Genomic DNA, 143,305 nt, shown 5'->3' on the forward strand with positions numbered 1-143,305 from the left:
CCCCCCTTCCTGATACCAGGGCCCCCCAGGCCAGGGGCTCTGTGTGCTCCCCATTCCCCCAGCACAAGGGCTCTGCGTGCCCCCCTCCCCCACTTTCCCCTGACCCCCTCAATATTACTATTTATCTTCTTTCTGTCTGGGAAATAAGTCTTGCAGGGTGCCAACATTTTAAACTCCATTGGGAGGATAAGCAGAGATGAGATATGGGTGTTATATTGGATGTTGTTAATGGGTACCATCAACTTGATTTTTGAACAGTAGACAATTACAAAGGTGTCTGAAGCTATGACTCTGCTAAGCAGATGACGGGAACTCTGCATCCCCCGCTATTTCATCCCTTCTGGTTTTCAGATTTCCCCAAAAAAACATCAATAGGGTTCTACCTGTTGATGCCTAGAACATTCCCTGGAATTCTGGAACTGATTGTATGTAGCATTCAAAAGTTATTGCATTACACCACGCAGAGAAATGCCATCAGACTGAGTGAAAAGCCTTGCAAGCTCAGTCAAATAATATAGCCAGCGTAACTGCTGTCTTTAACGTTCAGTTGTTCTCTCGATACATTACTTAGGTCAGCAGCAATGAGGTAATGTTCCATGTAGGGCCAGTTCTGTGACAAGTCCGCAGAATTGAGCCAATAATTACCTAGAGGAACATAGGGAGATTCATAGTTTTATTTCAGAATATTTTCCCTTTATTTCAATTTATAATAATGCATCCATCCACTGCTTTGGCCTCGTGCACATTCAATATGAAATAACAATCAGACCCAGTGTCCAACAAACTGAACCCTTCCAAATGCAAAACAAAACTTTCCCACTACCCTCAACTGACCCCTCCTGCCCAGAAAAAGCCTGGAGAAAAAGTGAGACTTGTAGCTTGACCTGAAGGTCAACAAGTTTCTATCAGCTAAGCAGCATTTGAAACACCTGCCTGAACATCAGATGCTGAGCCTCTGGAGGGATCCATCTGAATATTAAAATAACCAGCTTCAGAATTAAACATGGCCTCCCCACATTTGGGCATTTATAAAGTATATTTCTTAAATCTGAGTTTTCATATATTAGTAATAATATTCTGCATTTGTCAAGCATCTCTCACCCAAGAATTTCAAAGTACAGCAGAAACATTACCTGATTAAGCCTCACAACACTCTTTTGACGTATTTAGGTTACATAATCCAACAATTAAAAACAACACACTGGGATACCTTATACAAGATGTACGATGGCAGCAGCTGAATAGGAAGATCAGACAATTACACTATCAATGCACCTGGAAAAAAATTGTGCTTCAAAAGCATCCCATGTTACAAATATTCCAGGAGGAGAAAAAATATTCCTGGCTACAGTTTTCCCTGGAGTGTTCAGTTCCTAATGCTTTCACTTTATTTAAGTCGAATTCCCAATCTGTATTACATCTACAAAGAAGACGGAGAGAGTCTGAACATCTCATTGCCAGAAATGAATCCCACAAGAAGAGAATTCTGATATATCACCTAGCATAGAAACATTGGGAAAACACATAAGAGAAAAAACAGCTGCGCCTTAGAACGAACACTTTTTTTTTGTATATTAGCAATGCCATAGGGTCTTCCTGTTCACCCGTATTTAGCATCTAACAGATAATTTGTAACACTCGGTGTTTACTGATAGCTGGGCTTCATGGAGTGCTTAAAAGTGGCATTGTTAATTTTGTTAATGCCCAGCAAGTGTGTACAGTAATTAGAGCAGATGAACTGGCAGTCGGACTATCGGATTCTATTTCTGCCCCTAATTCACTGTTGGATCTTGGACAAACCATAACATCTCTACCTTAGGGTCCCTACTTTATAGATCAGGCTAATACTTACCTACTTCACAGGTGAGCTGTGTGGTATAGTTCATTAACATCTCTAAGGTTGGGGAGATCCTCTGAAAGAAGTTACCATCTAAACGTGAAGTAGTGTTGCTTAAAAACTGACAACAGAAGAGTATTCAAGAAATATTCCCTTGGTATTTCCACTGTTCTGTGGCTGTAGATGAGTCTCGGACTTGTCTACAAGGGATGTTACTGTGGGGCAACCAGAGTATGAATCTACAGTGTGCTAGAGTGGCACACAGAAAGGACCTATGTGGATATACCTATAGGTCTGTAGCATGCTTTGACATGTAACATGAAATTTTAGTGCACTGTAGCAATGTCCACACAGGATGTTACCAGGCTGTAAACCAGTGTGCAGTAGATTCAGACATTGGCTTTCTGTGCAATAACATCTCATGTAGACAAGCCCTCAGCTTATTCCATGGAAGTTCACTTTTCTTGCTAACAGAAGAAGAGACTCATTCTGCCTTGAAATCAGTGAGGAAAGCACTGGATTTTGAAACTCAAGGTATGTCTACACTACAGTGGCACAGCTACAGCACCACAGCTGTGCTGTGGTAGTTCTATAGTGTAGATGCTTCCTACATTGACAGAAGGGGTTTTTCCATCAATATAGTTAATTGGAAGAATTCTTCCATCAGTCTTGCTGTGGCTACAGCAGGGGCTAGGTCAACCTAACTACAGTGTTCATGGCATGAAAATTTTCACAGCCCTGACCAATGTGACTATGTCAATCTAATTTGTAAGTGTAAACCTGGCCCCAATTTGAAATTAATTTCAATACACATTTTTAAACATTTGCTACTAAAATTAGTTCTTTCCATTTAACTTGTATTTCTTTCTTATTTTCAGAGGGTTTCCTAACAAGAAATGCTCATCTGACCCCTTCCTTTCTGGTTCAGCACAATAGTCTCAGACCAGAACATTGCCCCCAAAGGATTGGGGGCGGGGGGAGTCTAAGGCAGGAGTCAAGCAGCAAGGATAGAGAACGTGAATCTGGGAGAGAGCTCTGGCCTGGAAGCTCCCTCAAGTAAACGGTCCTTAATCATACAAGTGATGGGATTACTTCCAAGACATAGGTTTAGCAGGAGCAGGCCCTATGCATTTGAAAAAAAAATACACCTTTCATTTTAATTTTTTCCCAGTTAGTGAAGTAGTAATTGCCAGATGGATCAGGCCAGTGGTCTACCTAGTCTGATCCAGTATCCTGCCTGGCAGGATCAGCTGCTTCAGAGGAAGGTACAATAGGTCTGAACTAAGCAATTACAGACTAACCTGCCCATAAAGGGAGATTCTTCCTAACACCTGTAATTTACAGATTGGCTCATGCCTTGATACAGGAGGATTTACATCCCTTCCAAAAAATGTTTTAAATGACAACTTTAACATAAAGATGGCCAATCTTTATTAAATACTAGTAAGCTCTTGATGGGTGAAAGTTGTCTTACAGTTTATATTATTTAAAATGTGTCAGCTGGAGCATGGAAGTCTTGCCACTGACTTGAATGGACTCTGTATGAGGTCCCTGATTGCTTATTTAGGTGAGGCCTAACAATAGGCAATAGGTTATAATACATTAGTAGTAGTTTTATCAACAAAGTCAACCAGAGGCTTAAGCAATGGGTGCATGCTTTTATAAATACAAAAACTAAAGATATCAGGTACAGATGAATAAATTCAATCTAATTGTCAGGGATGCAGCAACCATACTAGGGTTATTATACTGAAAACAACTATTTCCCGTCTTGCTAAAATATAAGATTTAAAACAATAATAAAATGTTTCAGAAGGAAAAAGTCTATTACTTTCATTCCTTTGGCAAAGAAAATTAAAAAGCTAGATTTTTGGAGGTTTCCTTTGTCTACTCTATTCCAGGTGCTTATACACCCCCCTGAGCCCACATATAGGGAAGTAGCATGTCCTAGTATTCAGTCTGAGACAAAGTAAAAAAAACAACCTAATATTTACAGCAATGTGGGGCCCAGTTCTGAAAAGTGATGAGAGCGCTCGTCCCATCGGCTTCAACAGTAGCAGTGAGTCTTCAGCAGCTTCCTAGGATGATGCCCCAAAAGAGCAAACATAATACTAAAACATTTCACAGTATATGTATACAAGGATGGATAGTACCAAAGAAGTGAAAGACGATATCCAACATCATGATGCTCAGATGCTATGGTAATGGGGACCTTATAAGTCCCTCAATAGATAAACACTGGGGGAAGGGGAAGTGGAGATAAGATTGCAAGTGGGGATTGCAAGCTGTATTCACAGGTTCTTTTGTCAAATTCATCTTGCTTGCCTAGACTGGCCCCACTGATATAAGATCAGCTCACGCTCTTTAGTACCAGCCAAGGGTACTGCATGCATAACAACATTTTGTTACTGTGTGTAACCACACAGACACAGACCAATTCTCCTTGCAATAGTTACCACCTGCAGGTATTTAACAACTGCAATGTCTGTGGGATTTTGTTCTCCAAGAGTTCCCCAGAAGCAAACATCAAAGGAACACCACCAACAAACTCAAGTTTCTCATAAGTTCAAAACAAAGTATAGCCCTTCTGTGCGAAGGACTGAATGGTGCTGGTCAATCCAATCACTTGGACATTATTGCAACAAGTTTGCATGCGGGATCTACAGTCTAGATCAGTGGTCTCCAAAGTGGGGTGTGTGCACCCCAGGGGGTGCGCAAGAGGATCCTTGGGGGTGCGCGGCAGTTCGGGCGGGAGTCCGAGCGGCTTTTTTTTTTTTTGCTTCAGCAAAAATGGTAGAGCCGGTGCGGCGGGGGTGCGTGCTCAAAAATTTTTTACTGATAGGGGTGCACGATCAAAAAAGTTTGGAGACCACTGGTCTAGATTCTCACGCTACAAATTGGCAAAGATGGGCAAAGTTACAGGGCTGACTCATTGTAGTGTGTGGAGAGGAGATAGTAATGCATGCCACACCTTCTCATGACCCATCTACCCCAGCTCACCTTGAAAGACATCCTCCCCCATTCACACAGGAGTATTCTGGACAAAGAGCCAAGATTCCACATTTACTGGACAAGTAATCATCGCCACCCAGCGCTAACAAATCCCTGGGCATGTGCTTCTTACATGTCTGGATACTGCGTGAGAACATTATACAGCCCAGACCAAAATCTCAGCTAAACAGAAAAGAAAAAACAAACAGTAATGCTGTCTAGAGATTACAGTGAGGAGAGTCTGGACTCCTTGGTTCTATTCCCAGCTCTGCCATTGACCTGCTGCGTGACCTATGCCAAGACAATTAACCTGTCTGTTTCCTCATTTGTAAAAATGGGAATAATACCTACCCCAAAAGGGGTGCTGTGAGGCTTGTGCGTCTGTAAAGTGGTTTGATATGAAACAGACTAAAGACATGTGAAGCATTCACGTACAGAACACAAAGCATTTTATAGAAAAATAAGTATGCCAACTATGAATACTTGGCTGATATCACTAATTAGAACACAGTCAATGCAGTAATGCAACAAGTGAGTCAGATGAAGGCTACTGTACTTTGGCAGGCACTATAGTTCAAGGAAGTTCAGCAGCTATTAAGGAATAATGTATGTTATTTTAAATAAATGTTAAAACGTCCATCTTGAAGGAGCCCAAAGTGTTTTATAAACTATATACACAACACCTGTCTGTGAAATTCAGCCACATGGGGGATGGAGGGTGTCAGAAATCCTACAGACAGCACCCTGTACAACTGCATAGGGGCTAAAAGAAAGAATTTTGAACAAGCACACCAGGGCAATTTCCTACTCTTACTAAAAGTATCATGCAAATGTAATGCCATGCAGAACAGGCATCTCCCTTGGAAAGATGAATCAATGAGTTTCTATGATTCAAACCTACAGCCACCTTTCCATGGACAAATCTTTGCCGTTTGGAGAGAGGTTCTCATTTTAGTGCAGGTGATCGTAAAGCAGTTATTTATAAGCTCTCCCTGCTAGGAAGCATTTTATAGTGAGTTTTAATGAGATATTTAAAGCCTACAACATGTTTTTTAAATCTCCTCTGATGCTTGTATATATTATCGCTTCCCTCCAGCCCTCTCTGGTCTATTTAGATTATAAACTCTTCAGGGCAGGGGGCTCTCTCATTCTATATTTGAACAATGCCCAACATAGTGCTCTGATCGCTGTTGGGTCCATTGATGCTATAATAAATAATACGAAATTAAATTTCCTCAGTTGGAAGAAAGCCTCTGCAGGGAGTTTATTTCAATAACACAATGGACGCAACATGCAGCCTCAGAACTAGAAAGATCAAATCCTTTAAAAGAATGGAAATTCAATGCAGTTAAACAGTGGAAATGAACTGCAAGATGATGCAAAACAAGAAAGGGCTGCATGAGTGTAGGAGAGCTAACCTGGGGCAAATAGCAACTGAGACACAGTGCAGACCCTCTTCCCCATTAGGGTTTACTGGAACACCAGGGCAAGCTGGATAAGGGAGTATCTATACTTTGAGCCAATCCCTAATAGCTTTGTCCACAGCTGAGAATTGCACCACTGCAACATGCAATAATGTAAATGAAGCAGTACAAGTTGCCAAAGTGCACCATACATGCTAGCTATCCTCTTTCAGGTCCACTGTGTCCCTGCAGCACTTCCTGCACTCCTGCAGTAACACTGCATTGATACCCATCCCAGAGTTCCAAGCACAGCTTCCCATCCAGTTTTCTGTCAAAAGAGAAATATCACTTCTCTTCCAAGTCCTGGAGAACAGAGCCTTGATTAGAGAGTTCAGTGAAGACACTACAGGCCTGTGCTAAGAGGACTAATTGCACCAGGGCAGCTGAAATGGCAGTGCTTTCAGTCTGTTGCAACAGAGCAGAAGAACCCAGGCGAGCTGCAACTGCAGAGGCTTTGCTCAAAACAAGTGCAGCTGAAACAGTGCTGGAAAAATTGTGCAGCATTGGAAGAAAGCTCATGTGTGGATGCAAAATGTGGTACAAGTATTGAAGGTGCTTGCAAAGGTAAAGTTCTCTAGTGTAATCATGTGTCACGAAACACCACTGCAGTAGTGCCAAACCTAAGCATTGAAAAATAATTTGTAAGGCTCACACACACACACACACACACGCACAAAAAGAGAGAGACTTTTAAAAATAACAATATATGTTGAGGGTTCTCTCTCATTTTCATTTTTCTGGTTTTTGAAACTTTATGGTATACCTGGGTAACATTTTTCAACCATACCAGCAAAAAAATTTACTCTTTTAACTAAAGCAGGGGTTCTCAAACTGGGGGTTGGGACCCCTCAGGGGCTTGCAAGGTTATTACATGGGAGGTGGCGAGCTGTCAACCTCCAGCCCAAACCCTGCTTTGCATCCAGCATTTATAATGATGTTAAATATACAAAAACATGTTTTTAATTTATAAGGGGGGGGCACTCAGAGGCTTGCTGCGTGAAAGGGGTCACCAGTGCAAAAGTTTGATAATGACTGCATTAAAGCAAGACTTGATGACTCCAGAAGCTGGGGATTTAAGAAAAATACCAAATAGTAGGGACTTGCAATAACAGAGTGAAATAGGGTGGTGATGCTGCACGCTGCCAGTCCTGCAAACCACCTCAATGAGGAGAGACGCTCACAGCTCTATAGATAAAACCTCCAGGTCTCGGGGCTGGGGGATAAAGATGGGGGAGGGAAATACAGGCAAACTATGGCTAATCCCCACAATGTGACACCCAGGCAGCTCCCAACCTGGCAACCCCTTCTCCAGTCCCCTAGGTCACAGGGAGCCCAGTAAGGTAGCGAGAAATGAACACAGCCAAACTGGAACTAGCCCCCCAGCCCCCGGGGAGAGCAGCTCCCAGGGAGTCCAGTGGGGAGGGAAGGGGAATCTCCTCTGTGCTGCTCCCTGGCCAGGACACTGCTCAGCTGGTCATTCCGCTGCCTGCACGGTACTTACCAGCCTTCCCTGAACTCTTCCCTGTCCCCCCTCGGGCGCGCTGAGCAGCTCCTCAGGGCGCCCCGCCAGCGCCTCACACCACCTACTCCAACAGCGCTAGAACCGCCATCTTTGTTACTGGCAAATACACCTTTTTTTTTCAAGGTACCAGGCGTGGGACTTCAGGCACGTCTCAAGATGCCGTCGTCTGGTTGGTCAGATCCCGCCCGGGCTGCGGTATGCCGCACTGTGATAGGTCTGATGCGGATGAAGCAAGACGATGTACATCCGCCCTTTCTTCAAGCTGGTCTGTGCTGAAGCTGTCTGGTGCTGGTAAAGCTTTGGGCTGCTGCCCATGGATTGCAACTGGAGCAGCTCGTTGAGCATCGCATAGGGGGTTGTGCGTGCTCTGGAGAACTGCAGGGCAGAGCCCCGGCCCCTAAAGGCTGCCACCTCCTGCGCTTATTGCAAGGGGCAGCATTGCTGCTGCCGCCAATGTGCAGGAGGCACTATAATGCCACAACACCGTGACAGGGCCAGGACAATATCCCATGGGGAGTGAACACCCCACAAACGGGTTCTTCATAGCGGGGAGCGTGTCCTGCGCCTTGCACAGCGCTGAGCATATTGTCAACTCGTAGCAAGTTAAAGTAGCAAGCACCACTTTGAGGGTCATTCGCACAGGGTCATCAAATCGTTGCATATGGAGGGTGACACCTACAGATGTGCCTAAATAACAGGAGTACTTGTGGCACCTTAGAGACTAACAAATTTATTAGAGCATAAGCTTTCGTGGGCTACAACCCACTTCTTCGGATGCATATAGAGTGAACCATATATTGAGGAGATATATATACACACACATACAGAGAGCATGAACAGGTGGGAGTTGTCTTACCAACTCTGAGAGGCCAATTAAGTAAGAGAAAAAAAGAGAAAAAGTTTTTTCTCTTACTTAATTGGCCTCTCAGAGTTGGTAAGACAACTCCCACCTGTTCATGCTCTCTGTATGTGTGTGTATATATATCTCCTCAATATATGGTTCACTCTATATGCATCCAAAGAAGTGGGTTGTAGCCCACGAAAGCTTATGCTCTAATAAATTTGTTAGTCTCTAAAGTGCCACAAGTACTCCTGTTATTTTTGCGGATACAGACTAACACGGCTGCTACTCTGAAACCTGACAGATGTGCCTCTGCAACATCCTCATTGCTGAGTTTAGAGAGCAAAGGAGGTCCCTCCTAAGAGGACTGCAAAGGGAGATGAATCTAGAGGCGAAAGAATAAAGGGGGAGAGTGGGGCACAGAGAAGAAACGAGAAAACACTGCAGGTTTAAAAAACAAGGGAAATCAAGCCAAGTCAGAAAAAAAAAATCAAGTCCATCTAAATGGAAACCTAAAGAATGAGGATTTTTAAAAGGAAATGGAGGAAGTGAGGGGCAGGGAGAAAGACAGTATATTTTATTTAGCTATAGAAAGCTTTACACATAATTTTGAATTTGTGATGGGTTGGCTGTTTTTAAAACAAACACTCTCTCTCTCTCTCTCTCTCTCTCATTTTAAATGTTCTCAGCCGCCATTATCCCCTCTTTTGATTCCACTTCATGTTTTTGAAAGGCTAATGGGGATGTTCTCAAGTCTGAAAATAAAATTGGAACAATCCTGCAAATATCAAAGCCAGGTTGATGTGGTGATTTATAGTATTATTTATTACAGTAGAATCCTGATTTACTGAACCTTCATAATTGAAGCCTTCTTTCTGAACTACAAATGTGTTGGCCATTAAGCAAGGAGTTTGAGACAGGAATATGGTAAATTATAAGCGGCCAAACTTCAGTTCTGCGGAACACCTAACTTCTATAGTGTTGGAGTTAAATACCTGCCGATCTTAAGAGTTCCATAGAAATTTAACTTCAGCACACTTGAGTTTAGGCACCTGGCTGTAAATTGGAAGGCTGATGAGTGAGGCCCGTAAAGTCAAATTTTTCTGAACCCCTAGTTACCCAAACCAATTTGGTGGAGCCCAAGCAGTTAGGAAAACAATCAGGATTCTACTGTACTTACATGGCACCATAAATGCACGTGGTGCTTTAGATGCAAATAAAATTCAGATTTCTGATTATTTTACAATGTAGATTATACATAACATCAGGAAATTACAAGCAAAGGGAAGCGAAGAGGGTATAGGAGGACAAGAGCTGTAACAGTGTAAGATAATGAGATGTACTTAATGCTACATGTGCATCTTTTTAGTTCCTCTTTGGATTTTTTTAAATAAATTAAGTACATTTAAATTGTAGATATTTTCTAAATAAAGGTCAGGTTGAAAGTAGATACTGAGCAGGGGACCAGGGTCAGGGCTTTGGGGTTCTAATCCTGGCTCAGAGACTGATTCACTGTGTGATCTTGGACAAATCACTAATAGGCCTTATCCCACAAACACTCCATATATGGAATTTCTATTGATGTCAACAGGAATTCTGCACTCAGAGGGGTTAATGGATTGGACTGTTAACTTCTCTGTGCCTCAGTTTCCCCATATATAAAATAAGTCTAATAATATCCACCACTTGGGGTTGTTTGGAGACTGAACTGAATAATGTTTTTAAAGCATTTTGAGATTCTTAGATGAACGGCATTATGGAAATACAATATTATGATTATAAAGATGGTCTGAAGAGCAGGAGCCCACAGGAATTAAACCCTCTTGTAATTTCTGAAGGATTAAGAAAGAAATTCAAAGAAAGGGCACTTCATTCCTACCTATTCCTGGGTTGGGATAGAGAAGGAAAACTGAATAGAAAATACCTAATCAAGAATCATTATCAACTGAGATTAAAAGAAAATCATGCCAATTGTTTAGAGTACTTGAAAACCCACAGAACACAGACCTGCTCTGCAATGGGATACACTGATTTATTTGTGGCTTAGCTTTAAAACTATTTCCTGATTTTTATCTTTATTTTGTAAAAATACTATAATATTCTAGAATAGTGGTCTCAAATTTTATGGCTTATAATAGTGGTTTTGGATGATTGCTCTGGAACATTGCAATATTTATATAGGGGTATAGAACAGGATGGCTAAGCAAGTTACTGTAACTTTCCAAATTAGCTGCTAAAACTATTTACAAAATGCTTTTTCTTTTCTTTTTGTTATTGACTCACTTCATACAGGCCTGCAGCGCCATTGTGGTAGGAAAGATGTGCATGTAATAGGAATTAGTGGTAATTGTTTCATTATTGCAAGCCGATATGCACAGTCTGAAAATATTGTATTCATGCTCCTAGTGCCTTTGGTGTAGGGATATACTATCTCCTCTTGGGATGATAACATATGTGCTGATAGAGCTACAGCTCAATTTGCAGTAAGCTTCCGCCTTCTGAATGGTTTGCAATAGGCGACAGTTCCAAGGGAACTATTTGACCTCTCTGCATGTGCCTTTCAGTCAGCCCCAGTCAGAATGTGCTGCTGCTGGTAGTGCTGAAATGAGAATTTGAGTGGGAGCACTTTAAAGCAGGTACTGTATGCAAAATGTCCTTTCCTTTTCTCTTTTACTGTATCTGGAGCTCTGTAGCAAGGCATTGAAGAGGTTTTTAATCAAATGTTTGATTGTGTAGCATGTATAAGCAATAAGGCAAAATAATTTAAAATAACTTAAAACTGGTAGAGGGGAATTCTTACATTCAAAAAATAATTAATTGCTCTGGCTAATTTTTTCTATATGTTTTATGTCAGATGTTAGAAAATGACAATATTTTGAAGTTTGTATGATGATGAGAGAAATTAAATGAAAAAGTGATTGGAAAGGGTTTACTTAAAAAAAATATACAAGAGTTGACTAATACCATCTAAGGGTGATGGTGGGCAGCACTTGGAATGTTCATTTCATCTGGGCAACACTGATTATAGGGTGTTGTGTTTTTTTCCCAATTATATTTAACTTAATGTATATTTATATAGAAGGTACATATACATATTACATGCTCCATATTAGATGTGTATTCTGCTTTTTTATGGCTTTACTAAAAAACAGAATCTGCTTTGTTTTTCTCATGAAAGGAAATTGAACTGACTATTCCAAGCTGAACTGAAAGTGACAGATGATTAAACTGGGTAAAAGGAGGAAAGCAGAGGCCCTTTTGTACTAAAGAAAGGGAGATGGCACACTCTAGCTATACCCAATTCCCCTTTACAGGTTCTTCCAGAGTTATAAATAGATCCTTTAGGGGCTAGCCAACTCTTGTTTCATTGTTTTGTTTCCTAACGTCAGCAATGGCTAACTCTTATTGTGCATTCTGGGTCCCAGGTATAGTAATACTGGCCACAAGGTTCTCATTTTTACAGCAATCATGTCCTTTCTTCTCTTTGTGACCATAGAAACACACGTAGTAAGGCAGACAATCTGCCTTTATTACATTCTTCCCAGCTCTCACGGCTTCATTGCAAGGCTCCTGATTTATTGATTGATTTATTTTCTGATTTAGAGGCCTGTCTGAGTTTTGTTTTCTGGCCTGTAAAAGTCAGAACAATCCCTGTTTATTGCAGGTGATGTTTAAGCTGCTTTACAAGCACTCTTGACATCTGTAACTGTTACATTTGAGGAGCATAATCTTGGCAGATTGGCTGCTCTGTCTGGTTCACAAGCACCAACATTTGTTTACTACACTTGGATGGACCCATTAAAAAAACAGACTGTGGTAATGACTTAGATTTCCTAAGGGAGAGAGTAGTCTAATGGTTAGAACAATGAACTAGAAGTCAGGAATTTTGGATTCTATTGCCAGTTTGGACACTGGCTTAGTGTAAGACATTGGGCAAGTCCCTTACCCTTTCTTTGCTTCAATTTCCCATTTGTAGAATAATAATACTTGCAGGGACAATATCAGGTTAAATCTCTCTCTCTCTCACACAGACAGACACACACTCTCTCTCTCTCTGCCCTTATATGTGTTACTACTAACTTAGATTACTAAAAACTGAAAGAATTTTAAACATCTCATTTGTAGGTCATCAATTGTGCTATTTGTTTATTACTTTGCTTTTCTCCGCATGGACAGTGGAAACAGACTAGTCACTTTCTTTTTTCTGTCTAGCAGTTTCCATTGTCTGGTTCTCTTGCATTAGCATAATCCTGCAATGCCTAGGCTGCAAATACTGCAGGGGAATGTTTAAATCCAGACCCAAAAATCTGTTTTAATTTAATTTAAAAAAAATCATGGTAATATCTTTATTAATATTAGGTTTTGTAAAATGTTATTTGTACAAAAACTAAGCTTGGGGCCTAAATTACTCGACGGTGACCTTTCATTAATTATTGTCTTTTAAAATCCATGGGGCTACAGAAGGGCAACATATTGGTGCTACATAACGCATGTGTTCTATTATAAAAACAGCATCCCCAAGTTTGCACATGGCCTCATCCTGAGAGACACTGAGAACATACAATTTACATAGATTTCAGTGGGAAATAGGGGTACTTAGTGACTCTCGGAACTAGGCTGAAAGTGTACAGGAAATATGCAGTATTTTCTATGGCATGAGGGATATTTTATGAGACACCTGCAGCTCTGGACAATTTTTAAAAAGTAGATTCTCATTTAAGGACCAAATGAGCCATTAATAGAAGGGTTTCAGATTGGGACATGTAGGCTGTAAGAGCTTGATTTTCATGCTGATGCTAGCTCAGGGATTGAAGTGGGAGGGAAGAGGCAAAAAAGATGATGTTCTTGCAACAAGAATCTCTGCTATCTCATTCCCAGCATTCCCTATTTGCTGTGCCTACATTCCCAGCATTCCCATATTTGCCTCACCCAGTTTATGACTTCTTCTCCTGTAGACACAGAGGTATAAGGAGGGTCACAGCTTCTCCTATAGCTGCCAGAATAATGTTATGGCATGAAACTTTTAGCTTACTAGAAAAATCATCTGGGGTATGTCGAAGGATTATCCACACCCACTCTACTTTCTGCACAGTAGTGTGCCTGAATCAATTTCTTGGGAAAAATACATCTTTCTTCTTCAGTTTCTTCAGAGAGTTTATTACATGCAAATACTGGTTATCAGAAACCAGTCTATATATGATTTGGATGATCTGATATATGGAAATATTCTCCCCAAACTCAGAATGTCGTTTAAAAAAATGGTTTTGAAATCTGGAAGTGTCTTCTGAGCCAGATAATTGGCATTTACATGTATTTTATAATTTGTATAGCACCAGATGCATGCTGGGTGCTTTTAAGAGACTCCACTCTAGCTGACTCAAGGCCACAGTCTCTGCTTTAAGGAGCCTTACCCATTAAGTCACTCGTGCTACAATTTCTGTGGGTGAACGGTTTTGACTTGTGAGGAGACTGGCAGCAATATTATGGATGAGGGTGAAGATTATAGAAAGGAGATTTTGGAGGGCTCTAGCAGAGGAGTAAAGTGCTTCCCTCCTCTGTCTGTGGGAGGACATTTTATAGATTAAAACACTTGTGAGATAGATATTACCCCCATTTTACAGATGAGATGAGGAAACTAAAGCAGAAAATTCAAGTGACTTACCCAGGGCCACAGAGGGTATGTCTGTACTGCAATTAAACACCCTCAATTGGCCCATGTCAGCTAACTCAGGCTCACGGCTATAGAGCTATTTAATGCAGTGTAGACATTTGGGCTCGGTTTGAAGCTTGGGCTCTGGGGCCCTTCCCCCTCATGGAGTCCAGGCTCCAGCTCAAGCCCAAATGTTTATGCTGCAATTAAACAACCTTGTAGCCCAAGTCCAACGCAGCTGACACAGGCCAACCATGGCTGATTAACTGCAGTATAGAGAGAGAATTTAGTGTTGGAGCTGAATTAGAAATCACAAGTTCCTAGCAGCCATTCCGGTGTTTAGCTTCATAAGACCTCTCCCTAGCTCATTTTAGAGATATGAAATATACATACCTCTCAACTAACATATACTTCATTCTATAGGAAGATCCAAGATGATGCAGAGCTTAGTTCCCCATACCTACTGAGATTTAATATGTTGCCACACAATAAGAGCAGTAATTTTAAACATATAAACCACAGAAGCCCAAGGTAGAAAAGACTATTTAGATAATCCAAACCATTCCCCTTCCAAAGTAGAATATAGTCCCCTGATGAAGGTTGCATCAGACATTGAACTATTCCTGTACTTTAAATATATATCAATGGTAGAAGATTAAAAACTACTTTTCATCAGCCATTTTCTTCCTCCTCTCTCTAATTGCAGTCTAGGTAGAAAACTAAATTTTGCTCTCATCTCCCATTCTTGTAACTTCCTCTAGGGAAGTTTTCATTGAGCCCGTATGGTGCAGAACAGAATTAATTAATTTAACAGTTCTGTGGGCCACTGAGTTCCTGTCCATGTTATGACTGAAACAATCTAGTTTAGGGTTTCAACAAGTTTTATTTTACATAAACCATGTCAGAAAGCCATGCTATAGACAGCTTAGAGGGGGAAGTCTAGTTGGCTAGTAATTCTCAGGGGAAATCGCTGCACTGGCCAAGTAAACTAGGCTAGCACCCTTTCATCTTTGATATAATCTGTGGCTAAAGGACCCTGGAAGATGCTGGAGGTACTCTCTCAAGAGATCAGAAGCCTTCAAGACAATTCACCTGTGACATAAATGGTGATGTGAGTTACATGTCAATGTAAGTTGCAAAGCAGTATAATTTGCATGTTAGCATTTAGGAGGAGAGTGGTGTGCAAAAACAAGTGTAACTTGTACCAGCTTGGTATCCTATGGAGGCCAAATACAGCCCCTGACATAAGCATGTAAACTTCCATTGTAATCAGTGAGATTTCTAACTGCTTACATCAAGTCTGAATTTGGCTCCAGGAGCATTGAGTATGGTCTGGGCATAGTTAAAGTGCAGGAGTACAAATACAAATGCAGGTGCACATGTGGGGTGCTGTTTTATGATACATGCCCGTTAGCTGCTTTTCTTGTTACAACTCCTTTCATTACCTGGGCCCTCATTTTGAAAATCTGCTGAATGCCAAGTCAATGCATTCACCACTTACACATTTTTTCTGATAGACTTACTTGCAGTCACATCAGTTACTTGTGAGCATCCACATTGACTTGTTATATTCATAATTGCAATTAATGGAATGATTGGGCTGCAGATGTGTAACTTGCACCACTGCTTCTGACAGTGCTGATTTTGGCCCAGAGATTTCCCCGGGAGCTTCACCTGTTTATTCCTTGCTATATCCCTATCCTCTCCTGGGTAGTATTAAAGCAAGTAACAGTAACCCTCACCATAACTAAGGCAGAAAAACAGTTTCCCTTATATTCACACTTGTCCTGAACATTTGTCCTTTGGGATGTAGTATTCAGTGTATGGGCTCTGCCTAAAGTTGTTGGTTTTTTGTTTTGTTTTTTGAAAGCTTGATTAAAATCCCTTCAGCTGTTTTCAAGTTACACGTGTGGGGGGGGGGGGGGGTGAGAATTACAATAGTAAAAAATATTTTAACCACCATTTCATTTTAAATGTGGTTATAGTAAAAATGGCTGAGGCTTGAAACTGGTATGGATGTAGGGATCATTGAGGACTGGTGCCTTTGCCGAGATAAGGAAAAATGTGTTCAAAATTTAAAAAGCAACAAGCAACTAAAAATCATTTTTGAGCATAGTCTTTTGATATTTGTGAAGATAGTTGTAGCAGCGCTAAATGTAGAGGCAACAGGAAGGAACTGTAGGGCAACCACTCAAAGTTTTGTCCTAGAACTACAGTAAATGGCAATAGAATAAATGTTCTCTCTCCCAGAGTTCTTCCCAGTTAAATCTGTTTTTGATTATTGCTGATAGTTCCTACCACCTATAGCCAATAGCCTGCTTCCCATAATTATTTGTATTAGAGTAGCACCTAGAGGCCCCAACTAAAATCAGTTGCACACGAACTATACAAACATGAGATAGTCCCTGCCTTCAAGAGCTTACAATTTAAATAGACAAGACAAAGAATGGGAGAAGAAACAGATGTACAGAGCAGTGAAGTGACTTGCCCAAGTTCACACAACAAGTCACTGGCAGAGATAGGAGTAGAATCCAGCTCTCTTACTCCCAAGTCCAATGCCCTATCCAGACAGAGCAAGTTTTTCCCTAACTACTTCTCATTTTACAGTGCCAGTTTGCAGACAGCTGATCTTGCTCCAGACAATGCTAGTGATCTCCTTTTCCATCTTACCAAGCAGCAAGAATCAGGGTTCCACATTCAACCTTAAATGACTTTTCCAGGTCAGTTTTGTGTATTTATCTGTCTGCAGCCCTGCTACTCCACTTGGTGATCTGACAACCCCAATGGGATGTTGCTTCTTGCAACATCACCACTGCAAGATTCTACAACCATAACCTTGTTAATAATTTTTTTTGCTGATAATGCATGAGGTAGAACACATTCTAGCTTCCTCTTTCAGAGATGTATCAGTTCCATAGGTCTAAAGGCCTATGTTTGGTAGTAGATGGAACAGACATATCCGTTCCTTAGGTCTAAAAGTCTATGTTTGTCATTAGATGGAACAGATAGGAGTAAAAGACACACAGACAGCAAATATGTGGGTTATAAAGTTGTTGTTTTTTTTAAGAAGCACATTTATATTTCTGACTACACCTCCCCTTTAATTTCAATGCTTTCCCCACTGCTGTGGCAGACAAAGACTCCCAGCTGCTGCCTTATTTGAGGCTGAGGCCTCTGGGCTCCAATTCAAGCTATGCCACTTTTGAGCTAGCTTCTAACACTGGCTTGGAAATTTAATGAGTCGGTCTCTCTCAGCAAGATGGAGTAACAGGCCATTTTCCCACTAATTTAAAACAAAACAAAGAAAGCGGGTCTAGAATATCTTGCTAGTTAGTTTTAGCCAGTCACATTAGCATTCCACAGAAGAAGTATGTTTAGTGTGCTCAGCAGCACTGATGTAGTAGCGAAACTCAGGACCATGAACAGTACATCTTCTGTAGTACACTATGGAGATACTTACTGAGGGAACCGGTATATTAAGAAAGGCCCTAGGCTAAATTCATGAATTTACTGCAACTCTAGAGAAAGTTAACCTTTGAATGACATGTAGCATGAGTTCCAACTTCTAGTAGTTTAGGAAAAGTTGCATCCCAGTCATCCCTACATCCAGAATCATTACATTATATAGTAGTGAACCTGGCAGCTCTGGGTCTAAAAGCATAAGCCTCTATCTCTGGAGAGAAAGGACCACTTCAAAGGCAGAAGCAGACTCAAAAACCACAATCTGTGGTCTAGGCCTACAGAGGGACAAAGCCACACTGTGTTAGGTTGGGTTACAATTGTGTCTTCTGAAATCCTGAAGTGTAGTAGTAACCAATAGGTAGGGTCCTACCAAATTCACGGCCATAAAAAACACATCACGGACCATGAAATCTGCCCCCTCTCCCCCGTGAAATCTGATCTTTTGTGTGCTTTTACCCTATACTATACAGATTTCACAGGGGAGACCAGCATTTCTCAAATTGGAGGTCCTGACCCAAAGGGGAGTTGCAGGGGGGTCGCAAGGTTATTTTAGGGGGATCATGGTATTGCCACCTTACTTCTGTGTTGCCTTCAGAGCTGGGCGGCCGGAGAGTGGCGGCTGTTGGCCAGGCGCCCAGCGCTGAAGGCAGTGCCCCACAAGCAGCAGCACAGAAGTCAGGGCAGCAATACCATACCATGCTTGCTTCTGCGCTGCTGCTGGTGGCAGCTCTGCCTTCAAAGCTGGGCTCCCGGCCAGCAGCCACCGCTCTCCAGTTGCTCAGCTCTGAAGACAACACTGGCGCCCGCAGCAGTGCAGAAGTAAAGATAGCAGTACCACAACCCTCCCTATAATAACCTTGCGACACCCCCCACACACACACACACACACTCACTCCTTTTTGGGTCAGGACCCCTATAATGACAACACCCTGAAATTTCAAATTTTAATAACTGAAATAATGAAATTTACAATTTTTCAAACCCTATGTTTGTGAAATTGACCAAAATGAACCATGAATTTGGTAGAGCCCTAGCAATAGGTCTCATATATTAACAGACTTAGGACAAACACATTGTGTCAAAAGAACACTAATGCTATCTTTATGACTTGTGTCTACAGTAACAATGTATCAACATATCACCTATGCTACCATTATACCGTATGTCATCAGTAACAATGTTGACCTGGATCAGTAACATTGTGTCAACATTCCAAATAGTAATTTTAAGCCTGAAATAACTGTTTATACCAAAATATGTTTCACCTTTCAACAAACATTCTTCCAAGCTATTCATAGCAAAGAATCACACATTTAATTTTATACCCCCGACTGTTCTAGGACATTTTAAAAAGGGACCCAAAGGAAATGTCAGACATTAGACAAATTTTACTCAGATGGCAGTTCTTAAAATAGTCATAACTAATTGAGATTACACTTTATCATGACAAACTACCATAGAATATTCAAGCAATTCATAAACTACAATAACATTCTGAAAACTGATCCTTTAGACACAGTCACAGATTCTCCTTTTTACTCATGAAGGTTGGGCCAGGATTTCCAGTTTAACTATAGCAGCACTCTCTCTCTTCCCCACTGTAGTTATAAGAGAATACTACACTACCTAAAGCCAAAACAAAAAACACCACTATCCATTGACTAGTATGTATACTGTTAGTACCTACTCAGTTAATCAGTATATGATAAACAAATACCAAAGCAATTCCTTTATCAACAGCACCTTCCTTACAATCCTCTGACTTCCTACTAACTCTTCTTACTACAGGTTTGCCCTCTTATAAGATCCCTCCCCCCCCCCAATGTCTTTTTGGAGCAAAGGCAAGCAGCTGCAGCCCTAAAGCAACCATTTTACAACTGACAGCTGTTGGCTATATCTACCTCTTTTTCCAGCTAGTTAATACCTGCTATATTTTTTCAGTTTATATAACTGATATGGCATCTTCTCACAAGATTCCCAAATTGCCACTTTGAGATCACACATGAAACCAGAGACTTTATAGTGTGCTCTAGTGCCTAATGTTGGGGACTGAGAACTAGGGCTCTTGGATTCTATTCCCTGATTGTGGCACTGACTCATTATATGATCTTGGATGTCACTTAACCTCTAGGACTACTTTATATGTAAAATGCAGGATAATAATTACAACAACATTTGGAATACCCTCAACCTCCATAACATTCATTCCACTCACTTCTCCAGTCCAGCGTTTGAATAATTCACAATTAAAAGACTGTGTGTGGTAAGGGGAAGGTGTGAGTCCAACCTAGACCAAGAGGAAATTAAAGCCCTTGAAGGATAGTGTTGTTCTGAGGGGGAAGTTGTCTTTCCATTGATTTAAGGCACAAACCTTCATCTCCAAATAATCCCAGAATTTGTCTCCAACTGCTCAAACATTTAGAATTGACACATTAGCAGACTGGATCTTTGCAGAAGCACAACTGAGGAGGAAAACATCCATGATCCATTTTAGGAGGCATATTTTGATATGCTAGCCTACTCTTTCGTGTATGGATCTGTAATCTTTCCAGTATATTCACAGGGAGACCAACAGACCTACAGGTGTAAAAAGGCCAATGCTGTCCAGCCTCATTGTAAACTCAGAATATGTGACTTTCTGTGATACATAATCATTAAAAATACAAATTAAAACATTCGATATCTATTCCAACACTAGAGAGAGAGACTTGAATGAAAAACTTGCACCCAGGGCACCCTGAAATTTGGGTAAACCTAGGTCTGAATGCTGCAACATAGGCTCATCTCTAGTTAATACCATGTATGCCACACCTAGAACCCACATTCACAGACCTGGAATCCTGAAAAAAGTCCTCTCTATTTGGTCTCTAGTTAATAACTACCTCCAAAAACTGATTGATAAGGACTTGAGGGCTACCTCCATGCACCAGGGCCATGGGAGTAGGAGTACAGCTGTAGAAAAGCTTCTGTTTTTAAAAGGAGCCTTCTCATTTGACAGCAAGAGAAAAACTAACTCTTCTAAAAAGGGTTGGCTTTGTCAAGGACTCCAAGCCAGACTTTTACCTAGGCAACTGCTTCAGGGTATACTGTAATTAAATTTTTAAAAATTACATTACCAAAAAAAAAAAAAAAAACAACAAGCAGAGAGAGAAAGAATTCTGCCCTCTTGTGCATATGCATCATGAAGCACTCTTTAATTACATGATCACATTCTATTTTTCCATGAGACCCCTGCTTCACTAAGTGCACAAGATGGATGGTACTCACTGAATGGATAGCTATACAATGTTTCTTTTTGTCCTCATAATTCAATGTGTTGCTCATATCTTATTTACTACACACCATCCCACCTCTGCTGTGAATATGATATTATTAATGTTCTCATTGGCTTGTCTGTAGTTTCTAAATGCTTCACCAATTGTAATGAATTTATCTTCACAACTCCATGGTGAGAGAAATATTACCCCCATTTTATAGATATGGAACTGAGGCACAGAGGGATTAAGGCCAACATTTGCAAAAGTCCCCACTAATGCTGTATGCCCCATTTGAAACAGCTAGAGCCTTATTATTCAGAGTACTTAGCATTTTTGTTGTGTTTTATAATAAACATTCATTGTTCAAAACACTGTACAGACATTAACTATTAAATCTTCAGAACACCCCTGGAAGATGTGTGGATAAATATTATTAAACCCCTTTACAGATGGGGACACTAGGACAGAAGGGTGAGGTGACTTGACCACACCAGTCTCTGAATCACACCCCTGGTTTCTTCTGCTTCACCAAATAAAATTCAGGCTCCTTGTCCTCAACAAGGCCATTTACAGCTCTGACCCCCTCTACCTGCCAGCTTGTCTCTTCCCAACTTGTATCCTCCTCACGCTTCTGCCAAGGACACCAGCTTTATTCACCGGTTTGTCAGCTTCTCATGGGAAGTCTCTGTGCCTTTTTCCATGCTGCCCCTTCTGCCTGGAGAGTGCTGCCACTGCCCTCTGTACGGCCCCTGCTTTTTTCCCCCTCCTTCAAATCTCTCCTCACAACCCATTTCTGCTGTGATGCCTGTGAGAAATCTACCAGTAGATGATGGCTGAGATGAGGGTCCGATAGGGAGAACTGGCATTTAATCTGTAATAAAAATGCAAATACATATATCTATTAAACCTGCCTGACTGTATCCCTCTCGCCACCCTTCGTGGGCCACTTGTCTTGAGCCTGTCAGCTCCTCAGAGTAGGGACCAACTGTGTCTGTACCATGTCCAGCACACTAAGGCCCTGCCTCACTGGGGACTCTATAGCCTACTGCACTGGCACGGGCAAGGTCCTGCGCAGGCGTACTGGTATCAGCAGCGTCAGTAACGCAGCAGGTGTTGCGCTTGCGCACTGACATGTACAGCGCTAGTACCACACACCTCAAGGCTTGCAGGGCTAGACCAGCAAAGCAGCGCGCATGCGGGCTTGTGGACAAGTGCCCTCCCGCCGAGGATGTCGAGCAAGGCTGCGCATGCGTTGTGGCCCTGACAGCGCTAGGCCCTGCCGGGGCTGGGGGCAGTCTCGCGAGAGCTCCTGGGAGGGCTGTAGCGGAAGCTGGAGGGGCTCTCGGGCGAAGCTGGGATCGGCGGGGCCGCTCGGAGCGGAGCCCCAGCGCCACACGGTGAGTGGGACGGGGAGGCCCTGCCGGGGGGTGCCGGCACGCGGGGCTCGGACGGGCAGTGGCGCCCCCTTCAGAGCCACCCGCCTGGCCGTGGACTCCGGATCGGGGGCAGAGGCGTTTCCCAGGGCCTCCGCCCCAGGGGTCCGCCCCCCACCGGGTGTGGGAGGTCAAGGCCCCGGGCCCCAAGGACCCTGCCGCTGCCCCGTGGCCCCCAGGGACCCTGCCGCTGCCCCCCGGCTCCTAGGGCCGTTGCCTCACGCATATGACCGCCCTGTCACTGGTCCGCTGAAACCCTTAGCTCTTTGGGAAACGGACACTTCTTCTCCAGGAGTTGACTCATTCCCAGTGCCATGCCCGGCGGGGGCAGGGGGGAGGCTGACATCATAGGGCCATGCCTCTGGGCATTTCCGCCGTGGCTCACCTCCTTAGTCCCAGAGCTGCGGGCCTTATGCCTCTGCAGCTCCTGTCATTTCTTAATTGCAGCTAGAAGCTTCTCATTGGAGCAGGGATTTAATTGAAAGCAGCAAGGTTGGTCCAACCCAAGTAATAGATGCAAATACTGTCCTGGGTTTTTTTTTTTTTACCTCCTAGTTCCAGGTGAATTACCGGAAAGATGAACCCTACTGCCAGTTCAGTACTCTTCTGAGGGTGGAACTGGTTTGAGAGGGAAATCATTGGCCAGTTTCCCTATAGCAATTTGTAGGCTTGCTAAGTGTTGTAGTTTGCCTTATCTTATGTTGGGTGCATGGGCATATTTTTGATGTTCAGTTGGGACTCCATGTGATTTCAGGCCAGTTCTGAGGATAAAATGTTATGGGAAGGTTTTGGGGCTGGAAGGTGTGAATGTTTACCACTTCTGATAGAGTCCATAAACTCATGCTTCACATATGGTCTTTGGGGTGGAGGTAGGGAGAGGTATTTCAGATTTTTCTCTCTTTGTCCATGTGGTATTGTTTTGGGGGGAGCGGGGGGAGGGAGCGGTGTTGTGGTGTTTTGTCACTTCCTGGTTGAGGTCTGTGGGTGTGTTTTTTTCATACAGTTTTAATAAACAGGTCATACACCTTGTCTTAAGTAAATTGTTTGTGAAACTCCTAGAAGTGGAGGAAGTCACACAGAGGTTTCAATTATGGAGTAAGGTAAATAACGTAACATACTCAGGAAATAAAAGAGCAAAATATAGAGAAGGGGAATTCATCCCCTGTTTGGGAAATGATTGACAGCCAGGGAGCAAAGATTGGGAGTGAGGAACATCTTAGCTTTCTCCTACAAACAAATTGCTACCTGTATTCACTCATTTCTAAGCAAACCTCTTGGCATTCAAAATTTTGCACAAAACAGATGGTTATTGAATCACTTTAATTTTGTCTCTTAAGATGACATCATCTTGTATTAAAGCATTTTAGAATACCTGGTGATTTTTAAATTGTTATTTTGCACTTGATTTAAGAAGTAATGTCAATGGGGGGAAAATGAGGAAGCTATAGAAAAAAGAGGATCTGTCACAAGTGCCCTCCCGCTGAGGATGACAGGAAAGGCTGTGTATGCGTTGTGGCCCTGACAGCACTAGTCCCTGCTAGTGCTGGGGGCAGTCTTGCAAGAGCTGCTGTTAGGGCTGTAGCGGAAGCCAGAGGAGCTCTCAGGAGAAGCCGGGATCACTAGGGCTGCTTGGAGTGGAGGCCCCCCCCCCCCCGGTGAGCAGGAGGGGAGACAGGGAGGATCACCTGTTGAGGTGAACACATGTGTGATGGGGTCTATTGAAAAAGCAATCTAAGAGCATATAAATGGCCATACTGGGTCAGACCAATGGTCCATCTAACATGATATCCTGTCTTCTGACAGTGGCCCATGCCAGGTACTTCAGAGGGAATGAAGAGAATAAGGCAATTTATCGAGTGATCCCAGCTTCTAGCAGTCAGTGAAAAACAGGAAGCTTATTTAAGGCTGAAAATTTGGTGGTGATCAGTTCTCTGACAAAGCATCCTTGGGACAACTGAAATACCAAGGAAGAGAGTTAGGGAATGATTGATAGATAGAGGTCTATAAAATCATGACTGGTGTGGAGAAAGTACATAAGGAAGTGTTATTTACTCCTTCTCATAACACAAGAATTGGGGGTCACCAAATGAAATTAACAGGCAGCAGGCTTAAAACAAACAAAAGGAACTATTTTTTCACACAACACACAGTCAACCTGTGGAACTCCTTGTCAGAGGATATTGTGAAGGCCAAGACTATAACAGGGTTCAAAAAAGAACTAGATAAATTCATGGAGGATAGGTCCATCAATGGCTACTAGCTAGGATGGGCAGGGATGGTGTCCCTAGCCTCTGTTTGCCAGAAGCTGGGAATGAGTGACAGGAGATGGATCACTTAATGATTACCTGTTCGGTTCATTCCCTCTGTGCACCTGGCATTGGCCACTGTCAGAAGACAGGATACTGGACTAGATGGACCTTTGGTCTGACCCAGTGTGGCCATTCTTCTGTTCTTATAGATTGGGGTATCATCTCTACCTGTGAACGTCTTTGCATTTTTAGGTTTAAAATTGAACTTACACACTACCTTGCTATACTTAGCTCATACTGTTATACCCACTTATTTAATAAAAAGCGACAAAGAGTCCTGTGGCACCTTATAGACTAACAGACGTATTGGAGCATTACAGATCCAGACTAACACGGCTACCCCTCTGATACTTGCCACTTATTTGGGCAACTCAGATGAATGCACAGCCTCACCCCTTTCACCTGTTTCATTCTACCCCTGTTGTTTGAGGTGTGTGTGTGTGTCTGTCTTCCAAGATGACACAACCTCCCCCACCACTCACACTTTCCTTCCCTGGAAGTAGACTTCCTCTACTGTTTATCAGAATATGGGGCCAAATCCAGTTCACAATTATTAGGTGCTCCCACTAGACTTCATTTCTCCCCCCCCTTTCTCTCCCACTCTCCTAAGCTATCTATGTTTCTGTTCCTGCCCTTGCTTCTTCCTAGGACAGCAAGAATGGGGAGTAAAACCAAGGAAGCTCTCTTAGAACTATTTGCTGCTGCAGGAGCAGCATAAAAAATCCTACCTTCCCTTGTGGTATTTCAAAAGTGCAGCAGAGGGACTAATAGGAGTTTTGATTGCTGCTAAGATACCGTGGGCTTGGTGCATTGTAAATACTTACATTCCAACCCAGATTTAAACTTCATATTCCTAATAAGAAGTTACCTTTATTTCTATTCTCTGCCTTCCTCCCTGCCCCCCAAACATTCTGGCTTTAATTGAGAGAGTGAGTGAAATCTCTTGCCCTACCCTAAAATAAGGTGAGATATAAGAAACATTTTAGTGGTATAAATCTTTGGTAAAATTTTAGTCGCTTTTCCGATTAGGCCATCTGTAAATTTTAGTAACATGTATTCTTGTGTTGGTTGTACTTTTATCTCTCTCTGCTGATGGAGTTAAAGTAAACTCTAGTCTTTGCAAAATGTCTGTCATCTCTGCTGGTGCCAGTACCTGGTCTATAGCAAATACCCACAACCACACTTAGTTGGTGGTGTGGCAAAGACTATCACAAGCCACTTTCTAAGCAAGTCTGGCTTTTATCTGCATTGGGTTTATATATATATAATATAATTTGTTTGGAGGGGTGTGTGTGTGTGGTTTTTTTATTCATGAATTATTTTCCTGGTTCAACTTGATTGTTACTGACAGATGATTTCACTCAGTTTAGTTGTTTTCTGGGGTTCCTGATGCCGTGATACATTGTCTGTTGGGCAAAATACATAATTACACTACCTTACTTGATAGTAATGGTGAGGAGCAAAGGTTTCTTGAGTGACTTTGACATACGATGCATGTTCTAATTTCTCTCTCTGGTGACGTTCACTACATAGTCATCTTTATACAAATTTATAAAAAAAAAACCTTCTCTAATTTCCTTGTAGCTGTTATGCCTGATATTCAGATAAATCTCACCCACAGTCATGAATGCTAGGTAGCAAAAACTTGTTCTAGGTAGCAACTAGCAATTGCTAATTAGTGTGGCTGCCTAGAGACCTCTTTCATTTGAGTTCTGTCATTCAAAATAAAGGTGGTGTCACCTTGCAACAGTCAACATGTATGTTATATGCAGTGTAGTTGTAGCTGTGTCAGTCCCAGGGTATAGGCAAGGTGGGTGAGATAATATCTTCTATTGGACCAACTTCTGTTGATGAGAGAGACAAGCTTTCAAGCCATACAGAGCTATTTTTCAGGTCTGGGAAAGGTACTCCAAGAGTGTCAGCTACATGCAAGATGGAACAGATTGTTTAGCATAAGAAGTTAGCACATATTTTAAGGCAGTGGTTCTGAACCAGGGGAACGCATACCCCTGGTGGGTACGTAGAGGTCTTCCGGGAGTACATCAACTCATCTAGATATTTGCTTAGTTTTACATCAGGCTACATAAAAAGCACTAGTGAAGTCAGTAGAAACAGTAGACAATGACTTGTTTATACTGCTCTATATACTATACACTGAAATGTAAGCACAATATTTATATTCCAATTGATTTATTTTAAATTATATAGTAGCAATGAGAAAGTAAGCAATTTTTCAGTAATAGTGTGCTGACACACTTTTGGTATTTTTATGTCTGGTTTTTAAGCAAGTAGTTTTTAAGTGAGGTGAAACTTAGGGATACGCAAGACAAATCAGACTTCTGAAATGGGCACAGTAGTCTGGAATGGTTGAGAGCCACTGCCTTAGAATAATGGTTCTCAACTTTTTCCTTTTCAGGCAAATATCTAGATGAGTTGATGTACCTCCTGGAAGACCTCTGTGTACCCCCAGGGGTATGGATACCTCTGGTTGAGAACCGCTGCCTTTGAATAGGTACTAACTACTTACGCTAAATAATCTGTTCCATCTTGCATTTAGCTGTGATGCTAAGGCAGCATTTCTCAAATGTGGCTACCAGGGGCTTTTCTTGTGGCCACAGCCTCCTGGACAGTGATTGGGGCAGGGGCGGGCAAAGCAGCAGCCCCTCCCCTGGGACCGCTAGGAGGGGTTGGGCCCTGCCCCCCTTTGGAGCCACAAACACTGGTGGAGCAGACAGTCAGTGTGAGTTCCCCACCTTCCCAGAGGCGGTGGGGCTCAGACTTCTGGCTTTCGCCCTGGGATGGCAGGTGGCAAGCTCCAGCCGTGTGGCGGCGGGCTCTGGCCATAGGTTCTGTCTGCGGGGCTTTGTCTGCACAGTGGCGTGCTCCATCCCCCGGCTGCTGGGCTTTGGGGTCTGGCGCCGGCACCAGGCTCACCACCCTCCTCATCGCCCCTGGCTCCCGCTACCTCCCTACCCACTTCCTCATCCAAGGCTTAATTTGTGCCCCCACTTACCAGGGCTGAGTAAGTCTGCTGTGAAAAATGATATTTGTATGTTTAATATCACTTTTCACTGCCTCCCAGCTAGTTAACAAATTTGCTGCTGTGAAAAGTGATATTAACAAACATACAAATATCACTTTTCACAGAAGCAGACTTACTAGCTAGCAAGTCTAAAAAAAATGCAACCAAAAAAAAGCAAAAGAAACAACAACAAAAAGACAAAAACATGCAAAGCACCTTATTTGTGTTTCTACTCTGTTTAGGTCCAGTAAAGAATAGAGATGACTGTATGTTATTTTTATTACTGAGTCTGCAAAAAAACCAAACGCCTACATAAACATATTATTTATGATTTATTATTATGATTCTGAGGCTACCAAAAAAATTGTTGTGAGAACCCCTGCGCTAAGGGACCATAGAATTATAGAACTGGAAGGGACCTCGAGAGGTCATCTAGTCCAGTCCCCTGCACTCAAGGCAGGACTAAGTATTATCTAGACCATCCCTGATAGGTGTGTTTGTCCAACCTGCTCTTAAAAATCACCAATTATGGAGATTCCACAACCTCCCTAGGCAATTTATTCCAGTGCTTAACCACTCCGACAGGAAGTTTTTCCTAATGTCCACTCAAAGTAGAGCGGCCTGTTAACACCTCTGTAGTCATAGGATAAAAAAGGGGGGTTAGTGGGTTATAGATTGTTTTAATAAGCCATAAATCCAGTGTCTCTGTTCAGTCCATGTTTTTTAATGTCTAGCAAAGTTATGACTTTAACCTCCCTGGCTTGTCTTTTGTAAGTGTTGTGCAGGTTTCCATTGAGAATGAGGACTGATAGATCAGATACAGACTGATCGCTTTTTGAGAAGTGTTCACCCACAGGTGATAGGATGTTTTTGTCTTTCCTGTGAGTTCATTTGAGAATGTAGTTATTGTCTGGTTTCACCCAGATAATTGTTGGGCATTCAGTGCACTGAATGAGATATACCACATATTGTGGTAGGCATGTATAGGATCCATGCATCTTGAAAGATTTGTGGGGGTGGAGCGTGATGATCGTTGTACTAGTGGGGATATGTCTGCAGCTTTTGTATCTGTCGTTCTGGCGGGGGCTGGTGCCACTTTGAGTTGGTGTGGTTTGCCTGTGGGGAGCTTGCTTCTGATGATGAGCTTGGAGAAGTTAGGGGGGGCGGGTGTATTTGAAGGCCAGAAGTGAGGGTTCAGGAAATATTTTTGTTCAGGTTGGGGTTCCCATCAATTATGGCTTGTAGTTTGATACCACATATGGGTTCCATCGTGGGGTGGTAGGTTGACAACTAGGGGTGAGCAGTCAAATGGGATTTAATTTCTTATTGAACCAGGTTCTCTTGGGGTATTTGGGAATGGGCCAGAGACCAAGAAAAAGGTGTGCACATTTTAAGGGGTGTCAGTCCATTTGATTTGCTTTTTGATGGGTTGGTGTGTCAAAAGGTCTTAGGCCAGGTGTGCACTAGAAACTTTTGCTGATATAGAAAATGTTGCTTAGGCATGTAATCTTGCTGTTTGTGGGGGTTTTCTAATGACACTTCTAAATGGCAAACTTTTTGTAGGGTGGAGTAGGCTAATTTGCTTTGATTCTGCCCTGTGATAGGAAAATTATTATGCCCTTGGGTGTAGGGATGTAAATAGTGGTTTTAAAAAAAAGTAACCATGTAACCATTTTATGCGGGGTCCTGCTGCTGGGGCGCAGGCACAGGGATGCTGGCCGCCGCGCCCCAGGGCGGCAACAGAGTCCTGGGCTCCGGCCGGCAGCAGAGTTTAATTGTTAAGCATCCGTCTTAACGGTTTCAGTTATCAGTTAACCGGTTAAACTTTTACATCCTTACTTGGGTGTAGTCCCAGCTATATATACACTGGTCACTCATGTCTGTCTGTTCTTCTATGTTTTCACAGAATGCATAGACACTGGCTTCCTTCAGACCCGGGGCGAGGGGTGTTCAACCCCCCCGCTCCGTCCCCACCCCATCCCTTCTCTCAAGTGCCTGTCCCCACCCCACCTCTTCCTGCCCAGTTCCGCCCCCTCCCCTGAGCGTGCCCAGTCCCCGCTCCTCTCCCTTCCTCCCAGTGCCTCCTGGACACTGTGAAATAGCTGATTGTGGTGGGCAGGAGGCACTGGGGAGTAGGTGGGGATCTGGCTGCCAATGGGTGCTAAGCACCTGATAACTTTTTCCCCTCAAATGAACTTGCACAGGAAAATGGTAAAAGACAAAAAACACCATACCACCGATGGGTGAACAGTTCATAAAGCGATCACTCTCTATCTTATCTCACAGTCCTCATCCTCAAAGGAAACCTACACAACACCTTCAAAAGATGAGCCTGGGAGTGTAAATTCATAACTTTGCTAGATACTAAAAATCATGGACTGAACAGAAACACTGAATCTATGGCTCGTTACAACAATCTGTAACCCACTAAACCCTCCACCCCAGCCTCTTTTTTTTTTTTCCTTCACCCCATGACTAGAGAAGTGTTAACCGGGCACTTCTCCTTGAATGGTCCCTTGAAATACATTAATTGCTTATGCTAAACTATCTTTTTGAGCTTGTATGGAGAGTGTACAGATAAATACCTTTCCCAGACCTGAAGAAGAGCTCAGTGTAACTCACAAGCTTGTCTCTCTCACCAACAAAAGTCAGGAGCGCTGGAACAATTTTTATAATGGGGGTGCTGAGACCATTGAACCAAACTATAAATCCTGTATATAATGGAAACCACTTAAAGCCAGGGGGTGCAGCAGCAACCCTAGTTTCAGCACCTATGACAAAAGTTGATCCAATATAAGATACTACCTCACCCACCTTATCTCTAATATCCTGGGGCCAACATGGCTACAACCCTGCATCCATCTCATCTGAGCAGAGAAGGTTCTGCTCTCTGTAAGAGTGATGCCTGAAAAGGGGTGTGTGCGCGGGCTGCTCTTAAGGGGGAGCATTAGTGTCCCCTGCGGGATAAGAGCATCAAGGCAGGGTGCCCCCCGCCCGTGTGCTATCTGTGGGTTTTCCCCCCAGCAGCCTCCCCACAGCCTGAGGTGCAGCCGGAGTATGGAGCCGCATGTCAGGAAGGGCGCTGTGGGAAGTGCCTGCTCTTGCTGTGGCTTGGTGTAGTGGGACTTGCTGGGGGCTTAAGGGCTGGGTTAGTTCCCCGTCCTCCCCGCACGTTGGAGGGGGGGGGGGGGAGCCTGCGCTGTGCCCTCTGCTCTGCAGACATCGCTGCTGCTATTGGCCACAGCATGTGTCACTCGGTGCTTCCTGGCTGAGCCCCGAACTGAGAAGGAAGCGGCCGAAAGAGGAAGCGGCAGCCGGGTCTGGGTCGGGAGGAGGGAGAGGCGCAGGGCGCGGCCCCTGCCATCCATCCGTGCCACGGTTCCCCTAATGATCAGTCTCTTCCTCCTCCTCCAATAGGGCAGATCGTCCCTGGCTCTCCCTTGCATGTGGTAGACTGAGCCAGAGTCCCTGCAGCAGCCGGGCAGAGGGAGGGCTGAGCCGGGAGCCCCCGGAGGAGGAGAGGAGGCTTCAGGGAGAGCTCCCTTCCCACCCACCCCCCGCACTGCTGTACGCTGAGCAGACCCAGCATGGAAGCCATCGCCAAATACGATTTCAAAGCCACTGCAGACGATGAGCTGAGCTTCAAACGGGGGGATGTCCTCAAGGTAAGTGCAGGGGAAGGGATCAGCGATACCTCCTCCTTTCCACTCTTTTCCCGAGATAGTCGGTCCCCAGCATCCTTTGAGTCTCCACCCCTTCCCCCCATTCGCCCCCATATCCTCTCCTGTCTCTCTCTCTCCCCCCCCCCCCCGCCACTCTGACCCCTTTGATTGCAAAGGACACAGTTTACAATTTTTGTGTTTATTCAGTTTATAATCAACAGCATCTTCCATCTTTTCAGACTGTTTAACAGTTGAGAGCTAGCTATACCATAGACAGTATCAAGTAAATATGAAGTACTGAACATATATTATTAATTGAATTATTTTCTACAAGATAAACATTTAAAGTAATTGACACCAATGTAGTGTTTCTTTCCTTTGCCTCCTGCTGGAAATTCTTGCGTTAAAGAATAATTAGATAATCTTTTGTCACCACACTTGTCAAATATTGATACTGAATTTTATCTTCTGTGTTGATAAACTTCAGTGATAAATGTGCAACACTGAGTATTTAATGGAACTCTGGAGCTGTAAGTGAATGCCTTGGGTGGATTAGATAGGTTTTGTGTGTAGATTTCTCAATCTACCAAAGACCTTTGAGTCCCCTCCAGCTTGGCAGCATAAAGTTATCTGTTCGCTTTTTAAAAATATTTATATGCCTAAAACTGAAAAAGGATCCAAAAATAACAAATGAAGAATGTATCCAACAAAAACAGAAAATGTGTATTTTATAACAGATTATAGTGCATGGTTTTTATAAAGATTCTAAACTACACTTTCTTCAAAATAACTAAAAAAATGTCTAGTGTTGTATTGTTCGCATAAGTTATTTTTTCTGTAGTTAATATCTCCATGTTTGTTATCAATATAAAACAAGATGGATCTTTTTTCTTCCAAGCAATTGAGCCTTTAGCAGTTTAGCTTTAAAAAGTTTACATCCAGATCTTTACTCTCCAAAATGACCTTCAGGTAGAAGGTTGATAATTAAAAAACACACTCATTAAAGCCCCAATCCCACAAAGATTTAAGCACATAAGTAACTTTGTGCATGTGAATATTCTTCACTGGGACTGTTTACCTGCATAAAGTTACAAACATGTTTAATTTTTTCTGAGCTGGGGCCTAAGAAATAGCAGCTCATTCAAGGAGTGGTGAAGAGTAGGCTCTTTTACAGGCCGACTTTAGTGTGATTCTTTTGCAAAACTGGAAGTTGAATACTTAATTGATAGACATGCAAGAAATGCATGGATTGTGCAGTCACCTTAGTATTTTTATCATAAACCATGCTTTCTCGAGTGTATTAGAGAAATGGACTGAAATTTAGTTTAGTGTCCTAGAAAACCAGTTTCTTACATATTTTAGGTGGGAGGGCAATAAATTCAATTAAATGTATGGTGGTTACAAAAAAATCCATTTGGGGGTGGTTCTCTTGCAGTTATGTAAACCAAAATGGCTTTGACTTGAATATATCTGCTCCTGCACATTCACATGTCTCTTACCCACAAATTGCATTAGAATTTATGCACCTTAATTACATTATTTACAACATGTTACTGCAATAGCTGCATCCATTGTTGCTGCAACTGTGTGCTCAGAATAGTGTCCGCTTTAACCTTTTTAGATATTAAATTTTAGACCCATTGTGGAAGTGTAAGCATCAGATTTTTAAATGTTTACACTGAGCCTAATTTTTAAATCTGCTAACCTGAGCTATAGTCTGTTGGTTTGTGTTTAGTATCTTGCCTTGGCTTTGTGTACTATATTTGAAACAGCACAATTCAGGTTAAAAAATGTAGAAAAATCTGTAAGACTTGTAGAAAATGCTGACCAGGAAGGAAAACTGAAGTGCACATGGACCGTACTTAAATATTTTTTTAGTTTGAAATGTACTTTTGGTTATTTTAATCTGGTCCAGTCTAGATGTTTGGGGTTGGTTAAGAGTATGAAAAAATGGCTGACATAGAGAGAACTACCACATGTTCAAAAGGTGCTTCCTTCTGTAACAACAGCACCATAGTGAAGAGATGAAGCAGGATATTTTTAGAGAGGTTTTTTTGTCTAAACTAGAAAAATTAGTACCTATATTACAACTGCTGATATTGGTACTATACTAATGTATACAGGACTCAGGCACTCTTACTACCATCTCATGATTATTATTTTTGTCAGATTGTGGCAAAAATCTGAGCCTTATGTACACTCTTGCTACCACATATTCTGGCAATAACCCAGCTGCATATGGGTACTAATTTTTCTAGCATAAGCAAGGCTGACATTGAGAGAGTCCTTGCAACCCTCAAACTATATCTCTGGTTCCAGCTCAGATACCTTTTTATATTAAGACGTGACCTTAATGATTCTGTTACTGGAAAGGTGATACTGACTAAACTTTAAGGAAGTGTTTGCCTGTAGTTTCCTGGTCTTAAGTTCATTTCTTTATACAACACTTGAATGGAAATGTGAACCTGAACAATACTCGGCACTACTATAATAAATAATTTAGCCTTGCAGTGCTTTTGTATAGGGGAGAAAACTATTTTCATTCACAGAGAGGAAACTGAGGCTGAGAGAAGTTGACTTGCTCATGGTACACAAAAACCCAGGAATAGAACCCAAGAGCCCTGGCTTCCAGTCAGTTATTCTGACGAGATGCACCTCGATGCACCACAGTTAGAGCAGTTCTGGTGTTCAGAACTATTGTTCAGAAAAAAAACTCCCAGGTGCCAGCAGCAGTGTGAGATTGTACAAGTCACTTCACTCAGAACAGTGTTTGTGGCACATCTGGAGTGAGGACATTCAGAGTGACTAGTACATCTGGGCTGTGGAAGTAACTTGTGCTAAGCACACTAAATCCGTTAGCACATCTCTCTTGATTGAGAGATCTCTGATAATCTCACCAGATCCTGGCTGAACTCCCCCTTTCCCCATTGTCATGGCTAGTAGCGATCTATCCTGAAACCAGGTCAATCTTAAGTGCATATAAATGAGTAAGACCTTCTGAGGGGAATAAACAGTAATACATGGTGCAAATCTAATGCACTCCCAGAAGAAGGTATTTCTCACTCTTCACATGTCTCTGTTTTACAAACTTGGGATTGTTGAGAAAAATTACATATTCTGCAAGCAAATACATACCTCTTTTCTTACATCTTTCCGTGACTTGCCATAATTAGATACCTACTTTGAAACAGTGGTGAACATCACCCTCTGATGGCATGTGTGACTTAGAATGCTGTAGAGAGAACTGTGAAAGCTTTGTACCATGTTAAGGAATGAAGCTAAATCTAAAATACTTAATTAACGCTGCTCATACTTTCATTATGCTCTCTGTGAGGAGGGAAGGGAAAGATGCATATTGTCTAACTTCATCTGATTTCAGCAGATAACTTGCCTATGATGTCATGGTACCATTACTGCAGTATACCCACATATTCTGGACTTGATTGAATAGCATTTGAACTGTAGCCATTAAGCTGCTCGTTAGTAATCTTGTGGCTATGCTCCAAAAGTGAGTGAAGATAATTGACTTTTGACTTGCAACTCTGTAAAACAGCTGAGTAAAGAGGAAAAGTGCTTGGCCTTTTCCTATGTGGGCACTGTATGATAAAAATCTTGTGTGATTTTGTAACTGTGGCAGTTCACTGGATTCTCAGTCTTTTGTCAGATGATTCTACAGCAGTGCATGGTATTACCGTGCAGGAGATTCAAGTTGACATCTATCTCTAGACTTGATCTTTGGGCAAATGGAGCTTGGAATTTATTCAGTCTGCCCCAGAAAAAGGAAGGGGTGCTATTTCCACACTGTGTCCATCCAGTGTCCCTTATGATTTGCTTCTCAGTCATTGACTGTGGCTCTATGCAAGACCACCTTTCTGTCCAGATTTTGGATATTGCTGTATGAAAAAGGGTGTTGGTAAATGGCATTCTCTGAAAAAAGTGAAGAAAACTGGAAGGTTCATGATTCTTCCCCTCCCCCTCAAAAAGCCCACATTCTGATCCAAGAGGGTCCCAGTTCTAAATGCACTGATCTGGCTATTTTATGCTTTGTGTCTGGATGTGCATCATGATGCATAGATTTCTCTGCTTTCTCTTCACATGCTCTCTGGTGTCATTAGGACCAGTTACTCTCAATCTGTGCCTATGTTCACTGAGTCTAGGTCTTAAATTCCTGAGAAACTGTAATGTATTTCTGGTGGCTTCTGGTTTTGTTGGCCTGTGTGCCAGCTGGCAAGTATCCAGACCTAAAGTGTGCTGATACTTGCTTTTGGTTTGGCAGTAGGGTGGGGAGAGGAGAAGAAATTGTCCAAAGATTCCACTAGCCAAAGCTAGGCTCTTTTCTTCTCCTCACCCTGTTTAAAATGTACAGCTACTGCAATAATTATGTTTTATTTCAAATGTATAAAAATCTCCATAGGCATCAATCCTATACTGTTCCATATATTAAAAACACTCAAAATAACACAAAAGCACTGATCATCCTGATCCATTTCCTCTCCTGAATCCAGAAAGAACCCACCCCCACCCCCACCCCCAAAAAAAGAGAGAGAAAAAAGATGAGGTTTGTGGCATGCCTGGGAGGTTAACAAGTCTGGAGATCCTTCAGAAGATCAGTGTTCTGTTCCCTGTAGATGTCAGTGTAGTTCATGGGCAGCTTATTGCAAGAATTTTAAAAGTATGGGATGTAAATACCCCCGACAGTATATGCAAGAGTCCTCTACTTTTGAGTTGCACTTTGCTGTTTTTCTTGAGTCCTCAACGGGCGATTACATTTTTCAATAACTTCTTTGTTGCACCTAAATCAACTTAACTACGGTTAGTGTTTTCTCATTTCTGCAGTGTTTAGACTTGGGTTATTTTAACTGAGTTATCAAGGCTTCTTCCTATTCTGAACAGTGATATCAGTCCATCGTTTGGGCTCCACCACTGCCTACTCTTCATGTGATTTTTTTTTTCCCCCTCCCTCCCCCCCGATTCATTCTCTTTCCCTTCAGACTTCAACAGGATTGAGTGTTTCCAAATTGTAGTGCTGAGACTGCATTTTCAGTTCCTGCATGAAAACCATTTTTGGGCCTGACTACAGAGCAACGTGTTTGTGTACAGGAGGGGTGAGATGAGCAAGGGTGGCAGGTCCTCCATCTATACTTCCTTCTCCCACACCTTCAGTGACCTCACCTGTGTTTGCCTTTATGTAGTGGTGTTTGTACTGGCAAGCAGAAACAGATGGCTTGCTAGGGGGAGTTTTAAGGACAATGGTCCCATGTTTTATTTGAAATTTTTTGTTTTTGATTATTGAGAGAACTATATCCTGCCCTTGTAGGGGGGTGAACTCAATGATCTAGTGAGTCTTTCCTCTCTCTCTATCTTCTGTGGTACTGTATAATTTTAGCTCAGAAAACTGCTTTCTTAGTCAACAGAATAGGACATTAGCTGTAAGTAGTGGGGTTTGGAGTGAATCAGATACAACTGATGTCTGCATTAAGTGTGTGAAAGTCCATTGTGTAGGTGTACTTGAGGTATGTTGCTTGATTGTTGTGGGAGAAAATTGGGGTTTGACTTAAACACCTTAGATAGCTGCTGTCGTTGAAGTAGGGAGACCAAATAGGCCAATATTGTGGTCTGATATGAGGAAGCAAAGCTGTTAGCAAGCCACTGAAAACCTGTAAAGATGTTAACTGAGAACTGTAGTAATTGATTGGGGGGGGGAAGGGGGGTTGAGATGGTGACATTTGAAGGAATATCTTCTGAAGACACAGAATGTTTTTATTGTAATAGACTGGTAGATCAATATTTTAAAGTTAGCCTGATGTCTTGTACTGCATTGAATACTAAATAGTTATTTTTAGTATGGACTTATTCCCAAAGATTGTTACCTACACCTCCCTAAGGGCACATACTAGAAAAAGTAGTTAGCGAACATACTCTTAAGTTTCTGGCCCTGTACAGGACCACTTGCATTAGTAAAGGCGGCTTTTTAAACTTGAGTGACTTTACAAAAAAGTTTAACGTACAAAAACTGGAGTATATGATCTTGTTGGGGACAGTCTCAGAAGAGGTGGCATTATTTATTTAATGTTGCTTCCCTCAGAAACCTTCGTAGCAAGGATGAAATTAAAGTATGGTATATTCCAGGTTGAAGGTGTAAAGCAGTGGTCCCCAACCTTTTTCGTCTGGCAGGCGCCAGACGACGAGCCACGGAGGACCATGGTGGCGGACGAGCATCCGCCAAAATGCTGCCGACAAGCGGCAATGTCAATAGGTGTCGCCGCCGAAATGCCGCCGAGCAGCAGCGTCATCCAGAGGCATCACCGCTGAAATGCCGCCAAAAATCGACAGCATTTCGGCGGCGACACCTCTGGATGACGCTGCTTCTCGGCGGCATTTCGGCGGATGCTCATCCGATGGTCAGTACGCAGGTGCACTTAGACGCCCCAGCGGGCGCCATGGCGCCCGCCGGCACCACGTTGGGGACCCCTGGTGTAAAGCAATCTTTGCCAGCATCCAGAGCAGGAGGAATAAATACATTCCTCCTTGAAAATGGCTTCTTTGTTTCTTTATTTGGTAGCCGGCTGTGGTCTCCTTCCAGGACTGTCACTGAAAGCAGAACAGATAAACTTCCTTCTGTGCTGGTCTGTACCCAAAACACAGGAGATTTAAATCTGTGTAATTCAGGATGGCAGTTATCTCTCTTTGGCTAGATGGTGCCAGATGAGCTATTGATGAAAACTAGTGACAATCAGCTTTTAACTTCATAATATGCAGAACTGTGTACACTGCTAAAATTTATACCAATGATCATTCCTGGACTGTAATCAGGGCCGGCTCCAGGCACTAGCCCACCAAGCATGTGCTTGGGGCGGCACCTGGAGGGGGGCGGCGCGGCGCTCCGGCCCAAGAGCGGGGCTGCGACTGGGCTCGCCGCCCTCCCCCCAGCACTCTGGCCGCCGGGGAGAATGGAGCCCCGGCCGGGCTCGCCGCCCTCCTCCCGGCGCTCCGGCTGGTCGGGGAGAGCGGGGCCCCGGCCGGGCTCTCTGCCCTCCTCCTGGCGCTCCAGCCGCCAGTGGAGCCGCGGTGGGCTCGCCGCCCTCCCCCCGGCGCTCCGGCCGGTCGGGGAGAGCGGGCCCGCCGCCGGGCTCGGCGCCCTCCCCTGCCGCGCTCCCTGCCGCGCTCCCCACCGGGGGGGGCGGGGGGCGGCGGGAGGCTTTTTTGCCTGGGGTGGCAAAAAAGCCAGAGCTGGCCCTGACTGTAATCTATCAGCCAAATCTAGCAGGAGCCATATGGCTATGTCTGCTGGCTTGGTCACAAGGCCCAACCTGATCCAATAGCTGTTTGTCATCTCAACTTCTTAAATTGATCTTTCAGTACAAAAATAAGCACCCACAAAACAGCTTTTGCCTCTTTCAATGATCTGATATTCCTTATTCAACATATGTGTCAAGCTGCTACAAAGGGTGGTGTGTCTGTGTGATTTTATTAATTGGCCAAGTGAGGTTCTGCACTCTACACTGTGGCAATTCTCCATTTTGTTATGCAATAACCTCTGAAAATCCAAAATTTCAAGGAATGTTCTAGGCATCAGTTTAAGTGAAAACTAAAATCACCATTTGGTCACTCGTGATAAAGGAGTGAGCCAGTGACCGCTCAGATAGATGCCTGTGGAAGGAAAGCAGTCACTCTATATAGGGGTGAGGCAGTCATCTGAGGGTGAGGGATAGCTGGGCCCTATGTACCCATATCTCTGCTCAAAACCCTCTTGACTGTGGTGAAAAACAGAAAAGCCTAATTTCTCCAATTTTTCTGATTTTTTTCCCCCCACCGAAATCAAGAGGGTTTTGAGCCGAGTGGGAGGTGTAAGTAGCCTGTCAAAACAAGCCTTTGCAAAAGAGTCTGACTTAAAAAATAAATAAAAAAAATAAATAAATGGAGATATCCCATCTCCTAGAACTGGAAGGGACCTTGAAAGGTCATCGAGTCCAGCCCCCTGCTTTCACTAGCAGGACCAAGTACTGATTTTGCCTCAGATCCCTAAGTGGCCCCCTCAAGGATTGAACTCACAACCCTGGGTTTAGCAGGCCAATGCTCAAACCACTGAGCTATCCCTCCCCCTAAGCACTTCTGACAAGTGCTTTTCAGAGTAGCATCTTCATTATACCACCAGTGTCTGCTCATCACTGACAGTTGCATTATATCTCTAGCAGTAATCATCTTTACTCTCTTTGCTCTCTGGGATTGGAGATTTATTATAAGCACTGCATCAGACTAGCAGGTGGAAGTCTTGCCCAGTGGTCAGGTTCATCTCAATGACTTAGGTTCGTGTGAAGTTCTTGCAGCTTTCGTTGTGTAGAGTGAAACCTTCTGTGTTTTTTAGTCAGTACTGCATGCAGCAGAGGTGCAGAATATTGGGTACTGTTGCAGCATTTGTATCAGGTCATCTATTGGAAGTATCAAAGGAGGTGTGCTAAAAGAGAATAGGACAAGATGAGTGGGTGCTACTTGAGGCCACCCACAATCTCACCTTCAGTACAGAGCAGTTCTGGTGTAAGGAAGCCACTCCTAGTCAAAGGAAGAGAAATGGCAGCCATAACAGGTCAAACAAAGGAGGCTTCTCAGGACTCCCATGTGAACTGAGCTTGGAAAGACTTGGTACAGAGAATCCCTTTCAAAGCGTGAACAGCCAGCTCTTCATTGACACGCTGATGTTTGAATATGTTGATATAACAACTGTGCACTGAGATCTGGACAGGACATTTGCATATTGGCTCCATGTGTGGCATTTTTACTAACTGGCAGTTCAGCTGCTAGCCAGTAAAGACTAGTCATGGTTTGTGACCCCCCCCCCCACATAAATAAATAAATAGATAAAATAATAAAGTGACCCGGCAACCAGATCTGTGTTTTCCCTGATAGATTTATTTTTAACTGTAAAATTAAATCTCAGGTAGTAATCCTCTCTTGTGGTGTCTGAAAGGCCCAGAATTCTTGTGAATTGTCTGGGATTTTATATTAAGATAACTGACTTACTGCTCTTTACATTTTATATTCAGTTTGTTCTGTTGATTTAGCAGTGCACAAGACTGGGTGAATTGCATGCCTTCTGCATTTCTTCACAGATCAACAAACTGATACTGCATTAAATGTGGTGCACAAGTTCTTATCTACAGCTTTAGCCCACAACCGTTTTTGCTCTTTAGTTTCCCCTGCTGGCTCTGCAGTAGTGGTTAACATTATCGCCAAAGTTGGGCTAACATCAGTGAGTGGTGTACACATGAGGAAGTAAATAAAGCCATGTTCATTTGAAGTTTCATTATAAACTTGGGAAAGAGGGAATCAAACTGAGAGAAGAGGAACTTTTTCTTGGGGGGCGTGGGAAGAAGAGAGGAAAAAGGAAGTTGCACTTTCAAGATTTTTTTTATCTGGAGAGTAAAGAAATAACTAGTTTCACATTTTATTTTAAATGCTGCTATTCCACTTAAAATGAGTATTGACCATCCCAATATAGTGTTCCAAGCTTCAACCTCCCTTTTTGTCAGGCTGTATTTAAGCATTTCTGCTTCAGTCCCAGGCCCTGTTACATGTTTAATGGCTTGATCATTGCCGTGGTCTACACTGGGGGGGTGGGAAATCAATCTAAGTTAAGCAACTTCAGCTATGTGAATAACGTAGCTGAAGTCGACGTGCTTAGATCGATTTACCGTGGTGTCTTCACCACGGTGAGTCGACTGCTGCTGCTCCCCCGTTGACTCCGCCTGCACCTCTCACAGCTAGACTAGATGCGATAAATTGATCCCCGCTGTATCAATTGCTGCCCGCCAATCCGGCGGGTAGTGTAGGCATACCCTTACAAACTGCTGAGTTCCTTCAACTTCTGTTGAAGCAGTCTTGTCACATCTTGCAAGATCACGTCTTAAGTGGGGAAGAGAGTGGGTGCTCAATAGACTAACGCTTGATGTAGCATGACCTCGTTACCATGTTGGTGGTGGAGCTGCCCAACTAGATAAGACAATTCCAGTGAATTATTTGAAATAAACTCTCCACTGATTTTTGTATGGGACATAATCTAAACACATGGAAAGGTACAATTGACCTCTTTCAATAGGGCACAAGAAGTGTACTGAGTCTTCAAAACTGTATGTAATAGGAATATAAAGCCTTTAAAAAATCTTAAATCAAGAAGCTAGCCTGTAATACTCTGATTTAGTTTGTAGATACATCTGACACTTGCATTTTAATTTCAGAGTTCATAATTTTCCTCTGCTTGGAGATGTTTTTTCCCATTTCAAAGGCAGAACCAATCAGTTCATCTTTAGACCTAGTTGGGGAGGAGGTTAAGGTGACAGCTGGAATAAGTACAAAGTTTTAGGGTCTCCCTCTATGGCTAGAAAACAGACTATCAACCCCTCCCTAGCAATAATTTTATAAATAATCCTGAAGTTCAGTGCTAACCTGTATAAATAAAATATGGAAGGGAACATATATGCTGGTACCTGCTGAATTTGGTTTGCTTCTGTGTATTCAGGTCAGCACGCACACAGTGTCATTGTGAACTGCATGTTCATATAGCAGCAGCAGCTAGAGCTCTGTGCAGAGAGCAGAAAGCATTTCTTTCAGTTCAGCTGAACTATAATTATATTGTTATTCTCTAAAATCCTCTTCTTTTAAATCATTTGTCTCTGGAATTTACATTTTCTTCAGTTTTCTGAACTAGGTCTTGCTCTAACTTGTACCAAAACTTTACAGGTTTAAATGTGAGGGGAAAACAAGCTGCTCAGTTATGCAAAAGTTCCCCTGGGGGTTTGGGGAGAGGGGGAATACTTCATGAGCTATGTAAGACCCAGCAGGTTCCACTAATCATAGCAGCTAGGTTCATGCAGATGACTTGTGGTCTGAGCTAGTCAGCTCTTTGGTTTGCATGATCAGCACCAAATTCTAGCCATGCCACTCTAGCTGAGGTTGAGTAGGTTTTTCCATTATCCTTCTGTACAGTCAGATTTCAGATATGATATGCTTATGGGAGCTCTACTTCTTGGACATGATAAATACGAAACTGGCATTTTAACAACTTCAGTCTGCTTTTCAGTTATTGCTGTTTACCTGTGGATTATGGTCTAGTTGAGTAAAATAATTATTGATTAGAGATGCTGAAAATAGCTGTTCAGATCTGATTAACTGAGTAGTTAAATTTCAGACGTATGCCTTGATACTGGAAATCAATTCACTTATCAGAAAGGAGATAAAATTGGTTTTATTGAATTGTGGAAATCCTATATGTCATCTTCCTCCCACCCCCATAGCTTCTCTGGAAAAATCTCACAAAATGACTTGTGGGATTGTACCTTTGTTTCCATGCATCACTGATATTGTACAGTTCTAGTCGGTTTCATCTGGTCTTAATAGTGCTGCTGGAGAAAACACTGTCTAAGCACATCCTGACGGCACTCTGTGAAAGACTAACAGATGGACGGTAGAGAGTGACAAGCATATACCAAAGCTATGGATAGGGAAGAAAGAGCCAGAGAAGTACAGAGAGGGAAATGGGAAGGAAGTGCTCTCGGTAATGGGGCCTGATAGCTGAAACTCACTTTTAAGTACTCTCTGATACCTTCCCTAACCTAACATCCAAATACTCACCTTGCAAAAAATCAAATGTGTATCAGCTTTCCTTGTTTGGTCAGAGTATCTGAACATCTCTGTGTAAATTTTATATAGCTGAAACTTTTCCTTTGTCTTTTAAATATTGTTTTTTAGTGCTTATGAAAAATGCCACACTGAGCTGGAAACTTACAGTCACAGAACAGGTACAGCACAGATCACCAGTGCAGGCTTCCCTTTGCCCTCTTCATCTACACATACTTTGCTCCACTCAGGCCCCTACTCTATTGGTAGTAAAATTGTGTTTTTCCAGAACATGATTTAGCCAAGCATAGTGATCAGGGGTCAAATAATGTTTAAGCTGATAATTGTTTTTAAATTCAGTGTAAATGCAGTGGCCCTCTCTATTTTGACCAACTGACCTGGGTTTAAACAGTCTGAAGCAATTCTAAACTGTTTTGAAAAACAGTTTTACTCCCATTGCAAAGGAAAGCCAGTATGCCTTAAGCCTCATCCTGGAGAAGACCACTTCTAGGCTTGAGGGGATAACTTACTCACCCAGCCCATTCAGTCCTTATTGCCTACCGAGACTGCCAAGGAGGATGCAAATTGTGATTTATAATTAGGCTTGGCAGAATTCATTTTTTTTATTATAATTTCAGCAGGTATCAATGTTTGTGTTTAAGCTTTTTTCAATTTTTATTGATTTTTTTTTTAATTAATTTTCATAGTAGCAGGCAGTTATGGGAGAGCAGGGGTCAGACAACTATTTAAGGACTGACATTGAGAATCCAAAAGCTAAGCTTTATGAATGCCACATAGTTGTCTGCAGCTCTAGCTCAGCTAATGCCAGAGCTGGCTGTTTCAGCAGAGCTGTAAATACATGCTTTATACAGCATTCATTATATACATTATTAAGATGGGACTCTTCTCTAGCAGCATTTTTCTTACTTTGCCTATCTGTACATTTCTATTATCGATGGAAATATTTTTTTCATCTGTTTGCATGGGTATGGTGAAATCAACATTTAGAGATTATAAATAGGTTTGGAAGGATTAGATTTTTATGTCTTCTAGGAACTGGAGGACTGAGACCCTCAACTCTCTCCAAGTAGGCCCCCACAAGAAAACAAGAAAGGTTATTAGGTTTGATCTTCCTGACCTGGGCTTTATTTATACCAGAGATCTAGAAGGGAAATGCACTATCTACCATTACTGATCCTTTGAGCCTTCCAATCTCTTCAGTTATGTTATATTCCAAATTTTGTTTGAAAAATTTTGAACACTGCCAAGCATGCCCCTCACAAACTCACCACACTTTGTGTCCTGGAGTGGACATTCCCTCAGAGCCCACTCTTTTCCCTAATCTTTCCAGCAATTGCTTTCACTCAACCTATTACAATAAAAGTAATATTAAAAAAAAGAACCAGCACACACAATGTAACACCATAACTTTACTTCCTTCTCTCCCCTTTGCCATCCTTCATTCTTGCATTGTGTCATGCCAAACCTCTTTTGTGTTGGGATCATGTTTCCAATCACTGTACAGCACCATACACAACTGTGGTGCTATTTAAATTATAAATAATAATAAGACATCCTGCAAAGTTAAGGGATATTAACACTTATATGATTCGACTCGTTGTCTGTGTTGAGAGTAGTTGAATTGTCTTTCCCTCCCTCAAAGCTGAAAGGCCTTAAATGACAGAGGGCACACACATTAATCTACAGCTCCTAAAGTCTTCAGTATAATAGCTACTACTACAGATTTTTTTCTGTCTGCTAGCACTGAAGAACTGGATTCCAATCTTTTCGCTCTTTAACATACTGTCCAGTTTTGTAGGTCATTCTAGGAACAGTTTACACCTGAATGTGCAACCTACGGTGAAATGAATTTATGTGCAGTTTTCGTGATGAAGAGTAAAAAAGAGCTCTTCACATTTTGTTTATAATAATTGTTGTTGCTACATTGTTTTTTAACTAGTGCATTTGTAGAGGTGAGTAGCCCAGGAATCTGAGGAGATCCATAGCCAAATAACCCACATGAAACCTAGATGGTTGAAACTTGCTGGAAACCACTCTGGGTTGTCTCACTAGTTAGGGGAATAATCTGCCCTCTGCATAGGGCTTGACTCTTTGTTCTGTTTCATCACTGTGATTAAATGGCGGTCTGAGGTGAAGACTGCTCTTCTTCCTTTTATAGCCTTCCCAGAAGAGCTCAGCTTCCAAACAGCTGTTTGAAACTCAGCTTAATTGGATAGCTGTATTTCCAAGGAGGTTTATGGCTGCATATTAGCAATATTGCTATAAACCACCTGGGACCAGCTGGCATTCTGTTGTCGTGTCATATGGATCTCTAATGTCTCTAATGCCAGATCCCTATGTTAGTGAGTTAGTGGCATGAATTTGTGCTTGTTGGAATTTTGAGAGCTCAGTCTTTGTGAATATAACCCCACCACAGATTTGGAGAATGATTTGTAAAAGTATCCATGTGACACTTGGTCTACATCTTCTATTTTGTTGTGCAGGAGCTATTAATTATGAAGCCCTATCCCCAAGGCCTAGAGAGGGTCACAGGTCAGACCATTGATCTCCTGATTAGAATCTGCCAATAGGGAAGAGTTTAGTGTTGCTGAGACTTACAATGGAAATACTGTGCTCCTATAAAGTGTTTGGGAGCTTAAAATTAGTCTGTGATCAAAAACTATGCCCTAGGGTGTCAGTGACCTGCATTATGATATCCCTTCCAGGCTATTGCACTGCAGCCATAAAAAGTTCTATTCTTGTGTTTAATTTGTTCTTGACCTGGAACAGTTCTGCTAATTTGGGAAACTAATTAGAAGTTGGGTTTTAGTTAGCCCTGACCTTTTTTTCTCCATAAAAATTTGTTTCCTCAACTGTCTGACTTAAGGTTCTGGGGCTTGTTGCTGCTCTCCTGCATTTAGTGCCTACATATCTGCATTGTTCGTGTAAGGACATTCTGATTTTGCCCACACACTTCAGTGAGTTTAGGGACCAAGAAAGAAATTCCTTTTCTTTTAAAAGTTTATGGTACTATCAGTAACGTGAGACTTAAAATAATTCATTTTTAATTGTTGAGGTACAGTATAATTAACTACATGTGTGAAACCAGAATAGACAATCAGTCTTCTCTGTCTCTTTGTGGAAAGAATGCTCTTCTTAATTTAAAAATACGCTATGGTATGCCATATCCTTCTATATCCATTTCTAATGGTGTGACATCTAAATACAAGCATTTTATTTTTTATCTTCCTCCAACCCCCATAACAGTGAGCTGTAATGATTGCTATTGGCTCCATCAGTTGGATGCTCTGAATGTTAATTGCCTGATTTAATATTAACTTAGTGTAATAAAATTCCATATAAACGTTTTCTTTTTTATAGAGAATTTGTTCACATCCAGTTCTATTTATTACCCTTAGAAGTGAAAGAGGAACTCTAGCCTAGCGGAAACTTTCAGTGGCATCTGCTTTAACATGTAGGTGTCACCAGTTTCAGCCCGCCTCACCTCCCCCCACATTGCATAATTCAGAAGATCCTTTACTGTAAACCTCCGCCATTGTGAATTAAAAAAAAAAAAAATCAAGCTTGGTTCATATGTGGAAATTTTAGCCCTTGCTGCTTCCTGGTAAGGACAGGGACTGGGAAAACTATTCTGACACTGGAGGTAGCACACACCTGAATATTGCTGTATGGGCAGAGTTATTACTATGTAATGGGATCATGTCTCCTCCAGCAGCGGTCCCACAATGCCCAGCGGTGATCACTTTGGGTACAATTGTGAACTCTACTGCTTAGGCATCACAAAGACTGGCAGCCACCCCTTCCTCCTCAAAATATCCTGCCTATTTTTGAAATGCCTTTCCCTGACTGCCCAGGTTGGCGAACACACCTAGTGGCTCTCTTGTTGTGTGCAGCTGCCCAGCCAACCATGCCAGCTACCTGTTGCAGACATGCTCCTGCCTGGAGTGGAGAGTCCTAGGTTTATATGGGTACAGATATGGACCAGTCATAGAAACGTGGACATCTACAAAGGGGTATGATGGGGATCAGCAGCAGTGACGCAAGAAAGTGAAGGAGCTGTGACAAGCATACTGCAAGGCCAGGTAGGCCAACAGTTGAACTGGTGCAAAGCTACAGACCTGCCTCTTTTACGATGAGCTGCATGCCATACATGGCAGAGAGTCCACCAGCACCCTGCAGACCACTGTGGATATCTCAGGTGGAGCCAGAGACTCAGACCCCTACCGTGAACAGTGAGGAAGAGGAGAGAGGCCTTGGGCGGGTGCCTGGCTATGCCATGAGCCAGGACCTCTTTGAGACTCTACGTCAATCTAGCCAATACCACCAGGCAAGCCCAACACAGGGGAGGGGACCTCTAGTAAGTGTGTGCATGCGTTTTCCCTTACAATGTTTAAATGTAAAGATGGCACCAGGGCCATCCCAAGTTACCAAAGATACAGGTATCAACTTTTTTCATTGTTTTACACATACGAGAAGAGGTAGTGATACCACAAACAGAGGTAGCTATCTGCTTTTTTTGTTCCTCTGTATGATTCTGTTGGGATGAGGGGAGGTTACATAGGGATACCCTTTGTATCCTCCTGAGAGATCTCAATGAAACTGTCATGGAGATACTCTGCAATCCTCTCCCAAGAGTTTCTACAGATGGCCATCTTATTTCTTCCTCTATGGCAGGACACTTTCCCATGCCACTCTGCGATGAGTTTGGCTGGCACTATTGTAGTAAACAGGAGAGTGGCGTATGGACCTAGGTGGCTTTGGAACGCCAGCCGCAGCTGTGCCCTCTGTGCCTTTTGTGACCCTCAGGAGTGAGAGAGCAGCTAAAATCACCACCACCTCTGGAACATAGTGCCAGTACTCTGTATTGTTGCGCTATACTTGTACCAATGGAAATAGGGACGGAATTGTTTCATGCAATTGAAAATGTTAATACCCTCTTTTATCTCCCCCACACCCTTTGGCATGTGATACTCACCATGACTGGGGCTGGAGAGCAGTGCTGTGCAGAGGCGCTCCACAGCTGAAGTGACAATAAGCCTATCTTATTTAAAAAAATTATATATATGGGAATAAAGGAATGGAGTTTTTGAAACTTTCACTTTCCATTGTAACTGTAAGTACGATACAACTGTCTGTTTTATGTGTAGCTGCTGACATTGAGGCCTTGAGGGATGCCCCCTCCACACCTGCAGAACACCTGAGCCTGATGCGAAGGAGAAGGGAGCATACTAAGGAGAATATGTTCAAGTAGATCCTGCAAGGCACTGATGCATCAGACCACAAACAAAGGGCCTGCCAGGCCCACATAGCAGACAGCATGGAGAGGGATAGAGATGATGGGAGAAAAAGAGAGAGACCCAAGAATCCCATCAGGAAAAGGAAAGGGAGATGCACCAGGACACAATGGGGCTTCTCTGGCAGCAAACAGAAATGCTGCAGGTTCTTATTGATCTATAGGTCCATGGACTCGCCACCCTGTGCAGTCCCCGGAGAACTCCGTGGTGGCAGCTCCCTCCCCCCCTCTCCCCCAATGATCCATGTGGCATCATGGGTCACATACCTACTGTAATCACTGCACACCGAAGAACAGTAAGGACAACTACAACTTCACATATGCTGACCTACAAGAGATGGTTGGTGTATATGTAGCCAAAATGGGCTGCATTTGTGCACTGAGATGGACAGAACTGTTTGCGGTCTTTCTGCATTTAATGTTTGGTTCAGTTAATTTGTTAAAAGTTTGTATTGTATTTTCCTTTTTTATTTGAAAATTGGTTTGTTTACTGCTTTTGTCCATCAATAAAATTATATTTTTTGAAAATAAATTAGTTCACCACACATACTGGATAGCAGTATGCAAACCACCCAGTACTTGTAAGTGTACAGAGCTCATAGATTCAAGAAAACACCCAGTCATGTGTAAATGTACAGCAAGCACTGCATATGCATAGTTTCACTGTAAGACCGTGTAATAGTTATAAATGTACAGCAAAACAGGATAATTCATAGGTTCATTATAAGACAGTGTTATATGTATAAATGTACACCGAGCACTACAAAATTACTAACAGCCCACAAACCTTCAGGATAGGAGCACAGAAAAGACCGCACATTTCTCGGGCCCAGAAGCAGTGCTTCATCATCTGAAGCTGCTCTGTGAATGTCACCAACAACCTTGAATAGTTTTTCACGATGTCCCTTAACAATGTGTCCTCCAAAGAAATCCTTATGTCCCCCATTCTTCTGATTCTTCCTGCAACTCTGATGATACTGGAGAATTTGTGTGTCCTGTATTTGCAACGTTCATGAGAATAGTACAGAGCTATGTGGGTTCCATGCGTCTGTAAGAGATGGTGTAGACTGAACATTGCCTCGTGGGTTTGTGAGATTTAAAAAAAAGTGTTGGGATATGGATGTCATTGTGGGATGGAGAAAGCTGCATGTTGGGAACTTGAATCCTAGTTCCTAGAGATCCCTGAGTGAGTTATTTCTATCCCACTATATGTTACAAAAACTTCCCAGGTGGCAGCATGGTGCACCGCCCTTTGCATTAACACAAGCACTACTAGTGTGTACACACACCGCTAACACAAGCAGCCAACTATGCACATACATCAGTGATACACTCACTTTGGCAGCTGTACGCCGATGTAACTTGCGTCAACCAAGGTTTGTACTGTAGACATGGCTTTACTGTTGACATAAATGCAGTATTTAAACTTGCACTGTGTTTGACCTCTGTAGGTCGACCATGTTCATCGCTGTTTGGGGAGGTGGTTTTACTGCGTCGCCATAACCGGACACTTACATCAGCGGGAGAGAAACTTGAGTGTAGACCTGTGCATCAATAGGTTGATGTAAGGTGGCTTATGCTGACCCAACTTCATAGTATAAACCAGGCCTAAATCTCTAGAGCGGGAGGACAGCAGCATAAGAAGCATCTCGTTCCCTGAGGTCCAAGGTCCTTCCTTTCCTTCTCCCGTGGCACCTTTAAAATCATTACTAGTTTCTTCCCTGGAGTGTGTCTAGGCCAGTTAGCTTTCATAACTTTCTTTGTTTTAAAGGGAATAATCTAAAATCTTAAGTATCCTTGTTGGACATCCAGTTTCTTTTTTATGGTTGTGCCATCTCTCCTTTTCCCCCTCTTCTTGCCTTGGTCGAAAATCCAGATCCAAGTGTATTGTTCTCTAGGCTGCAGAGAAAGGTGCATGTTTTACAGGTTGGGTCCTCCTGTGTTTGCTTGGAAGCTGTGGAGTTTTTGCTGTTCATAGTGAGGTGGCTGTTACCCCATGTTTTCCTTATCTTTTACTCTTGTATGCACAGAAGCATGTCTGCTTCGCAGTACACGCTATTGGTTCTCCAGCAGGAATGGAATCACAGCCCACTGACGGGAGTGATTTCTTACGATTTTACATGTGTGTTCTGCTTCCTGAATAATTATTTTATGTAGATTAGATTGATTCCCTACTTCTGAGGCCCTGTATAGTTTATAGCAAGCTAGACCTAAATTCTGCTGCAAGATCTCAGGGTTTTCCAGCAGATTCTTGTAGCAAACTAGAAACTTCTGTTGAAGCTTCATTTAAATTTAAAATGGAAACTTTCTTATGAACTATTAAAAATGAATATTACAGTAACCCTGTTTGTTTTTGTTCTTTACAATTTATGCTGTACCCCCCACTCACAAATGCCTTTAGCATATCAAAATCTGAATCGACAACATAACTGCATCATGGAAGCCATGTGGGGAGGAAAGCTGGAGGTTGTGGCAATTGGAGAAGCATGTGAGGCAGTTACATCTGTACATACAGCTGAATTCACACCCCAGCCCTCTGGGCATATGTTTAAGCTCTAGAGAGTAGGATACAGGTAGTCACCAATATCAAACAATTCATAAACTCTGCATAGATTCCCTAAACCATAAGAATAAATACGTTGGCTTGATTTTTGTTACCAATATTGAAATTTAAATTGTCCTCTTTAGGTTGAGAGTTAAGAATCCCATTGAAATGAAATGAGCAGTTCATGTCTCAGAGTTTGTGTTTCAGGCTCTCTGCAGACTCATGAAGATAACTGCTTCATCAGCATATGCTCAGTTTGTGTTTTCAAGCTTTTCTTTGAATTCATAAGGGCTAGAAACATTTCTTACACCAAAGATTTAGATTCTGGAGCACAGTTCTGTGGTAAGAGGTAGATTTTTGCAGTAAGTTCTTTAGCTGCAAAATACATAGAGGCCTGGCTTCTGACCAGCATCCTTAATTGTGCCCTTTGTTGGTCTCATCCCTTGACTTTGCTGACATTTTCCAACACTTAAGAATTCTTCCTGGAGTGTGTTTGGAACTTAAGAATTGGGAGGTAAAGAATTACATTTTAGAGTCTGTATTCCTCATGCTGGGTCTTGTTCTGTTAGCAGAATGTTGCCAGTGAAAATGGCTGAATGTGCTAAGTAAAATGAAGCACATGCTGTGTATCTCTTATGACACCCTCTAACGGTGGCTTGAGATGTGTGGAAGAATGGACTGTATGTGAACCTTCATTGAACTTCAGACTGTTACCATGTCCCCAGCATCATCCTGTAAATAAGTGTGACTAACTGGCTTGCTGCTTTGTAGCTCCACCCATCTGTTAAAGCCCTGGCACAAGAATATAGCAACATGCCATCTGATTCCTTTAAAAATATTTCCCCATTGGAACACTTGTTTATTCCCTTTGTTGCTCCCTCATGCAGTATAACGTTGGCAGAAAAGCCACTGATACTAATTTAGGTCGTGTACAGTTAACCTTCTAACTTCTTCCTGGTTGTAGCCACTTTCACATTTCATAGAATATGCAACCCATGCTCCATCTGTGGAGCCAGTGTTCTATAGCTGGTTATGAATGCATACCCCTTGAGCTCCCCAGCAGAGACCTGTAGTCCCCTCTTGTTTTGTTAGTTGCATACAGCGATCATTAGTTACGTTTGTAATCTAAGGATGAGATAAATGGATTGTCATCTTAGAACTCTGGTTCTACAGGGCCAATATTTGTAGGGGGTTCTAAACAACCCTAGCTTTGCTTGCAAAGATTTGTGAAATCTCTTGTGCTGTGTCTGCATCATGCAGATGTGGCATTGGACTTAAAAGATACTTGGTGATCTATGACTTGATCCCACTTGTAAGTGTCTTCATGTTTGAGTGTATGCCTTGGTGAAGAGTTAAGTGCAAATAGCTGGACAGTTACTAGGTAACACAGACAGGAACTTTGCTTTAACTGTTGTGCATATTCTGAACAACAGTCAGAAAAAGTGGTTATACATTTCCTTTTCTCCAACTTGAGACATTGCTAGTCCCAAGTCAGCAAATAACTACTTTAATTGAAATATTTCTGTTTCAGGCAACTCCTATGAACAGTTACCTTACAGAATGGAAACAAAACAAGAAGCTCTGATTTGATAAGTATAACTGAAGTTTCTCATTGGCACATCTACTTTCAGTATGTCTCAAATGGATTACACACAAGCACACACTGGAAAGCTGAGTTCTTATGTCACACGGAGAGGGAGCTGTGTTAGTAATACGAATGAACTTGTCCTACTTCAGGAGGACTCTGGCTACCCAAAGGAAGTGTTTCATGAATTTTATTCCTGAGCCTTGTCCACACTACATCATGTAACTCCCTTTGTGGTCTGAAGGAGAGAAGACTGAGGTGGGACATAACTGTCTTCAATTACGTAAAAGATGGTTATAAAGAAGAGGGTGATAAATCGTTCTCTTTAACTTCTAAGCCTGTTAATTCTTGTCCTGTCCTCAAATTGCAGCAAGGAAGAGTTAGGTTAGACATTAGGAAAAACTTCCTAATTGTAAGCGTAGTTAAGTAGTGGAACAAATTACCTAGGGAAGTTGTGGAATCTCCGTCATTTGGAGGTTTTTAAGAACAGGTTAGACAAACCCCTATCAGGGATGGTCTAGATACTTAGTCCTGCCTTAGCGCAGGGGACTGTACTGGATAACCTAATGAGGTCCCTTCCAGTCCTACATTTCTATGATTCTATGGCTGGCTCTAAATGTGGGTTTGTTCACGCATGGCATCGTTAAAACTCTGTTGGAAATAACAACAGCAAGCAATGGGTTGCCTCTGCCAGATGCCTAACTTGGTACATGGCTATCTTCCTCCAGTCAGTTTAGCAAAGTATGTGGACAGGATCTTCTGACCAAGACTGTGAAACTGGTTTGACCAGTCCTTATTCCTCCCAGCAGTCCTTGTGGTAGAACATCCCAAAGTGCATTGCCTCATGAGCAGTACTTACTGCTCTGCACGTCTTCCGCTACTGAGGGAGTGGGGGATAACTGCCTAGGACAGTGCTCCTCAGACTGAGGCTCCGGAGCCGCAAGTGGCTCTTTGCAACACATGATATTAAAGCGCTGTGTGATTTTAATTAACCAATTAAAGTTAGTAAAAACATCCTGAATGGTTAATACGTTAACCATTTGTAGAATACTCGGTCAGTCATTCTGCTGTGAGAATAATATGTATAAAAATAGTAAATGAAACAATTCACACTACGGTGGCTCTTTTGGGTAATGTTGATTCCTAATGTGGCTCCTGAGGTGTGAGCATCACTGGCCTAGAATGCAGAAGCAAACACGTTGAGGCCGTGGAGTAGGTATGGCCATGCAAATTTGGTTATGATGGCAGAAAAGCTGCTATATGGATACAAACCAAATTGTATTACTTGTGGCTGTGCCTGCAATCAGTTAAAAAATCATGGTTATGGCTATAGAGTGAACAGGCTTTGTCAGCCAAGATAGTTTTGTGACATACTGTGCAGTTACTTGCTAAGAGCATATCTATATTAATCGCTAATATGTTTTAAATTGTGGTGACAGCAATGTTCATTTACCGGTCCAATCAGAAAGATTACATCTTGTGGGGCTCTTTGAATTCTGTAGAACTAGTTTAAAATGTTGATAAAATTTATAGTGAACTACAAAGGTCACCTACATCACAAGTTGTGATTGAAAGTGGGCTGGCTATAGCTCTCTTGCTGACCTACATATTACGTGGTTTTTCATAGAAGCAGCTATGGCTTGTTAACTCATTGTTAAAAACTTTTTCCAATAGTGTTATTCAACCATTGGTCCCATTTGTTTTAAGTCCATAAGCAATGAATGAGCTTAAGTACTTATTTACCACTGGTTTCTCTGAACAATTTTGTTTAGTCTTATGCCATCCTAGTGATTATACCTAGAGCTTTAATATGATCTTTTCTTCTCCTTCCTCTATTATAACGTACTCTATAACTGACAGCCAGATCTATTCCATTGTGGGAGTTGTCTGGCTACCTTCAGTGATCACTCAGCTAACTCTTTATCCTGAGGTCATTCTATACGAGATTTTTGCTGAAAAAACTTTCAGCCTTTTCCATGTGGAAAAGGCTGAGTTTGTTACGTACCACTTTATCTTTATTTTGCTGCCTTGAGCAAAGACCCTAAAAATGGCTCATTCATGCAAGAAAACCAATTGATACCTGCTCTATCTGGCTGTTTTACATCATTGCTGGCCACGGATACAAATTCACTAGTGATCACCAGTAATCTATTACTACATGTCTACTTTGTAGTGAAAATGATAAGCAGATAATTTCTAATTTTGTAAAGTCATGTCTGTCTTTCTCCTATTGATTGTTTCCAATTAAAGCATCAGGAAGAGGTCTAGTAGAGCTGCAGTAGAATACAATCTCTACCTATGCCCCTGGCATTCTCCAATATTTGAAATTGCCAATTCTGCTGTGACACAACTAACAAGAAATGTATCGTGTGGTGCTGGTGATACCTGCTTCCACCAGCCTGTTGAAAGTGGTCAGAATAGGCAAGGATCTAGCAAAATATTGATTTACTCTGAAGTAAACCTTGAAAAGCTGCCTATTCTAGGAAATTGGCCTCCTGTTATCTCTGATTTCATGCTTTCCATCTGTCTTGAAATGAAGAGATTAGGATTGATCCTAGCTGTGTGTGCGAGGCAGATTGGGATAATCTCATTTTTCTGATCTCATTATAGTTAGTCTTCTGGATTTGAAAATTCCCTCTATTTAACCCTTTCTTCAACAGCAACAAAAATGGTGTAAAATAGTAATTATGGGGCATGGTGTGCTGTTTTCTCCTGGAGTGAGCAGTTACTTCCCCTCTTCAATTTCCAAACAAACTCATATTTAGATGTGAAAAACCTGTTCAAATTCTAGTTATCCAGCAGGCCGTGTAAGGGTGATTCACAGTTTACTCATTTGAGTTCTAAAAGATGAATTGTCACCCAAAATGGTGCAGCAAACAGCTAAGGGATGTTAAAGGGATAGATTAACATTTCAACATACTAACACTTTTCTATAATTTTAATTTCTATGTTCAGAATATTTATATCAAATATGACCCCTTCTGAAAATCAGATCCCTGTGGAACAATATTAAATTTAGATCTAAAATAAGTGATGTACCTAGAGATTTATAGTTTGGAGAGATGCCAGTACTAGTTCATGGTAGACCAGAAATTTCAGATTAGCTTTTTGGGTAGAATGGTAACTTAATTTGCCAATCCTCGTCCAAATCATTGAGGAAAATTCTGAGGCCCTGTAGACTTCAAAGTGGAGCGGCCTGTGGTTTCGTTTCAATATGACCTGATCCACTGACTTGTCAATTCCTGACATGTTTCCTGCTAGCACTTAAGATATGTAGGTACACGTTCTATGCTCTGGAAAAATTGGCTGAAGTTTGAGCATGCAGTCCCTATTTTTCCATTCCTGGTGCAAAAGTGCATTGACATTACTGGGAGGTTTGCTTTAGCTGACTGCAGAAGGTTAAATTATGGTGCTTGTATTTGTGACCGAACAAAAGGATTAGTGTATGCCTTGGACTAGCATGTCTTACTGTAAATACTCTCTAGTGCAAACTTTGTCAGGTGGACTCAGGTTTACAAGAGGCCTTTGTCTCTAACCTGTGAAGGAAGCGCTGTTCTTCCTGGACAATCCCAGACATAGGTTATGAAACAAACTCTTTCACTTGATTGGACCTGTGTACGTAAGGAAGGTAATATGATAAAATGAGGATTAGCTGGCAGCTGCTACACTTGGTAGTTGTGGGTAGAAGTAAGAGTCTGGTTCCTTGATGGCTTTAAAAGTGCGTTTCACTGTAACTTATATTGGAACACGTGCATGGGGCATTTGAGATTATATTGTACCATAATGCTAGACTTCCAGATCAATGAATGTTGGGCATGTCTTTTGAGAGAGTTTAAACAGTGCCTTTGTCTTTTTCATGGTAACTTATTGCAGTATGAGGGCAGCCAACACAAGGCATATAATCTGAAATATTAAATACTGTTGAGTTTTAGGACAACCCTCCCAACCTTGTGGCATTTAACACACAGGCTTGGCAGGAGGGATGAGAACAAGGTTTTTTTCCCCTTCCTTTTTTTTTTTCCTGGTTCTCTCCTTACTTCTCATAGGCCATGCCCATGGTAGTGAAGGCAAGACTATAGTATGGTCTTGCCTAGGTTGATCCCACATCATTATCTGCCTGGAGCACATTGATTGCAGGACTCTTTAATTAGGATTTGTTGCCATTCATCAACACAGCTGAGTAGACTGCCCTCACTACATTCCTGTTGCTGCTGGCCTAGGGAGCAAGAGAGTAGGAATTTAATTGGGTTTTCCCCACAGCAGAACAGGGTTCTCCTGTAGTCACTGGGACAGCCCATTACTTAAATTATTTTTCTCACTGTTTAGAATAATCCCTTAGAAACACAAAACTGGTGTTTGTTTCCTTAGCAAAAAACATTGCCTCAATTGTGCATTCACACTAGGTGGTGATGGTTGTTTTGCTTGTGAGAGCTGCGTGGCAGTCAATGTTGTTTTAATATATACTTTTTTTAGATAAGTGAAGTATTTGTTTAATGAGTGGTAGGAAATTGCAAAGACTAAAGAATTGCATTGTCTGGTCTGGTCTAGTGATAGCATATCTGTTCCATCTTGGGGGTTCCTGGAGGGTGGGGGTGAAATGGGATGGAGCGAAGGGGAGTTTACAGGAGACACTTCTCCAACAATTTTTTTTTTTTTTTTGGGTCTGCAAGCAGTTATAAAGGATGGCTGAGACTAACAAATTCAGGGGTTTCATTGTCTTTGGTGTTATCAAAGTTCAAGGCAGCTACACCAGTGTTTCTCCCTCCATGGTCCACAAGGGCACCCACTTTTAGGCTCCTGGCTCCTCATCTGTCGCCCCTCTTGGATGGAGACCCATGTGTATGTCTCTCCTTACTGGGGGTTTTTCAGGCTGCAAAGTTCCCTGCCTACACTGTGATATCCCAACAAATCAGATGGCCTAAAAGGCTCATGTCTGAACTGTTGCTTACTCTTTGAAAGCTATGAACTACATAATTGCCAGCAATTATGAGTTACCACACAGGTCTTTCTAAGCAAGCACATTTATTAAGGTGAAATGAAAGCATTAGATAAAACATATTAAAAAAAAATTAAGGTCACCCCCATCTCCAGCAGGGGGCTTCTGGCAGGTGTCAGTCTTTTCAATCCTTCCCTAAGGATTGGGGGCCCCCCGCTCTTGGCCAAAGATTCTGTCCGTTTGCTGGATCAGAAACGAGGCCCTGATTTTAGGACTGTTGGATAAATAATCTGACTTTAAACTTTTTTTGTCTGTTGGTTTCTGGAGAATCCAGTTTGAACTAGTATATGCAAGCCTCTCCAAGTGGTTCTCTGGAAGTGTTACAACCTGAGTGAATTTGTCTAATCACTCCCAACTCTTCTTAGTTCTGGAGGGCTGTGGTCACCCTCTCCCATGAAATTACATACAATCCCTGGCCCACAATGGTACATAGACTTAATACAGCAAGCTCTCCCAAAGACATTTCAGGTCATTACCATATCTGTGACAGGTGTTACTAAAAATCAGTGGGTCAAAATCATGCCTCTCAAAAAGAGAAAATAATCTAAACAAGCATGATAAACCCATGCTGTAGTCAATACAAAACTGCAGAAGAGTTTTTAATCAGGTGTCTTGCCTTGCTTCCAGAGGTAGGAGATGATTTGCAATCAGTCTGGATAGGGAGCTGTCCCTGCAGATGATGGATTTAGTAATCCATCAAATTCTAGTAAAAGGAGGTTTGGAGGTTCATTTTACAAGAAGCAGGAGGCAAGTAATGACTGATTTGCAGAATTGCTTGTTTTTAAAGCAGTCAGGACAAATTTTGCAGCCAGAAGATCCACGTCATTTATTCAGAAATTTATTTTGCATAAAACAGACAGAGGTTTTTTTCTGCAGTATGTTAATTGTGGTTTAAAGTCTAATTCTCGTTACTTCCGGTCTCTGCTGCCAGTGCATTAGGTCAGATTAATAAAGATCTGCCCCCTTCCCAGTGCTCATCTGTGTCCTGTTACTCTCCATTAGTTTTCCTGTTAATCTTCTGGCTGAATGCCCAAGCTATTCCTGTGGTCCCAAAGGGTGCAGATACAGTTGCTTCTGTACTTCTTGACAGCAATAGTGAATCATGGGTTCTCTGTCCAAAGTGTTAATTCTTGTTTTAGGAACTTCTTACCTGTTCAGTGCATGGATCTCACTCAGCAGGGATCTCAAGTAAAATCCCCTTTTGATTATTTAAGAAAAATAAGAGATTATTTGCCATCCTCGCCTCAGTCAAAAACGGAGATGTCAGCCAGTTTTTACTTTCCTTAATTGGGAAGGGGATGAAAATGCATGGGGGGGGGGGGATTTTAGAGAGAGACTGCAGTTCGGGGAATATAGCTGAAATTGTGATAACTGTTCTCAGAGTGGAAGCCGTGTTAGTCTGTATCAGCAAAAAGAATGAGGAGTACTTGTGGCACCTTAGAGACTAACAAATGTATTTGACCATAAGCTTTTGTGGGCTAAACCCCACTTCATCGGATGTAACGAGAGGTGCCACTGTTATAACTGTGTTCATGGAGTGCTAAAGCTGTAAATCCTGTTTGGTGTTTACAAAAAATGGCAGTCTTCCAATTCATTGGTCAGAATTATTGGAGTTCTCAGCTGGGGTAATTTGATTAGTGACAACACTTGGGGCAGCTGTCTCTAGGTAATGAAATGTGGGCTTTTCCTTACTTTCATATGTAATCATGCATACAGTGTGCTCTAGGGACTGACAAAAAATACACGTAAATGTATAAGAAATTCAAAAAGATCTAGTGTATATAAATGTTACCTGAAAGGATATGGCAGTCCGTCATTATATGACTATATCAAAACCCTCTTCTCTGATTGACTGGAGTCTCACTATTTATGCATTGGTATTAATAAAGTCTAGTTTTTACCACTTCAACATATAGCCCTGGTTTTCTCCATCTGTGTGGGTCTGTAATGCATGATCAAGTGGATTGGCCTTATTTACTGTGCCTGCCAATGAGGAGGTGATTAGAGAAACAAACCTACCTAAGGACTTGAGGGCAGGCATGTCACTTGGATTATAAAGCCAAAAAAAAAAAAAGGGCATTATTGTAATGAACTCAGGGGCCCTGAACTCTGCAGCTGTCCTATGTGAGGCCAATGTTTTCACCATTCATGCTCTAGAAACCTTCAGTGTCTGTCTCCAGGATCAGGATTAAAGCTTAGCCCAGCCTGGCTGGCTGACCTGAGAAGTATCTTTTCTTCCTATCTCAGCAATTAGAGGTCATGATTTTCAGAAACATGTGACAGAATTGAATTGAACATCTCTTTCTATATAGAGAGTTTGAAAAATTGCCTTGACATTTATTCACCCAAGGACTAAGCCTATCAGCCCAGAGGAACTGTATGTGGGAGCCCTGATTAATCAGTTCCATCCCCTCCAAAGAGTAAAAAACAATTCTCTATTCTTCCCCCCACATCCATCAGTAAATTAATTTGGGGCTCCCACTACCTCTTTGCATGGGTCTGTCACTGTTGCCACCCTCCTAGACATTCAGGAAACCATCTGCTTCCTAGCTTTCTTTCATGTAGTCTGTTCTCCTCCTTTTTCTCCTTCTCTTGAAGAAAAAATAGCAACTATGACGTTCTGCTTCCCTGCTCCTTCCCTCACAAATTATTGCTACCTCGTCCACCATATTCCCTCTTTTCTGTTAGAGGAACAGCAACACTTTGGACCATTCTACTGCTTCCCCTTCCCCTCAGAGCAGCCAGAGACTTCTCTGCCCCATTCAGCTCACCGCCTGGGCAAAATCTATGCTGTTCCTGTGAAAGCAGAACTATTAAGTTGGTTGCATAAATTGATATTTTTGGAGCCTTAGACAAGGGTCCCTTGTATTTTAAGGGCTGCAGAATTGTGCTTCAGCCTCTCTGCCTTTTTTTTTTTTTTTTTTTTTTTAAGTTAACGTGAACTGAGTTTGAACTGATGGGTTCATTGAATCTTCCTGAGTCAGCAGATCACATTGAACAAATGCTTAGAACGTCAGTATTTTTAGCCATGAATGGAAGGTCTCGTCCATTTTATCCAAAAAGAGTGATCAACCATCAAAAGGAAGGACCTCTATAGCTTGTTGTATAGGTGTTGCCATTGCTGAATTCTGTAACCATGATCCCCTTCTAATTGTGATCACTGTAGCTGACACAGCTGCCAGAGTTATGGCGAAGTCCAGGGCTTGGCCACCAGATGATTCTCCATCACAAATTTGTTGATCTCCTCTCTAGAAAGAACAGGAGTACTTGTGGCACCTTAGAGACTAACAAATTTATTAGAGCATAAGCTTTCGTGGGCTACAACCCACTTCTTCGGATGCATATAGAGTGAAACATATATTGAGGAGATATATATATACACACATACAGAGAGCATGAACAGGTGGGAGTTGTCTTACCAACTCTGAGAGGCCAATTAAGTAAGAGAAAAAAAACTTTTGAAGTGATAATCAAGATAGCTCAGTACAGACAGTTTGATAAGAAGCAAGTGTGAAAATACTTACAAGGGGAGATAGATTCAATGTTTGTAATGGCTCAGCCATTCCCAGTCCTTATTTAATCCTGAGTTGATTGTGTCTAGTTTGCATATCAATTCCAGCTCAGCAGTCTCTCGTTGGAGTCTGTTTTTGAAGCTTTTCTGTTTTAAGATAGCCACCCGCAGGTCTGTCATAGAATGGCCAGACAGGTTAAAGTGTTCTCCCACTGGTTTTTGAGTATTATGATTCCTGATGTCAGATTTGTGTCCATTAATTCTTTTGCGTAGAGACTGTCCGGTTTGGCCAATGTACATGGCAGAGGGGCATTGCTGGCACATGATGGCATATATCACATTGGTAGATGTGCAGGTGAACGAGCCCCTGATGGTATGGCTGATGTGATTAGGCCCTATGATGATGTCACTCCAACGAGAGACTGCAGAGCTGGAATTGATATGCAAACTAGACACAATCAACTCAGGATTAAATAAGGACTGGGAATGGCTGAGCCATTACAAACATTGAATCTATCTCCCCTTGTAAGTATTTTCACACTTGCTTCTTATCAAACTGTCTGTACTGAGCTATCTTGATTATCTTGATTATCACTTCAAAAGTTTTTTTTCTCTTACTTAATTGGCCTCTCAGAGTTGGTAAGATAACTCCCACTTGTTCATGCTCTCTGTATGTGTGTATATATATCTCCTCAATATATGTTTCACTCTATATGCATCCGAAGAAGTGGGTTGTAGCCCACAAAAGCTTATGCTCTAATAAATTTGTTAGTCTCTAAGGTGCCACAAGTACTCCTGTTCTTTTTGCGGACACAGACTAACACGGCTGCTACTCTGAAACCTCTCTAGAAAGGTTAGGCAACTGCTCTGTGAATTTTGCCACAGCGCCCCAATTTTGAAAGTTATGTTTTGAGAGCAATGCCTGTTGATTTGTTATCCTCATTTGTAAGGAGGAGGTCAAATAAATATTCCTGCCCATGAGAGCCAACCTCTTTATCCTTGGGCATGGATTTGTTCCTCCCTTGACATAATCTCTCATTGGTCACCATCATGACAAGCAAGTTAGGAGCAGGATACATATACAAGCACTCAAATCCCTCAGTAGAGGTGTAGTAATGGTTGTCCATATGCTTTGCCACAGAAGCTAGGGTGTTCCACAGAGTTCTGGCTATTTCCAATAAATGCCTCATTGACCAGGAGAGCTACTCTCCCTGGGGACAAGAACTGGAGAATAGCCACTAATTTGTGTATGTTTTCCTGCATATCTTCAGTCTGGATAGAAGGTTGGCGTCAGCCTTGGGTGAAAAGTTCTTGATGTGCCCAGAAATCCCCCAGCACTGGAGAGAAAGCATCTGGTCCAATAGCATTGTCCAGTGGCAAGGATGATGAAGGACAATGAATCACTGGATATTCTTTGTGCAACACTGTACAATGGCCTCAGGCTGTACCTGCGCTGAGGTGGCATCCTTCATCTGACTATGCAGCATGGGTGGCTGCGCCAGGGATTGGTTAGGTGGTCTTACCTAGAGTGGGTTGAAGATCAGGAGCTAAAGGAATGAGGAGTGCCCTGTGGATTCCAAGGCCACCGTGGATATGAGTAAAGCATCAATGGATAGGCCACGAGCCTCTGTGCCTACTGTTATCAGTGCTGATCCCAGTATCAGTCAGTATAGCCAGGGGACGATTTAAGAGGCAAAAGGCACGAGTGCCAGCCCTGCGGGTACTGCCAGATGAATTTCTCGGGCTTTGGCGCACTGGGTGCGCGCATACCTGAGTAGAATACATGTGTGCACCCACATCTTAAACAACAGTTACGAAACAGGTAAGTAACAGTCTTTTCCCTGGAGAGTGAAGTGTGTAAGGGCTAATAATTATTTTAGATAAATGCATTTGAAATGTACTTTTTGTTTCAATCCTGTATCAGGTAGTTTGGGTCCATCACACCTTTGGAATAAGAAGGAAATGTATCTCAGTCCCTATGTTCCTTTGTGCTTTTCAGTCTTGGAAGAGGACTTTTGGGGGTGTTACATTAGAGGTTTGAGGCACCAAGGGTGAGATTTTGAAGGAGTGGTTTGCTTTGGAGGCTAACATCCTGTTCCTCTTCACTAAAATGGAAGCCAAGTTTCATTTTTCCTCTAATCGCAAGACTACTTCTGTGCATGAAATAGTGTGGTTTAGAGAACGGAGTGTGCGTCCAGCAGTTGGGAACTCCAGAGTTCTAATCCTGGCTGTTCCACTTGCTGTGTGACTTTGGGCAAATCATTAACCTTTGTTTCTTCCTCCATTTTATACGATGGAGATATTTACCACAGATGTTAAGGAACATTGTTTGTAAAGTACTACAAATGCTAAATCCTAGAGTCATAAAAGAGGAGCAACAGTAATGTGGTAAATCAATGAAATCTTCCTAGTTTTTTAGGGCAAAATGAGGACTGGACTCCCCAGGTTATAAATCTAGTATCACAACCCTGCTGTGACTCGTGAACCATAGTGTTTTTTTTCTTCCACAGGGTATCTGTTTTTTAGCTCTCCTAATTCAGACCTGCTTAATTTGTAGTGTGGTGTAGTAGGGCAAGCTCTGAGTTTGAATTGTCACAACAGTTAGTATGTACTGATCATGTCCCTGTCCTCCACTATTTTTTTCCAGCTGTCCTATTTCTGACATACCATTTAGTAATGGTGCTTGCGACAGAGCCAGCATGATTACTTTTGCTGAATGGAAATTGCAAAATTGAGAAGATCCCACGTTCTTTCAAAATGCCACAGGATCACTGTTAGTTAGACTTCTCCAAAGTCTCTTCCATGAACTTAAAAGGAACTGTAAAACACTCTCACTGGAATGTGTTTGATAGCCTCTTTTTTATTTTCTGGCAATGACTTTCAACCTCCATTCCTCAGAAGTTCTGCCAAGAGCTTTTATAAAGGCCTTGCAATTTCATTAAAGGCTGCTCTGAGAAGTTATGGTCAGAGTTGTATTTGTCTAAATGTTCTAAAAACATACAACAGCAAACGTGTATTTCGTGCTCCTAAACTTAAACGGAAAGCTGGAGGCAGCTTGAACAGACGGGGAGGGACAGCAGCTTTTAAGACTATGATGTAAGCGGCAGATCTGGGAATAGAACCAGGAGAACTGACTTTACCCTGACCACTAGATAACACTACTTCTGATGCAATCCAAAAACATGTGTCAAAATGAGAAGTGACTGTAGATTTTATTAAATGTTCAGTTAAGTGAATCTCATCTAAATGAATAGAATTAGTTGGTATATCACAGTCAGGCCAAGTCTAAACTACAAAGTTTTGTCAGCATAGCTGTGTCCAGGGTATGAAAAAATTCAAATTTGATTTTTTTTTAAAAATAATTTCTGTGGCTAATATCAGTTTGTTTTTAAGCATTTTTTTTTAGATTTTTTTCACCTAAATTTCAGTTATGTAAAATTATGGGTTTTAAGCATTTTTAATTTTTGTAATCAATATTAATTTTCACAATTGCAGGAAATTATGGGGGAAGTCAGACTATTTAATTATAGGAAATGTTGAGATTCAAAAAGTTAAACCTTTGTAAACCGTTAAAACATAAATTGTCAACATCACTTGTCAATATACAAAGTAAATATCCTTTAAATCAGCAAATCATACCTGTTTTTACTATTCATTTGATAGTCTACTTGTAACCAGCCTAATTCAAAAGTCTAAATCACTGGATTTTGAGTCTAGTAAATTCTCAAGCAGAATTTTTCTTACTTTTGCCTTTCTGTAAATTTTTATTATTATCAATGGAAATATGTTGTCATCAGTTTGTGTGTACGCGGTGAAATTGATATTTACTGACATTTATTGATAAAAATCTAATCCTTCCAAGCCTATCTATAGCTGACATAGCTATGCCAGCAAAACCCCCAGTGCAGACGCAGCTGTGCCAACGGAGTGCTGCTGTTGGCATACCTAATGCTGTATTGCCAGAGCCTGCGTAGTGTAGACTAACCCTCAGTCTAGTCCTCTTGAGCCTTGGTCTAGAATAGACCTGTACTTTATTCAGACTCAGTGAAGCCTGTCCATGCTCTTCAGTGAGTAAGTAGGGACGAGGGAAGAGATACTTACAGGGTCTAAGAATTTATATGTATGGTTCAGTTTAATTGCTTCATTGATAGTTTCTCTTTAGGGGGCCTGCTTAAACAGGGGTGATTTGTCTGTCAAGTTAATGAAACTTCAGCATAGGGAAACGTGTTAGACAAATGGTCATCTGAGCAGGACCTGAGTAAATTAATCCACTCAGCATAACAGCAAACTGGAGAAGTGCTGCGTTCTTCAGTAGTTCCCCAATTAAATGTGGATTGGGTTTGAGATTAAGGAAGGATGTGTTTGTGTTCTCTTTCTGTAATAGCATCCTGAGCGATGTAGTTAGTTATAAAAGGCAGCTAGTTCTGGGCTTCAGTCAGAATAAACTAGTTTGCGATCTCTTGGAGGAAAACACTGTTCCCCTTCCTCTTTTTAAGAAACTGTTCTTGAGAGCAGAGCTATGGGATTTAATACATATGAGAGACAAGCTATGGAGTTAGATCTACGATAAAGATCTTTTTATACCACATATCGGATTGAATCACTGTAATGAAAGTGCAGTGTGTTTACTGCACTCTGGAACTACTGAACAGTCATTACTCCTTTGATCCTAAAATCATAGGAACTAAAATGGTGAGTTTTTATGCTTGGTAACATTATCTGGGGTGCCTGTCTTGAAGCTCATTTTTGGATTTCCTCAGAATGTTAATGGTACTTTTGGGAGTCGTTAAGGTGGAAGGAGGCCCAACCAGAGAGAATGTATTGGCTACAACTACTTCAAACTCCATAAAGCTATTCTTATTATGGCCTATTAGTAGTTTGACATTTTAACTTGTATTGCTAGCACTCCCTCTGACTACATGTACACTAGCCTTTCCATACAATTTCTTGTTATCAGTAGTTCAGCTCCACCTACAGTAGTCACAGTGAGAGGAGTAGCGAAAATGAAACTATTGCAGTCTCTCACATTTCTATCACTGTGCCTACATTTTAAAAGGAGTCTAGACAACCCAACAGTAAAAACGTTGGCACTTGATCTAGGCTTACCTATGTCGATGGTAGCAACAGTGGGAAACTTTAGTGAAGAGTTGGTGTAGATGAGGCCTGTGGCTAAACTTGTGGAGTGTTACTCAGTATGTCTTTTGTACTACTATACAACTTGATTTAATATAGTGGCTTTTATGGTGGTGTTTGCTTTACAAAGCTAAATACAGTTAGAAAAAACCCAAAGAGAACAATCAAGGTGTGTAGGTTGGGGAGAAAGAGAATCATCTATCTTTTTAGATGAGTTCAGAAAATAGTCCAGATGGTAGGAGCTACAGAGAAGTGGAGGCTCTCACCAACTGTTAGGCACTGTGCTGTAGGTTTCCTGTCCACCATAATTCTTATTCTGTTTTTGTCCAGAGTTTTGCCATTTAAATGATGGAATAGTACTTGCAACTTGTCTCTAATTTACGTTACAAAGCTATCTTTCCCTCTCATCATTTCTTTGATGGTTTGGGATATTATTTTAGCATACCTGTAAGCATTCCTACAGCACAATACTGTAGTGATAGGTATGAAATGGTGTGACAGGCTCAGGGAGAGCCTTTTTCCTGTTTAGGCAGTGTGAAGAGAGAATCATAGGTCCTGGCATGGTTGGTTTCTGTGACTTCCACTGTTCTGTATGTTTATGGTAACTTTCAGCTTTGTTTTATATTTTGCTGCTGACCAATATAATGCCCTCCTTCAGAGACTGAGAGAAACGGCTAGTTTCCTTCTGAGGAGAGAGGAAAATGTCCATGGATAACACAGTATAATCAAGAAAAGTACTTGAGAATGTACAGGACAAAACCAGTTCTCCTTGGCTCTAGTTGAAAGGGTTTAAACTTCCTGACTCTTGCTTCAGTGAATGGTGTCAATATGAGAACCCAACAATGTGTATGCCACGTTGAAGTAATAAGTCAAGACTTCAGCCAAACCTTCCAGCAGAAAGCAGCGTTGAAGTACAGGGCTACCCCTGCCCACTTTTCAGATTGGTTGTTGTGTGAGCCTCTCCTGCTAGTTACTTTTGCATGGGCCTGACTTTTTTTTTTTTTTTTTAAGGGACGAGGATGGGGAAAGTATTTATACGGAGGTATGGGCAGCAGGAAATCTGGGGTGGAAAATGACAAACCTTTGAACCTTTTTCATGTCATTTGAACGAGGAGTTGAGATGTTAAGCTATGCTACTTGATTGTTGACTGCGGCTTGATAGGAAATGTATTTACACTCACTATTTGATGGCTGTTTCAAGCCTGCATTTTTCACAGCCTCTGCATTTGTCTGGATGTTGCTCTGCTAACAATAATAGATACACAGTTGTTCTTGTTACGCAGCTGTGTCCAAGAAGCTCAGTGCATCAGCTCCTGGTCTGTAAAATGGAGATATTTCCCTATCTTCGCCCTCACATGCACACACATGGGGTGTGATGAGGATAAATTGTTTGAGATGCAAAGAAAAGTCAAAAAATATGAAATTTAGAAAGTTGGGTATTCCTGAACCAGCCTCCTCTTCTCAGCTGTTTAACTGTATTCTTTAATGTCTAACATTTGACCTGCTGTAGTTAGAATGAGCTGGAGTGAAATTATGACATGGAGGACATAAACCAAGAGAAGGAGAACTTGCTCTGTGGTTTATAGCCTGATTTGTCTTGCTCGTGTTAGAATGCTGGCTATTTTGATGTACAGGTTACCCTGCGCTATGATAAGGTGCTGTTTCCTTAACATATCCCTCTGCGCTATGTCCTCTTACTGCCATTCCTAAATGCTGAGAGTGTGAGATACTTGGTGTGAAGGGTTTAGGCTACATGCCTTGCTATGTCAATAGGATCCTCAACGGAAGGACAAGGAGGGCAGCCGTGATATATACTTAAATGGTTTTCCATTGCCAGCCAGGGTCTGTCTAGGCTCCTTATACAAAGCCAGCAAAAGGAGCCATCTCAGGCTTTGGCTACATTACACAGCCATGTCGCTAAAAGTCAGGTAGTGTAAACGCTGTTTGTCGGCACTTTTGCCAACAAAGTACTTCCTCCCCCTATGAGCGGGGTTATCGTTGTCGACAGGAGAGCGCTCCTGCTGACAACAAGCTGTTTACACTGCTACTTGCCGCGGCAAAACTTTTGTCGGGGGGGGGGGGGAGGGGGGTTTTAAGGACCTGTGAACGACAAAAGTTTTGTTGTTTTTAAAATTAGGTTAATTGAATATGAAAATAAATGCTATAATCAATAAATGTTTCCTGAACTATGTTAAATTTTATCCTATCTCTAAACTAATGTTCAGTATACTGCAGAATGTTGTATTGAAAATTCATAACCCTGTAATAGAAGTTGACAGGGGAAGCTGGGGGTTTTAGAAGTTGGGCAAGGGACTGCCCTGGAGTTTCCAGCACCGAAGAGACTCTAACTGGATAGAAATTCTAGCTATCAATAGTTAATGATGACACTGGAATTTTCATGAGGTAACAAAGTTCATTACGATGAACTACGCAGAATTGTTTCAGGCTGGCTGCAGATTCAGGAAGTGATTGCATTCAGTTAATGGTTGGAAGGTTTTCTTCTCAGGCTTTTTTTTAAGGAAGCTGAAATACTGAAGTAAAAAGCTGCAGCTAGGGAGGATTTTGAGTAAGTTCTACACTAATGGAATTGTGGAGTACACAGGGCTGTTTATAGCACAAAAATACAATATACTGCAAGACTGTGCATTATAATGTTCAAGTTGCAGCTGCTGTCTTCTTCCCTGTCACTTTGCAGAGCTACCTTTTAAGAGGGATGGTGCCACAAGAATGAGTCATGGGAGTCAACATACAGTTCTCAAGATGTACATAAAGCAGAAAACATTCAGTACATAAACAGCTTTGTCCTGAGCCTACTGATCAACCTTGATGTGGTTTTTCACCCTGTTGCTGCCAACATTATTTTAACAGTAGTTAACTTAATAGAATAGGCTGGCAATTTGTGATATCTTTTTTTCACATTTGTGGCACCTAGCAACGAAAACATTCTCACCACTCTTCCCCTCCACTACTTTGTACATCAGTACAAGCCACCCCGATATGGCTAAAATTGCAGTTGTACTCTAATAGTCACATTTGTGGGCATCCCCACTCCCCAACCAGCATATCTGAATGTGGGTGTCAGTCTGGTAATTAAGATCATTCCAATTTTTACAGTTGCTAGAGGGTTGTAGTTCTCCCATTCAGTTTCTGCAGGCACCTCAGAACATATAGCTTCAGTTTTGAAACTGTCATGAAGAGGATAATGTTCAGTTTGCCAGAAAGGTTCTGTGATGGGTCCCTGCAGTGCAACCTGGAACTTTGGTACCGCTGAACCGTCTGTCTTCCCGACCTGGGCTCCCTCTCACACTGTGATGCTGTGACAAGCTGCAGACCCCTCCAGGTCCTGCACTCACACAACCATTTATTGGCAGGGACACACCCAGCTTTCACCAGCCACTCATGAACCAACAATAGAGAGGCTCCAGCCAACTCCTCACAGCTCCCCAGTGTAGGACCCCAGAGCTATACCACCCTGCCCTCCTTAAAAGCCTGATCAGTGTAAGTTTATTACCCAGTCCGCTCCTCTCTCAATGTGGAGAAGACATATGTAGGTTTTTGTTAACTGATCTACGATTTTTTCATGCACTTCACTCAAACCACTGTTTTTAGGTGAAATATAAAACAGATTTATTAACTACCAAAAGAGAGATTTTTAAGTGATTATTAACAATAAGTGTACAGATCAAAGTAGATTATTTAAGAAATAAAACAAAATTGCAATCCAAGTTCTATAAACTAGACAGGATTTGAATCAAGCAGCGTCTCACCCTGATGGTACAAACAGTCCACCAATCTTCCATATATAGGCTGGAATTCCTCCTTTCCCTCCTGGGACCACCTGGCCAGTCCAGTCTTTGTTCCTGAGGTGTTTCCAGGTGTTGAGTTGTGGGGGGAATGAGGCCAAGTGATGTCACTTCCCCCTTTTATAGCTTCTTGTCCCAAACAAAGCCCTCAGCACAGTTAGTGGAAAAGTACAGGCACAAGATGGAATCCATTGTCAGATGAGCTAGTCACATGCCCATTCATGCTTCGATGAGTCATACCAGGGGCCATTACCCATATTCTGGCTAGAACATCCATAGGAAAGTCCATCAGGTGGGGATAAGCTTCTTCCCTAGCCCATTGTGTTCATTGATGGGCCATCAACTTGAATAGTCCATTCACAATGTGCTGGCTAGACTGGATGCACACCTTGTGTGGGAGTTACCACAGGAGCAAACACATTTGAAATACGGGTATATAGTCAGTATTCATAATGTCAAATATAAAAATGATACATGCATACAAATACGATAATTGTATTCAGTAAACCATAACTTTTCCCTTGACCCCTCACATGACCTATTTTGTACAAGATTTGTTGTGATTATATAACAGTGGTGAATATGGGGGTACCAGGATGTTGCTTTGGGGTACAAAGTATCACAGGTTCCTTTCTACAATTTCTTAAATTATTGGAAATATTCACAGGGTGTAGGACTGGGAATATCTTGAATATTTTCTTCAAGCTGTTGCAGCAAAAGCTTCGTCAATGCTGCCTTGCTGAGCAGCCATTCAGCAATGCCTCTTCTCTGTTTCCATGGGTACAGATGGGCTTTTGCTGATAAGTGATCTATTATGGAACTAGGAAAGTGACAGGTAGTAGTTGAGCCACTATTACTGTAACACAGGGCTGACTACAGACTCAGACCATCACATGGCAGTATTTTGTATTCAAATGTAATGGCTAAAAATATCCCTCCTCTTCCTTCCTCTTACGCACAAATGCTCCAATGTAAAAGGAACACGGTTTTTAATTTCTCATTTGACTACATCAATAGCAGATTTGGGATTTGGCTGCAAAAGAAACTCAAATTCATGTTTAACCCATACAGAGAGCAGGAATTCTCAATGCATTTCAGTGAGGATTACAGGGTTTGGGCTTCCACATTTCTGCAAGCTCCCAAAACCATCTTCGTCTAGAGCAGCAAAGCTTACAAAATTTTGTTTAACACTTTCATTTGGAGGATTTAGCTCTTTCTGTATGCCCTTCAGATTACTAGCTTGTACAATTGGTTGAAGTTGGGAAGCACTGTTACTGTACTTTACAGCATTCTGGTGAAATAGTCTGAAAATTTTGTGGCAGCTTCAGTGAAATTTTAAAAATTAAGGTTTTTTTAATAAATGGGATATAAAAATAATGCTTGGGATTATGGGATAAGTAGGTTTGTCAGATTTTTCTCCTAAAATTTTCAGCAGCAAAATAGGTAACTGACGCTTTAATTGTTACCATTTGGTTTCAAAGTTCACCCCATTGAGATTGGGCCTGTTCCTACTCCTCAGAGCCGTTGTTTCAGGCTGTCTGCGGTCTCAGGAGAGACAACACTCTTTTAGTTTACATTTTTATTGTTGTATTCACATCCATGAATATTAAAAGTGTGGGTTTTTTTAGATAAAAGCTGAAATTTTGCAGCATGCTTCTGTAGTAAGGGGTAGATTCCATGGCTTCAGAATTGTGGGATAAATTGGGCCTAGCTAAAAGAGCTGTTATCCGTTGGACTAATTATGTGGCTTCTGGCTCTCTTTGACAGTTCCACTGCCATCTACTAAATCATTTTTAAAATATTCCTTTATTTAACTCCTGCTTTGCGTTTTTCATTACATCTCATGGCCTTTGGAGTCATATCACTGCATAGACTAAGGATCGACAGGTCTCCCATCCTTTTGAAGTCAAAGCTCAGTTTCCTTTGATTGCTAGCACTAATGCATCCCTTAGCAATGCCTCCATCCTGGCATTTGGCTCTGGGCCAAATGTTAATGAGTACCCACAGGCATAGAGAGTTTGGATCTCCATATCTAAGCATATCTCTAGAGCCAAGATCAAGCTCATTCAAATCATGTATGTTTGAGTATTAGAATTTCAATTTTTTAATGCATCCTTACAGTTTTGGAAGTATTTCTTAATACTGAGCTATGATCCACCTATAAGTCTTCACTTTTATTCTAGAGGAGGGAAGAGGAGTCAGTTATGTTCCCTCAGGTACACACAATAAAACTTCAAAAAAATCCAGCGTAAAGGGATCTTAATGCAGGAGCTTCTCAAAGGTTTGATCTGTGTGATAGATTCTATGGTAAAAAAAGAAACGGCACATTCCCAAAAAGTAAATATTCACTCATGGCATTCAGCATGTGCAGAATGCTATCAAATACACCAATATAATCAAATGCAAACATGCTGCAAGTCAGCCTGCTGATGACTGCCAAGATATATAGCAACTGGAGCCTAACAAACACTAAGGGTACGTCTACACTTACCGGAGGGTCCGGCGGCAGGCAATCGATGTTCTGGGATCGATTTATCGCGTCTGGTTTAGACGCGATAAATCGATCCCGGATCGATCCCGGAAGTGCTCGCCGTCGACGCCGGTACTCCAGCTCGGCGAGAGGAGTACGCGGCGTCGACGGGGGAGCCTTCCTGCCGCGTCTGGACCCGCGGTAAGTTCGGACTAAGGTACTTCGAATTCAGCTACGTTATTAACGTAGCTGAATTTGCGTACCTTAGTCCGAAGTGGGGGCTTAGTGGGGACCAGGCCCAAAACACAATACTTGCAAAACAAAGGAGTAGCTGCACAAAAGGTAGTCAAAAGAAAGATCCTTTAAAATTAAATTGTCTGAATGCACTTTCATTATATTATTTAATTTGTCTTGAGTCTGCGTCATAGAAGGTACAACCCTTTTTGTGATACTCTTGGAGAGGGCAGACGCTCCATGGCTGCTCGATGCCTATCTAATGAGTAGTTTGGTCTGGGTTGTAGTGTTGGCATTAAGGAAGAAATGGCCGTTAGATGATCATCCATTATTATTAGAGAACTGTTATTAATTTGCTAAAATCAGTCATAGTTATTCAGATTTTACTGTTGTCTACTTTACTAGGGCCCAGTTCAATCCAGAGTGGGGTTTCCTTCTTATCCAGATCTAGCTATTGGAGTGGCGTAGGTTATGATATTAAAATGCCACACAGTCATCCGCTACAAGGGCCTTGTTGAGGCATGTGCTAATAGCTTTACTTTGTGTAATTCTGCTTCCCCCTTTTCCTCCCACCCCTCAAAATAAATAAAATAAATAAATAAAGTGATTAGATGGCCAAAACTTCAGAAGTGGAAATAATTGCTAGTGAAAACAGGTTTTTCCTGAGAGGATTTCTCCATTATAGAGATGGCTGTAAATCAACACAGATGTAACTTGTGAACTGTTTCAGAGTGGTAGCTGTGTTAGTCTGTATCAGCAAAAAGAACGAGGAGTACTTCAAGGAGTACTTGTGGCACCTTAGAGACTAACAAATTTATTTAAGCATAAGATTTCGTGGGCTAAAACCCAGCCCACAAAAGCTTATGCTTAAATAAATTTGTTAGTCTCTAAGGTGCCACAAGGGCTAAAACCCAGCCCACAAAAGCTTATGCTTAAATAAATTCGTTAGTCTCTAAGGTGCCACAAGCACTCGTTCTTTTTTCTTGTGAACTGTGTAACTGCTTTGTGGGTGCAGCAATAGACCTTATTTTTCACACATTTAGAGTCTAATAGTAGCATGGTCCTGTTCCTTCTTTTGCCTTTCCTCATCTTCATCTACCAAGGCAGCCTGCTGGTCCCTAGGTGCTTTTGTTATAAAGGGCCAAAGCCATCTCTGAATTTTTAATCTTCTAGATTGACAGCTTTTTTGTTAGTTGCTCATCCAGGAGAAAATATCTCTAGAGTGGTGACTTGGGAGGGAATAAATAAGCTTGTGGGATGTTGGCCAAAAAGCACACCTTTACAACAAAAATAAAGATGTCCCTTGTGCTCTCTACTGTCCTTCATTAATACAGCTTCATCCCTTATGACTTTCTGATCTTGTACTCATTTTAAAGTGTCGTCATAGTCAGAAAAGTGCATATTAAAAATGGGTACCTTCATGTTCCTACATCTGCTTGTAATGTGCCAGAGTTCCATTGACTCACTTTATTGATGTACGCCTTGTCTGCACTAGCGAACTTTACCAAAAAAATTCACCACTTCTGCTCCCTGTTCATCTGGGTTTAATTAATGGTAAAAACACCTGAAGCTGCCAGTCTTGTTTATACTTGGGCTCCCAACAGTGCTACAATTAGGGAATTTTTTTAAAAATTCCCTAATATAAGCACTACTTAAAACCCTGTGGCTCCAGTACAACCACAGGAGAGAGAGACTATCATCAGAATTGCCAAGTAAATTCTGAATGAATAATTATCAGTGGTAAAAGGAAGAATACAGCTTGTTTCTCAGATCTCAGGTTGAATTTGCAGCGGTGGCAATTAACCAAATACTCTCTGGATTTATAAACTGAATTTAGAAGTTGCTGAGAGTAAATATGGAACCTACAGACTATGGCTCTGGCTACACTAGAGAGCATACAGCGGTGCAGCTGCACCAATGCAGCTGAGCTTCTGCAAGCTGTCTAGTGTAGCCGCTCTAAGACGACGAGAGAGAGTTCTCCCGTTGAGTTAATCCACCCCCAACGAGCAGTGGCAGCTATGTCAGTGAGAAGAGTTCTCCCGCTGACATAGCACTGTCCACTTTGGCGCTTAAATCGGCATAAGTTATGTCACAGAGAGGTGGTTAATTCACACCCCTGAGCGACAGAACTTATGTCTACTTAAGCGGTATTGTAGCCATACCCTATGACTTTCCTACTAAACCACCCAACTTCAACATTGACGTTTCAAATGATTTCAAGTGACTTTTTTCCCTTCACCCTGCCTGTCATAGCTTTCAAAGTGCATGGGGTGCAGTGGAGCAGAACAGCAGATACACATTTCAAGAAATGTGCATCATAAGAGCACCCTGGCTTCCTAAGCACAATTCTGTCTGTTCTGCTATATACTGAAATATGGTAAATGGTTTTGTTGTTTTTGTTTCCTGCAGGTTTTGAATGAAGAATGCGATCAGAACTGGTACAAGGCAGAACTCAATGGGAAGGATGGCTTCATTCCCAAGAACTACATAGAAATGAAACCACATCCGTAAGTGGAGCATCACTGATCCCCTTCCCTCACTCTGCCTTGTTTTCATTTCCCCTTGAAGTAATAGGGAGGGCTGCTGAGCACATTGTAATGAGTGTAGGACCTTAGTCACTGGCACAGTCCTATGGACTTATAAAGGGGTTACTACTGGCTGCTGCACCCAGAACAGCCCTATTGTGATGAATCTTAATTGCACAGCTCCTACAGTTTGCAGTAGTGGGACTTTCTCCTGCACACCTCTTGAGGAGCAAGGGGAAAGGGTGTCCTGGTGGAATCCAACTAAATAAATTGCCTGGGAATTTCACGATTTTGTCAAATCTGGCAGCCAGAAGAGCTTCAGAGTCTTCGCGTAGCTCCTTATGTATTGTTCTATATTTTTTGGTAAAAATAGGAGACTATTTAAAAAACAACCCTATATTAAGAGACTGTCAAAGTTGTATGGTTAAGCACTGCAAAAATCAGAAATGCCATGTGTTTGACCTTAACTCTGCCCTATATGTGTTTGATACTTTGCAACATAGATTTTAACAGAGTAAGAGTGAAAATTGAAGTGAAGTAGCCTCTCAACATGTGTCCTTCCTCAAATACTGAAGAACAAGAACATGGGAACAGTACTGTTCCATGACTCTGGCTGGCCTCTTGATCATTTCTTTTCAGACACTTTTGCATCGCATCTCGTTCTCAGGTTATACTGAAATTCTAGGTAGTTGAAGTGCTTGACAAGAAAGCAGTAGCTCTGTGCAGTGCAACTCTGAAGAGTAAAGAATCTTCTGGGCAGTCCAATAAAAGCTGTCACTGGGGTTTCTGTCAGTAACTGTAACGCTGCAGTTTACAAATACTGTTGGTGCTACTTTTGTCAATAGTTGGCTTCAGTATTTAAATAATAAAGAAGAAATTGCAATTAAATATTGAACAGGAATTATTTCTGTGAGGCCTGCCTTCCAAACAGAAGGATGAAGATTCTCCCAGGCAGTGCGCTAAGAATGTGGCGAGGAACATAGCATTAGTGGTAGATTCATCTAGGTAGGAAACATGGCAAGAGGTCAGTCAAGACCTGTGAAGGGTCTCTAAAACTGTTTAAAGCCTCGTCTACGCTGGGGGAATTTTGTAGAAATTTTCCACTGTTAATGCTTGTTCAGCTCTGCTGGTGTCAGTAGTGTTGGGAGCCCTGAAGTAGCTGGCCTGCTAGTGATTTTAAGCACTGTCAGTTATATTTCCTCTGAGCAAGTTTAGATGAATATTTAAATTGCTGACAGAAGCCAGTGCCCCATGGGCTCCCATCATTGCTTATGCATGGAGCTAAACAAGTATTCGCGATCCTGGAAAACTTTCCCATAATGTCCCTAGTGTAGTGCAGACTTAACTGTGGTACAGGGCTGCAAGTGTAAATAGATTAGCAGCATAGGTGCTGGAATTAGGGGTGCTGGAGGTGCTGCCGCCACCCTGGCTTGAAGTGGTTTCCTTTATATACAGGATTTATAGTTTGGTTCAATGGCTCTCATCACCCTTACTATAAAAATTGTTCCAGCACCCCTAATTAGCAGTTAATATAAACAGCAAGTTGCAGGCAACTGAACAGGGACTTGAAAGTGCTAGGTTCTTTTGTAGGACCAGCATCTCAAAGGCAATGTTGTGAGTGAGCAGTATGGAGACTACTTCAGTCAAGAGGGGTTGGAAACTAAGGAGCTATCTATAGAACTTGGAATAATTTTCAATTTAAGACCTGTCATAGGGGGTGGGCTTTAAATCGTAAGTCCAGTAGCTAGCCTTCAAATGTAATGTGGTGTTTTCCCCAGATCACATGGTGCAAAACTTCCAATTTGCTTCACAATTATTAACAAATGAAGCCTGAAAGAAAAGAATTAGTCCTCCAGTTGCAAAATTCAGAAACCCTTTTAAAACAAAGAGTTAATCTGTAATTCACACCAATTAATACAATAGAGAGAAGTGAGATACTCAGTGAAGAGCAGCAGGAAGCTCTGGGAGGGAGACTTCCTGCTAAGCTCAGCTCTGCATTTCATTGGCAAGGCTTGCTTTTTGGGGTTGCTTTCATGGTGTGGTTTGTGTTAGACTTTTGGCCTGTACGTCTTAAGTGCTTGTGCATGCATACTGGGTTGTTCACAGAATATCTCTTCATAAACATTGTGACTTTTATGTGTGGAGGAAACACAGCCCAAGCTAAATGATTGCAATGAGTGAGGCCAGAAGAACTGCCAAATTGCTGCTTGCACAACCAAGAAACTAGTCTGTATGCCTGGTGAACTTGGTATTTTACCTGTCAGTGCATCCACCTCCAGCCTTGCAACATCAGCAGTAAATTCTGGATTTGTTTTTGCAGTCCTGACTGGACAACTTCACCCAACATAACATTTGTCTCCAACTAGCTTTGTAATTAACAGATCTAACCATTCAGAAGGAAATAGTGGAAACCATTGGAATAGTGTGGCTGCTTTCTTTGGTTTAAAATGTTTGGGTATTCTGAGGATTTTGCTAGTTTTTGACCCAACCTATGGAAAAGATTTGTGTGCAATATTCCATAAAGCCAGAAAATGTATGTTGCCTTGGATGTGTGCTCCTGAGCAGTCTGATATGTTTCCTTAAACACAAATTTCCTCTTTTATTTTTTATATGTGAAGAATGCCTGAAAAGTTTGTGTTTTTCTGATTTGTGTTTACATTAAAAATTCAGGTCTTCTCTATCCTGAGAACTCTATGATGACTAGAGAGCTAGTAGAATTATGACCTCACAAGAGACAAAGCTGAGCCATTGCAAAGAGGATTTTTAATAAATCTCCCCCCCCCCCCCCCATTTAACTCAAATGCCTGGGAAATTATTAGAAAATGTCTGTGCTGAGGATTCAAAATTGTTCCTCTTCAATAATCGGAGATATTTCTTAATGTACATTTGAAATCTCTAATGAGCCAGCAAAACCAGGGAAAACTAATCTTGATATTTCTGATTCAAACCAGCAAAAAAAAAAAAAAAAAAAACCCCTCCCTGGGAAAATCTTTCCGGTTTCCTTTATGCACCACAGAGCTGCAAAAAAAATGCACAAAAACATTTTTTACCTTTTGCAGGTCAACTTTAACATGGTGATAAAATGTCAATCATACCTGAGTAATTGCTTTGTTCTGTCTAATTCTCAATCAAACAATAGCGAAAATCATAAGCAGAAACTATGGAAAGAATCCTCAAATTCTTAATATAAAACTTGCAAAATGCAGTATTAGGATAAAGTAAAATGTAATGCTTATTCCTCTTTACTATGACCAAAAAGCAAAAATGTGGGAAACAGAACCCCCGTATCAATATCTTGACACAGTGAGTTCTGAAGGAGTCCCAGATAACGGTTTCTCACAATTGATTTTGAAAAAAATACAACACACTGGTGTGATGGTGATAGGAGCTCCCTCTGCTGGCTCTGTGGCAATGAAGTGCTGATTTCAATGAGGTTATTGCAAAAACAAGGAAGTATTCAGTTCTGGTAGCTCCTTTGCTATTGGATACAGGGTGGGGGTGGGAATTAGCCTGTCCTTTCTGTTTGGAAAAAAGCTGTAACACACACACACAACTTACAATAAAGTAATATACATGTAGTTGATGAGTGATGTCTGGTATTTGTAATAGAGAATGTTTCCTCCAATCTGAAAACTCTCCATAAATGGAACTACGTGGAACGAAGTTAATATTTTCTTCACAAGGTTTCTGTGGTGGAAACAATTTTCAGACACGCTGCCTATAGCAAAAATATCCCTGTAAACATATCAGGTGTCCTTTACATCAATGATGTCATTTATATACTGTGCATTGTATCAGACAGACACCATAGGCAGATGGTGAGAGGAGCTGGGGCTGCCAGTTATAGAAGAATCTGCTCATGGTGTGGTGAAGTCTCTCTTCCTCTAGATCATGCCTGATCCTGGAGAGCAGAAACTATTGTTCCATCTCTGAGAATTTCACAAAAAAAATCCACTAAATAAAGGCCAGTCTTACAGATCTCTGTGTCCTCCCTGCAAAAGGAGCCCTCGGTATGGTAATGGAAAGGAAGTTCTTTGGAATGGAGCCCTTGCTCTTTAGCCATGAAATGGGCCCCCAACAGGAATGCCCTTATGCTCATGGATTGTGGCAATGAGTGTCTCTTGACCCAGTTTGAGAGAACCTATCACTCAGCATTTTAGCCATTCTGTCTCTAACTGAAGGTAGCTCTGGTTTTCCCAACACCGCACGTGCCCGACATCCCAAACCCAGTTTGTTTTTGCTATTCTTGGACTGGAGTCTGGATTAGAAACCTGTGATCGATGAGCTGTGGGCAGCACCTAACAGACTAGGCCTGTGATTTAATTTCACCCTGGCACAAGAACAGCCAGCTACTGACTGAATGTAGTCACTTTGCTCACTGCAGTTCTGTATGAATTATTCATAATCACCTGATCCAGAACAGGCTGGAAATTGTTCTTTGGCACAAAATGCATTTTCCATTTGTGCAGTAGTGGTGCGGAGCCCCTATTAAGGCGTGAAAAGCTCCTGATTCAACTATTCACAGCTATAATGTGAAGTGTAGCCTTTGAAGAAACCTGTGGGTGAAGTCTGCATTTCAATGTATTTAATAGCGGAAGAAATCTTGTTGCTTTCCCTTAAGTGCTACTAAAGTGACAGTTGTTGTTCTTTCCTGTTAAAAATCATAAAATTTCTTTGCTTAATCCAGTATAATCTATTGTGACCCAAGACCCCCTTAATGCCAACTGGCATGGGACTTACAGGAATACACTGATTCTGGTGGATATGTTCTGGTTCACCAAAGAATGTCATGTGAAGTCTTAAATGACAGCCGGACTCACATTGATCATTAATAGCGTTGTGAAATGTATGTACAGATACTCAGGATATAGATACTGAAAATATGTTTTAAAGTCTGTATCAAGGCAGAGGTGAAAAACAGGCCTTCCTTCAGACAGGAGGTAAGAAATGTATCTCTGGAATGTAAATTAAGCATTGTAAACCAATGCAATGGATGCCCATTGATATACAATGTGAAATGTTAGTGAGGAGATGTGAAGTCAACAGGGAAGCAGCACACAGGAAAAGCAAGCCATGGGTGGTTATCCTCTTTGAGTACAGACAATGAACTTGGGAGGGTGGGTATATGTCAGAAATGAAGAAGACACCTCATCCTGCACATAGAAAGAGATGGGCAGTGCGTTGCCATTCATGAAAACAGGATCTCAGATAGCCTTGGCTGAAAACACTTCTAAAGAGTTTGGGTGAGAGAAATTCTTTTTGACAGTAGGGTAACCTGGAAGTTTTGTCTCTAGAGAGCATGTTACAATTTTGTTTTATGTGTAACCATTTGTTTCCAGTATTCTTATTCACTGTCTCCTGAGTCTCTAGGCTTTGATGATAAACTTATTTTTGTTTTCACATAAATATATCTCAGTGCGGTGGTTTTAAGCTAAGTGCTGGTCTTGAGCTGAATCTTAAACTGATGTATATACTGTTCCTTTGGAAACAGGAAGCCTGGTAGTTCTGTGAGTAGCCAACGTCGGTGGATATCACAAGAGAATGCTTCAAAGGGACTTGGGGTCTGGGGTACATCTATTGTTAACCTGCAAGGCAAAGGAAGGGCTGGCATTGCCCAGAAGAGTGTGCTTGAGGGGCTGACAGGGTGGTGGTGTTTGAGCTGATAGCAACCTAAGCACAAGCAAGACTCCTCCTCGCTGGTGGCAGGGAGTGACAAGGTGGCCTGGTCTACACTATGACTTTAATTCGGATTAATCCCGTAGTGTAGACATACCCGGTGACTCACCTGTCCTTGGAACCCCAAGAACCATCACATCTGTCTTCCAAAGTGTCTGCTTTGCAAGTCAGTACAGAGGCACTGCATTTTTTCTTAGCAAACTCAAGTAATAAAAGAGCGTGTATAATTACTTTCCATTGACCATCTTCAGTTGCCAATAGTGAAACAAATCCAGCTGTACATGAACAAAGTTCCATAATGATGGGCCACATACATGCAGATTTCTTGGTAGTCATTGGTTAAACTGTGTATGTGCAACATGGAGAAGTAGAACTTTGTATCTTCTGCTTCAGAAACACAGGCCTCTACACCTGGAGTTGTAGAGGAAGATTTCTATTAGCATTTGACTGGCCCAAAAAGGGGAGCTGTTTAGTCTATTGTTTTTGTTTGGTTTTTGTTAAAGCTATGGGACCTGGTTACTAAAATACTCTCCGGAACCATTCTGTAGCCTTTAGATTTATCCAAGCAACTGGACAGATTCAACATCATCCAGGTGGGGCACCGTGCTATATGTTTTCCTACCGTAGTTTCTCTTTCTGCTCTTATTGTAAATTCTGCAATTTCAGTGATTTCATTTACAGACATATCGAGTCATCCCAGTATAGTAGAAAAAGGTTAGTGCAAAGCCCCTCCTGGTGGAATCATGGTGGCCGTTGCTCTCAAGATGAGGGGGCATGGTACTTGTGCCGGTAAAGGTTCTGTAGAGTAGTATCAGGGTGCAGCTCAATTCATTACCTTTCTTTTGAAATCACTTCACAGCTATGTACATGTCCAATCCTGATTTTTCCATGGGGAGGGGACTGACTTTAATTCTCATCTTTCTTCTTCCACAGATGGTTTTTTGGGAAAATCCCCCGAGCAAAGGCTGAGGAGATGTTAGGCAAACAGAGACACGATGGTGCCTTTCTCATCAGGGAGAGTGAGAGTGCTCCTGGGGACTTCTCTCTCTCAGTCAAGTGAGTATTGCTCTGTAGCATCCAGTGGGCTAATTAGGACACCCCTTGTGTGATAAAAGTACAAATGATTATTCCTATTTTTCACCTCTGACACTATTTCCCACATGTGTAGTAGCAATTCTCTCTTCCAGTGACGTGCACCTGTGCTATCTTTTGTAACAATAAATATGGGTGCTCTATCCTACTAAGAGTCACATTGCTGAGCTGATGGTAACAAGATATTGTCCTGTTCTGTGTGAAACGATGTAATGGTTCAGTGGTGAGAGCAGGGGAATGGGACACCATGACTCAATGGATTTTGAAGAATGATGATGATCATGTACTGTTTTTCCCTCTTCCTGCTCTTCTCATTTACTATTCTGAGGCTCTAATTCTTTCCACCTTCTGCTCTCGCTATCTGGCTGGTTGAGAGACACTTTCAAATATGCAGTTTTTCATAACTCTGTGGGAGGCACATATTTTGGGAATATCCTTGTTCTCCAGCATAGAGATGTGGAGTTGTAAAAACGGAGCGTGCTTCCCATCTCTTGTCAGTAGATCCCATGTTGGCACAGACCTCACGATTTCATTTTGGAAATGTAGCTGGGTTGCAATGAGCTATTATTACTTAATATTTTTATTACAGTAGCATCTAGAGATGCTTATTTAAATCGCTTTAACAGTAGCTCCTATGTCAGTGTCAGTCTCGCATATTCCCTCACAAACTGTGAGAGCCCCAAGAGGCTGCTGTGAAATAGAATGGAAATGTTACAAGCTTTAACAATATGGGATATGTACTTAAATGAACAAACTCTTGTCCTTTAGCGGTTGACACCCTTCTTCCCCTCCACTTACAGTCGCACACCCTTTGCCTGGCAGAGCTGAGCAAGATATCCTTTGGAACCTAAGCATCATATTTTGATTATCCAGCTGAGGTTGCTACAGAATACAGAGTTTTCCATGCCCATCAAGCACAGTACCTCAGCAGTGTTTCCAGCTCTTTCCTTCTGTGATTAAATTCTGGACCTCATATATGGCAGCATAGAATTCTTCCATCATGCTGGCTTGTTTTAGCAGTGCATTTATATTCTGCCTTTGGCACAATAATCAGATACGCTGGAATACACAAAAGGATATATGAATGACCAGAAACAAGATGTAAATGGAACCTTTATTCCTGGAAGCTTATTCTTTACAAAACGAACAAATTGAGTCTAAATACTGGGAAACCACAGATAATCTCTGCCTGCCTAGTAGCTCAGTGATAGCTCACCTACTGATATATTTCTCAGTTTTGGGATTTTTCTGCTGATTAGCTCTTCTGAAAGGGCTTACTAAAACCTTATCTGCAGGATCTGAAGTGGAAAGAAACTGACTGAGAAAGGGAGACTTGAAGCATTAGCAATGAAATACTTGCTGCAGATTTGACATTTGCTCATAGCAACACTAGACTGTACATCTCCAGGTATTGAAAGACTGTAAACACCAAATGAGAACTGCTGCTTGCATTTTTCATTTCTTGGAGCTATAAAGGGAAAATGTTATAATTCTGTCTACATATACCTCTCTACTGGTAGCCTGTTTTGATCTCCCCTTCCTTCAGAAGAAAATGTATTGGAAGCAAGAGACAGAGGTTTTTATTAAATATCAAAACTTCTGTCTATTTGCATACCAAAAGATGTAGTTAAAGTTGAGTTAAGGATGCTGCTGTGTAAGTCTATAGAAGTGTTTGGGTTGTTTTGTTTTTTCTTGTTGCACTAACAGGCTTTGTGTGGGGAGATTTTAACTGATCACTTTGTTCTGAAGTTTGAGTTTGGGATTTTGAAGCCCATCACCCAGAAGGGATGGGAAACAGAAGGTGCTGTTGTGCAGCAGCAACCTTAACTCTCTCTTAACAAAATATTTTATAAGTACGTTTCTTTTGTTTTTAAACCTGTGAGAACCTCCAGCCAGCCTGGCTCATTCACATCTCTATCAACAGAATGGGTTTACTCTCTCATGGCTGGGATATCAAGCCTTAGTAGACAATGTTAGACATTCTTTGAGTCTTGGGGAGTTCAACTCAGGTGCTTCAGAAACAGCCAGCACCAGAAAAAGCCTGCATGCATGGCAGTTCTCAAGTCATCTCTTTACTTTGACAAAATGCCTAATCACTACTGATTAAAAAAAAAAAGGAAATTACACCATGCACAACATGGACCCATGGCCTCTACAACCCAAACATCCCACGGGATCTCCCCAGGACTACAGGTGACTATGGTGTACATATGTATGATGCACATAAATATGTAATGTGCATGCACATGAAATGCCATTGTTGGTGGGGAGCTGTATCTTAGGAACCTCTTGACCAAATTTGCACCACACATCTTGATGGATTTTAGAGAGATTTGAAAATTTGGCTTTAAAGCAAAACCTTGTTGCAACCTTAAGTATGGAGTATCTAGTAACTCCATAGTATTCCTTTAACAGGTCCTGTCTTCTGTAGCTTCTTTTTCACCCTTCTCTGTCAGTGCATAAAATGGTAATACCTTCTACAGTCTTAGCTGTGCTGCTAAAAAGAGACCATTATCCGCTATTTATCTGGAATCATTTTGAAAGAACCAGTTTTTCATTCCTGTCCCTAGCAGTAAAACCTAAATCTTCTGCTGTCTTAATGTTCAGCTCTTTCACTCCTGCCTGTAATATGCATAGGGGATGTTCTGGAAAGGATGAGGTGGCACTTTATTTCTATAAACGTGGGTTCAATTTGGCTCATATTGTGAGTGGATTGATTCTGGTTCCAAGATGACATTCTTCCAGCCCCATACACTTTCTAAGTTGACTAACTTTGTTCATGTGGGATAGCAGCCATTGCTATAGGTCAGGACTGAGTGCCTTGGTATATCTATATGGAAGGAGTCTGCATTCCATCTGCCACTCTATTTGCCTCTCCAGCCAGTATTTTAATTCCCTCTTTCATGAATGCTATCGTCACAAGCTTTGTTTTTTATAGTATTTATACTTTCAAAACACACCCCAGACACTGATCATCTCTCTGATCCCTTCTTCCCTGTGCAAGGTCCGAGGAAGTGCAAAAGCTACTTTCCACCAATCCTTAGCCTGCACAGATGACAGTGGGTTAGTGTATCTCCAGAATCATTTGAGACCTAGATTCACAGCGATTAAGAAAGGAGACCTTTTTTATGCTATTTATGCTTGGAATTGTCTTCCTAGATTTAATCGGCTTCCATTCATGTCCTTCTAGGAAGAGAGACTCTGTATGACTGATACATACAATCTGTCTTCTCTCCCTCTCCCACATCCCAGGTTTGGAAATGATGTGCAGCACTTCAAGGTGCTCCGAGATGGGGCTGGCAAGTATTTCCTCTGGGTGGTGAAGTTCAATTCTCTGAACGAGCTGGTAGATTATCACAGATCCACTTCTGTCTCCAGGAACCAGCAGATATTTCTTCGGGACATTGAGCAGGTGCCACAGGTAAGATGGTGGGAGAGAGGAGCATTGCCACTATAACCAAAATGGAGAGCTCTCTGACAGCAGCCCAGGGTCTGAAGGATTGCTTGAATTTTAAGTAGGAAGATATGGGGAGAGAGAAGTTAACCCTTTAACTTTCCCTCTCTGATGTAGAATTATCTGATTCTACAATTCTGAGCCCTGGTTTCTGCAGACTAATTGTACTGAAAAATAAATGCAGCCCATGTGCCTTTTTTTGGATGGGCTTTGTACCACTATAAAAAACTTGTAAATCCCCTTCTGTTCTGGCAAAGGATGTCCCTATGACTTTTTGATCATCCAGTTCACATCTTTAAGAATGATTTGGGATTATGCCTAGCCTTCAATACATAAAGCACCATAGTGAGTCCATCTGTTCGTTCCCACCAGTAGACATGGTCTTAATCATATGTTACATTCCCTTCCCCCTGCTACTTTCATGGGATTTTGATTTCTGTTTGAATTCGTTTTTAGCCAGCAGTGCCCTCAGCAATACACTGCATACCATCAATATCTTAATGCACATTCCTCTTCAGAGGCACACTGTAGAGAATGGTTAAGGATATTGGCATATGGAACTTCTCTCCTCTAGGTTGCTGGTTTGAATCTAGTCCAAACTGGTAGTGACTAAAGTTATGGTCTAATGGAAGTTATTGGTTTTAGTTCAGCTCCCAGGCACACCAAAATACCATCGCAGTTGGCAATTGGTGTCTGTTGGGCTCTGCAGGAAGACCATCTGACCATTAGATGTGGCCCCTCCAGTCCAGGCTTGAGACATGCTGGAAAGGCTGAGGGGGAAACTTAGGGTATGTCTAAACTAGAGCGTGAAGTCATAAATTCTAGCTCAAGGCGATATACTCCCACTAGCTCTGATTACCTAGCGTTCTAAAAATGGAAATAAAGCTGCAGTGGCACAAGCAGCAGGAGGGGCTTGCTGCCCCAAGTATGATCCTGTCTGAGTTCAGAGGTATGGACTTGGGGCAGCTAGCCCCTCTCGCAGCTTGTCCTACCGTGGGTACACATCTATTTTTAGCATGCTGGCGCAATCAGAGCTAGTGTGGGTATGTCTCCTCAAGCTGGCATTTATATCTTCCAGCCCTAGTGCAGTCATACCCTTGTGCTGCTCTGTCCATGCTGTACCTAGTCTATAGATAAACAGGACATCAAGGCTATTGGACCAGTATTAAATTAACCATATCAAAAAACACATAGCTGAAAAATACAGAAAACATGAAAATAAAAGTACCTCCTAGCACCATAAGCTCATTTTTAAAATGAAGCTTTAGTTTTCATAAACACAGTATACAGATATGCAAAAAACAGATTGGATAAAGCAGCAAAGAGTCCTGTGGCACCTTATAGACTAACAGACGTATTGGAGCATGAGCTTTCGTGGGTGAATACCCACTTCTTCGGATGTAGAGACTAACACCTACAAAATCTTCACCAAGCATTCTCAAAACTACGATACCCGCGTGAGGAAATAAGGAAACAGATCAACAGAGCCAGACGTGTACCCAGAAGCCTACTGCAAGACAAGCCCAAGAAAGAAACCAACAGAACTCCACTGGCCATCACGTACAGTCCCCAGCTAAAACCTCTCCAATGTATCATCAGTGATCTACAACCCATCCTGGACAACGATCCCTCACTTGCACAGGCCTTGGGTGGCAGGCCAGTCCTCGCCCACAGACAACCCGCCAACCTGAAGCATATTCTCACCAGTAACTACACACCGCACCATAGTAACTCTAACTCAGGAACCAATCCATGCAACAAACCTCGATGTCAATTCTGCCCACATATCTACATCAGCAACACCATCACAGGACCTAACCAGATCGGCCACACCATCACCGGTTCATTCACCTGCACGTCCACCAATGTAATATACGCCATCATATGCCAGCAATGCCCCTCTGCTATGTACATCGGCCAAACTGGACAGTCCCTACGTAAAAGGATAAATGGACACAAATCAGATATTAGGAATGGCAATATACAAAAACCTGTAGGAGAACACTTCAACCTCCCTGGACACACACTAGCAGATTTAAAGGTAGCCATCCTGCTGCAAAAAAAATTCAGGACCAGACTTCAAAGAGAAACTGCTGAGCTTCAGTTCATCTGCAAATTTGACACCATCAGCTCAGGATTAAATAAAGACTGTGAATGGCTAGCCAACTACAAAAGCAGTTTCTCCTCCCTTGGTGTTCACACCTCAACTGCTAGAAGAGGGCCTCATCCTCCCTGATTGAACTAACCTCGTTATCTCTAGCCTGACTCACTCTTGCTTGCATATTTATACCTGCCTCTGGAAATTTCCACTACATGCATCCGAAGAAGTGGGTATTCACCCACAAAAGCTCATGCTCCAATACGTCTGTTAGTCTATAAGGTCCCACAGGATTCTTTGCTGCTTTTACAGATCCAGACTAACACGGCTACCCCTTTGATACTTGAGATTGGATAAAGTCTGTCCAAAAAAAATTCACTCAACATGAATGACTGGTGGTTAGAAAACTTCAAATGGAAGCATTTAAAATTTCAGTGTGGTCCAACGGTCATTGTTTAGGGGAAAAATTAAGTGTCATGGTATAGGGTTGGTTAAGAATACTCACTGAACGTTGTGATCTGTGTGGAAAGCAAACTGAGGAAGAATAAGAGTAATGAAGCTGTTAGGACACAGAAAGGAAATGGAGAAGGACAAGGATACAGAGGTGAAGGGAATATCTAGTGGAGACTCAGTAGCATATACAATATGGGCTTCTGATAAGACATGGTCACAAAAATGCGCAAGAGACTCCACCTTGTTGAGTTTTACTGTAACTCATTCATTTAATTAATTTGATCATTTTCAAAGGCCTTGTGTATTCTAAACTTATCCTTTGAGCATCTTGTCACAGTTGATGAAAGAGGCAATTTGCAGAGAAATGAAACAGCCCAAATATTTACTAGTGGCACCTGAACTCTGTTGCAGAGCTAGAATGCAGCCTGTGAAACAGGGACAGTGGGAGATTTGGATGCTGTGAATGACACACTCACTCTTGGTTTTTTCCCCATGCAGCAACCCACATACGTTCAGGCCCTTTTCGATTTCGACCCCCAGGAGGAAGGTGAACTCGGCTTCCGCCGTGGAGACTTTATCCAGGTCCTCGACAATTCTGATCCCAACTGGTGGAAAGGAGCCTGTCACGGACAGACGGGCATGTTTCCACGCAACTACGTGACCCCAGTGAACCGGAACATCTAGAGATAAATATTAGAGATTATTTAAAGAAACCAGAGAAACAGTAAATACACATACAGAGTCTAACTACAGCCAGTGATCTAAAATCACAAGATGGTAAAACCTGAATCACTTCTTACCACAAAGTGATCTTCCTTCACTCAGTATGGAACTTTGGGGGCGGGAGGGAGAATTCAACTTACATGCCAAAATTTACCTTTAAATTAAAAAAATTAACAGATTTCCTCAGCTGCTCCTGGGTTGTCCTTTTCATTCACTCTTCCTTTTCCCCCTTCCTCTGTCCATCAGTGCATGAAGTTTTAATGCCATATAAAGTCCTAGCCATGCTGATAAAGGAAAAGGGAGAAACTCTGCTGGTATTTTCTCTCTATGCAAACAGTCTTCATTTGACATGGAGGGACTTGAGAGAAGAACCAAATCCACTGTCCTGCCTTTAAAAAAACAAAACTGCTTTTTGCCTTCAACATTCAGCTCTTTTTGGTTGGGAAAAGATGGTGTTTTCTTTATTTTTCCTTCTCCTTAGCCACTCTCCCCTCTGAGGCTCAGTAGCTTCATAGCAGAGTGAAGGAGACAAACTTTTTTTCACAAGTCATAGAGCTGCTCTGAGAAATTCCAAACTACAATCAGTCTGTTCTCTTTTATTTTGGTGACAGCTTTTTTTCTTCAAGGTGTACGGTTGAGCACAGTCTGTAATTTTTTTCCATAGTGCCTTTTCCCTTATTTCCTTTTTTTATTATTTTTAAGTTAAAAGGACAGTCCAGAGGTTTTTTTCTTTATACGTGTAAATATTTTTAGGGGGGGAGAAGGGGTAGTTTTATCAATGAATATAAAAAGACATCTACAAAAAAGATGGAGCTTTAATATTTGTATTACCGTCTGACTTTCTTTATTCCAAGGAAAAATACAAGGCATATACAGTGTTGTAAGTGGCAGCACAGGCTGCTCAGAGGTGGGGAGCTGCAGCCAGGAGCCTCAGGAAAAAGGGGAGAGAAGGATTGCCTCATAGAATCATAGAAATGTAGGATTGGAAAGGACGTCAATAGGTCATCTAGTCCAGTCCCCTGCACTGAGCCAGGACTAAGTATTATGGGAAACGGGCAAACGTATTTGGGGGTGAAGGTGGGCGATGTTCTATCAAAGTACCATGGTGGGAGAGAATAGTGCTGAGGTGTCCGACGAAATGTACATTCCTCTTGACAGGAAGCTTTATATTACAGGGAAACCTCAAGAAATAGTACTTGAGTACACTTCAAGGTATTAGTGAATGTCCATACATACCCATGTAATCAAGAGTCTGGCTCCCTTTAGGCTGGGGTAGGGAATATTTGCAATCATGTCTTGTTCTTGAAAAGAGGGGGTGGCATCACTGTTCTCCACTTTCTCCCTACCCCCTCCTCCTCATGCCAGTGTTACACAATTTAAGAAGTTGATTCTTACTTTTCAATCCCGGTTCACAGCAGGCTGTGTGGTGACTGCATTCCCCCTTCCCTCACCACAGTGGCATTCGTTAATGCCATCAGCCCCTCTGCCAGAGCAGTTTGACATTGATTTGGACAAAAAGGAGATAAATCAAACTGCAGAGCTTTGTGCCAATCTTCAGTTATATTGTTTCCTCTTGGCAGCCCTGTGGCTGAACCCTTCACCCCAACGATGAACCCCAAAACTGCAACAGAGATCTCCTGCCCAAGCGGAGACGTTCCTGTATTGGCGGGTGCCTTTTTTGTACTAAGTGTTACAAATGTTTTATTCCTGAGATGGACTCTGCCTTACACTTCATTTCTCCAGCAGATGAAAGAGAGAGCTACCCTGTAGAGTATTACTTTCTCTCCCTGTCCTTGCTAGCTGTCATTCACTTTGTCTTCTTTCTAAAAATGATTGGAAAAGGAATCTATGGCATTCTACACCTGGACCATTTGATTGTTTCCTTATTTTGAAATTGGTGTATATCATACAGCCTTATGTCTTGTGTGTACATATATTAAAAAAAATCAGTGTTTAAATAAAAAGGCCTATGTACTTAATCCTTTAACTCTGCAGCAGCATTTGGTAGATAGTAATTAACTGTGAATAATAAATATACAATGAATTCTTCCCTTTAGCATCTGTCTGTTATTTCCATTAACTGAGCAAAACATCAGCCAGTCAAACTAATTTATAACATGTAACTCAGTGGGATGGAGGAGATAAGTTAGTCCTTCATCCTACCAAGACAGATAAATTGAGAACTGCATAGGTTAGCATGCATGGCCTTCTGGGTTCAGATAAAAATCCTGTCTGCTGCTTGCAGACATTAAAGATCCTTTGTCCATTATCTGAACGGTAGGTGGAGCCTAGTTGTTTCCTTGTTCCTTGCTCAAAACTTTTTATTGATCTCCACAAATGGGCATGAATTGCTGACACATAGTAAGGAACCGGTTGTGGAAGATCCTTTGGTGTATCCGATCTGACTTCTGACTGATAGTCTCCAAGTAGTTTATTGCTGCTCTTTTACTGAAGGACAGAGTCAGGGGGGATGCTGGAATCTGACTTGTGAGAACAGCAACTGTATTTCCAACTGACAAATGAGTGATTATTTATTTATTTTCCTGCTCGATTTGCACCTTGGCCTAGCTGCCTTTATGGATTACATCCAATGGTATGAGTTGGTTCCAAAAGCACTTTCAAATGGGACCAGAATGGCTTGCCTGGATCACGATAATAAGCTGTATTAATTCAATGGTGGAAATGGTCCTTGAAAACCTGTCTGCATCAATATCAATTGTATGACTTCTCTCCAACCCTTTGCTCTGTGTAGATTATGTCCCTCCATAGTAGGATTTAAAGCATAATAATTGAAAGGCTGACTGACATATAAGCTTCTTTGAATTGTCAAAGATAATTCTTGTTTGGTTAGGAATTTTTTCACCACATCTGTTCTGGAGCCTGCTGTCTCTGGCAATATCTAAATTATCCAGTGAGAATTTTTTCATTGTTTTTCCTGAGTTGTGCCAAGTCAGTACCCCAACCAAACTTGCAATGATTTCCCTTGTGGGTTTGAGTTGGACATCGTTTATAATGTTGAACTGGGACATCTTCACATTCTCAGTGGTCTTTATCTTCTATTGAAAGTTTAGGAAAAATTCCTTATGGCTTGTAAAGGAAGCAAAACACATTTGTTGCCATTTTGTATGGTTGTGTAATATTAATGATGGTGCTTGGTTCTTGTTTTTGGCCCAAATCCCTTCTGAGTAAGTCATGCATCTCTTTAAGGTTCTCTCTCCCACATGCACATACAACCACCACCATGGGTGCACACATACACCCCCTTCTCCTGACAATGCAAATGTCAAAATTAAGATTAAAGGTCTCCTTCCCCTTTCTCCTCTTTCACACCCCCCACTCCTGAGGGGGGGGAGGGGGGAAAGCTTAAAAATCTCTACATACCTGACTGTCATCCTACCTGATACTAGCAAAGCAAAAGCAATATGGCCAAAATTTCCAGACCTGGCAGTCAGCCAGCTTATATATAAAAGGCCTTTGAATATCCATTGAATATCTACTGCCATCACAGCAACCAAGCAACTGCTTCGGCTGCTGATGCTATATGTAAGGATTGTTTGAACCGGAGTTGTAGGCACAGAACAAAGTAATGTGATGGGGCATACATTAAAAATGCAGCTGATGCGTGTTATATTTAGCAATATATTTTACACTTTTTGACTCCTTGGAGAAATGATCAGCTTCTAAATAAAACCACAATGATCCTAATTCTGCATTTAAAAAAAAACTAGCACTTCTCTCAAGACTCGGAAAGTCTGATTTCAGTATTTCCCTTTATTTTAACACAAGTTTAAAAAAAAAAAAAATTATGAGCTGGCCATGCTAGAAGGTGAGTGAATTATGTGACTGAATATTTGCTGCCAAACCAGCATGACTAATCAATAACTTGCCACTGTGAGTAGTACATAATGTTAAAAGTGCAGTTCTTAGTGACACTCAGGCTTTGTACATAGCTCCTCCCTTTCTCATGGTAGTATGTGCAGAATTAAGTGCCAGAAACTCTTATTTTAATACTAGTTCTGCCATGGACTCCTAAATGGCCCTGTGAGAGTCATTTTAATCTGCTTCCATTTCTCCATCTGTGAATTGGGAATAACCCATTTTCAAGGGTTGAAGACTATTTAAAGTACAATCTGCACAGTGAATACATTTGCTTTATCACTCTTACCATTAATTTAGAAAACTAAAACCACAAGCTCATGGAAAACCAGCTGGGCAGAAGGAGTTAGGGGGTGGGTTAGAGAATCCTGTCTTTTAATGAAATGGTGTTGCTTTGTCAGGTGCTGGTGGGCCAGTGCTCTATTCTATGCTCTGCTTGGTTGGAGTGGCTCTCCTGGACTGATTAGTGTTGGGTAATAAAATACCATTGGGAGAAAAGGTAGAAAGAAAGTAATCGTAGGGCTAGACTAATATGCTTCTGTGCTCTAACATCCACATAATAATCTGGGAATTGTTTACACAGTTGGTCTGTGCCTGCGATAATGGTTTACTATCTCTTGCCTATCTGCATGGTGGCTAGCAGATGGTAGGTGTGCTGGGGGGGGGGGGAAAGGGCACACAATCCTTGTGAATCTTGGGTTTGAACACAAACCCACCACAAAACAAATGTATTCCCCCATTGTTCTACAGGCCATCTACCTGAGACTTCCCTCAGTTGAGTGATTTGATCCTCTATAGCGAATGCCTGGCCCCTTCTAAGCTTGGTGTGATAATTGCCTCTGGAAAGGGTGACCAGATAGCAACTGTGAAAAAATGGGGCAGGGTGTGTGTGTGTGTGGGGGGGGGGGGGGGGTAATAGGCGCCTATATAAGAAAAAGTCCCTATAAATGGGACATCTGGTCACCTTACCTCTGGAGGTCCAAGCACCTGTTCTGAAAGGGGGGATCTGCCTGAGACCAGGATTGGCTGGCTCTGGGTCCTTAAAGGGGCAGATGACCCTGTTACACTGTCCCTCTCCTTTTTCTTCTCTGTTGCAAAGACCAAGATGAGTGTGGGACCTTTTCCTCCTATAGGGTGACCAGATGTCCCGATTTGGGGGTCTTTTTCTTATATAGGCTCCTATTACCCCCACCCCCTGTCCCGATTTTTCACGCTTGCTGTCTGGTCACACTATCCTATCACCCCAAATGCTTTCCTATGTCAGCTTGGGAGGAGGGGATGGAGAGGCACCTCGCCCAGCCCTGCCCTGTATTACGCTGCGAGGTCTGGCGGGACTACATCTCCCAGCAAGCCTCGGGCCTGTGGTGATCCTGAGCATGCGCAGTTTATCTGTCCTCCCGGACCAGGACAGGCCGCTGGCTGGATTGGCTAGGCCCAGCCTGGGCCGATGGCAGCGTTCGGGGAGCGGCTCTGAGCAGTGCCGTGAGGAGGCGACAGCGTCCGGGAGCCGCCCTGGGTGGCAACGGGGTGAGCGTCGTGGCGGTGAATGTCTCCTCTGGCGGGGGGAGGCCCGAGGGAGAATTTCTGAGGTGCGGTGACCCAGGGCAGCCTCGGCCCCAGCGCGTCCCCGTCCACACCAGCGACCGGCCCCCTCGGCGCGTCCCCGCGACCGGCCCTTGGGCTCCCGGCGCGTCCCCAGCCAGACTAGCGACCGGCCCCTCTGCCGCCAGCCTGGCCCTGTCCAACGCAGTAACTGTCCCTTCTGCAGGTCCCAGCCAGTAACCCTCACTTCTGCCCCCATCCACCCGAGCCCCACACCAGCAACCATCCCCTCTAGTAGGGCTGGTGCCGGCATGTCTGTTCCAGAGGTTATCCTCCCCTTCCCAAACCAAGGTGTATTATTGTTGCCCTTGTTAGGCTGGCCGAAAACCTTTTATTTTGCTTTATTATTGTTCCTGTTTAAATAGGCCATGTGTCCTAGTGGCGGGAGCAGTTTTAGGAGTCGGGGGTTCCTTTTGGGGATCAAAAATATTCATAGGCCTGAGGCTAGCTTGTCGTGTGATAGTGACCTCTTTGCTCCTCTGCAAGAGGTCAAAAGTAGACCTGTCACCAAAAACTCCTTATTCTCTTCTGTGTTTGGACTGTAGCACCCTTGGAGGTTGATGCAGGTGGAGGCTGCCCGTGGACCAGGCAGTGATGGTCGGCTATGACCCCAAATCTGAAGTGAAGTCCATCTCGGCTGTGGAGGTGGCTGTGGCAGGATCCGCATCTGGGTTTGTCACTCGGGCTCTAATCAGCCCTGTGGATGTCATCAAGATTCGCTTTCAGGTACCTTTCCCAACAGCCCCCATGGCACACCTGGAAGAGGAACATACAGAGAATAAAAAGAAGCAACGCTTTTTCTTGTAACCTTTTATAGTATTTAAATAAATCGTTGCCAGTGTCACAAATACACCCAGAAGCTATTACATAGCTGATTAAACTTCTGTGTGTGAGTTAAATACAGATTATACAAGGTAGACAGATATATTTTTCTTTGGGGGCCGTTTCTGCTTTCTGGTAACAAATTAATGTATTTTTACTGCTCTGTCTTATTTTCTGGTACATAGCTCTTGTGTTTTTCTTGTTCTTCCTTCTGTTTTTCCTTCCTATCTAACTGTCCTAATTTAGTTTTATTAACATTTTTGCTGAATGTCATAGCTCTTTAGCGTTGCACGTACCTCTTCTTCTGCCCCCAACTCTTAAGGACCAGCAGCAGTGGAATCTGAGCCAGCTGTAGCTGCCATGAGGGCACACAAGGAGTGGGGTCTGAGTTAATGTAGGCCACTGAATGTTTAAAAGATCAGGTTCAGGACCTTGAAGCAGATCACAGAGTAAAGTACACCTCTACCCCGATATAACACGAATTTGGATATAATGTGTTAAAGCAGTGCTCCGGGGGGGCGGGGCTGCGCACTCCGGTGGATCAAAGCAAGTTCGATATAACACGGTTTCACCTATAATGCGCTAAGATTTTTTTGGCTCCCGAGGACAGCATTATATCGAGGTAGAGGTGTAATTTATTTGTTCTTTTTCAGCTTCAGATTGAACAACTCTCCCCCAGAAACCCACTGGCTAAATATTATGGCATCTTGCAAACTGCACACCGGATCCTTCATGAGGAAGGGCTGACAGCATTCTGGAAGGGGCATGTGCCTGCTCAGCTCCTCTCAGTCAGCTATGGAGCTGTCCAGGTAAGGTGTCAGGAAATCATCCAGGGCTAGCTTTGTTCTGAAGTTTTTAGTTCCTATAGTGGCTTTGTCAGCAGCCTCATCCTGTCATAGCTGCCCATCGCTTACCCAGCTGTCTGTAGGGCTAGTCCATTTGAGGGTACTTTGTATGCCAAAGGGGAGACTCTGATAGTGTGATTAGGTGATGGTAGAGCAGCGGACCAAGAGGACAGTTGTGGGCTCTAGTCTCAGATGAGTTCCTTACATGCTGTGAGTCCTTGGGTGTGTCACTTATCTTTCTGGTTCACTTAGTGCCTTCGTTGATTGAGGATGACAGTGTTGATAATACTGATTCATAGGTTGTTGTGAAGCTTAATTCATTAATGTTTCTAAAACCTTTTGAGACCATCTATTGAAAGGTGATGTATAAGAGCCAAATATGTATTATTTAATAAATAATTTATGGAGAGGAGAGAGAGTTAAAATGGGATCTTCCTAGGAGGCCTTTTTGTTTTAAATCCCAGACTATATTTTCCTAAAGGGAGAACTGAAGATTCTGAATGCCAAGAGTATTCCCCAATTTAATAGCTGCATCCTTGGAGCATACCCTCCAGGAGGTTGCAAATGATGGATTTATTTATTTTTGTTTGAATGTGGTAGAACCAGGAGGGTTGTGGGTGATAAGAGTTTTCTCTGTGACGTATGTTTCTGTTTCTCTGTAAGTTTGTGACCTTTGAGTGCCTGACGGAATTGGTGCACAATGCCTCACCATACGACACCCGCAACTTCATTGTGCACTTTGTGTGTGGCGGCCTGGCTGCTTGCACTGCCACCATGACAGTTCAGCCTCTTGACACACTGCGCACCCGCTTTGCTGCTCAGGGCGAGCCTAAGGTATGAGTTAGGGGAGAATTTTAGCTTTGTTATATTTGTTGATAGCCATGTTTCATTCAGATTAGTGTGGGGGAAAACTGCACAACTTCCAGCAGGTGATCTGGGAAGACTGGAGCCCTTAATGGGTGGTAATGCCATTAATGCCAAGTTATCCTTTAGTCCATTGACACACGTGCTTTGTCCTGGCAGCGAGAAGGAGGAACTGTTCTTTTTGGCGTGGCTGATTTGGCTCTCATTTGGTACTCGGCCGCACAAGGGAGTTATTCCTCTGCCTTTCTTGGGGGGACATGTCTCAAACAAAGAATCATAGAAATGTAGGGCCGGAAAGGACCTTGAGAGGTCATCTAGTCCAACCCTCTGAACTGAGGCAGGACCAAGTATACCTAGACTATCCCTACCAGCTGTTTGTCTAACCTGTTGTTAAAAACCTTCTGTGATGGGGATTCCACAACCTCCCTTTAGGAGCCTATTCTGGTGCTTAGTTATCTATATAGTTAGAAAGTTTTTCCTAATAGCTAATCTAAATCTCCCTTATTGCAGATTAAGCCCATTACTTCTTGTCCTACCTTCAATCTACATGGAGAACAATCTATCACCATCCTCTTTACAACAAACCTTAAGATATTTGACGACTGTTACCAGGTTCCCCCTCAGTCTTCTTTTCTCAAGACTAAATATCTTCAGGATTTTTTTAACCTTTCCTCATAGGTCAGGTTTCTAAATCTTACATCATTTTTAGAGTGCTCCTCTGGACTCTCTCCAGTTTGTCCTCATCTTTCTTAAAGTGTGGTGCCCAGAACTGGACACAGTGTCCAGCTGAGGCCTCACCTGTACCAAGTACAGTGGGATAATTACTTCCCTTGTCTTACATACATCACTGCTGTTAATACACCCCCAAAATGATGATATCCTTTTTCACAACTGCGTCACATTGTTGGCTCATAAATATGCAAAGTGTATGAAGAGTCGTGCAGGTTCTTACAGGTATGAAGTTTTTAAAGCAGTCCTCTACTAATCCAGTTTTATATCCTAGTTTATTCAAGGATCTGTCTCCCCCAACCAAGTTCGGTCTCCCCTCTGTTCTTACTGGAGACACTTAATTTTGAATCGGAGCCATTTTCTTACTGTATTTCTGCTTGACTTGTAATGGAATCGCAATCCATTCCCATGTATTCAGTGTCAGGGCTTCACTGCAGGAGTAAATGGTGAAACTAGGCTGTGAGGAAGAAAACACACCTCTGATACAAATACAAGTGCTGGTGAGCTTAAGCCATTGGGAAAATTACCAAAAATATGAGAAGTAGCTAGATTTCTTAGTACAGTAAGTCTTTGAGTACTGCGTTTTCTAGCTACCAGTCAAAGAAGACCGGACAAGAAATGTTCTCAGCTTCTTGAGTAAAGAGCTGTGACTGGCATATTTGACATCACTCTTGTAAATTAAGAATCTTTGAAGGACACTCAATCTGTGAATTCAGCTGTGTTTTGCACAGTTACCCAGAGCTTTCCCCCTGCCCCACAATAGCTGTCCTGATCTGCCAGCCTCCCCTTACTGTCACTTTCTGAAGCTATTCATATCAAGGTGTTCTCAGTCATGGGGACCCATCTCTGGGGCTTGCTTCCCACCAGAGCCAAAGTTCAGGCAACTTCAGGATACAATGTCCAGCCATGCCTTTCAGTGGGATATTGCTGTCAAGCAGAACTGAGGGTTTGTTGGTTCAGTTAGTCTCACGTGGAAGAGATCCATGTTTATTCTGTCAGTTTGTTTTAATTATTATCAGGATTTCAAAGACTCAGCAGTGAGTGTTCATGTGACGATACGTGAAATGGTTTTGTTAATCTGTTTGTGCTAAAAATCAACCTGTTATACGTTGGGAGATGGGAATCCGCATGATCTGTATCCGGAATGTAACCAATTTCTGAATAGCTGACTGTAAATGTATCTAACAGGAGAACTTTACTATTCCTTGTTGTTTAGGTTTACCGAAATCTTCGTCATGCTGTGGTGACCATGTACCAAACAGAAGGGCCTCTGACCTTCTACAGGGGTTTGACCCCCACTATCATTGCTGTCTTTCCATACGCTGGTCTCCAGTTCTCCTTTTACAATCTCCTGCAACAATTGTATAAACGGGTGATGCCATCCGAAGGAATGAATACAGGTGGGTGCTTGGGACTGTGAAATACTCAGTCATGGAGGAAGAAGAAGGGTGGCCCAGTGGTTAGGGCACTAGTCTAGAACTTGGATCTGAGTTCAATTTCTTCTCCTGTCACAGACTTACTGTGTGACCCTGGGCCAGTCACTTGATTTCTCTATGCCTAATTTCCCCACCTGTAAAATGCCTAAATACCTTACCTCATAGCAGTGTTGTGAAGATAAATACATTAGACTGTGAGGCACTCAGATATTGTGGTAATGAGGCCCATAGAAGTACCATCGACAGGAAGATGAACTCTCCAGTCCAGTATATTCTTTCTCAAATTGGGTCACTTTCCACTGCTTGTGCAGTGGAAAGATCTTGCTGAGACAGCCTTTATTTCTTTCAATTTCAGTAATATTGTGGGGATAGGACTGTCAGTGAGTACAGGATCTCTGAACAGCTGTGTGTTCTAAAGTTGCTTCCCCTCTTCAGTTTGTACAGGAGGATTCATCTGGTGCAGGTTAAAGCTCCCAAGTTGTTCTAATATTGATCTCCTGCTCTTTGGCTATTCTGAGTTTTTAAGAGAATTTCATGAAAAGTGGCACCTTGACAGCCCTGGAGATGGGACCTCCATCCACCAGAGCACATACAGCATGGGTAGCATCACTGCACGTTACTGCTCCATCAGAGTGTTCTTAAGTAGAGAGATTACCTCCTATGTGTGAGAGCAGCTCATCCTCAATGTTCATTCAGTCTTAGACAGCAGATTGTGATGGTAGTTTTGTGTTGTGGACACCTGCCAATTAGGACCTGAACTAAGACTACCAAACTCCTTTCCCATTGGCCTCTGTACAGCCATCAGATGGTACCAATTTATGATCTCTACCAACCCATTCTGATTTGAACCCTCAACTGGAGGCACAAGGTTCCATACCCTATTACCAATCTCCAGTATTTTTTTTCCTAGCAATGTGAAAGCTTGCATGGTTATTGATGATAAACCCTTCTGTTATTGTTTCTTTTGTGTATTGCCATTTGACAGAGCTGCAGAATAAATCAGTCTTTAGATTAAGACTGGATATGTTTCTAAAAGATATGCCCTCACTCAAAGAAGTTGTGGACTTGATGCAAAAAATCTTGGGTGAGGTTCCATGGCCTGTTTTATGCAGAAGGTGAGACCAGATGATCATAATGGTCCTTCCTGGCCTTACAGTCTATGAATAAATGGTTCTGATTTACTTTCCATTATGCGTTTTTAAATCAGAAATCCATTCTAATCCTCCATTTCTTCCATACACTCTTCTTTCCACTTCTCTGCTTTTCAGGTAATGTTAAAAACCTCGTGTGTGGCAGCTGTGCCGGAGTTATCAGCAAAACTCTTACTTACCCTTTCGACCTGTTTAAAAAGCGGTTGCAGGTGGGAGGCTTTGAGCAGGCCCGGGCAGCCTTTGGGCAGGTGAGAGATGTTTTGATCAATTGGTTTTCATATGTTTAAATGTAGACCAAGAAATAAAACATTACCCAGAAAACTCAGCTATAACATCTGATTTTGAACAGGGTTCTGTTTATTTCCTCTCTGGGCCTACCAAAGCATTGTTGGTTGACTTGTTCACAATATACTATATATGAGAGAATCTTCTTAATAGGCAGTCATTTGAGGTGGACCAGTCATCCCAGATAAACAGCTACCCTGATTAGGAGATTATTTTTCCTTCTAGAAACAAAAATTTCTGAAAAGACCTGAAATTAAATAAAATACTGTAATGAGTAAAAATAACCATGAATTTTTAAAAATCACCTGTCTTCCTAATTTTGTAATTTCTGTGTTAAACTGACGTTGAAGTTCTGAACTCTGATATTTTATCTCCTTAACCAAATGCAGAATTTTTGCTAGCACTGTTCTAAATAATCAGCAGTTACTGCAGTTCACTAGTGGAATAAATTGCCTTTCGGAAAGATGACTCAACTGAGTGGTGTATACTACGTCTGTATGTATAGATCTAGGCTGGGAGACTCAAAGGGGCCTAGGGGATTGACAGTAGTCATGGCCATGTAATAAATTGCATTTATCTTGTACTATTGACTGAGGGTCAGATTTTTAAAGGTATTTAGGTGCCTATCTCACATTGATATCAATGGGAATTAGGTGCCCAAATACCTTTTAAAAATCTGGCCCTGACTCACTTGCACTGTGCTCTTGGAGAGGGGTTGAATGAAAGTTTGGAGGAGTTTGGATTTATTTTATTTTTCTATTTGCTGATGGATATTTGTATGTCAAGATGAGATGAACAGTTCTTGCTACTATATTGTGTATTTTAGTGTATGGAATAGGCACTCAGAATTCATGGTGGGTACCTAAAGAGACTTGTATAAATCTAAACAAATTAAATACTTCTAGCATTCCTTACCACCTTGAAATAGACACCCATTTAAAAAATTGTATTAGAGAAATATTTCCTTTCTCCCCCAAATATGAAAATGTCCCTTCCAGTTTATATTGGCCTGACATGCAAATTGGGTAGTACCCAATCTTTGAAGCAATGACAGATATATGGTCTGAGAGGGAAGGATGTAAATACTAGGGAGGGAGAGGAGTTATTTAAGTTAAGCACCAATGCTGACACAAGAACAAATGGATATAAACTGACTATCCACGAGTTTAGGCTTGAAATTAGATGAAGGTTTCTCACCATCAGAGGAGTGAGGTTCTGAACAGCCTTCCACGGGGAGCAGTGGGGGCAAAAAACCTTACTGGCTTCACGACTGAGCTTGAGAAAGGGAGGGTTGTCTTCCTCTGCAGCATGGAGCAGGGATCATTTGCAGGTTTAAACTAGTGTAAATGGTGGATTCTCTGCACCTTGAAGTCTTTAAATTATGTTTTGAGGACATCAGTAACTCAGCCAGAGGTTAGGGGTCTATTAAGGAGTGGGTGGGTAAAATTCTATGGCTTGCAATGTGCAGGAGGTCAGACTTGGATAATCATGATGGTCCCTTCTGGCCTAAAAGTGTCTGAGTCTATATGGAAAATAATACCAGCACATTCTGAAGCAGTTGCTCTGCAAACTGTAGCATGAACACTGCATGAGGTGTGGTATAAAGGATTTCCTGTCATTCAGTTGGCGTGTAAGCTGTTGCTGATAATGGTAAATGTAATTTGTGGTGCCTGCATCTACAAATCAGTGAGCACTCAGATTGATTCTCTGATGCTGCCAGTTAGTCATAGTGAATATCTGTAGAATCTCCATTGTATGTATCTAGAATACATTTTTGATACAGCCTTTGGGTTTCTTTCAAGTCCTCTGAGTCCCTTTCCTGGATGTGTGGAATATGATACAGAGGTTTCTGAGAGAATCCTGCCCAGGTGAGCTGAGCTTGTGCTGTTGTTGTCTTTACTCTCTCAACTCTTCTCCCCCAGGTGCGGACGTACAAGGGTTTAATGGACTGTGCTGGGCAGATTGTGCGAGAGGAGGGGCCTGTTGGATTGTTTAAGGGTCTCTCCCCCAGCTTGCTGAAGGCTGCTCTCTCTACTGGCTTCATCTTCTTCTGGTATGAGTTCTTCTGCAACCTGCTATATGCCCTGAAGGACACTGGCAGCACTAAGGGGCAGGAAGGCTGAAGAGGCAGGACTCATCAGCTGCAATTACTCTGTGGAAGAGTAAGACTAGTGGCCTCATTGTCACATGGCGTGGGGTGGGGAATGGCTCCTCCCTGCCAGGGCTCTGAAAACACGTGTCCACTAGCTTTGGAGGAAAGATCTGTTTGGAACAAAACCAAAGGAGCAGGTGACTGCAGCTTCAGTTGAGGACACTGAGCCCTGGAGTACACTGAGCATCTTCCATCATATCTCCTATAGTATCAGCATTCACTTTGGGAGAAGGGGTTTTATAAAAACCTAATTCTACTACCCATCTGGCAACATGCTCTGAAGAGGCATCTGATCAAATGTGTGAAATCCTTCAAGCACAGGGACCCATCTGACTTAGCTCATGCCGCTCAACTAGTGTCAAACGATGCCACATCTGCAAAGCTTCAGCCCTCTGCTTAGGGCCTGTCCATTTGCTGCATATTCTCATCTCCTTGCTGTACAGGTAACCCCTTCCTTACTCTGCATAGACGCCTGTCTTCTCTTTGCCATGAACATTTACCAGCTCCACATCCTCAGCCACTTTAAACATAGCATCATCTAGCAACGTTTATGCCAACGCCGATTTGCTTTCTCGCTACAAGTGGCAAGCTTACTTTTGTTTTACAAGTGTTCCTTATTCTGCCTGAGAGTTCTGCTGTGGGCCTCTTAGGGTTCTACTTTGCCAGTGTAATGCTCTTACAAACAGGTCTGCAGCTCTAATGCTGTTTGCTCTCAGGAAGCTCTCTCAATGCACAAACCCCATTTTTGCTTCGCACTGACATGTTGGGGCTCTGCTTTGCTATTTTGTCATGATTAAACAGATGCTATAAAGATTTTTTTTTTTTAAATCTACCTTAAAATAATGAAGACAGTCCTGTGGAAACTAGTGACTCTTTGATCATCATAGAGCCAAGGAATTGCTGAGCACCTGGTGTAGTTGGGAGATTAATTCTTTGAATCTCTTGTGGGGGCTTGAGAAAGACCTGAGAACTGCCAGATAGACTGAGAGAAATGACATGGTTGCTCTGTGGAGGGCATTGGAGCAGATCTTCCTCCCTGGAAATATTTCCAAACCCTCTCTATTGTGGATTAAACGATCTTCTAAACCTGTCATAGTCCCTTCTCTGGACTGAAGGGCAAAGAAGCTTGAGGAGTTTGGAATTGTTTGTGTATAGTTTGTGTTTGTTTTTAATTTTTCTGAAGCAGCCTGGTGAGCCTCCATGTGCACTAGGAGGGAATGAATGGGCAGAGAGCCTCCACCCTGATCCTGGTTTGTTGCACACTGGACTGTTGATCATACATGTGATGGGTCTTTATATGATCATTTAGCTGGTGGGGAAGGGGTTTAGTGACTTCTGTAGTAGAATGAAAAGACAAACCATGATAGTCATTTCACCTCCCACCCTCGATGTCTGTGTCTTTAAAGTATTTCTAATGTGCCCATCACTAGTCTCTAAACATGAGTCACATCACAAGGAGGGGAAGTGGCTAAAAATGAGAGCATTGATTCCCCTTAGGTAAAGGAGAGAGATACTGGTTTAATACAAAGAATTAGCAAGATGGGTCTTATTTTGCTACTGTTGAATTTTGCAGATTAGTATATTGGGGTTATATTTCCTAGAATCAGATAAATTAAGAGATGGAAAAGATCTATTAGGTCACCTTGTTCCTCCCACCTGCAAGGGCAGGGTTGTTGTTTTTGACTGTATACCTGACTTCAGTCCAATTTTCAGTGACTCAGTCAATAGGGCTTGCACTACTTCCCTCATGAGACTGTGCCACAGTCTAACTGGTGGCGATTGTTTGAATTTTATTCTAATGTAATCCTATCAGTGAGGATTTGCTTTGCCTGAAATTCACCCCACAAGCTGCTCAGCAATTGCATTTGTTTTTATCCTAGTGCCTTTTATCATTTGGGTAAAGCAAAACACTTTACTAAGCAAAGTACAACATACTAATAATACAGTAGCTGTTATGGAATCCACAACAGTTGCCACCTAGCCTTGGCCATTGGATCCTCTATGTGCAAATACTGCAACAAATACTTTCCAATACCATGTGTATTATTTCCAATAGCACTGATTACCTTAACTCATGTACAGTAACATTCATCTCTCGGGATGTTTGCACAGAGCTGTATTGGGTGCTTCAGTGAAAAAAACAAATGTTCTAGGATTGGTTACTGAAGTGGGTTATTTTCCCTTTTGATTTTAAGCCTCCATTGTTATGCAGAGCCTTAATCCTCTGCAGCATTTCTAGCGATCATCTGAATGGACCTTTTGTGAATTCAGTAGACTTAAGGCTTCTGACCCGCTGTGTTTTTTCACAATCTATGTTTAATGTGTGCCTGTCTCTAAAGAGAGGAAAGAAAACATTAAATATTTATTATGTTCCTGTCTGGCTTTTCCTTTCATCTCTTTGCAAACACTCAAACCATGTACATGATGGGGTGATGCAGTTAGATCATTTTGGACAAACACTCTCTAACAAGGACCTGATCTTGCTCCTGTTGACTGCAGTGAGATCAAGGCTCATGAATTATACTGCAGATGCAACCATATTTGTTATTGGAATTCCAAAGTTCCTGGGCTTGGTCACTAGAGGGCACCGTTGCCCCAACCGCAAAGCAGGAGATGGCTTCAGTGCTTAGATATCCATTACTGCACAATAACTAGTGATTGTCCAAATGGATTTGCACAAGCTTGGTCATTCCACTGTGTGAGTATTAAAGCAGCAGATGTTTGACCTACTTCGCCAATCTGTGGTAGACAAGTTCAGACTTAGTTTATATGTATCCGTAACACAGTGTTGCAGAATGTTATCAAAAGCTGCTCATTCTTCATTCACTAAAGCTGCTTTCTAGCTTCAAGAGTATGCTTGTTCTACTTTATATAAATGTGCTAATGCTAAGGAGTAATGACCAGTACTCATCACACATTAAGCACATGGTAACTTTGGAGCATAAAGTGTGTTCTACAGCACCTGCTCTTTTGAGACGTTAAAGTGAGCTGGCATATTCCCTCTTGCTCTTCATTTTTTTTTAGAGCTCATATATTTTCCCCCTTCTTAAATTCTTCAAATGTTTTTTCCTACCTTGCAAGTAAAACCCTAGTGCCAAGACCTGAGCAGTTCTGCTCCAACATACTCATCGGGTTTCCTATCTTAGAGAGGGAGGGGAAAATAGAAGAGTAAATAGATTTCAGTTTCAAGCTTCTGAAGTTCACTTATAAACTGTGAAGGAAAATACGAAAGCAAGAATAAGAGGTTGAGTTCTTTGCTTATGAGCAAACCCTAGACTTCTAAGCTAACAGAGGAGAATGTGAAGCCGTGGACTACTACTGTACAAAAGGAATAACCTGAAAAGGGGAAAAGTGTAACCATCAGCTTCAAGCACATGAACTGATCAGAAAGTTACCACCATGTGGTGTCTGCTTGGAGGCACATGAGGCCTGTTGGATATAGGCATGCCCAATTCCCAGTGAGTAGTTTTTCATGTTTCATTAATCACCATAACCACTAGTGAAAATTGTGCGGCCCCTCTCCCTATGCTGGTAGTGCCAACAGAGGCCAAAGATTGAATGGACCACGGAGTGGGAAGGACTCACATGCCTAGAAAGTAGATTCCTACAGGGCAGAAGTGGGGCATGTTTGCAGGACAGTGTGGGGAATCTGCACTGCAGCTTCTTTTGCTGTGCTGGACCTGTCCTGCGTTTAAACAGAGGGCTGCAGCCTTTCGCTAGGGCTAAGTTAACACAGAAAAGTCAAAAGATTGTACGGTCAAAACCTAGCATTAAAATACAGCTGTGAACGAAGAGCTCTTCTGACTGGGAGACAACAGTCTGAGTCAGAGGGAAACGGGCACACTCTAACCCCCACCCCACTCCCCCAAGTCGTAGGATGATGAAAAAGAGCAGGGGGTTGCAACGAAAGAGATGGATAGGTGAATGCAGAAGGTTGCGTAAATCCTGGTTCTTCCAGGCGGTGGCGCTGCTGTTTCAGCACTCCGAAGTCCCTCCTCCCCTTGGCTCTGGCTGCTAGGAAATGACCTAAGAGGAAACCCGCAGGTTTGCAATGGAAAGAATCCGCCTGGTGGCAATCACTGACCCCAAAGAAGCTGAAAAGTAAGAGCAGCAGCTGGGATTTTCCGCCTGATCCTGCCAGCTGGGGTCTCGCAGGGCGCTTTCCTGGTGGAGGGGCGAGTGCAAGAAGGATGCCCATCTTGCATTTGCATTCCATGCTTGAGCTCCTGCCTTTCCTGCTTCTGCTGCTGCTGTTCTTGGCGCTAGGTTTTTTCCTGATCTATCTCCAAAAACCCGAACCTGAAAGCAAGAAGAATTAGGGGTAGGGGCGGTTCTTCTCTATGCAAATAAGGCACCAAAGATGCGAGCGCTCGAGTCCTGAAAAGAAAACTCTCCCCGAGAGTGAAGAGAAAAGCCGGAGCAGGTTGGTGACATTTGCAAATCTGTCTGGGCTGGGCTGCTCTGGTTAGTTTCAGAAACAAACTTTTGCCTCTCTTGGGTGGAGCAGCAATTATTTTTCAAGCCGGGACATTTGTCTGCTTATTTTCTCGACTGCTATCGTGATTTTAAAGCAAACCAAACACCTAATTCCTTGGTCCCGTTCTAGGCTTTTTCAGTAAATTTTTTGTTTATTATTTTTCCTTATCCAGGGAGAGAGTTTGTAATTTAATGGTGGCCATAATTTGAGGCAATTTTTCTGTAGTTTTTGAGGCCTAAAATCACTTTTCTCTTAACCAGCTAACCTAGATAGATAAATTCCTAAAAACAGGTGATAGGGCAGGCACTTTCATAATTGTTTTATGCTTGAAATTTACATTGATATCCTGATCTTTCCCCCCTCCTGCTGACAAACAATGGGAAAGTGTTCCCCTGCTGTAAATTAATATATAGGTGGCTGTTTAGGTACCATGGTGATGGGGTTCCTTCTTCAAACGTAAATGGATAGAGAGACATGCCCCTAAAATTGTGTTGTAAAGTATATCAACCACCCCACAGCAAGTTCTGGGTATTTAAACCCCCCCCCCCCCGGGTGGACCTTCAACCCCACTATCACCAGCCACACCCACACACATTATAGATAACCTAGTCCTGGCAAGGGGAAAATCTTGACTCCCTGGTCTATCTTGGGTATTCATGGCTCTCATTACCAAAGTATCTAAACACCTCACAATTTTAATGTTTTTATCCTCAACACTATGAGGCAGGACAGTTTACAGATGGGGAACTGAGGCACAGAGAGACTGTGACTTGCCTGAGCTCACACAGGGAGGCTGTAGTAGAGAAGGGAGTTGAACCCAGGCTAGTATCCAAACCACTGGGACTATCCTTCCTCTCTTTTGTGGTGGTTTTAGTTGGAATCAGAGATTTTAATGTTGGGAGAGCCCTGTTATACTGCCCTACTGCTTTCCCTGCCCACATGTCAGGAGATGAGCCCCAAGATTTGGGGAGGGTATTAATAGTCAGTCACTTGAGTGAGGGAACTTCAATCCTGTTGCTCACTCTTACTGTTTGTATGGAGCCTTTGCTGAGCTCTAATGTGGGGAGGCTGGTATCGGACTGACAGGATATAGTTGGGAGTAGTGGAGGTGGGGCTCCCACAGCAGTGTTATAAAATATGTCAAGGAACCAGCAGCCAACTGAGTTGCTCGGGACAGTTTCATATGTACCAAGTCCTGTGTTTTATCCTGCTCCTCCCCAGCAGCCATGTAATGATTCTTCTGTGGTGGGTAAAGGATCTTCAGGGACGGATGAAACATATTACTGGTGGGATCACTTGTTATCTTCTTAGGTTGAGTTATTTTCTCCTGGGCTTCTGAGGATCTCTGATCCAGGCCTGGGAAGCTCAGTGTTTGGGTGTGGAAGGTAGGCAGCAGGGGTAATTCCTGGAGCTCATCCCCCCACCTCCTTGTGGCAGCATTAAACCTATGAAGGTGCATTGTGTAGAGTGATGTGCTTCTAGTCATGGCAGCATCCCACATGCTGGGGCTGGTAAGTGGCTTCACTCTGCACTCAGTTGGCAGCTCATCCCCATTTGGAGGGGTGAGACCCTCCTATTCCCCAGAAACCTGAGCAGGCTCAGACGAAGCTGAGTGCTTGCCCAGTTAGTAAGAGTGCTGAGCCTTCTCTCCAGCCAACCCACTTGACTTCTGGGTGCTCTCACCACATCCTCTGAAACACTCTCATCCTCTTCTTTCTGGAGAATGAGCAGCAACCGTGCTCCGGCCCAGATATTCTGTGGTGGGAGACAGGGAGAGAGGACCAAGAGGAGAAACGTGACTGAGTGAGTCTTTAGAGGATTTAATAAAAGAAGTGAAGTCTCAAGGTGTGGCCTGAAATTCCTGAGAGGCCAATGGGGGTGTTTGGTTGTCAGTCAATAGAAGCTCCATTCTTCATATCCACAAATTATGTGTCTGCCCCAGCCCCTGTATTCTGTTCTTGCCCATCTGCGTTGTGCAAGGAACTGGAGTCATGCTGCATAGCTGGCCACTACTGAACTGGCTGCCAAATGCTGACGTTAACAAGCGAGAGGGGTATTGGGACTAGGTGGCAGATACTTGAATGCAGTCATAGATTTTAAGGCCAGAGGGGGACCATTATGATCATCTAGTCCAGTGGGTCTCCAACTTTTTTACTGGCCATCCCTTTCACATCGCAAGCCTCCGAATGTGACCCCCATAATAAATTAAACACACTTTTTCATATATTTAACACCATTATAAATGCTGGAGGCAAGCGGGGTTTGGGGTGGAGGTTGGCACCTCGTGACCCCCCCATGTAATGACCTTGTGACCCCCTGAGCGGTCCTGACACCCAGTTTGAAAACCCTTGATCTAGTCTGACCCCCTGCATCGCAGAGGCCAGAGACCCCCACCCACTGATTCCTGCATAGAGCCCATATGTCAGAGGTTTTCACACTGTGGGGCATGGGTTCGGGGGTGCGAGTAGTGATGCCAAGTGGCTCAGGCTTTGGCTGTGGGTGATGGGGCTTGAGGAGAGAGCACCACCTGCACCCCCTGACTCACCTTAGCGGGCCACCCAGCCTGTGAGTCAGTGTCAACACTTCGGTGCCCAGCAATGGCTACGCCCCAAGAGACCATCGCATGCGCCTTCCCCCGCCCTGAAAATCTGAGGGAGTGCAACCAAAAATTGTAACTCAAAGAGGGGCTCAGCTCAAAAAGTTTGACAACCGCTGCCATATATTGTGGCTGAGCTAGGCGATCTTGTTTTTAGAAAGATGCCCAATCTTGATTTAAAGACTTGGGTGTTGCATTCCCTGCTCCCCTTTGTTCTGTGATCTTCATTGCACTGAGAGTCATTGATGCTGCGGTGTCCCTTGTAACAGAGAAGTGATGGGACTCAGGAGTAGTGAACACAACTGGGATTTGTTGTTTATTATGCTGAGCATTCATGGCTGGTCTTCACAGGGCCTTTTCTCCCCAAACATCCCACCCGTGCTAGCCACAGTAGGATCATTCGATAGTAAAAATGCCAGTGCGGTGTCTATCTGGCCATCCGCATTTGCTTTGAGCAGGGTTAGTTGATGCAGTGGTTAAAAAGGCCAGCAGCCATGCACTCTTTACACTAAGGCGACCACTGGTGGGGAGCTCTGTCAGTGTTAGCAATGGTGTGATGCTTCAGGGGAAAAAGGCTAGGGGAGAACCAGATCCTGTAGCCTCCTAGCGCTCTAGCTTGCAGCCTAAGATGGAAGTGCTGCACAGTGTTACCATGCAGGGTGTGTCAAAATGCCAGCCCAGACTCAGCAATCAGAAAGTGGACTACAACTACTGCTTACCGTGCCAACCATTCATGAAGCTCTGCCTGAGGCAGTGGAATGACATCACATCCTCATTAGGAAAGAGAAGTTTAATGGAGACTGCACACAGAGCTCTGTGTGAGTCATCATTGCTGAATCTATGTCTGCTCTCTGTGAGAAATGGCTGCCAAGATAGGCAAAGTATTCTACATTTTCCAGTTCTTCTTTTTCAATGTAGATCTTCCTTGCTGGGTCTGATGATTGACCGGGGACTGGCTGGTGTAGAACTTTTTGCTTTGCTGATGTTCGGAGTTAGTCCTAGGCTTTTGTAAGCTTCACAGAAGCAATTAAGGGCTGTTTGTAGATCCTTCTTTGAGGGTGCAACTACAGCACAATCATGTGCGTACTGAAGTTCAGTTATTGTTGACGATATTACTTTAGTTCTGGCACGGAGATGATTTAATTGAGAATACGCACAGAGCTCTGAGTAAGTACATGTTATAAGACCCAGGGGGAGTTTACCTGGAAGAGACACACCTTGTGGACAGGGAGCAAGAGATTGTAACTTGTGTGAATTTCCGTAACTTAGAACCAGAAAATGTTTGCTAATTAAACATTGCTGTAAAATCAAAAGGAAGCTCCTATCTCCTTATAAATGCATTAGGGGGCATAAACTATATCTAAACCCAAGTCTCTAGGCAGGCAACATATTCGACTAGGAGTGTGTTCCGCTGTCCAGAATATAGTCAGGCACAGAGTTGTGAGAGAGCTAGAAGGTCTCTACTGTGTTTGAAAACAGGAAACTTGCAATGACTGGGTCTGATTCTGTGCTGTGCTTCGGGTGCAGCCGAGCGGCGAGCAAAGGTGGCTTTACCCCACCTTTGCACTCTCCAGATTCTGGGAGCTCCAAGAACCAAAATGGCCCTTGTCTAAGTTAGAGCATTTACGGGTTGCTCTAACTTACAGCAGCCTGTTGCAGGCTGCTTTTGGGTTGCAGGGCTATACCCTCTTAATTCTGGCAACCCCCTCTTATAGGGGGGGTGCTGCCCAGATGGGGGTGAGGGCCCAGCTGGGTGTTCAGCTTGACCTACCTAAGCAGTATGTGCAACCCTCTAATTTTATAGATCTGACTGCTCCAAGCCAGGTAACATGTTGTGTGGTGCATTAGAAAAGATTCCATCTCAGACATCTTACGGGAAACAGGGAGAGAGTAGGTGGCAGCTGCAGGTTTACAGAAGGGTGTGGTCCCCCCGCCTCCCAGAGCAGTGCCAAGGAAGTATTGCGGGTATTATATGATCACAGCAACTTAGATATGTGCCTTGTCCCTCTAAGGACAATGGCCTTCATCTCGCTAATCCCTGATAGCTGCTTCCTAGGCTGTTTGCACAGTGACTGTGGAATTCTGATGAGCTGGCAAAACCCATTGAATGCTCCACTTGGACATTTGCCCTCCCAGTGTTTGTGACACAGGCCACTGCAGCCCTGCAGCAAACGTTTGGTGCCGCACCGACCAGTGGCTGGTCTCATATTAGGTAAGACTGGATGCGTATGTGAAATGACGACTCCCCCAAAATAACTAGGCAGAGGAAAACCCAGGAGTTTCTAAGATCATTTCGTACAAGGGAGAATAATGTGAGCTCTAAAGGAGACTAGAGACTTAATAATGTTGTTGGCTGTAGAATTTGCTCGCTATCTCTATTTGCCACTCTGAGCAAGATTCATCTCTGGCACAGCCCCTCTGAAGGCAATGAGTTTGGAATGGCACTGTGTGAAAGCAGCTCTGCTATTAACTGACAGTGCAGGGGGGAGGTGGACTGGATGATCATCCGTATGTTTTGAATCTTCCCTGTGTCTTTGAGCAAAATTAGCTGAATTGTAGGTTCAAAGCCACATGCGAGCAAATGTGCCGTGCTCTTGTGTGCATTTCCCTGTGACAGGCTCAGGCTGTTTCTCCCTTTAAAATACGTGTTTTTGTTGCCTCTGGATGGGCTGTTTGTTTCTGAAGCTGCAGATCAACAGTTTAAATGGGTTATTATATCAGAAAATATATGGGCTACCAAAGAGAGCCAACTGGCCAAAGACCCCTTGTTAAAGTGTGGCAGAGGGCAGGGATTATAAAAAATAATAATGATGGTTTCGCAGGATTGGGGGTTGGAGTTTGGAAAAATCTTACAACCCCAAAATAACGGAGTGCTCTTTACATTAGTGAATTGGTTAAACCATACAGTGCTCCAGCGTTTCCCCAAATGGCAACACAAACACCTACACTTACCCTCGCCCATCTCCCTGCTTAACTAAGCCGTGTTTGATCTCTTCTCCAGGGTTTGCCACTAACAGCCACTTCCCTAACTGCGCTGTCGGAGCAGGCCAGACATGGGAGACACGGGCAAAGAAGAGTATAAAATACAGTCGTTCGATACTGAGACGCAGCAGTTACTGAAAACTGCTCTCAAAGGTCAGCAAGCACCTGTCTTTCCAGCCCCCATGGCATGGCTTCCATGCCCAGGCTGGCTGGCAGATCATGCCTGAACAACCAGATTCCATTTTGTCTTGTTAACACTGATGGCTCTGAACAGGAGAGCTATGTCAGAAATGCCACTACGCTGCTGCTTGGCCCCCAAGACCTTTTCCCCACCATGGGTGAGCTAGTGCTGGAACGCACAATCTCTACTCCCTGCCACCTCCTCCCTGAGATTTAAGGCACAGTTGTCTGAGTTCAATTCCAGATTCTGGAAGGGCATGTCCTCTAGTGGTTATAATCTTTCTGCCCTCAAACGGTCTCTGTTCCAATCCACTGGCCATCTCTCTATCTATTCTCCCCCAATCCCAGATTCTGCTCTCCCACCCTGCTACTATCCCCCTACTCCTACCCCAGCCTCTGATCCTGCCCGGTCCCCCCATCTGCTGTCTGTCTCCCCCATGCTCCGAGTCATCCCTACCTACTTCCTCATCCCCCTCAGCAAATAATCAACATTCTGCACTCCCACTCCTCCTCCTGCCCCACTTCCCTTTGCTCCTATCCAACCCCCCTACCTTGCCTTCTGCCCAGGGCCGGCTCCAGGCACCAGGCAACCAAGCTGGTGCTTGGGGCGGCACCTGGAGGGGGGCGGCGCGGTGCTCGGGCCGCCGGGGAGAGCGGGGCCACAGCCGGGCTCGCCGCCCTCCCCCCGGCGCTCTGGCCGCCGGGGGGAGAGCCGAACCCCAGCCGGGGCTCGCCGCCCTCTCGCCGCCCTGCCCCCGGCGCTCTGGCCGCCGGGGGGGGGGGGGGAGAGCCGAGCCCCCGCCGGGGCTCACCGCCCTCCTCCCAGGGCTCCGGCCGCCCTCCCCTCCGGCGCCCTCCCCCCGGCCGCCGGGGGGAGAGCGGAGCCCCCGCCGGGGCTCGCCACCCTCGCCCCGGGGCTCCGGCCGCCCTCCCCCCGGCGGGAGAGCGGAGCCCCCACCGGGGCTCGCCGCCCCCCCCCCCCCCGGCTCCGCCCCCCCCCGCGGGAGAGCGGAGCCCCCACCGGGGCTCGCCGCCCCCCCCCCCCACGGGGGGGGGGCGGATGGGGCGGGCGGAGGCTTTTTTGCCTGGGGCGGCAAAAAAGCCAGAGCCGGCCCTGCTTCTGCCCCTCCACCTTTGTGCCTATATATTCTCCCACCTTCCTCCACTGCCCTCTGTACTTCTCTCAGCCTCTGGCAATGGCTCCCCCTCTGCTTCTCCCCACCTCTTGCTCCTGCAATCTCCCTTTTCCCCCCTGCCACCCCATTCCTTGCTCCTTTGCATTGCAGTCAGGAAGCTTCCTCCTTCTCCTGGGCCCACCACAGGGGCAGCATTGAGAGCACAAGGGAGAGTGTCTCCCTGCTCTCAGTTCTTGTGCCTGCTGCCACAGTGGCCTCTGACAGCCAGGAGAAACAGTTGCAAGGAGAGTCCTGACCAGCTCCTGCAGACCTAGGTTGACGCATGCTCAGTACATCCAGAATTGGCAGAGAATTTCTCCACCAGTCTCTAACAAGTTTCTAATAAGTATAGAATCATAGAACTGAAGGACTTGGAGGACCTCGAGAGGTCATCTAGTCCAGCCCCCTGCGCTCAGGCTGGACAAAGTAAACCCAGACCATCCCCAACAGGTGTTTGTCCAGCCTGTTCTTAAAAACCTCCAATGGTAGGGATTCCACATCCACCCTTAGATTCCACTTAACTATCCTTATAGTTAGAAAGTAATTCCTAACAGCTAACCTAAATCTCCTTTGCTGCAGATTAAGCCCATTACTTCTTGTCCTATCTTCACTGGACATGGAGAACAATTGATCACAGTACTCTTTGTAGCAGCCCTTTACATATTTGAAGTCTGTTAGCAGGTCTTCCATTAGTCTTCTTTTCTCAAAACTAAACAAGCCTATTTTTTTTTTAACCTTTCCTCAGAGGTCGGGTTTTCTAAACCTTCTACCATTTTTGTAGCTGTCCTCTGGACTTTCTCCAGTTCATCCACATCTTTCTTAAAGTGTGGAAACCAGAACTGGACACAGCACTCCAGCTAAGGCCTCACCAGTGCCAAGTAGAGCAAGACAGTTGCTTCCCATGTCCAACATATGATACCGTTGTTAATACAGCCCAGAATATTAGCCTTTTTTGCAGCTGCATCACATTGTTGACTCTTATTCAATTTGTGATGCACTATAACCCCCAGGTCCTTTTCTGCAGTATTCTTGCCTAGCTAGTTATTCCCCATGTTGTAGTTGTGCATTTGATTTGCACTTGTCTTTAGTGAATTTCATCTGGTTGATTTCAGAACCAATTTCTAATTTTTCAAGATTGTTCTGAATTCTAATCCTGTCTTCCGAAGTTCTAGCAACCCCACCCATTTTGGTGTTATCTACAAATTTAACTTATAAGCATACTCTCCACTCCATTATCCAAGTCATTAATTAAAATATTGAATAGTACTGGACCCTGGACTGACCCCGCAGTATTACATCCTCACAGTTGACAGCAAACCATTGATAACTACTCTTTGGCTACGGTCCTTCTACCAATTTTGCACCCATTTTATAATAATTTTAAGCTAGACCACGTTTCCCTCGTTTGCTTATGAGAATGTCATGTGGGACTGTGTACAAATGGAACATGTGTAAACTCAGGGTTTTTTTGGAGTTTATAATTTGGCCAAATTTGGGTGGCATGTTACTCCCCAGCACCAGGGCCACCCCCCTTGCCAAATGTGTGAGTCTGCGCCTCAAAGCATGGAGACCCTGCACTACAGCATCTCAACTAAACAGTTGTAGGACATTTTTTAACATGAGTAAACATGTTTTCCCCTAATTTCATTCTTAGAAACAGCTGAACCATTTTAGCTGAAATATTTCAAAAACTTCAGCCTGAGGCAGGCATCCAATATAGAAAATGTCATGCCAAACAGCTTGAGTTTGGCAAAGTTAGCAGCTGAAAACTAAGTCTTATAATGGAAAGTGTAGTGCAGTGGTCACCAACTGGTCGATCACGATCTCCGGTGGTGCAGCAGGGCTGCCACTAAGGCAGGATCCCTGCCTGCCCCAGCCCCACGCCGCTCCCAGAAATGGCCAGCGCGTCCCCAAGGGGGGGGCAGGGGTCTCCCTCTACGCGCTGCTCCTGCCTGCAAGCGCTGCCCCTGCAGCTCCCATTGGCTGGGAACGGGGAGCTGTGGCCAATGGGAGCTGCGGGGGCGGTGCACGCAGAGCCACGTTCCCCCCCCCCCCTCCAGGGGCTGCAGGGGCACGTTGGCCCCTTCTGGGGGCAGCATGGGGCCAGGGTAGGCAGGGAGCCTGCCTTAGCGGCAGGCATGCTACACCACAGACGGGGAGCCGCCGGAGGTAAGTGCTGCCTGGCGGAAGGCCACACCACAACCCCCACTCCTGAGCCCCTCCTGGAGCCAGTACCCCATGCCCCCTTCTGCACCCCAAACCCCCTCCTAAACCCCTAGCCCCAGCCTTCAGGCCCCACCCAGAGCCAGAACCGAAAAAACCCCTCCTGCACCCCAGCCCTGAGCCCCCTCTGAGCCAGCACCCCATAGCCCCTCCTGCACCCCAACCCCCTGCTCCAGCCCTGACCCCCTCACAGAGCCAGCACCCTGTACCCCCTCCTGCATCCTAACACTCTGCCCCAGCCCAGAGCCCCCTCCTGCACCCAAACTCCCTCCCAGAGCCCACACCCCCCTCCTGCATCCTAACACTCTGCCCCAGCCCAGAGCCCCCTCCTGCACCAAACTCCCTCCCAGAGCTTGCACCTCTCAACCCCCCCCCCCCGCACTCCTGCCCCAGGCTCAGCCCAGAGCCCCCTCCCACACTGTGAACCCCTTGGCCCCAGGCCAGAGCCCGCACCCCCTCCTGAACCCCTACCCTAGCCTGGTGAAAGTGAGTGAGGGTGGGGGGGATGGAGTAAGCAGAGCGGGGCTTTGGGGAAGGGGTGGGGCCTTGGGGAAGGAGCGGGGCAGATCGTGGGTTGCCCTTAAATTCAAAAAGTGATTTGGGGCGTAAAAAGGTTGGATACCACTGGTGTAGGGCAACCTTAACTATAGGCAACGCTGAGAGCTCTGCCTACAATAACTGTAGAATGTGTTTGTGTATATACATACTACTGCTCCCAGCTGGGTGGAATTAGAACTGGTCTTTTGTGTTTTAGGCCCTATGCCACTAACAAATTCTCCTGTAGCTCAAGTGGCTAGGGCTTCTGCTTTTGAGCAGAAGGATCTCAATTTCTGTCTCCATTGTCACCATGTAGTTTCAGGTGGCCCTGCTGGTGTAGCACAGTGACAACTGTGAAGTTCCATTGTGTCTTCCAGGGGTTTTATAGGCATTAACTAGTTAACCCTTGCAGCCCCCTGTGAATTAGAGCAGTATAGAATCATTGCCTGTTTTTCAGGTGTGGAAATTTAGGCACGGAGAGGGTAAGTGACTTGCCCAAGGTCTCACAGATAGTTGGTGGCAGAAGCAGGAATAAAGTGCAAATGTCCTGACTCTTGTACCCTTGCTCCGGTCACTCCTCAGCCTGTTACCAGCATTCTCCTCTCATCAGGGGCTTAACAGACCCCGCCACACACTTAACAGACACTGCCGTATTCATTTGTCTTTTTTCAGCAATTTTTTCACTTTCTGGAAGTTTGGTCTCTTAGGGAAAAGCCCAGGTAGGAGGGGTTGGGGTTGGCGGCCTCATAGGGAAAAGCCAGCCCTGCTTCTCAGCTATAGCATCTATATTCAAAGCACAATGAAAATTTGCCCATTCAGCTCAAATTTAAACTAGCCCCCTACTCTCACTCTTATCCTCTTCCCCTCCCCTTGTGATGACAGTCTCTGTCAAAAAAGGCTAAGTACCCTCTGAAGATGCCATCCCTGATGCAGTCTGTAGGGGGGCTACAGCAGCTGAGATAGCTGCCTCTGGTCCCTGCCAGCCTGGGAGTGAGCCTGAGTTCTTGCAGCATGGTAGCACAACACACTCCCACCTTAGCTGCTTTCCTGGTGTTCTGAAGCACGAGCAGGGAGGGTGTGAAGTGGGGAATCTGTGCAGTGTTGGGAAGTGAGTGTGCGGCACTGACGGTATCATCTCTTTCCCTGCAGACCCCAGCTGTGTGGATCTGGAGAAAGTGGCTAATATCATCGTGGACCAGTCCCTCAAAGACTGTGTGTTCAGTAAGGAGGCTGGGCGCATCTGCTACACCATCATCCAGGTGAGAAGATGTCAGCATGCTGACAACAAATCCTTAGTGAGTCACACAGCCTGCCCTTCCGGATCACAGCTAGTGCTAGTGGGTATCCTGGCGTCTCAGCTGGGCCTGCCTCAGTCCTACAGCATTTACAGAGAACTTTTAATCTGCAAAGCACTTTACTAGCACTACTGAGCCTTCCAATGCCACCCTCTAGAGGAGTATCATCCCCTTTTCAAAGAAAGGGGAAATTCAGGCACACAGAAGGAAAGACTTGCAAAAGGTCATGCAGGGAATACAACCCAGCACCTCCTTTCTTCCAGTCCTGCGTTCTGACCACCAGACCAGCTCCTCTCTGTCTTTGTAAACGTTTTAACAGAGGCTACCAATATTTCCACCGCTTGCCCCATCTGCCAGAGATATGCAGAAATCCAAACCTGCCCCCATGTGTGTGAGTACAGTTTCTCAGGCTGAACTGGAAGAGGTTCCCTAGTCTTGGGGCAGTGGCCTTCATGGCAGAGGAACTTATCCAGCATATTGAAATGGTTTCTTCCCATAAGATCAGGAGTGAGGCTGGCCTGTGGAATTCTGCATGCTGGGAGGAGATTCTCTAGCTCCAGCGAAGCAGTGAAATAGAGGAAGAGAATGGAAAGGGATGTGCAGGCCATGACAGTAGCCTCAACTCCACATGCAGTTAGACTCCCACCAATCATCTTTCGTTGTGCAACAATGGGAGTCTGATGATGAATGATATGTAAAGACCCTAGTAATGTGGGTACCCACATTGTTGTCCTCCCCTTTCCTCGCTGTTCTGGGGTCCTAGGCAGAGAGCAAGCAGGTGGGCCAGAGCATTTTCCGACGGAGTCTGCTTAACCGACTGCAGCAGGAGTATAAGGACCGGGAAGAGCTGCGAGCCCGCTCACCCCAGGCATGGATCTGTTACGTCACCTTCATCTGTAACATCTTTGACTACCTGAGGGTAAGGTGCCTATGCAGAGGACATCCCTATCTGCTGCCTCATGCCTAAAGAGGAACTGAACCAAACCCCTCCTGAGTTAGGGGCAGGGGTTTGGAACTTGGAGCGAATTCTGAATTTTGTGGCTAAACCCAAAAATCTTGGTTCTGAACCCCTTACACTTTGTGTGGGCTGGGGATCTGCATTCAAACATTACAGTTCAGGCTCTTCACTAATTGTTATGTTCCCCTCTGCATATTGAAGGCCATTGCTTGCTGTTCCCCTTATCAATAAAGTAGGGGATGAGGGAAGAGTTGTCGGTATGTAGAGCTGAGCAAATAATTCTTAACAAACAAACCTTGAACAAATGTAGCATCCCTCACAGGTCCTGGAACTGGTGCACATGCCTTTATTGGTCGTTTGGCACACACTTTTTGGAGTTCTTTGCTCCGACTGATCTCGAGTGTACTAAATTCAAGTCCCATTGCTTAATTGCGATTGGTTGGGGAAATTGCATGGTATTCTTTCCTGTTCCCTGACTGGACGAGTGCTAAAGCCCTCCCAGCATGCATACTGAAATTAGCTTTCTGGGAGCTTTGCGCTCGTAGAACTCATGGGTTCAGATGCTGGCAGGCAGTGAAGGCGAAAGGATTGTGAACACCGTTGAAATGTGGGGGGAAAGCATGGGTGTAGCTAATTAATTTTAAAATATAATCAAATATTTCTGGAAAATGTATATTTTTGCATCACTTTCCCATCTCGGTTGGTACCATTGCCCCATGCAAAGATCCCTGGTCCTCTGACCAAGGGAGATGTTTCTATATGGTCTCTTAGGCAAATCCTGCCAACAGGAGCCTGAGCCAGAGTGCCACCATAACTCGTTTCCAGGGGAGCAGTTCCCCTCCCATTTGAGAACAGTGAGGGAACAATTCTTTAAAAATAAAACTCTGCCTCCTCTACCCATGAGCTGATATGTGCATCTGGCCCATTAACAGGTGAACAACATGCCCATGATGGCGCTGGTGAACCCAGTTTATGAATGCCTGTTCCGACTGGCGCAACCTGATAGCCTGAAGAAGGAGGAGGAGGTGAGCGCTGGTGAGATGCTAACATGCAAGGAGAGTTTGTACAGCCAAGTGACTGGCAAAAATACTGTCCTGTAAGGGCTGCTGAGAATGGTTTGAACCAATGTCTGGACCAAAAGGGAGGCACAGAGCTGAACAGAACTTATTTTCCCTCGTACCTATTGTAAGTGGAGTGGGGGCAGGGAACAAGGGAGGCTTGTCAGGTGGGAAGTTCCCCGCAGCCCCGAATGGAGGAATTATGGAGGTGCTGGTGCATCCATACTTATGTTGCAACCACAGTTCCATTCTTCCCCCATTCCAAACATTTTTAGTTCACGCTCCAGATCTGACCGTGGCTGATGTAGCTGTGCAGTGATCAGAGCCTCTGAATGCCAAAGGCACTGAAACCACCCAAGGGCTGTTACAACGTTCATAAGTCACTGGCATCCTGCCACGACATACCCTTCAAGCACTCAGCCCTACGAGCCTCCTGCTCGTAGCGCAGGTGCTGTTCCTTGTTAGTTTATGTGAGAGCAACCAGCGTATGGTCAAAAGAATCCAAGTCACCCTGGAAACAGAGCATGGTTCAGACAGTTCTGTCTGTTCAGGTGCTTATACTGCACCCCTTGAAGGCGCTCTATGGACATGTTGATCCAGCTTTTGCCACTTGCTGGGAGCCTCAACATAAATTGATGCAGGTCTAATGGTGTGAATTGCTGCCAGCATGTTTCTTCAGCAATTTCATGTGTGAAGCTGTAGGATCTCATGGACACCCCTCCTTCCCAGAGAGCCCCCTCCGAGCAGCTATCAACATCCAGGTTCCTAGCCACTACCAGAGATTGATAGCAACTAACAGTTTCCTAAGGAAAGTGGATGTAGTAGAAAGAAATACAGGGGAACAAGGTGGGGAGAACCAGCCTGGATTAATTTAGAGGTGATGGGGCAGGAGCTCTATTTAGAAACACCATAGGCCCCCACACCATCTTAAGGTGGCTTTTTCCCTTTCCTCTTTTAAGGTGGACTGCCTGGTGCTGCAGTTGCACCGCATTGGTGAACAGCTGGAGAAGATGAACTCCCAGCCAATGGATGAGCTCTTCTCCCTTCTCCGAGATGGTTTTCTCCTGGAGGAGGGGCTCAGCTCACTCTCTCAGCTCCTGTTGCTGGAGATCATAGAGTTCCGGGCTGCAGACTGGAAGATGACAGATGCGGCTCAAAAATACTATTACAGTGAAGTCACAGATTAAACCTTCCATAGCCAGAACTAACTCACTCAGTGGCTCAAAGTTTCACCCTGGCACTTTCACGAGCAAACGTCACACAAATATGTTTCAGATATTTTTAAGTTAACATTTTTCTAATGCTTTTTCTAAATAGGATTTATATTGTTTACTCCCAATAGACCCTTCGTACTGTGTCTTTACTGGACTGCAACGGGGGACAGTTTGATTGGGGGGCAAGGGCAGTTTTAACCTAGCCAGAGCTTCCATTCTCTTTATCTATGGCTCAGGTTAATTAATGCCTCTCAAACTGTTGATTAACTGTATCCACAGCTTCCAGCTCAAAACAGCATTTTACACTAGCAGTCAGGAAAGCACAGCCAATGGTTTATACTGAGATCAGCTCTTATGTGCCAACTCCGTCAGCCACCAACAGAGTTGAGACAAGTGGAAGGAAAAGCTTTCGCAGCTTATTTGGAAAACTGCCCTCTTTGCTGCTTACTGCCACATGGAATCCGTGCCCATAACACACAAACCAAGCTTTAAAAACAGTCCTCCAGGATGAGTCTCATCTTGCTCCCTGTGAAATCAATGGGAGCATGATTGAGCCCTTTACATGGGCAATCAATTGTTATTTCTCCCAACCCTGCCCTCTGGCAGGCTGGGTGCCTATGGACAGCAGAAGTAACACCTGCTTCTGGAGGAAGGAGAAGCCAGCTAGTGTACATCATAGCAGCAATTTCCTTGAGCACATGTAGCTAGAAACTGTTTTTATGAGTTTTATATAGTAACCACTATGGAATTTTTTCCAAAAAAACAATTTAATGAACTTCAATATTGTACATTTCTGTTGACAAAAGGGACAGGCAAAGGACAAATAAATGTTCTATTGAGGTTTTTTCTAATAAAAGTTTTCCACTAATGAACACCATGTTTTCTCTCTCTACAGAGCTCTTGCTTTGTAACATTTCTAGGGTGTTGGGCTACTATGGAGGTAGCTACAAACAGGACACAAAGATCTCTTCTGTAAGATTGCCATGTGTTAGTTTTCCTCTGGTACAGGGTGGCAGAGTTGCTTGTGAGCACGGAATTAGATTTTTAAATCAAAACAGAGGCCAAGGTTTGTGGTATTGAATTCTTCCCCATCCTCCTCAAACTATCAGTCTTTTCCTTTGCAGTGAGCAAAAGTGCTCTGTGCTTTCCAGCAAAGCACAACAGGTACAGAAGTGCTAGCAGCTCTTTTACAGGACAAGAGAAGGATTTCAACTCTGTCTAGCCGAGTGTAGGTGGGAAGGCATCTCCTAGAGAATAACCCTTCCTTTAGCTGACCCACTAGAGGACTGAGAAATACCGCTGCTCTGGTAGAGTGATGGGCATCAGTACAAAACCCTAAGGCAGACAGCCAGCACTAGGATGTGGTGACAGTCAGTCTGAGGATGATAGAGAGGTTCCATTTTTATTTTCTCATTAACATCCAGATCACATGTGCTCAGTCAAACAATGATTCTGCTAACAGACAGTATTGCAACAATCTAAAATTCAAACTAGGTGCTTCTCTGTCTCTGGCATTGACACACACAAAGAACATTCACAATGTAGAATACATTCCAGCTTGGATGCTAACGAGCAAAAACTTGTTTATCATGTTAGTAGACTGACTTGAAGACATCCCCTCCCCTGCCCTCAGAAAGGTAGGTGGAGGAAAGAGGATATTTTATAGTGTTGCTCAGAAAAACATCTAAGGGAATGAAGCTTTTGTGGATGCATTTTTCATCTTGATTTTTCTCTGCTTAAGGACCCAGCCAAGAAGCAGTTAACAGAAGCTGGCAGGCAACCTCCCCTATACATCATCTCTGCAGAAAGTAGACAGAGGCTGCTTCGTCACAGGTCTGGGCTCCACAAGTATAGGGGTGTGAGGAAATGTTCTTGTCATAAGGCAAGGTCTCTCTTGCTCTCAGGGGGTCCCCTACCACCAGCGATAATGGGCATACGCCCGGTTAGCCTCGGCCATCTTGTGCATGTCATGCTTTCTCTTGATCACAGGGCCCTCATTGTTGAAGGCCTGCAGCAGTTCCTGGGATAGTTTTTCAGGCATGAATGTCCGATGATGCTTATGTTCCCTGCACTCAGTAATTAACCACTTCATGGCGAGGAAGCGTTTCCGATTGTCCTTCAGAGGGCTTGGGACCTAGCAGACATTCAAGCAGTAGCACGGTTAAAATGCCTTACCCCACAATAGGACCATATACTGAAATAACTTTTTTCAATTGTTTAACACTCCCAGGTGATTAAAAAGTGATTGGTGCTGAGGGGGTGGGAAGAAATTAACTCTAGCCAAGCATGAGTGAGTTTAGCATTGGTGAAACCTTCCACTCCAACTCCAGCAGCAGCAAACTGTCTGCCTCTATCAATCCACAGATCAGGCACAGCAGTGCAAGATTTCCCATGTTGGCAGCCTCAAACCTCCCCAAGAGCGGTAGCCACCTGTTGGGACTAGAGGGATGTTCCATTTGGTTCTTGTCCTCATTGCAGACACTGCCACTTACAGACTGGTTTTTGCGATGTAGACTCTTGTCTATGGGAACTTGACTAAGCTATTTCCCGCAGGTCTCTGATCAACCAGCAGAGGGCAGTAATTTATTGGCTGCATAGGAGGTTGGTGAAGCACTCCATATTTAATTAACAATCCCATGAGTTATCTAGGTGCATTTACGTAATTAGGAGAGCTGAAGAGACAGCCTTTGTCAAGGCTTTAAATAAACCAAAGGTCTCTCTATGAACCTTTTCTATGTGCTAACCTGCCTTCTGCAGGGGCTGAACTGCTCTGCTGGTTCTACACAGAGGCAGCATGGTCTAGCCATAAGACATCAGATTGAGATTCCAGAGACCTGGGGGGGGTTTCTTGGCTCTGCTACTGATAGGTTGTGTCACCTTGGACAAGTCACTTCACCTCCCTGTGCCTCAGTTTCCCCTCCCACACTTTATCCATTCAGATTGCAAGTGATTTGGGGCAGGAACTCTCTCTAATTATGGGTAAGTACAGCACTCCGCACTTACAGACCCCAGCCAAGATCAGACGCCCATTCTGCCATTATAATACAGATGATAATAAATGGTACTTCCAAGGGAAATGCAAGCAGGTTTTGGGAGAGGTGGGAAAGACACTGGTAGTTTGCCCCCTGTCCAATTCTTTCTAGCCTAGGCTGGCCTTCAGATCCCTCTTCTGTTTACCTGGTAGGTTTTGCCTCCTTTTTGGACGTTGCAGAGCCCAATGACGGGCTGGCAGTTTTTCAGTGCCTGATGGAAGATGATGTAAGGGTTGCACTCAATGCTCTCCCTCTCCTCCTCAGAGGCTTGATGGTATTTCTCAATCTGCTTCCTCTTAATGACTTCTAGGGTCTAAATACAAACACAAGGAAACATGCCCATGCTCCTCAGTGTACAGTTGCCTTCCCTACAGGATTTACTCCACTCCAGAGTGAAGTTAGAATCAAGAATTTCAGACACACCCTCCCCTTCATTTGAGAAATCTGGGCCATGGAGGATTCCACCCTACTACACCTTAAGTAGGCCAGTAGGAGGTGCTCTTGAGCAACTACAGGTTTTACTCAGTCCTCACCTCCTTACCCCCAGATTTCCACACTCAGACATATTCCTCTGCTGGAGTCCAGTCCTCACTGGTTTCCCCTCTTATAGCCCATTGGTGGGTGTGAAGTGTAGCAGTGATCACCAACAAATGGGGGGAAGCAGAGAAGAGATAAAGCAATACTGACCCCACTCTCACCTTACAACTGCCTATTAGATTTTCCCAAGATGCACTTCCACCTCCTCAGCGTATCAGTTACACCAGTTTACATATACTACTACTATGCTGCAGTCACCACTTTTCTGGTCAACTTATACCCATCATCCAACACATTCTGACCGTGCAACACACACTATCCTTTACAGCACTAGTGGATGCCCCCTAAATCAGGAATCCTGAAGCCCATTAAGTTGGGGCAGGTCTGTACTGAAGAAATTAGAAGTCTTCTAGACTTCAGCTCCACATCAACTAATGCCCAAAGGGAGGCAGCCTGGTTCAGTGAACAGTCAAGGATGCCCTGAGAGGCAGGAGACCTGGTTCTGATGCCTGGCTTTGCCACAGTTGTCTTCTCTGATTTTAGGCCAGTCACTAGACTTTTCTGTATCACAGCTACCACCTGTAAAATCTGGATAATGATACCCCCCTTCTTTGTGAAGAGACTAACGATCCTCAGATAAAGAGTGCTAAGTATTAATATTATAGAAAGGAAGTATCCACCTGTTATTAGTGTTGCCCAACACTTCTCATAAAACCACTATTTTCAGTTGCTTATAACTCGGCCAAATTTCAACTCTTTGGGCTGACATTTTCCATGCTGGGTGTCTGCCTCAGCATGAATTTTTGGGGGAAAATTTTATCCAGAACAGTTCCGAAAATGAGGCTAGGGAAAAAACATTTTGTACATGTTAAAAAATTATTGCAACCTTTTCTTTAAGCTCTAGTGCTCCCTTGCTTTGGAACAGGGACTTCAAATTTGGAAGGTGGGTGGTCTTTGTGTCAGGGATGTGCCTTTTGCCATCCCTGTGAAAATTCACCCAAATGTGGCCAATTTATAAACCACTGAAGAAAACTGCAGTTTGCACATGCTCAGTAGATACTAGCGAGAGCTTAGCAGCTATATTCCATGTGCACTAGGCATGCTCCATCTCAAGGCTGAGTAAGACTTTCACTGCAATTGCAGCTCTGTGCTGCTGCGGTCTGTGCCAGTGCTGGGCATTGGAACTGAAAGCAGGGAGCCTGTCTCTCCTGTATTCTCAATGACCCTCCTACTTGGCCCAGGCAGCATGGAGAAAGCGACCTGATTTGATTGCAGAGGGGACAAGCTCTGCACAGGCAACCTTACTTCTGGCATTTCATAACTTCTGAGTGATTCCCTTGGCAAGCTTAATAAGGTTATTTTAATGCATTTTTTTGGCATGTAATATTTAAACACGAGAGATTCCAGTCCCCTCACCTGTGTAACGATGGATCTGGCCAGCACTTTGTTTCCTCCCTTCATCATCATGTTGGTGAATTTACTGCAAGCACAAAACCAAACATGATATAATTGGAACTCTGGTTCCATCACGAGAGGTCCCTAATTGTGTTGTTCCTGTGATTAAATCCTATCCCTGCTAGGATTTGGGTGGCTGTGCTCATCTTTAACCACTATTATTCAATGGATCTTCCTCCTGGGAAGAGATTAACCCAAATAAAGGGATTACACCAGGGATCGGCCATCTTTGGCACGCGGCCTGCTGGGGTAAGCACCCTGGTGAGCGGGGCTGGTTTGTTTACCTGCCGCATCGACAGGTTCGGCCGATCACAGCTCCCACTGGCCGCAGTTCGCCACTCCAGGCCAATGGGGGTGGCAGGAAGCAGCGGCCAGCACATATCTTGGCCCACGCAGCTTCACGCAGCCCCCATTGGCCTGGAGCGGCGAACCGCGGCCAGTGGGAGCCGCAATCAGACGAACCTGCAGACATGGCAGGTAAACAAACCGGCCTGGCCTGCCAGGGTGCTTACCCTGGCGGGCCGCGGGCCAAAGGTTGCTGACCCCTGGATTACACAGAGTAACAGGAAGGCAATGGGCAGCCCGGTAGACAAAGGCATGGGGGGGAGGGCACTGCAATGGCTTTACTTCTCAGCAGTAGTGGGCTCAGCAGAGCCCTCAATTACTCCATCCATTACATTGTTTCATAATAAGAGCTATTTATTCAAATTTAAACAGCAAATCCCTATCCAGGCAGAGAGAGTTCACTAACAAACCTCTGCATCCAACTCATCTGCTGCCCTCATTCTGGAGAGGGGAAGAGAATTCTGTGGACATGATCCTGTTAGGAGCTGACCTCTAGCCGTCCACCGGGGTTGTGGCTGCTCAGCCCTTCTGAGCAACGAACTCAGTCCTGCTCCCATTGAAGTCAATGGCAAAACTCCCAGTGACTTCAGTGGGAGCAGGATAAACTGTCCTTGATCCTTGGGAGACAGCTGGTGTTGTAACAAAGGAGACTGTGCTTTCTGACCTGATTGTAGTGTCACTGAACACCGAGCTGGTGACATTAGAAGCTGTAGCTTTTATGGGCTGGAGGGCCTTGAGCTCCTGTTGTGTTTTCTCCTCCTCGGACAGCTCCTCCAGGGGTTTGCGGTTCACCTCCTTGTTCACTTCTGGTTCGAGGTAACTGGGGCCATACCGGCTCCATCTCACCTGGGTCAACCTGCAAAGAGTAAGAAGGGATGAAGGGGTCTGTAAATTGACATCGCTGTATACAGCATTCCTCAGTCTGGCTCACCAAGTCCATCTCCAGTGTTATGGAACAAGTCCCAGAACAGACAGGGAAAGAGACTGGTACTGGGGATATGCACCCTTCCACCTTTATTAGCATGATTTGTATTCTAGTATTGCTCTGGGGCCCCAGTCAGGATCAGGGCCCATTGTGCTGGGTGCTGTACAAACACACTGTAATAGAGTCCCTTCCTGAAAGAGACTGCAATATCAATAGGGTCTAAAAATTCCCACACGGCAAATAATGAACTTCTGGTCACCCATAAGCTGCTGAATGTTAAAGTTAATAATTAATATAAAACCAACAAGAATATAGTGCCTGGATAGCAGCATGCCGTCTCTCCCTCTCTGCCAATCACTCACCTGAGCTACTCCCAAACAGCAATGGTGCCCTCTCTCCCCCTCCCCCTGAGGATATACAGAAAACTCCTGAGAGGCTGCCAACCCCTTTCTCTGCAGGCACTAGGGATGCTAATCCCACAAGCCCTAAAGTCTGAAAAAAGTTAAAGGCCTGAAACTGTGAGGTTCCAAGTGCCATCACCTCTCACTGGTTTCAATACAAACAAATCTTGGTTAAAGAGTAATGTTATTTTAATACTTTTGACAGATTGGGGGGGGGAGCATTTCTTATAAACAGCTCCTCTGTAAAAGCAAGTTATATAGATGTACTTTGTCCTGGGGTCCTAAATAGGGTGCTGCTTTCCCTTTAGTTACTGTTAACAGGGAACTATGGGTTTTTTTTGGAGGTATAGGGGAAGAATACGGTTACCTCTGGATCCTATCACCAAAGCCTCTCCAAATAATGTAACATTAATAATGTATCCAGGATACAATCCACACAATAATAAATGCAAAAGGGTTCAATTCTAGGAGCAATTTAAAATTCTGGTCCCAATCCTGGTCCCTTTTAACTTCAATGGAAATGGGATCCGGCTCATTATTTAAAGTGGGGTACACTTGCAAACATTATTATAGTAATTAAAAGTACATACAAGAATAGCAATAGCAAAAAATACAACTGAAGTTCAAGGAAGAAAACAGAAGTGGCAGTCCTGAGCTTTAACATACAAATTGGAGTCTCCAGTTCAGCAATATTGCTTTGATCACAATTATCCTGCAGTTGTCTGCCACTTTATTAATAGAGGTACACAAGATGGCACAGTGCTTTACAGACAAATACAGAGACAAGGTACCTACCCTCAGTAACAAAGATCCTGGTTACCCTTTGAAATCAAAGGTCCCAATCCTGCAACTGGATCTGCATGGGTGCAAATTTCCACCTGTATAAAACCAGTTGCAGGATGGGAGACTAAAGTCAGACCAAAAACATAGTGAAAGAACAGACCACAGGGTATGGTAAGGGGAATGCTATCCACAAGAGGGAGTGGGAAATAAACATGTTTTGGGGAACACCATTTTTCACAAAAGAAACAAATATCTAGGACTTCCTGGTTGTCATTGTGCAGCCTAACGTGACTGCTCAGAACGTCATAGCAACAGTAGGGCTTCCTGCTCCAAAAGCACACGCCCCTGCCACATTAACAGTGAAACTTTTTTTAAAAGCTGTTAGCAGTATAGGGACAACGATACATCTGAGCCGCTCTTATACCGGCCCACATCTTTCACTGGTGGAATAGCAATGGAAGGGCTTTAAAAGAGAAGCAAGTTCCAAGAAAGGATTTGAATGAGGAGAGGAGAGATTGGTTCCAGGCCTGAGAGGCAGCACAGACGAAGAGCAGAAAGACTTTGAAAGCAGAGTAAACGTTGAGAAAAATCACTCCACTGGAGTAACAGGCAAAGCTAGGTCAATGTCAATAAGTGAGATTTCAAGCATTTTCTTGAAACACCCAGCAAAATCCTCCCTGGATGCTCTAAAAAGGATTTTAAAATAATCCATAATGAGTGACACTTGGCAACTCAAGAGACCAAAATCTACAGTGGCACTTACACTGCAGTGGGGCAGCACCACCGGAACACACTCACTTGCCATCCTCCCCAGGGTGCTGCGAGGAGCGGCTAGTGCATGCACAAAGCTTTGAAGATAGGAAGCGCCATTGCCTTACTAAGCATCACTAGAATGAATCTTTCCCCCACAAAGGATCCCAGGGTGCGAGGCTGGCCTTACACATACTGGCTTAAAGTGGTTTCTATGATATACAGCAGTGGTCCCCAAACTTTTCAGGGTCACCCCCCCTTACCCCAGTCTGTGCCCCACCCCTGTGTCACAGCTCCAGGGGTGACACAGATAGGAGTAAGGGGGCCGAGGCTGGGGCCACAGCTGGGGGCCCTGGGACAGGAAAGGGCATAAGGCCAGGAGCAGAGCTGGGTGGCACTCCCTCCCTGACCCCCATGGGGGCTGGCCTAGGCCCCAGCCACGCCCCCCCCCCACGTTCCTCTGCATCCCCCAAGAGGAACGCACCCCACAGTTTGGGGTACTCTGATATACAGGGTTTAGCTTGGTTCAATGGCTGCACACCCCCACTATACAAATTGTTCCAGCGCCCCTGAATGTCCCATTCTCCTCCCCTGGTTCAGGTCAGGGGGGGCCAGTCGCGCTGCCCACTCTTCCCCCGGCAGCAGGGCCGAAGCTCGGGGAGGGGGAGAGCGGCCTGTCCCCTCCGCGAGAACAGGGCCCAGGCGGGAGGGGGGGGGGGCTCCCTGACCACCTGCCCCGGCAGCAGCTCTCCTCCATCAGCGCGTGACTCTACCCAAGAGCCCCCAGCCTCCGCCGCCAGCACCTTACCCGGGCAGCCAGGCCCGCGCGGGAGCGGCCAGCCGACGGCCCAGCGCCGCAAGCCGCCCTGCCATGGGAGCCGCCATCTTGCATCCGGGCTCCAGGACCCCGTCAGGCTGCCCCGGCCGCAGCCTGCGTTCCTATCTCTTGCTCGCCTGGTTGCCACTTGCGTGTGCAGAGTAGGTCGGTGCGCGCCTGCCTGCTGACTAGGGGCAGGCCGCTTTCCTGTTGCAGCAGGATATTGTTTTCCCCACTCTGTCACTCCCCCTCCCCCCCCGCCATGTGTATTGCACCGGAGTGAAATGTGGGCCTCATTCTCCTCTCACAGCAGTTTTACTCCAATGCAACTCCATTGACTTGGGTGGAGTGCATCCTGATTTACACCAGTGTGCAATCAGAACTAGGCATGGTGACTCTGGTTTTCCCTCTTTACAGCTTTCAGATACTGACATCTGATCTCAGGCAGCGGTCTGGCAGCAGTTCTCAAACTATGGGTCACGACCTCAAAGTGGGTCGGGACCCCATTTTAATGGGGTGGCCAGGAGGGCCAGCATTAGACTTGCTGGGACCCAGGGCTGAAGTCTGAGTTCCACCCCCACCCAGGATGGCAGGGCTCCAGCTGCAGCTCCCTCTTCCCCCCACTAGGGCGGAGGATCTCCGTCCCCCGTCCAGGGGTCATGTAGTTACTTTGTTGTCAGCAAGGGGATGCAGAGCAATGAATAGGCTAAGCATTGACACTGCAATCATCTCCGTGGGCCCTGCCCCCGCATAGTGCTCCCTGCAGACACACTGGAGCACTCAGGATATCTCAGCACCAGCGCTGCACATTAAGGAGCAAAGGGTAACATTTTAAAAAATACCAAAGTGAAGTAGGAGCTTAAATCTCATTTTCAAAAACGATTTAGGCGCCTAAGTCCCATGAGTCACTTGGGCTTTTTGAAAATGTCACCCAAAGGGCCAGTATCTGGGCTTTTAGTCCTGTGTGATGTCTTGGTAGGATGAAGTGTAAGCCTGTCTTATGATCACTGTTTACATTACTGTCATTGTACCAGGACATAGTTTAGATTTCAAGTCCAAAATATGCATTTTCCATGTGCATGGAGTTTCCATCTACTGGATTTTGAGCCAAAATTGGGTAACACCTCAGGCTCTGATCCTGCAACTGGAGCCATACAGGTGCAAAGTCCACTGATGCGGATCTTCCTCTCAGGAAGGGGCCTCAGTTTGCTAGTTAAGGTTGACAAAATAAATAAAAGCAAGCCACGTAAGGGGCCCCGGGCTCCATTTCAGACATAGCTGAGTACTGTCCCTTTATGCTAGTGTTGTGGATAAGAGAACCCAGGTGAAACTAGACCCTGGGGCCTGAGTTCTGGGGCCGGCTCCCCATGCCAAAAGCTCTGCCACCCAGTTCAGGGGTCAGCTCCGCTGCAAGGGCGCACACGCAGTAGCATGGCAAAATCTCTGCCACGCTTTGGGGCCTATTGTAGAGGGAGCTCCTGGGTACTGTGAGTAAATCAGAACAGTCCCGGCTCAGCCTGGGGCGCTGTGCGCACACAGTGACCGGGGATGTCTGAGCCCCAGGCCCACTGGGGCGAGGAGTTGGGGCGGCTTTTACCAGCCATTTGTTCTTGGGGGTTAGGATACCCCCAGCCTGCAGCGGGAGGCTCAGGAATCCCACTGTGAACAGCCCCAGCACTAGAGGGGGCCACAGCGGGGAGGGGTCCAGTCCCCCGCCCTGCAGTCTCCTCTCCACCACAGAACTGCCGCCCCTCCCCCAGCCCGGCCCGGCTCGGCTCTCGCGCGGCTGGGGCGGAGTCTCGGGCCCGGCCGGCAACATGGCGGAGGCGGAAGGGGAGAGTCTGGAGTCCTGGCTCAGTGAGTGACCCCCCGTCCTCCGTCCGCGCCCCCAGCCCCTGTCCCCCCAGCACCCCCCGTCTGCCGCCCTCCGTGCCCGTGTCCCCTGGTCCATGTCCCCTCCCTACCGTCCCTGTGCCCCCCGTCTGCTGCTCTCCGCCCCCTCCATGCCCCTGTACCCACCTTCTGCTGCTCTCTGAGCCCGTCCCCCTGTCCATGTTCCCTCTCTACCCCATCAGTGCCCCCGTCTACCTTCCTCCAGCTCATCAATACCCCTTCATCCTGTGTCTTCCTGTCTGCCACCCACTGCCCCAGCCATGCCTCTGTGTCCCCCTCTCTACGCCCCCCGTCCTATCTATGGCCCCCCTGTCCTATCCATGCTCCTGTGTTCCCCTCTCTATGTCCCCCGTCCTATCTATGGCCCTGTGTCCTCCTGTCCATGTCCCCCCCGTCCTGTCCATGCCCCTGTGTCCTGCTATCCATGTCCCCCCCCGTCCTATCCATGCCCCTGTGTCCTGCTATCCATGTCCCCCGTCCTATCAATGCCCCTGTGTCTTCCTGTCCATGTCCCCCATCCTAGCCATGCCCCTGTGTCCCGCTATCCATGTCCCCCATCCTATCCATGCTCCTGTGTCCCCCTGTCCTATCCATGTTCCTGTTGCCCCATATCCATGATTCCCTGCTTCTCTGCTCATGTCTCCTCCTCTGTCTAATGCTCCCATGCCCACTCCATGCCCTCCCACTCCCTATCCAGTTCCCTCTCCCCTTCTGTGCCTGTGCCCCTGGCACCCACTTTCTGTCATCACCACCAACTTGCATGAAAAAAAACTCTTAGCAGCATGATGGGCTGGCTATACAGGTGTTTTCTCTGTGTGTAGATGGACAGATCTCTCTCAGAAGGAAATGATTATTTATGCAGTTATTATCATGCTAGTTGTTTTATAAATAATGTACCAAGCATCTGCCTGGAATAGGGCTTTCTAGTGCATTTGGGGTTTTATCCCATGTGTCTGTTTGTCCTTACTGCCCATTTCTGAGTCCCTGTCAGGTTATCTAATAGCCTGATGCTGTCTCTGCTGCCTTTTCCCCCTTCCTGCCCCCACCTAAAGTCATGCACAGTGTTTCCTCATTGCTTTTAAATCGAAAGTCTCTAATAATTTCTGAGTATGTACTTGACCTGTCTTGTGCCTGTCCCCTCTTCTCCCAGTGCCTGCCGGCTATTCCACCTACTCGCCCCACTCAGTTTTGGCTTGTTCTCTCTCTCACTGCCTGGCTTTCTTCCCCATTCTCTGTCTGCCTCCCTGTCACTCACTCCCTGTCCCTTTCCTGCCACTGACTTCCTGTCGCTTCTCTGCTCAACTGTGCAGTCCATCCCTGTCGCTGAAGGGGATTGCCTGCTTATGGGGTAATACCAAGGAGGAACTTACTCTGTAGACTGGCTTTCTGCCAGAGCGGGGTGGGGGTGGGGGAAGGGGAAGGGGAGATGGGTTGTTATGTATTCACACTGGAGGAATAATTCTCCCCTCAAAAATATCCCCACCAATAACTTGTCCAAATGAGTGTTCAATGTGCTCATTGTGACTGTATGAGTGAAGCAGAAATCCAGAGCTGCAATTGCACTGGGCACAACAGCAGGTCTGGCCTGTTATTTGGTGATTCATTTGTGAACCCGGGAAATTCTTTACTCATTCCCCACCTCCTCCAAACGATCAGTTCTTTGGCTATAAAAGGTCAGTATTTCCTTCTTCTCTACATTTTCCTGTGCTTTGGAGTCTCATTTGCAAAGTATACTGTACTAGGCTGAGCTCCTTGCATTCCTCCATTCCCTTCCACAGGTTTCCTGTGTGCTGCTTTCCCACCCCCCTCTATTTCAGGGATTCTCTGCAACCTCCTCTTGCCAGGGGCTCTGTGTGATCCCCCATGCTCCCCCATTCTTCCTATGCCAGAGATCCCCACATGCTCCCTCTGCCCCCCATGACTGGGGCCCCCTTCTTCTCCAATGCCAGAAGCTCTGTGTCCCCCCTCATTGCCCCCTCAGCCACGTGCCAGGAGCTCTGTCTGTCCCAACTCCCCCCAGACCATTGTCCCCCATTTTTCTCCACTGTAGCAGGGATTCTGTGGGCCCTCCAATTTCCATGGTCTTTATGTCCCCTTCCCCCATTCTGCCCTCCCATACTAAATGCTCTGTGTGCGCCCCCTACTCATCCATGTGAGGAGCTCTGTGTGTTCCTTTATATTGCCCTTCCGCACACCATTATTATTTCTGTCTGGGAGGGAACGGGAAGTCATTCAGGGTGTCAACATGTTAAACTCTATTGGGAGGATGGACAGAGATGAGATGGGGGAGATAGTTTTGCTGGAAAGTGTTAATTGGTGTCATCAACTAGTTCTTGGATCTATAGACAATGACAGAGGTGGTTGAAGCAGTTGGGTCTCTTGACTAGCTGGAAGGAGCTCCATGTGCCTACCATTTCCTCCTTCCAGTTTTCTGATTTTCACCTGAAACAATAGGATTCTGCCCACTGATGCCTAGAACATTCCCTGAAATTTTGGAATAGATCAGGTGCACCATTCAAAGTTATTGTAATAGATAGATGACAGAGAAATGCCATCAAGTTGAATGTCAGACCTCTCTTCGCTTGGCCAATTACAATGTGCTATTTATCATAGTCCACACCTATAGGAATTTCTCCATTAAATCAGTCATTCCTAATACGTATTGTTGTAGCCATGTTGGTCCCAGGATATCAGAGAAAAAAGGTGGGTGAGGTAATATCTTTTATTGGACCAACTTCTGTTAGTGAAAGAGACAAGCTTTCTAGCTACAACCTCACCCACCCTGTCTCTCTGATATGTTATGTAGTCATGTTACACCAGGGGGAAACCCCTGCCTTATTCAGAGCTATCATTTCACAGTAGGAGTTACAGGCTTCAGATGAAATAAATAGAGTTTGTCTTTTAAAAAGATTTTATAACAGGAACTGTTACAGGCTTCAATATTTGGAATCATATTTTTAAGGGCAAGTCACTCTATTCACAGAATCCTGGAAGTTTAAGGTAGAAAAAGTCTTGGTTAGTCCATCTCTCAGCGAGTGCTGAACAGTTCCCAATTGTACGTTATTCTGTCCAATCTGACTTTTTTTTTGTCCCATGTTTGTACGGCGTCTAGCACAATGCGATCCTGCTCCATGACTGAGGCTCTTAGGTGCTACTGCAATATAAATAAATAATAATAATGGTAATCATTTGTTTTTAAATGTTCCAAGGTCTGGGGCTTCCACCACTTCCCTTAGGGAGACTACTCCACAAGCTACTAGATCTTACTGCCTAGATTTTTCCCTTTCTTTATTTCATCCCATCCCACTTCTTTATTTATTTGTGTTACAGTGGGCCTAAAAGCCCCAACCAGGGTCCAGTACTGTACAAATGTAGAACAGAACATAGTCCCTACCCTATAGAGTTTACAATCTAAAATCTATTACTCCTAGTTGTATCGCCATATATTAGCTTAAATAATTCCTCTTCCACCATGGTGTTTACACTATTCAAATAGGTGTAGAATGTTATCATCTATCTCTGTAATTATGTCAGTTGTTTTAGCTATTAGTCTTTCCTTGTAAATCATTTCTTCCTGCCTGCTGATCATTTTGGCTGATCTTGTGAGCTCCTCACAATGTGTCAGTATCTTTCTGGCAATGTATTAATTGTAGCCAGTGACATACTCAGAAACACCCAGTCTCTCTCTTTTTCTCTCCCCAAAGAGAACTGATTAATGGAATACAGATCATGTATGAAAATATGTCTAATATGAAGGAAATTTTAGGTTGAGTAGCAGGAAAAGCTTCCCAACAGTTTGAATTTTCAGACTGTGAAAGTTGAGGGAGTGGATGTCCTATGGCTTGGTCACTTACAACTAGATAGGGATATCACTAACTTTGGTGAGCCTGATTGGGGGCTGAGAGGAGGGCACATTTTTCATGGGACATAAGTGCGCTTGAAAGAATTGTTTTTTTATCGGTAAATGTCGATTTCACCTAGGGTGACCAGATGTCCCGATTTTATAGGGACAGTCCCGATTTTTGGGTCTTTTTCTTATATAGGCTCCTATTACCCCCCACCCCCTGTCCCGATTTTTCACATTTGCTGTCTGGTCACTCTAATTTCACCTCACATGCACAAACTGACAAAAATATTTCCATGGATGGTAATTGAAATGTACAGAGAGGCAAAGTAAGAAAAACACTGCTTGAGAACAGAATAGAGTTTGATTTAAGGATATTTACTTTGTATATTTTGACATGTAATATTTAAAATTTGCATTTTAATAGTTCTAAAGCTTTACCTTTTTGAATGGCAGTGTCTACTGTCTTTTAATAATTATTGTCTGATGACCCATATTGTCTGACCCTCCCCATAATTTCCCATAGGTGTGAACATTTAAATCAGTAAAAATAGAAAAGCTTAAAAATAAACATCAATATTATCCGTCTAAATTATCAACAAAAATGAAAATGGAATATGCCAAGCCTAGATATGAGACTTGAATGTTGCTTCCTAATTTAAAAAAATAAGTTTATGCTTGATCACTGGTACAGTGACTCATGCTGGGCTGATTATAGAATCCTCCCATTGTAGAGGAGCATAATTTGTTTTCCATTGGCCATTGAAGAAATGTATGTGGGCTAGTGGGGGGAGTCCGGGTGTCTTTGCCAAATGACACTCCCTCCCTCAGGGAAGCGGAGTTTTGGGAGGAAAAGGTCACAATGGAGATATACAGGAGAGGTACCTGTTGCCTTGTGGCCGTTCTGTTGGATAAAGGTGAGGGGAATGTGTGCCATTGTATAACTCTTCATTACTTCGTGGTAATTGTGTGATTATTGGAGTGGGAAACTTGGCTAGGAAGCTGAATTACTTAGACTGTTTTTCTGATAACTTTCTATCAAAAAAAGGAGTGTTGTGTCAGATGCTAAGCTAGAGGATGTACCCATTGTGTCCTCACTGAAGGAAGGGGCAAAATCCATACAGCAGTATGGACCAACCTCCCACATCAAGTAAAGGACAGAACATGACTTGTGTTACCAGGAATTTTCTGAATCAATGGCACTTGCCCTTCAACTGAGCGGCAGAGCCATTCTGTCATCAGATGGGAGCCGCAGCCTCCAGTCCTCACACTGCAGCGGGAGACGTGCTTCGATATGTGATGACCCAGCATCTTTATCCTCTCTCCCCTCCCACTTTTGGCTGCTGGGATGACAGCGCTCTTCCTCCCCCTGCATGCGGTTCCACCTCCAGCCTTAGCTGAAATGGGAAGGGGAGGTTCATAAATGAATCTCAGTTGCTCCCATACAGCTGGATCCTTTTGCTTAACGCTCCCTGCTCAGTCTGATGCTCACATACAAGGTAGCTTATTTATATTATAGTTACCTCCATGATGTGCTAGACACTGTCCACACATATAGTAAATATATAGTGTACTGCCCCAGAGAGCTCATAATCTAAGAAGAGGGAGGGGGAAGAGAGATAAAGCCTACTATATCTGTGTGTGTGTAAATACTATCAACTATTTCCATGTTATCACCAGTTAGCATTCTGTTTATTCTACCTGGGATACAGAGAGAGTGAGAACGCCAGACACATAGCTGCTAGGAGCTGAGGATCCCAATTCAAACCCTCAATCTGGTAATGGGCATCTAGAATGTTGGCTTGTAAGTTTTCCTTCTTTCAGCAGAGAAGTAAAACAGTGAAAATATGAATAATTTATTAGACAATTAAAATTCTCTGTTCCCCAGGGTTCCAAAGCATTGTTATATAAATGAAATAGGCACCCTTGGTTTACAGCTGAGTGTCACCTCATTAATGTTTCAGGATTTAGAACAGCAAAGGAATGTTGAGTGGCTTTGACACTCAGATCAGGTATGAGACAACATTATTATACCATCAGATGTGACCCAGATGTTTCAGTGTCTAAAAGCCAAGGGACTGGATGGTGATGGGATTGTGGTAGTGTTATAGAGCCCTTTCCTCTAGGTGCTGGTTCAGATCTACCGAGGGCTGTTCAGGGCCCTATGTGTAATCAGTTGATAAGTTTTAGTTTGTGTCCTAGTAGACCAAGTGTTCACATGAAACCTGCTTCCACAACAGGTGCTATCTGGATCCTTGTTTGGCAGTATTAACAGAGAGGCCAAGGACTGAGAACACTGAGGAGTAAATCTCTCCTCCTAGAGGTGATCCTTCCAGATCACGGTTGAGGCACATTAATGAGGCAAAGTGGGGAAGCTTGTTCTGCTGCTGCCTGCACTTTACCTGCTCTGTAAACAGAGGACTTCACTCTCCAGGCCAGGACAGAATTTCTGATAGAGCATGTTGACATCTATGAAATAGGATATCATACAGGTATCACATTGATATTTATAGGGGGTGATTTCCTTATGTGGAATGTAAACTCCCCCTAATGACGTCTCTCTTCTTGTTGGAATTGACTATCATGAGAGTTCTGAATGTAAAACAACAAGGCTTGTGAGGTGTCTCCAAGCCTAAACTGAGAATATTCAACCCTCTGAGATTCCAAGACATGTTGGGAGAAGTCATTCAAGTTAAAAAGCAGAGCAGCTTTAAAATTAGTGACTACCGTGGAAATGTCATTTATGTTTCATTGCCCAGACCAGATCTCCCTCCTGGTGTCAGAATGTGCTGCCACCCAAATGTCCATTGGTTGAAAGGAATTCGTTGGTTTTTTTGTAATAATAGAACATCCCATTGTATATTTCTTAAGTCTGCATTGTGCAAAGAGCAGCACAAACTGGTGGCATTAGCAATGGAAGGGTGCTTTGGTACTCAGCCATACGGAATGCTGATTTGCTTGCATGAAGATAGCAGGCTGTCTTGTAAGCCCGGTTTTTCATGCTGCTGTCATGGTATTTAGAAATTAAGGGCATGGTAATAAGGTTTTAGTGTTTTTAACAAATACGTGTCACTGCAGCAACTACATTTTTAACTAAACTTTCTTCAGTTTAAAACACAGCTTGGTAGCTTAATTTAAAGACCAAGGGAAGCAGCTTTGTGGTATGTGCCCTTTTGCTTGCCCAGTGTCCCATAGAAGCCACTGGGGCTCAACCTGGGCACAGGGGTCCACATATGTGAAGCATCTCACAAGATTGGGGCCTGTGAGATTATGGGAGCATTTTTCTGGGGAAAGCAAAGCCAAGCAAACACTGTAGGAATACAACAGCAAGAGGGTTCGGCTGCACTTTAAAACAGAAGTTTCAGTGCAGTCGTTTGACTGTTGTATTTATGCCAGTGGACCAGTGGAAGGATGTGTTTGAAATTAATGCTGATATTTAATGACAGTTTGTAGTGTAGTGTGCACTTAAACTTATTCTTTTACATTTGCATTTAAGACTACGGTACATGCACGTTTACCTCCTTTCACTATGGTTTAATTTGCTGTAGTTCAGCTGGATTTGTAACATTTTTTCCCCCTTGGTATTGATTCCTGCTGTTGATAACTTAGTCATTGGGGGAAGGAGAGAGTCCGGATTGGTCATGCAAAACTGCAACAAACAAATTTCTGCTCTACTACATCATGCCTCAGTTGGCTCTGCTGTAAAATTAGGTTGAAGCGGGAGCCTCTGCCACTGAAAACCCATTGCTGTCTCTGAGTTGACCTATCTGGAGCAGATACATTCTTAACAAAAATAGATCTCAGTAGCTTCAGTATTCTGCAATCTGCTTCTCTGTGAGCTAGGGAGTATCCCAAAGTAAGGGTTTGGCAAACTGGATTGTGAATCTCATTTCCAGTAAGAAATGCAAAGGCAGCTAATAAATTCTGTGGTGTTCCAAGAACAAGGCATCAAAGGTAAAGGATCTATGTACTGTGTTAAACTCCAGATCCTGCAATTTGTACACATGCAAAACTCCCAGTGACTGCAAAGGGAGATTTGCATACAACAGGACTGAAGGCTCTGGCCCTAAGTAGTTCAATATTATAAATGGACAAAGGGGAGAGAGACAACATTGCAAGCCTGCCTAGCTGGGGTAAGACTGTGAGGTTGTTCTCTTCTGTTCAGTAACTAGAAAATACTGAATCTGTAAGTACTTGAGCTTCATTGCCTGGTTCTGCAAAGAACTGTGTTAGGTGTTTTGCTAATTTTGGAGTGGCCTGATTTGACTTTGACACTCCTTCCTGACTAAGCACCCGCAGATATATGGGAATGAAAATTGTGAACTCATTTCTCAGTTTTGATGGGCGGCAATTGACACTTCTCCCTCGGAAAGGCCAATTAATCTGCTTCTTGTTGTGTTTTGATAATGTGTGTTCTCTATTTTTATTCTTTTTACTAAAGATAAAGCCACCAACCCGTCTAACAGGCAAGAAGATTGGGAGTACATCATTGGGTTCTGTGACCAGATCAACAAAGAACTTGAAGGGTGTGTGTCCAAGTCTGTCAGACTTAGTGTTGTATTTTAACATTCTCAATTGAAAAAAAAATTTATGTCCAGGTGTTGATGTTTTATATTTGTAAAGTATGCTGATATTACAAGGAAAACATGAACATAAAGGAAGCAGGGTAATGTGGAAGCATATAGCAAAGCTCTTCCTCTTTTCTTTGAAAAGCAACATGATCTGAGCACAGGATTGGGTGCCAGGAAAACATGTCTAAACCTGCCTCTGACACTGACTGCTTCTCTGGCCTTGGGAATCTTTCCTAACCTCTCTGCCTCAATTTCTCAATCTGTAAAATGGGGATAATAATCCTTATCATTTATTTTCATAGACTATTTCATAGAATCATAGGACTGGAAGGGACCTCAAGAGTTGTTCTAGTCCAGTCCCCTGCACTCAAGGCAAGACTAAGTATTTATCTAGACCCTCCCTGACAGGTGTTTGTCTAACCTGCTCTTAACCTCCAATGATAGAGAGTCCACAACCTCCCAAGGCAATTTATTCCAGTGTTTAACTACCATGATAGTTAGGAAGTTTTTCCTAATGTCCAACCTACACCTCCCTTGCTGCAATTTGTATATATTGAGTGATCTCCATTCTGACTAAGCCATTCACAAGTTGATATAAGGCATTACATCTTTAAAAAACTTTATAAACAATAACTAACGAACCCTCATGAGTCATGGCACTCCTGCAAAGTAGGGAAGTATTATTCTACCGCAGACGAAGCAAAATGAGGCACAGAGAAGGTTCAAGGCCACACCATGAAACATTCAGAGAAGCAGGATTAGATCTCAGGAATTCCTGGTTACCAGTCCCGTGCACAGCCCATATGCACTAGACCATATTCCCTTTTTAAATGTGTAAACACCCCAGTTTACATAGATGCTGTGAGGATTATTTTGTTAAAGTGCTTTGAAGATGTCAAGCTATAGAAGGGCAAAGTGACATTTCCTTTTAATTTTGTGATACCCTACTTGTCTAATCAGAAGATTTTGTGAAAGTCTAGAAAGTCCTAAAATCCCTGTGTCTGTTTTATTTATAATGTGGCACCTTGGTTTGTTTCAGTCCACAGATAGCTGTGAGACTACTGGCTCATAAAATCCAGTCACCTCAGGAATGGGAGGCAGTCCAGGCCTTGACAGTAGGTAGTCCTTACCTCCTCTCTCAAAGCCCAGAGCCAAGCTGGGCTCTTCAGTGTGGAATTTAAGGGGGGGGCGATACCTACTGTTCAGTGGGGTTATCTAGTACCATCATTCCCATGCTCACTGAAACTGACACAGTCAACTCCTTAATTCTCCTTCTCTGCAAGGGGATGAAGACTGAGAAAGAAGGATATTTGACTCATGTAACTGAAGCATGGAGTTAGTTTACTAATGGCACTGGAGCCAGAAAATCTCAGTTTCACTCTAGATCCTTTTATTTGTTACCTTCAGGGAGGTTTTTTTTCCCCCACCGCTGCCACTTCCCAGGAGATGGCTCCTCAGCGTGCTCTGTCGAGATTGGGGAAGCTGCCTGTTTTGATAACTTCACAGTCAAAGAAGTGGGGTTCAAGCCTTGTGTCCTTGGGCGGAAGTTCCTCTATCTCAATGAAATGTGACCCTTACCTGTCACCTGTTCTAGTTGGGGCCTCCCTTAAAGGAAAGCAGCTGTGTTATTTCTCTGGATTTGGGGTGTGTTGATTTCACCACCTGTTTCTATTGCTTGAACACAGGTGCTGGAAGCTTGTATGAAGAACTGTGGGAGAAGATTTCATAATGAAGTAGGGAAGTTTCGGTTTTTAAACGAGTTAATAAAAGTTGTGTCTCCAAAGGTCAGTCTTTAAGCTATTTTCTATACGTCTGTGTAACAGTCTGCCCTTTCTAAAACCACAAGTAGCTCCCAAAGCGTGCAGCACAGTGTCTGGCTCACTGTGTGAATTAGTCTGTAGCTTTGGTTTGCTGGGTGTTTGCACTCTGATTACTAGTTCTCTCAGCAAGCAGCAGTTGTTTTCCCATTGCTTGTGCAATACTTAGCATTGCTCATTTCCTTAATGTGGTGCAAGGACTTTTAGACCTTGTGTTACTCATTTTGTTGAAACATGATCATCAGCAGGGAGGAATTGTGATTCAATGGTTAGAGCAAGGGACTAGGAGTTGGGGCTCCTGGATTTGGTTCCTGGGTTGCTGTGTTGTCTTAGACAAGTCGCTTAATCTCTCTGTGCATCAGTATGGCAGGCAGATAATACTTATGTACCTTATAGGGATATTATGGGGCTTGATTCATGTTTGGAAAGCATTTTGAGATTCTTTGGTGAACGATGATGTCAGTGCAAAGTATTATCATCACCATCATTTTCTTAAGACAAAAGCAACTGGACACTAACAGGAAGTTTGATCCTTCTTCCATTGAAGTCACTGGCAAAGCACCTACTGATTTCACTGTGGAGGATTGGGCCCAGAGCATCCCATTTAGCCGTGGTATAACTCCAAACTGAATTTGGCTCATGTTGTCTCAGGCAGATGGAGATAAGATGATGTTTTATCATGAAACACAATGTAAATGTTACTTTAAAGAGGTGAGGGAAGTTTTTGTCTTGGTGAACTGCATCTTGTATCAATGTAGTTAATGATGAGTGCTCCTGGCCATCTGTGTTATGAAACTGTATCCCAGATCAGCACAGACAGGATATTCATAGTCCGATCTAATGTGAAAACAGACTTTAATGAGCACCCAATGAATTCCCATATTGAGTGTTGGTTTATTTATTTCTTTATTTTTTTTACAAAGAAAAGAGAGCGAGAGAGAGATTGACATGTTTTCCTTTCTCTCTCCCCCCTCCCCCCCGCAGTACCTGGGAGACAGAGTCTCAGA

General features: G+C 43.7%; 5 protein-coding genes across 8 annotated transcripts in view; 4 read left to right on the forward strand and 1 right to left on the reverse strand.

Annotated features, from left to right (window-relative positions):
• Window positions 1-22,348: 22,348 nt before the first annotated feature.
• GRB2 (growth factor receptor bound protein 2) lies at window positions 22,349-90,719 on the forward strand. Its single transcript, XM_065416292.1, has 7 exons — window positions 22,349-22,420; window positions 27,182-27,277; window positions 31,205-31,452; window positions 75,060-75,157; window positions 81,785-81,907; window positions 85,196-85,364; window positions 88,447-90,719. Exons 3-7 carry the CDS (start codon window positions 31,375-31,377, stop codon window positions 88,630-88,632), a joined length of 654 nt encoding a protein of 217 aa, XP_065272364.1. The 5' UTR covers window positions 22,349-22,420; window positions 27,182-27,277; window positions 31,205-31,374; the 3' UTR covers window positions 88,633-90,719.
• Window positions 90,720-93,952: 3,233 nt separating this feature from the next.
• SLC25A19 (solute carrier family 25 member 19) lies at window positions 93,953-104,799 on the forward strand. 3 transcript variants are annotated; one of them, XM_065416184.1, is made up of 7 exons: window positions 93,953-94,074; window positions 94,695-94,875; window positions 95,625-95,780; window positions 96,480-96,650; window positions 98,626-98,809; window positions 100,114-100,244; window positions 102,204-104,799. In XM_065416184.1, exons 2-7 carry the CDS (start codon window positions 94,744-94,746, stop codon window positions 102,402-102,404), a joined length of 975 nt encoding a protein of 324 aa, XP_065272256.1. In that variant the 5' UTR covers window positions 93,953-94,074; window positions 94,695-94,743; the 3' UTR covers window positions 102,405-104,799. The 3 variants fall into 3 exon arrangements, with proteins under 3 accessions (XP_065272256.1, XP_065272258.1, XP_065272257.1); XM_065416185.1 differs by having other exon boundaries at window positions 94,065-94,136; XM_065416186.1 differs by lacking the exon at window positions 102,204-104,799 and having other exon boundaries at window positions 100,114-100,521.
• Window positions 104,800-106,455: 1,656 nt separating this feature from the next.
• On the forward strand, window positions 106,456-122,000 carry MIF4GD (MIF4G domain containing). 2 transcript variants are annotated; one of them, XM_065416188.1, is made up of 6 exons: window positions 106,456-106,856; window positions 112,508-112,641; window positions 117,753-117,862; window positions 118,662-118,817; window positions 119,789-119,881; window positions 120,874-122,000. In XM_065416188.1, exons 2-6 carry the CDS (start codon window positions 112,560-112,562, stop codon window positions 121,099-121,101), a joined length of 669 nt encoding a protein of 222 aa, XP_065272260.1. In that variant the 5' UTR covers window positions 106,456-106,856; window positions 112,508-112,559; the 3' UTR covers window positions 121,102-122,000. The 2 variants fall into 2 exon arrangements, with proteins under 2 accessions (XP_065272260.1, XP_065272262.1); XM_065416190.1 differs by having other exon boundaries at window positions 106,456-106,534.
• A 516-nt stretch (window positions 122,001-122,516) lies between these two features.
• On the reverse strand, window positions 122,517-130,241 carry MRPS7 (mitochondrial ribosomal protein S7). Its single transcript, XM_065416187.1, has 5 exons — window positions 130,165-130,241; window positions 127,162-127,353; window positions 126,114-126,177; window positions 124,306-124,473; window positions 122,517-123,262 (listed from the first exon to the last, which is right to left on the reverse strand). The coding sequence occupies exons 1-5, from the start codon at window positions 130,239-130,241 to the stop codon at window positions 123,041-123,043; spliced, it is 723 nt and encodes a 240-aa protein (XP_065272259.1). The 3' UTR covers window positions 122,517-123,040.
• A 1,731-nt stretch (window positions 130,242-131,972) lies between these two features.
• The window catches only part of GGA3 (golgi associated, gamma adaptin ear containing, ARF binding protein 3), a 30,595-nt gene continuing 19,262 nt past the window's right edge, over window positions 131,973-143,305 (forward strand). The window contains exons 1-5 of the mRNA XM_065415603.1: window positions 131,973-132,030; window positions 140,352-140,436; window positions 141,521-141,596; window positions 142,167-142,265; window positions 143,283-143,305. The exon at window positions 143,283-143,305 is cut by the window's right edge and continues 101 nt beyond it. Coding sequence (XP_065271675.1) covers window positions 131,991-132,030; window positions 140,352-140,436; window positions 141,521-141,596; window positions 142,167-142,265; window positions 143,283-143,305 — 323 coding nt within the window. The 5' untranslated portion in view covers window positions 131,973-131,990. The remainder of the gene's footprint in view (window positions 132,031-140,351; window positions 140,437-141,520; window positions 141,597-142,166; window positions 142,266-143,282) is intronic.

This window comes from Emys orbicularis, chromosome 13, assembly GCF_028017835.1.
Source record: "Emys orbicularis isolate rEmyOrb1 chromosome 13, rEmyOrb1.hap1, whole genome shotgun sequence".
NCBI classification, from domain to species: domain Eukaryota; kingdom Metazoa; phylum Chordata; order Testudines; family Emydidae; genus Emys; species Emys orbicularis.

Excerpts from the sequence above, each read along its gene's own strand:
- SLC25A19 (XM_065416184.1), top strand. The coding sequence starts at position 94,744 with ATGGTCGGCTATGACCCCAAATCTGAAGTGAAGTCCATCTCGGCTGTG. Across the intron at positions 94,876-95,624 it reads TCATCAAGATTCGCTTTCAG|CTTCAGATTGAACAACTCTC; the intron begins GTACCTTTCCCA and ends GTTCTTTTTCAG. Across the intron at positions 95,781-96,479 it reads TCAGCTATGGAGCTGTCCAG|TTTGTGACCTTTGAGTGCCT; the intron begins GTAAGGTGTCAG and ends TTTCTCTGTAAG.
- MIF4GD (XM_065416188.1), top strand. The coding sequence starts at position 112,560 with ATGGGAGACACGGGCAAAGAAGAGTATAAAATACAGTCGTTCGATACT. Across the intron at positions 112,642-117,752 it reads ACTGAAAACTGCTCTCAAAG|ACCCCAGCTGTGTGGATCTG; the intron begins GTCAGCAAGCAC and ends CTTTCCCTGCAG. Across the intron at positions 118,818-119,788 it reads ACATCTTTGACTACCTGAGG|GTGAACAACATGCCCATGAT; the intron begins GTAAGGTGCCTA and ends GCCCATTAACAG.
- GRB2 (XM_065416292.1), top strand. The coding sequence starts at position 31,375 with ATGGAAGCCATCGCCAAATACGATTTCAAAGCCACTGCAGACGATGAG. Across the intron at positions 31,453-75,059 it reads AACGGGGGGATGTCCTCAAG|GTTTTGAATGAAGAATGCGA; the intron begins GTAAGTGCAGGG and ends TGTTTCCTGCAG. Across the intron at positions 81,908-85,195 it reads GACTTCTCTCTCTCAGTCAA|GTTTGGAAATGATGTGCAGC; the intron begins GTGAGTATTGCT and ends CCCACATCCCAG.
- MRPS7 (XM_065416187.1), bottom strand. The coding sequence starts at position 130,241 with ATGGCGGCTCCCATGGCAGGGCGGCTTGCGGCGCTGGGCCGTCGGCTG. Across the intron at positions 127,354-130,164 it reads GCGCGGGCCTGGCTGCCCGG|GTTGACCCAGGTGAGATGGA; the intron begins GTAAGGTGCTGG and ends TACTCTTTGCAG. Across the intron at positions 124,474-126,113 it reads CCAGATCCATCGTTACACAG|ACCCTAGAAGTCATTAAGAG; the intron begins GTGAGGGGACTG and ends GTTTGTATTTAG.